The sequence below is a fragment of the Neopsephotus bourkii genome, unplaced genomic scaffold (genome assembly GCF_033783945.1).
Source record: "Neopsephotus bourkii isolate Nb327-2 ecotype Australia unplaced genomic scaffold, CSIRO-AGI_Nbou_v1 NB_1765, whole genome shotgun sequence".
NCBI lineage: Eukaryota > Metazoa > Chordata > Aves > Psittaciformes > Psittacidae > Neopsephotus > Neopsephotus bourkii.
The window spans coordinates 9,559,779-9,685,239 of NW_026902239.1; the positions used below are offsets into that span (position 1 = coordinate 9,559,779).

General features: G+C 40.8%; 2 protein-coding genes and 1 long non-coding RNA gene across 5 annotated transcripts; 2 read left to right on the plus strand and 1 right to left on the minus strand.

Annotated features, from left to right (window-relative positions):
• The first annotated feature begins 36,300 nt into the window (after window positions 1-36,300).
• LOC133225605 (uncharacterized) lies at window positions 36,301-41,530 on the plus strand. The gene is made up of 3 exons (XR_009729205.1): window positions 36,301-37,266; window positions 37,422-37,528; window positions 41,470-41,530. It is a non-coding gene; the product is annotated as an uncharacterized LOC133225605 (long non-coding RNA).
• Window positions 41,531-55,118: 13,588 nt separating this feature from the next.
• Window positions 55,119-67,528, plus strand: HDDC2 (HD domain containing 2). Its single transcript, XM_061378427.1, has 6 exons — window positions 55,119-55,274; window positions 55,825-55,946; window positions 58,807-58,909; window positions 62,336-62,404; window positions 66,112-66,250; window positions 67,390-67,528. The coding sequence occupies exons 1-6, from the start codon at window positions 55,212-55,214 to the stop codon at window positions 67,482-67,484; spliced, it is 591 nt and encodes a 196-aa protein (XP_061234411.1). The 5' UTR covers window positions 55,119-55,211; the 3' UTR covers window positions 67,485-67,528.
• A 2,543-nt stretch (window positions 67,529-70,071) lies between these two features.
• TPD52L1 (TPD52 like 1) lies at window positions 70,072-121,267 on the minus strand. Of its 3 annotated transcripts, none has more exons than XM_061378429.1 (7): window positions 121,137-121,267; window positions 104,276-104,391; window positions 97,966-98,114; window positions 85,809-85,910; window positions 76,520-76,558; window positions 75,376-75,436; window positions 70,072-71,827 (listed from the first exon to the last, which is right to left on the minus strand). In XM_061378429.1, the coding sequence occupies exons 1-7, from the start codon at window positions 121,153-121,155 to the stop codon at window positions 71,696-71,698; spliced, it is 618 nt and encodes a 205-aa protein (XP_061234413.1). In that variant the 5' UTR covers window positions 121,156-121,267; the 3' UTR covers window positions 70,072-71,695. The 3 variants fall into 3 exon arrangements, with proteins under 3 accessions (XP_061234413.1, XP_061234414.1, XP_061234415.1); XM_061378430.1 differs by lacking the exon at window positions 121,137-121,267 and adding an exon at window positions 120,391-120,468; XM_061378431.1 differs by lacking the exon at window positions 121,137-121,267 and adding an exon at window positions 119,478-119,501.
• Window positions 121,268-125,461: the final 4,194 nt, after the last annotated feature.

Below are 125,461 nucleotides of genomic sequence, written 5' to 3' on the forward strand. Positions count from 1 at the left end.
CCCAAGCATAACAAGGTTTGTAGTTTTTTGCTTCTTTCTTTTTGCTCTACAAAATGTTCATATTTTCAGGATAATATCCTTTATAGATGTACTTATATACTTAAAATTTAATTTTTCAATCAGAAGATGGTGATAGAAAAATTTCAGTTGTTCTGTCACTTCTAGATTGCCCACTTATGTGAAGGGCAAAGCATTTCTGAAACTGTGCTCTCTATCCAAGTCTCTCCAGCACTCTGTTTTGTTTTTCAGCTCAAATAAATTGAACCCATCAAAAGACTTTGTGTTATTCTTCTTCCTGTTTCATTCTATGCCAGTCTCAGCACTTGATGATATACAGCTCTTCCTTCCCTCAACAGTTCCTTTCAACGTTTTTACAGTATTTTCTGACTGTAGCAGCTCCCTGTGTTTGAAATCTGTTCATATAATTTTGTGATCCTAAAGACTTAACTTTCCTTCTGTACTTATGTTTATCACATCCAAATCCCATTTTCAACTCCTTTGACATTATTTCCACCAAACCACATGGAAGAACACTAAATATGCTTCATAAATTCGTGTACTTAAGCACCAAAGAACCTATACCAGCCTTACTGGCATTGCAAGCCATTTTACATCTTTTGTAGATTGATACACATCTTCAGGGTGCAAGGTCTTTCTCATATTTCTTTAAAACTGTGGTTTAAAACTAAAAACAAAAAGAAAATAAATTTAACATTTTAATACAAACACAAGAACATCGTTTACTTGTGAAAATGCACTGAAGTCATCCAGAACAGCATTCTCCAAACAGAAGTATACCACATAAAACACTCCTCCTTCTGTGGATACAGCTCTCTCTGTTTCTTGTATACAGATGTTAGTGCGGACAGTATGGGGAACATCTCATGTTGCACTCTGATGACTACCAAGAAATACTACTGACAGTCTCTGCTCTCTGTCTCTCTCCCTCTGCATTCAGCTTGGCCCTCTACTCCACTGTAGGGAGTTTACAGCATAAATTACAGGGACACTAGAAACTTCTGGAGGGGTGCTTAAAGAACCCACAGAGACTCTGGGCTCTTTTAAGAAAAGGAGGTATTTATGCACATAAATTCTGGCTTTCAGCGAATTCAGTGGGAGTTACAGGGCTATATGAATCTGGAAGGTGTCAGGAAGAAGGTTGTGCAGAGGAGGGACACAGCAACATACTACACCAGGTGATGCTGGTGGCTCTCCCATACTCACAGGTGATGTTAATCTGTCCCCGAATTAGGTCATAATACACAAGTCCTGTCTTTACATAAAAATCTGAGCACCACAATGCCTAGATTTTCTACCCCACAGAGGAATTCAGAATCACTCTGGCACCTCAGACTCCCTGCACTGTTAATACACAACATTAGCCTAGGGTGCCGGACACTTAGGAGTAGCACCTTGGTTTCCCCACTCTATGACACCCAAAGGAAGGAAAAACCTAAAGTTAACATGCTAACCTTACCTACAGCTACAACTAGAATGAACCTAAGAGAGGGCATGTTTAATTATAAATAAAAAAACAAGGAAGATAAATTCTGTAAAATACACTCCTTGGAGCAGGAATCAGCAGCTATCCCAATTGCTCTTTTTGTCCCCAGCCTTCTGAATCCAGGATCAACAGGAGAGGCAGAGAGATTGTGAGAACATTAAACTATAGTTTGTCAATCAGTGCAGCCTCATAGGAAGTGGGGATTTGAAAGGGAAAAGCCAAGCTGAGATCCTTCACCATCTAGCTGTGTAAACTAATTTCTAAATTACTGCTTAAAGGGATTGATGCAAATCAAACCAAAATAAACTCAAAAGCCAGTGATGCTGCTTTTTGTAGGTAGCCACTTCACAGTATATTTTTGAGGCTGTTCCAAGAATACCTTTGATCAAGCACCTGTAAGGACTTAGCAAAGGAAAGACACATCTCTGAACCTTGATCAGGCTTAGATGTCAACTGAAACTTGGCTGTCCAGCTGTTTCAGGCAAGATACTTTTTTTACCCATGGTAGACCTTCGAGGTGTCTATATAGTTTTAGGGTATAAAGTTTCTTCAAATTTAGGTGCCATCTGGATTAGGTTGAAATTGCATAAGGACTTTTAGGATTTTTTTCTTCCCATCAAGTTGATCAATTTTCTCCCAAGTTCTGTTTTCTTCCACTAGATCTATCTGCTTTAGATCCGTTCACTGAGTAAGAAAGGAATGGGCTATGTCTCACAGAAGCAATGAATTCCATCGAAGTTCATCCACTGTATCATTTTTCTGCCAGGTAATGGAAGGTTTCATGTATTTGTGCCTTTTTTTATGAACAGTTTTGCTGCTTTTTTTTTTTTTTTTTTGATGGAGAGAAACTGCAACTGTTAATTGGCATAGATGCACTTCAAGATGAGTTGGTCACGGAAAAACATGCGCTTCAATGTGAATCAGAGCAGGAAAAGGAGCGAAGGAGAAGAAATCATCATAAAGCATGGTTCTAAGGAATTTTATATTTTTTTTTTGTGGGAATGTGAGGAGTGAAAAGTAAGCTGCATAAATCTGTGTTGTTCATTAAAAGAATACAACACTGTTCAGGCATGACCATGTTCCTTCCTATTAAAAACAGTATTGACACCTGACCCGATCTGGGGAAAAATGGCTGATGAAAAGAGACGTTTTGGTGAATAGATTTCCATTTAAACCTAGTGACAGCAAGACAATGAGTAGATATAAGCAGTTTCCTTAGACCAAATTCAGTAAAGGTTTAAGGAATAGAAAGGCCCTCAGAAGGCTAATACAGTCTGGTGGCAGGGCATAGCAAAGTACCAGCGCTTCTGCAGAAGATCTGTTATTACCTAAAAATAGCAGACACTTGTTAAAATTGTAGCTGCTTCTCCACAGCTTTAGACTGGTACTATTTCTTAGTTTAGATGCCAGTGATTCCTAAAAGCCAAGGCAGCTCCTATATGCAATTAGAAAGAAAATATGCTTTTGAACCCCAGGAAAGCTTTCCTCCCAGCTCTCAGTTTCCTGCTCAGGCTCTTTGTGAGGCAAGTGGTGAAACCAGCTTTTGTGAAGAAGAACCACACATGCAATCCAGACCTCTTTGGACAAGGCACCATCATTCATGTCACTCACATGTTGACAAACACTTTGGTTGTGTTGCTAGGGCAATGTCATTGGAGCAGTGAGCACATCCCTGCTTAACACCCTGCCGAGGGCGACAGGGCCAGGGGGCAGCTGGACCAGATGGTTCCACTCATTCCCAGCAGTCAGCCATCGCTCTGCACACGGCTGAGTGGTAGCCGCTTTCCAGCCAACCAGCTGGCTCAGAAGGCTAGTGGGCTGCTTTTCTTTAATTGCTTCTTTTCGAGAAATATATCAAAGGCCATTTTCTTCTTCTAAGCAACACATTTGGTCACTCAAAATATTTCCAGGCAGCGCAGGCTGCAGCAGCAGTGTTAGAGATCACTGGGGTGTTGAAACACAGATGTGTGAGGGGCTTGAGCAAAAGACAGGCAGTTGATGGTGCTCACAGCCATAAAGGGTTGCTGCCTTTCCCCTGGCCATCTCCAGGGGCTTTTTGCAAAGCACACCTCTTCATTAAACCCCTGGGTATTTGGACAGCCGTGTGCATTTGAGGTGAGGCTGCAGAAGGTATCGTGGGATCCGGGGCAGGAGAGCGCATTGGTGCCAGAAAGAGAGATATGTTTGGACGCTTTCCTTTCTCTTCTTCTTTTCACACAAAAGCAGGGTGTACCTGCTTTTATTCCATTTTCATTTCTCCTCGCTCCATGGGGGGAGTGCATTGACCCAGGGGGGTTGCCACAAAACATGAGTTTCTCATCTCGCCTGCGTGTGCAGATCCAGTTTCCTGTGCTTGATCGCAGATTATTTTCTCCAGTCAGGAGACAGCTGGTTTGGCAGGGCTGAGCGTGGGGCTGCTCCAAAGGCAGCACCAGGGGCACTGCGGGAGGAGGGCTGCCATGGCCCGGCAGCCAGATCTGTGCTGGAGGCTGCCTGTGGGTGACCGGCAGCAGTGAGAGGTCCTGTGAAAAGCGGCGGGGTGGCCTCCCCTGGCTGCCCTCCAACCAGGGCCGTTCACAGGCCTGTTCTCAGCCTCTTCCACAGGGCCCAAGCAGGAACACAAAATGAATTGCTTTTTTTTTATCGTCCTCAAAGATGCCCTTTGACAGGCGGGCCTGCACCATCAATGGTTGGTTCCCCATTACTGGGCTGACCCTGGTGCCCCTACCCTCATCCTGGCCTGGTAGCAGGTGATGTTCCCTCATCCCATGGATGCCCTGAGAGGTCTCAGCCCTGGCATGAGATGTGGCTGGACCGCAGCACCTCCACTGGGACCTGTGTTTGGGGTCGAGGTCTGTGCTCAGCACACACAGCCCCTGCATCTGTTGACTTCCAGGAGCAGGAGGTGGCCAACTGTAGGGTTTTACAGTGTGTTTCTCTGCCTAGGCTTTGTTCTTTCCCACCATGACTGCCCTAAGGGCAGCCAGGTCCTCCAGAAGACATGGTAGTTGATCCACCCCAGGCTGTCCTTCACTCCATTTTGGAAGCTCCCAAGAAGACATCCATGAGTCACCGTGGTGCGAGTGAGCCCTCACAGCAGAGGTGCAAAGGGGCTGTTTGATGTCATGTGGTGGCTGGGTTTTGTGGTTGGGCTTTGGAGACTGTATATCCCGGCTTTTGTGCATCTCAGGAAAGGAGAGGGAATTGACTCAAGGAAAATAAATAAGGACTTTTAAAGACATGTTTATTTATGGACAGGCTTTCATGCATGCATCTTACAGCACTCCACATATAATTAAAACAAGCATCACACTCAATATGATTCAGAAAATAAGAATGTCTTTAAATACAGTTTAACTGCCAGCAGTTTGACATACTTCATTCCTCTGGGGAAGGACTAACGGAGACATGAAGTTATGTGACTACAGAAGCCTCAAGACATGGGTATTTTTAGGGGAAGCAATTGACCTGTGACAAGGGTTTAATACAAGAAATACTCCCAAAGCCACCCATCTCCTGAGGGCAATCAGGAAGCCTCGGGTGGCAGTCGGAAGGAGGATGGAGAGTGAGGTCAAGATCCACCAGCTCTGCTCCTGTGGCTGGTCTCAGGCACCCCATGGAGACATATCTTCACCCAGACAGATCTTCAAACATTTATATTGGTGGGGCAGTCTGAAGGCTACTTAACATCAGTAAAACAGTGTAAGATCCTGAATGCCTGCCATAATTTTCTACCATTTCTGTCCTTGTTTTATTTCATTCCCATTCAGGTATGCAGGCAGGGAGGCATGTAAATCTGCCCCAGGTGTACACTGCAATGCCATGCAAATGGAGCTGCAGGAAGAGCTTCTGGCTGCTCCAAGCCATATCTTGCAGTGCCCGCTACCAAACTGGGACAGTAGGAGTTTGGTTACAGCCCTGAAAAAACAGAGGTGCTTTTCTGCACTTGTCACTGTGTTGCCACCAGCACTGATGTAAGCCAGCACACTTGCTCACAGCCTCTGTTGAGCAATCAAGGATGAACGCATGCAGAGCCTTAAATAACCTCAACCTATAGTTGTTTTCTTTTTCTTTCCTTATCATCATAACTGCCAAGTCAGAAGAGCAATGTTTTTGAAGGTAAATACTGGTCTGGTATCATGCCACATAGCTAGAAAGAAGAGTATGTAGTCACCTAGTGTTTTTTACCTATGGACATTTTACCACTTTCACCAGCGTTCTTTCCATTAGACATACCAGGACAAGGGTGTTTCTCATGGGATTCAAAGGTGATTTTATTTTAAATACCTCTGGAAAAATAATATGCCAGTCTTATACAGTCTGTGATTTTCCCACATTCTTCACAGCAACATAGAAAACTTTCAACTTTTTTATGTTTTCTGTTTATTATCTGAACATATAACAGATTAAAACTTAAACAGGGGAAGTTTAGATTGGATATAAGGAGGAAATTCTTTCCTGTTAGGGTGGTGAGGCACTGGAATAGGTTGCCCAGGGAGTCTGTGAATGCTCCATCCCTGGCAGTGTTCAAGGCCAGGTTGGACAGAGCCTTGGGTGAGATGGTTTAGTGGGAGGTGTCCCTGCCCATGGCAGGGGGGTTGGAACTAGATGATCTTAAGGTCCTTTCCAACCCTAACTATTCTATGATTCTATACTCCTATATTTTAGGGGAAGAACTTCAAATTTGTTTTCACAGAATGGTTGTTCTGAACCTGAAGCATGAACATGCAAATATTGTGTGTCACCAGGTCCTTTATGAGCAACAAATTAATACTGTAGATTTTTTTTTTTTTCTTTCTTTCTTCCTTATTCCGGGTCATCCCAAAGTATGCAGCACAATAGGTACCTGGCCCTTTTTTCAGTTTCCCCATTCTGTGAAAAGTGTAATTTTACTATAGCTCCTGTTTACCTCTGAGGACCATACCAAAAAACCCAAAAGAACATGAATGCAGTCAGAATGAATCTTTTTTAACTCTAGAATCTATAGGATAAAAGTTACTCTCAAAAAAATCCAGTTTTAGATTACAGATTTATGAAATCAGAGCCCTAAAATGATAGATTTCTGTGTATCATTGCAAATTCTTGAAAAGAAAACAGTCTTATTTATTCTGGATACTTTACCAGCATATTGTAATTATACTGCTGTATCTCATGTCTTTCATAAAATGAAAGTTGCATATACAAGAGTGATGTATGTTCTTACTCTTTAATTTTAAATGCATTTTCCATTTTTTTTTTATTTTAAATGAATTTAAATGCATAGATTCAAGTCTTAGCTGCTTTTTTCTTATACTGAGTAAATAAATTTATTTCCAAATTCCTATATTTGGTGAATGGGTCTCCTAGTCTGATGGATATCCTCTATACTTCGCATGTATCTAACAGGACAAAAAAATGATACAGACATGAGAAAATGAAGCCAACTTGAAGCTGTGTGCTATTGTGTTATACAAATATTGGTGCTATAAATGCAATGGTTTTAACTCAAGCTTCATTGTCTCTGAGAGCACTGGTAGGGAAATGAAGAGGCATCCTTGGAGCAAGGTTTTCTCTGCTGAGTTGACTGGAACTTTGCCACTGATTTTACGTGGGCCACATCTGAACCAGAATTTACCCCAACTGTGTAGGGTCTAGCCCTGCCACTTATTGCAGGTTACACACAATTCAGTGGGTTTCTTCATGTGGGAATAGACAGTGACTAGGTCAATTGATTTTACCTAGGCAATGCATCTACTAACCTGTTTCCACTTCCAGGAGCAAATCCACAAAGCTCGGGAAAAATAAACAGAATGTGTGTGGTCATATATTTATGTACATAAATATATACAAGTAGTCAAGGCACTAGGACACTGCCCAGGTGTGAGCTGCTTAATGTGCGTGAGTGGGTTTGGAGAAGGAAAGGAGTCTAATAGTGCAGTAGAGCACTATTAATGCAGTAGAGTGGGAAGGTGAAAGGTGGTAGGATGATGCAGGAAAGTATTCAGATTGTTATAGAGAACAGAGGTACCCTTTCAACTTGCTGCCTTTGAGGAACTTCCCAGAAATTTTTCCCTTTTTGTCCATTTGTCCAGGAGCTTGGTGGTCTGAACAGAGAAGACAAAAGGACAAAATGGTATTTGCAAACAAAGAAAAGATGTTGAACATTATTTTTCCTTTATCACCTTGGAGACCTAACTCTTTGATGCATGTTAATAAGAACTTGATCTCCAGAACATATCCCTGGGACCAATATAAAACCTACAGATACAGAATTTCAAAATGCTTTAAAAATGGGTTCTGATGTCATCAGACTGGCCATTTTCAGGTACATAAATGAAATGCAGATTTGTGAAAACTGCGTCTTGTCTTTCAAGGCTAAAAAATGTGCTTTGTGTTCCTTACTGATCTTCAAATATCTCAGTCCCATCCAAAGACATGGCTGTGTTTTCCCATGCACCAGGAGGAAATGGAGCATCACATTGCCCTACAGCTGTGACTCCCCCTGCAGTGAATAGGTGATGACAAATGGGACATTGGTTTTGGAATTCACATGCTTTCTGAAATCCCATGTGCTTGCTGGTGGGCATGGCATTGTTTATTCTCTTCATTTTATACTCAAATTTTCTTTCTGCTGGTTTATCTTAGAGCAGATAAAGACAATTACTATCTGTGTATGTATACATTGCTAGTATATGGAAAAAAATTCAGCTATTTCCTGCTCTTTTTCCACTCCTGCCTCCCACCATAACCTAGCCCAGCCCAGCCCACCCTAGGGAAGCACTGTTCATGCTGAGGGAGAGCATTGTGTGGGTACTGGCAAGTGCTCAGGGGTTACATTGGGAGGGAGGCAGCAGCTGAGTCAGAAGCACTGTGGTAGTGCTGGGCTGGGGATAGTCAGCAAAGGAACAGTGGAGAGACAATTCTGCTTCTGGCTGCTTTCTGGTGGCAGTGCCATTCTCATCAGGACTATTTGTTTTTATAGGCTGCCCTTTGTTGACTTTAGGCTTGTTTTCCTTGCCGTGCAATACAAATATTCTCAGGCGTTAAGCTTTCCTTGCCCCACTGCCTTTCTTTTCATCTGGGACCATATAGGAGCTAAATTTAAACCTGATTGATAGTGTTTAATCCAGAGAGGATGAGGGTGCCGTTTTCCTGTTAAATGTTCTCTGGTTTGCTTCTTCTGTTTACAATCATGTCTTTAAAGTACTGTAGTTAGTCCTGCTTCCCAATGAAATCTATTCAGCCTTTCTTGCCGCTCTGGGATAGTTGCTCTTAATTATGTGGAGCCTCATGCCGCTTTATCTGATCCTAGATGGAAAAGAACAACAGCTATAGGCCTTTAAACCAGATGATGCTATGACTTACATAGTCCCTCCATTATAATAGATAGCAGGCTCCAAATTCCACTGTTGTAAACCACTAAACATGGAAATAAGAAAGCAGTCCTGGTTGTGTTTTCCCTTTCCTGACAGTCTTTGAGAAACATCCTCCTTGAGCAACCACATGTACAGCATAACCATATGAGCTCTTTTTTATAGCTCTGAAGACAGCAATCTTACTGTCTCAGTACTGGATATCAGTAAAAATTTTCTCTCTACCAGATGTCTGTGTGATCTTATACACATTATTTGCACATACTTTGAGCATGACACCTCTTGCTGATGTCAACCAACCATATGTATGGGCTTTTGCTGACTTTATTTAGTTACTTTATACCATCATTGCCTCTGAGGTAAAATTCTGACATTCTTAGCAAGATGGAGGTGTTTAGGGCTAAGGAAGGAAAGGCAGGACATCCTGATTTAAGGCTTTACGCATTTTTTCTGGAGAGTATATGCTCATTTATTGAGGAGTCACAGCCTTCTTTTTAAAAAATGGTTCCTCCAGCACTGTTGAAATACGCACACATGCACACACATAAAAACAAATGAAAGAAAAACATCTGAATCACTGTGAATTGGAATTCTTTTTAATGGTTTAAAAAGCTTTTTTTATTTGTTCACATCTATAGTCATGTCATATTCTTCATTATGTACCTGCAGTGTTCATTAAAGGACATTGACAGTCGTCTACCTACATATATGTAGATTAACAAATCAGTGCTTTTCCATGGTATAACCCATCAGGGTTAAAAATTAGATTTTATAAGTGTTGTGGTTTAAAACCAACTGGTAACTCAGAACCACGCAGCTGCTCGTTCACTGCCTTCCTTTTTCCTTCCCCCACTCCTGGAAGGATGGGGAGGAGAATCGAAAGAATGCAATTCCCACGGGTTGAGATAAGAACAGTCCAGTAACTAAGGTATAACACAAACCACTGCTGCTACCACCAGTAATAATAATGATAAGGGAAATAACAAGGGAAGAGAATACAACCCCTCACCACCGCTGACCAATACCCAACCCAACCCAAGCAGTGATCTAACCCTTCCAGGTAACTGCCCCCAGTCTATATGGTGGGCATGACGTGCTGTGGTATGGAATACCTCTTTGGTTAGTTTGGGTCAGGTGTCCTGTCTCTGCTTCCTCCCAGCTTCCCCTCCTCCCTGGCAGAGCATGAGACTCAGAAAGTCCTCGATCAGAATAAACATTACTTAGCAACAACTAAAAACATCAGTGTTATCAGCCCATGCTAAAAGTCAAAAACACAACACTGCACCAGCTACTAAGAAGGAGAAAAATGACTGCTACTGCTGAACCCAGGACAATAAGTTGCTGATGAATCTATCCTAAAAAAATGCATGTCTTGACCCTGACCTTGCTCTCAAGTAGCTGGTGCTTTCTGTTCACACAAGTCCGTGAAAAAATGTCAGTAATATACAGAATTGTGAAGATAAATTATTTTTTATATTTATTATATAGCAGAGAGTCACCACACAGTCTAGAACCTTGACAGTTTGTACACACAATTATGCATTTCTGAAGTGTATATTCTCCTGTAGAGCTATGCAGGTATATATCCACATACTCAAACTCACTGCCACATGCAGAGGGAGAACACATCTTAACAAGTACACCTCTTGAGCTATGTTGCTAGAATCCTTATTGTTTAGCTGCTAGGAAGCTAATCACACCAGACAGACTATGTGTTAAAAATGATACTGGATGAAATAATATTTAATTGGTAGTGGAAAATTTGGAAACAGAGAATTACTGTCCTGAGAAATACAAAAACAGTGCAAACACCACCATACCACCACCCTAGCCCTCTAAAAAACCCAACAAGGAAACATGAGGAAAGTTAACGGGAAGAACTGGAAAGTAGTATATGTCCAAGACCCTGTGATGCTGTGAACTGCTTGAAAATGTAAGAAGGATCAACCAATCTTTTTAAGAAAGAATCACAAGAAAACAATATAAACAGATCTCTGCATTTTACATACACAAGATGAGGGCTTCACTTTACCTAGTTTAGTTTCGCAAAAATTAGGTGACTATCTTCGGCAGTGCTTTCATCTCTCTCTATCAGGATGGGATGTAAGAGTGGCCACAGGAATGTCTGTACTACGTGACAATAAATGTCCCTTTTACCTGGTCTTCCTTCTCATCAAGCACTGATAAGGCATTTAGCTTCTCTAAGTGATCATCACTTAGCCTGCTGGACTCTCTAGAGCACATTTTGCTCCTTCCTGATGTGCTAGAAGAATTTAGTTCTGATTTTGAATCCTTCAGCACTTGCTTCTTGCTCTCTTTCATGTTTTTATATGTAATATGCTAGAATACTTATTATTCTATACGTTTTCTGCCTGGATACAACTTCATCTTTTTAAAGAGTATCTTGTGTCTGATAAAGTACCCTATTTTACCATCAGTTTCCTTTTAACCGTTTTCAAAGCCAATGGCAAGATTTCAGCACTGAGTCATGCGCTATTATCCCCACCACTCTTAGCTGCACCTTCTAGCTTCTTTCTCAATGAGGACTATCAAACATAGTCCTCATTCAGAAGCTGAGCAACAATTTTTGACTTTTTTTTTTTTTTTTAATTTTTGATCTATGATGTCTGGAAAGTCATCAAATCTACATACAATGAAGTCATGATACATGAAGAAAACTGGCAACCCCAAGGGGATTTATTCCTCCTATCTTGAAACCACACCTGAAACTGGCTATCTCGTTTCATCACTGACCAGAGGGAGATCTGGGTGATTATCTTAGATGTTGGGCTGGATGACTCATGGTTAGTGTGCTATAGTTAGATTTATTTCAGCATCAAATAATCCAGTGCTGCTTCCTCAGTCAGCTTGGAAAATCAGCAGTGTTAGGTAAGAAACAAATTGCCATGTGTAGAAGCACATGAAATAAAGGCTTTGATGAAGACACTAGTTACTGGAGATAAGCTGCAGAACTAATTTGACAACAGCTGACTTTCATCAACTTCAGCTGTTACAAATATACATTAACCTAATGGTGTTAGATTTATGTTAGTTGAAGTTACTTGCTTTTCTCCAACTACCTGCTTTCTGCCAAGCTCCTGCAGCTTTTCCTTCACCTTCATACATCACTAAGTAGGAAGGAGGTCTGGTTGGGATATTTTTTATTTTTTCTTTCCTTTTGCTTACTTAGCTGGTCCAAGTTGGTGTGTGATCCCGAGATTGCTATTGTCAGGAAAGGGACATGGGGAGATGTCTACCAGGAGGTAGTGAAGGAGAGAACCATGGCTTGGGCACAGGTTTGCTCATCAACTGGGTTAAGCCAGTGGTGAAACCTCACCCTTGATTAATAAATATTAATTATCTTTCAATGTTACCATTGTAATTAATACTCTGTTCCCATTTCTTTGTTTATGCCTCACCCTGGGGGAATAATTTATATTTTCATTGTGTTTCCTTGCAGAGAAAAGGCTAGGAACTGCATTTTAAAAATACAAGAAAGCTTATTAGCCCCTTCAACCCTATTTTAAATCAGCTGATGTTAAATGACGCACAATAAAAATACGTTAAATCTTAGTAAGAGTGGTATGTGTGTGGCCAAAGAAAAATCGTCTAACCCACTAGTCTGAACAGCAGTGCTTCCTTTGTGGAAATTTCATGAGTGCAGAATGCTAGACCTGCATCTAGCATTGAAACTCAGTTTTACATATTTGCTGTCTTTCATGTATATGTGTATATCTGATAAGGCAGTGATGGCATACATGTGGAGTTCTAGGAAAAAGCAGCTAAGTTTTAATTACTAGGCTCCAACCAGATATGCTGGCCCCTTTAGGGGAACATCAGGAGGCAACTTGTCCACTAATAAAAAATGTTTATGACAAACATCATGATACACATATAAAAGGCTACCATAGAACAATGTGGGAAAATACGTCATCTTCAAAATGAAGAGGTAACTTGTGACATTGCATAATTTTTTTTGTGTAAGTCTCCAATAGAGGACAGACATTCCTTGAGCTTCAAGAAAGTTCTTCTAATGTAAAGCAACTGTGCAAGGGCTTAAATGGGACTCTAATTTACAGCTTTCAGACTGTCCTTTTCCAGCCTATTTAATTTCTCTATTAAATACGGGCTCTGCCCAAGTTCAGAACTGTGCAAGAATCACTCTCCCCCTCCCTTGTTACTAAAGTCAATGACTAAACTTTTACCAGTTTGAATGCTACAGAGCTAAACCCAAAATTACTGCAGGTCTCCAACACAACTAATCATGAACAGACAAAAAACTCCTCTTCCCCCATCTTGGTGATGTATTTCTACAGTTAGTTAGTTCATGGTGTTTGAGATTTTGTAATTCACACATGAAGTAAAATCCTGTATCTGCATACCCAGGACATGCCCCAGCATTGACTTCTGTAAATGGGGAGCAACCTGTGGATTTTAATATGTTGCTTTTGAAACACGCCTTTCTGGTATTTATGAACTGCTTTTCTCTGCAGGTAGAGCATTTCTCTCTTCCCTATCCCTTCTTCCCTCACTCTTTTTCATATTCACAGACCCAAAATGTCCAAAGTGAAACTACAGCTATAGACCCACACAGATGCTCAGATAGCAGGTCAAACACTTCCTGTTTTCACATCGAGACTGAAAAAAGTTCCTTCTCTCTTGCTCTGATCCTGTCTACCAACCTCTCCAGAGCTGTCATTTTGCCAGACTTTGACAGCCAATAACTAAAGAACCAGCTTGAACTATAACATCATCTTAACATAGTTAAGATACCCTCTATAATAACTATGATGATCTGCTTGGCAAAAGTATCTGTTGTTGAATGAGTAGACAAGGTGTCCTGTGAGGTCTCAAAAAGCCCAGAAAATACAAGTTTGGTCTTGGACTTCTCAGTTTCATCTTTAGTTCTAAAAGAGCAGAATAGTACAAAAAAAAACCCAAAAAAACTTCTGAGTCTCTTTCAATCCACAGCAATTGCCTGAGGGGCAGTCTTGTCTATTATGTGCTTTTCTTGTAGGCTGTTTCTGGTAAACAGTTTGCCTTAAAAATGTCTGTCACTATTATCCTTGCACTTACAGGGAATGTTATTATTATGAATGCACAAAATGTCCCACTGAGAGAGCCATGTAATCAATACAAGACTGCCTGATGATGTTCTGAAAAATGTTCCTTGAGAATCTTTCCGTATAGCTATTTCTTAAACTTGCTCCTTGTGGTAGAGTAAAATTGCCCAAATTTTTCCAACAGAGAAGCCTCCAGTAAAAAAACCCAAACAACTGTAGATGCAGCCTGATGAGCTGCAGAAGTACAAGAACCTTTGTATGGGCTTTTCTCTGTAAAAAATCTTTATCTTCTCCATGATGCTGCTTAGTTAATCTGAAAGATGAGTGTCTATTTGTTACTCTTTGACACGTGAACCTTCTGAAAATTGAAGTCCAAGCTGCATTACGTTCCCTTCTTAACTGCCAGATATATTGCATTTATCTTTACTCTGTTACATGTACTGCTGGAGAGAACGTGAAAAAAAATCAAAAGCACTGCAAATTCTGGCAATATGTGCATAGTGGTGGTGTATAGGATACACACTGAAGAACATAAAGTAACACCACATCGATTGGCTTTCTATTAGTACTACAGATCTATCTCTGTCCCTCTACTATCTTGACCCATCTGGAGGCAAAAATATGTTCACGGTACAATTCAGTTCCTGAACAACAGCCGAAGATTAGTCATAAAATATTAATGTGACCAATATATATTATGAAGTTACAGCCCAGTTTGAGAAGAATTCACCAAGATCCTTACATCCACCAGCAAGACAAATGATGACCTCAAAATTCCCACCTACGTTTACTTTTATTTATTGTAGATGAACCGTGTTACTGCAAAGAAAGAAGATTTCTGTAGTGTAACTTCAGAACTTTTGTTCGTAAAATGCAGGAAGTTATTGTCTCATCTTCCTCTGGTGAGACCTCGATAATCCTCACCTAGGGAAATCAAATGACCTTGGGACCCCAGGCCACTACCTCATGTGAATCATGTAGTAAGAAGAATAGAAGGAAGAAGGGACTGAGGTCAGGGAAATTTGACCTATGTGAAGGGTCAGAGGAAGTGAGCTTGTTTAGTCTAGAATGAACAAAAATGAGGGAGGACATGATAGCAGTTTTCTAATATGTAAACAGTTATAAAGAAGATTAATTTATTGCTCACTATGTTGACTAGTCTTAGGACAAGAAATAATCAGATCAATTTTAAGTAAAAGGCGTTTAAGTTATGTGTGAGGAAAAAGCAATCCATGTTGAAGAAATATTGAACCAGCGGTGCAGACATCCTAGGGAGAGTAGAGTATTTTCTCCACTGGAGATTTCTGAAAAGAGGTAAGATAAACCTCCCATTCAGATTGTCTTGCCATATGTCGTCCTACCTCTGAGTAAAAGGAGGACATTGATAATTCTCCGTGGTTCTTAGCAGCTCTATATTTCTATGATTCTAGGATTAATTTCTGGAGCTATGTAAGGTCTCCAGCAGCACCATGTTCTTTCCAAAGCTGCTCAGCAGCCTTCTATTTCTCTGGGAAAACCCTTGGCATCCATGGTGCTGAATCATAGGTCCTTTTCCACCTTGACCGCCACACAGAACCTTACTATGCTTACTGGATGCAGAGAAAGAGTGTGCTAATAGATACCCAAGATAACTGTTTCATCCTGAAAAGGTTTGGTGTTGTCTTCCCTTCTACCACTTACAAAAAGCTACATAAAAAAAAAATCTACAGTCATGTAATAAAATGAATGATGGAAGACTAAGCCAGCCAGCCAGAACCTTATAGTTTTAATATACAAACACCACAGCTGAGTACAAGGTGAGAACAAAGTCTATTTTTCTTTTGTCCATCTTGTAAACCTGCTTAGCAATTATATCCAGCATCTGCCATTGTCAAGGCCTTGACTATATTTGTCCAACTAGTACAGGAAAACTTCCTTCTGCCTAAAATGAAATCCTACGTGTTACAGCTTACATTTTCTACTGTCTTATTAATCCTTTGTCTTCTTGCCAAAAGAGTATTAAAAGTGCCTTGTATAAAAGGAAGAATCTTATGTGTCTCTACTCACTTAGAAACAACTAAATTGGGAGCAAAGGAAGTAATTTGCCTATTATGTTCTGTGGGTTGATAACAAATATGGTTCTTTATAACCACACAACAAATATAGGTTCTTTGTGCTTTTTTCTTGCTAGGTCTTCCTTTCTTCTAATAGCCTCCCAAACCAATCCTGTTCTTTACATACCAAATTCTAAAACACTTGTAATGCTGCTCAAATGGGGGAAAGCAATTATGGAAAAGAAGAAATGGTTTGTCACTAGTGCAGTTCATTTAATATACTTCAGTTGTCTTCCATGGTTAGAGTTCCCTGCTGAGTTGCCTGAACAGAGGAGTTCCTAATATTCTTCGTGAATGTGACTGATTCTGATTACCGTATTCAAAATTAAACCTTTTTTCCCCTCTCCATTGCTATTTTGGAGACCCACCTGTCCACAGTGGGTCTGTGAGGATGTCTCAAAAGGCTCTGGAGTTCAACACCAGGCCTATAATGGGTATAAATGAATGGCCTGTGAGAAAGAATGCAAGGAGGCCACCAAGCTCTGCTTCGTCAGTTCTCACCATCCCACTGGGAAGAATAAAACCCTTAAATTGTTTCTTGTTCCATAAAGTTGTCTTTACTCTTCTAATTACTACTGCATTGTTGAGCAATCAAGTACGTGATTTCTAGCAGCCCCAGCCAAAAGCCATTGTCCCAGTCTCTTCAAATCTGGCTTGGAGCAAGCTGTAGGTTGCACAACTCATCTGATCATGATACGCATAGGCAGTTTAATGAAACACCTGGTTTTCCTCTAGAATGTAAAATCCGTTGCTTTTCTTCAAAGATGGTATCCTAAGACATTCTATTGCTCTTTGCCATGGCATGTTATATTTAAGCTATTTCACTGTTTCCAAACACTTGTGTTGCTGTATAAATGCCCTCTCACTGTAGCTTAAAAAATACTCCCAGTAACTATAAACTGTGCTTTCCTTCTTTCTTTTTACCTCAGGAACTTCTGCCATATGAGAAAATGGACATTTAAGGATGAAAAATTCCCTATAATCCATCCTTCCATCCTCAGTGTTTGAGATTCCTGTATACTTTCTCTGTGGAAGTTTGTTTTCAAATTATTCTTTGTTTTCTTGACCAACAACCTGCCAATCTTCTCCACTTTAACACTGTTTAAGAGTCTTCATGGCATCCTTATTCTCTGTCCCCTACCTTCTCCTGTTAGCACCATTTATAGTTTACCAGCAGAAGTCCTTTCCTCTGACTTTGACATAACTTCTCTTTCAAAATAGGACAGGTCTCTCTTCTCTCCTCATGAAAACTGCATCCATCTAATTGGGAAAGTGAAGGAAAAGCAAGAGCATTTCTTTCCCTTTCCCTCTAGTTTAAATATCCTCAAAGTGAGACACTGGCTTCATCATAGATGAGGGGTATGCAGTCTGCTCTGGTGGTTGTCAGCAATGAAAGTCATATAAAGTCTTTGGATTTTCAAGCGTCAGCCAAGCTCAAATCCTCTAAACGTGGAGCTGGTATGTGCATGACTAGCTCATGAGCTGCACTGGCTCAAACAAGCCTGGATAGTATATAGAGATGTGGCTGTGGGTAAGCCGGATGCAATGGTGTGACTAGACCACAGATCCTGAGCTGGCAAGGGAAGTGCAGTGGGAGTCAAGTCAAAGCTTGGAGCCTAAAGGGGAAGTGTGTCATCCCCTGTGCCAAAGGATGAGCTCTCTGCACATTGCAGAAGGAACATTGCTGGTGCCCTCATCATATACACAGAGTTACAGTGGTCTGTTTTAGGCATCCGCAGACCAGAAGATTAAAGAGAAGACAAAGCTGTGACTGAATTTGCTGTTTCACTTTGTTCTTAGCAGAATATAAACTTATCAAAATTGTAGCTGAAATTCAAAACACAAGGTGCTTGAGTCTGCATTTAAAGTGTTTTTAAGAGATCCAAAGTGAAAAAAATCTGAAAGTAGAGTGACATAACTTATTTGGCACTTATGGATATGTAAAGAGAGAAACTACATGTTGTGAGTGTTATAGTAACAGCACTTCATAGTAGGGTAGGGATCCCCTCTTAGCACTGAAAATTGAAAAAAAAATTTATTAAAAATCCCTAGACTCAACTTTTATTCTGAGTATTTCATCATATTGAAATTTTAATTATAAATTATTTATTGTGCTGTGTTTTGAATTCCTAACCCAGATAAAAATTCCAGTAACTGGTTTCGCAAAGTCCTGAGTAAGTCATTGAGAACGGAAACCATTGTTTTTACATTACAGTTTTGCAAACAAATGGGCATGTCTTTCAATGAAACCAATGGGAACACTAAGCTTTGTCTTCTGGGAATATTAAAAGTGGAGACTATTAGCTGATCTCCAAGAACACAGCTTTGTGTCAGGTTCTATTTTCTCTGGTTTTACATGTAAGTTTTGCACACACATGCTGGGCCATGGTGGAGCAATTTATTCTCATACTCCCTCATTTAAAAGCATATATAGTAGTTTAGATCAGGACCAGGTTTATATTTCCATTGTTCTTTTTCATCTTAAAATTTAGTTTCAACGTGGGTTTTGCAGAGGTATGCATATGCAGGGTGTGAAAGGCAATGTGGAAGAGGAAGCTGGACTGGTACATTTTTGCTTCCTCCATGGAGCAAAGATGACAGCTGGGATTCGTGTGCCTAAGCAGCGTCTAATGCAGGAATGCTTGCAGGCAAAGTGCCATGCCACAGGCTACAGCATGAGACATCAAGAAATGGAAAGAAGAAAACCACGTTAAGAACTGCAAATTACTTAAAATCTAAGGAAAGAAAACTTTGCCTGTCTTACACAAAACATTTATGAAAACAAGCCTTAAACAAAAGGATTTTTGGAAGTTTGGCATGTTTCCAAGGTGTCTTTTGGAAATAAGAAAGGGAAGATTTATTTGAAGGTGCCTGTAGGGGGAGATGGTTGCCCAGGAGATGGGCAGCAAACATTTCATCTCCAAGTCCCCAGCCCAAGCCAGCTTCGCTCACAAGTGGCCAAAACCCCACTGTATTACTGTCATTAGGAAAGGACATGAATCATCTGAAAGTCTGTGGAAACATGAAAATGTCTGATTCAATAACATATATAATTTCTTACAACCCTTTTGGGGACTTCTGAAGTACACACAAACTTCTTTCTGAATGTTTATACAAATACCAGTCTAGAAAATATTAAACTTTTTCATTTAAAAAATAAAACCACTAACTACACCAACTAACTTAAAGTTTCTCTTCACTTCCCTTCCCTTCCTTTGACTTGTGAAGTCCCTTAAAGAAGACACAAAACTTAATCATCTGTTTTCTTTTAAAGTATATTAGAACATTGGCATTATGGAGAAAAATAAAGTATGTTTGAGACCATTTTTCATCTACAAAAACAGTAATGAACAAGGCAGTAAACAAAATGTATTGCAGCAGCCACTGAAGCATGTTTTAGTAAGCCATGATATACTAAAAGGCAACTTGATCAGATTTGATTCAGGGTGATGTCTTCCTTTAATCCACTGGAGAAGAGAACAAAGCTTAAAAGATTTTATTTAATAACAAACAGACAATAATATCAACAGTACTTCCCATTTAACTTATGGCAACCATTAATATGTGTTGTGCACATACCCAGGCAAAAGAGACACTTTCCCCATTTGGTTGGTTTCATCTTTTGAAGCATGTCTCCATCAAAAAGCAGATTTCAATTTCCTTCAGGAACCACAAAATACCCAGCTCTTTTCCCCTCCCTCACTGTGGTTAGAAGTTTACTTTCCAGTTGTGGTAAGTGCTTTGCACCATATTTGTCTGCATGTTGTTTGTTTTAGGAGTGGAACATAGAACATACTATTTTCAACATAGTCTTCTACCAGGGGAAAGACTAACAAGCAAAAGACGGTACAGAAATAGTTTAATGAAATTGTTATGGATAACCATACTGGTTGAATCAGAAAGTCTGTGAATGTCTCTAGAGCATAGCTGAAGGGCTTCTCCTGCAAGAAATATGCAACTGAGCCATTCACACAAGCCCAACCAGCAGTGAAACTGGGTTGCCCTGGTTTCTTCATGTAACCCCAGGCAAGTCACTTCACTTTCCAGATGCTTCATCCATATAAGGGACATTTTCTACATATAATTTCCACCCTTGCTTCTTCCAGTAGCCTTACAGCTTGGTAGGACTGACACACGTACAGAGTTCCTACAGTCTTTTATATCGCTGCAATGGGAAATTGACATTGGCAGTTGGTGAAAGCGTAGTGTTTCATAGCAAGTAGGCAAGCTGTCGTAAGAGGGGTCCTAGTTTCTGTAATTTGTCTGTGTGATTATTCTGTCACCAGCAATTTCAGTTCCTCCCATATATTTCTAAGCAATTTGTGAGTATGTAGGCCTGAATAAGGTTTGGACTTCTTTTGGAGGACAACAGAGGTGGTGGTGGAAGCGATCACTGTGTAACAAGATGAAAAGGTTTGTCATCTCCCTTTCTTCTATTTACTCTGCAGCAGAGAGGGAAAATAATAGTTAAACCAAGATTAAAATCCTTATTAAATGTGCTTCAGTGTGTGTGTGAATGAGTGCACATGAATATTTTTCACATTACAAATTCAAAGTTGACCATATTTTGCTTCCTGAAGAATTATCTGCATGAAGACATATAGAATAACATATCTCTAAGCAAAGTCTCAACAGTTTGAGAAAGATGGTTTTAATTCATTATGTATTTATTTATTGTGAGCAACAGTTTAGTGCAAACACTTTATAAAGAGTTGAACAAGATGACCTAGAAGATTTTATCCAGAAGCAGAAAAGAATCAGATGAAATTCTGATACTTCCAAGTAAGACTCATGAGGAAAAATGTGTATGTTCCTTGTTTGCAGGTAGAAAACATGCTTTACTTGTTTCTTGATTTGTCAGGTTTGCTTTTTATATTTTTGCTTTTGAATTTGTTCCTTAAGCTTCTGGCCTCTATTTCCTATGTGAACAACTGCAGATTTTGCATCTACAGTGATTCCAGTTTCATTACAGTATTGCTTCTCCATCTTTTCATACTATGATGTTGAATATCATACGTCTAACCAGTCTGGTTAATGAAAGCAAGATTTCCAACAGCTACAAGGAAATACTGTGTGAATCAAAGAATAATAACGACACGCAATACAGAGGAATCTAAATCTTGGAAAAGTGTGATTTATTTCTTTTTTTTAACCATTAAATGTAGCACACAGTAATAATAAAGTAATGCAATTGGCCCACTGTATTTTGAATATCATTTACCTAAATCTTGTCACATCTCTGACTTGAGAGGGAAGCTAATAATTTGAGTATGCACAGTGTGCCCCAGAAATTACAATAATCTGGCAGAGGAAATCCTCTCTATTATTTGTTGTGTCATAAACTGATATCATAAACTTTTATGAAATTTTTATCTAGCTTCTTGGGGTTTTTTTTAGGGGGGAGGAGGTGAGTGGTATGAACCACTTAGAACTGATGACCCTGAGGTAACATTGCTGTGTATATTGGATAGCATTTATGTGTAGCGTAATTTCATAGAATCATAGAATGGTTTGGGTTAGAAGAGACCTTAAAGCGCATCTAGTTCCAACCTGCCTTCCTTGGGAAGGAACACTTCCACTAGACCAGTTTGTTCAAAGCCCTGTCTAACCTGTCCTTGAACACTGCCAGGGATGGGGCAGCCACAGCTTCTCTGGGCAACCTGTGCCAGTGCTTCACCACCCTCACAGGGAAAAATTTCTTCCTAATATCTAATCAAAATCTACCCTAATTCAGTTTCAAGCCATTACCCCTTGTCCCATCACTAAAGAGTCACTCCCCATCTTTCTTGTAGGCCCCCTTTAGGTACTGAAAGGCTGCTATAATAGGTTTCCATCAGAAGACTGAATTTGTCCTACTGAAAATTGGGCCTGTTTGTCCACAGCTAGGAAAGCTTTGTCTTTCATTAGTTTTTGGCATAAGGAACACCTTGGAAGAAAATATTCTATTTAATTAAGTACAGCATGAACAGCAAATAAAATATATGAATGAAAATGAGTAGGAACTTAAATGGACAAGAGCTGACAGGGCTGCTCTGTGACATTTTTAGAACCTACAGTCCATTTGTCTACATTGTCTTTTTGGTTTGTTTTTTTTGTTTGGGTTTTGTGTTTTGTTTTTGTTTGTTTGTTTTTTGTTTTTCGCATGTGCTTGCACTTATGTATTAATACTTTGTATTAGCCTGCAAAGAAATGTCAGATTTAAAACTGAAAGAATGGAATTTTAGCAGTTTTGCTAACATTAACAAAAGCTATGTTTTTGTTTAATTTAAATGTTTTAATTTAAATCCCTGTGTAAGCAACATTGAAAAGTACTAAGGGTTTACTGAAGCTAATATGAAATTAAGAGATTTTTTTGCGGGGGGAGGGTAATTAAAAATCAATCAAATCAAATCACTTGTACAGCCTTTTAAAAATAATTTTTCAGGACAATTCCCATTGATATCAGTGAAAATCTTGACTAAGTGTAGACTGAATTAAAGTGAAGAAATATTTACGGTTTAGCCAGGAGGATTTTTTACTGCAAGCCTGTAACATACTCTATTTTAGGGGCATTTCCAAGGTTTTAAAACCTGTATTTAAGTTACAGATTATTTTTTTTTTTTTAACACTTAGTTTCATGTGGGAGGGAGTTTAGGAAACTTTCATGTTAAATTGTGGCACATCATCATATATGCTAAAACTGATCCCCTTTTTCTTTCATGTTGGTTCATGTGAATCTGTATCTGTGTACCTTCTAGGCATCATATTCAGACAAATTCCCTGTCAACGTGAAGCTTAACTGAACCATACAGAACAGTGAATCTTGCATGATTCCAGTTTAGTGAGTTTTCCCCAAGCTTTTCCAGCTGCTGAGCCCAGAGTACTCATCAACATACAGTTGTGGTGTTCCAGCTCACCTCAGGTGTGGGCTGATTTCCAACAGCTGGCTCAGGTTCTAGTGTGAGGTTTGCATTGAAGGCTTGGCAGGAGCACTGTGCTTCCCTCTGAGGGAAGGTAGCACAGCCATTGCTAAGCTTCTCTGAAATTAATGCTCGTCCTCCAGGGCAGAGGGATCTACAGAGAGCAGCTGCCAATGCCAGACACAACAAGGTTGTGCTGTGCTATGCTCTGACTCTGCATGAAAAGGCAACTTGGTTTTCAAGTATCACAGATTTAGGTTTTGATCTAGGTTTTATTTACACACAAACCCCCACTTTTTTACAAGACTGGCTGGGACATAAACTGGGGCTTTGCTGCTCAGAAAAATGGTATGTGACTACCAGCAGGGAACCTGTCAGCTACTACCAACACTGCATTAAACAAAGATGCTGAACAATGTTAAGTACTGTGGATGTTGACAGGTTAATGAAAGCAAGAGATCTACAACCTAGCCAGCCCACAGAGACCTACAGCTTTAGCTGAAAATGTCTGCAAGCAAAAAGAGCTCCAACAGCAATAAGGATGTTTCTGTGGTCACCTATTTTTGAAGCATAGTGGTTACTGTGCATACATATGAAACATACAGTCATCTGTGTAGCTAACTAGTAAACACGTGATACTTTATTGTATTTTGTTTGTATAGAGACACTGGCATGTGATTTCTGGATCCTAGCTGCAGGGTGTTATACCCATTGCTTGCTGTTTGGCCAGTACTCTGCTGCTTGTCAGACTGCCTGAATGAACTAAACTTGAGTAATGGGTCTGATATCAAGTCAAATTTGGAGCAAGGGGAAGGTCTTGTCTCCAGTTAATGGGAGTAGTAGCCCTGGGAGAAAAAGTCATTTCCATCTCCTACTAATCCTAACTCTATGTCAATGCCTGCTCTGGAAGACCAGCATTGTCTCAAGCACTGATTCTAATCAGAGACCAACACAAAGTCTCTCTTGTTTATGCCCAGCTCCATTTATCCAGCAGCTATCTTAAAAAAACTAACAGTGTCCATAGCATGTGCTGTTAGCATGAAGCCTTTGCCTATACAAAGGTATGTGTAGGGTGTACTTTAGGAGCAGATTTTTTGCCTGAAGGATTGCAGACCTCTTGTGGACATCTAGTGCTTCCTACCATGACAATAACAGTCTCTAACTGTCAATCACAGCTACTTAGCTCTTTGACCTCTGTTCTTTGCTGCAATGAGAAGACAGGATGCCATGTACTTCCAAACAGCACCTGGAGAAATTTAAATGGAGACCTCTGATCTAGTAGTTTGTATTATATACTTACGAGTTTCAGTACACTCCATATTACTTCTCAGACTTGATGGCCCAGGGACAAACTTTTCCTTAGACCCTTTCAGCAAGGAAAACAGATAATTTGCTGAAGTTAGTACAAGGTATTCCAGAGTAAAGCCTGTTGATGGTACAGGGATATTCCCCTCTCCTGACTGGGAGGAGGCAGCTAATAAGCAGCACTAGGAAAGAAGTAGAAAAGCCATGTAGTAGTGCGAATATCTTTTCTACTTTCGGAGAGCCAGAATAAATGTGATGTCAAGAAAGCAGTATTCTATATCCCCCTTGAATCATGAGAACAACTACCTAAAGTATAACGCAGCAGCATCACATTCACTGTTTCCTTTTGAAACTGAGAGAAAATTAGGTTGTCCAACTTCACTCATTCGGGAATTTGGCCAAGATAACAAGGCTAATCTCGTTGCCAAATCTATGTCACAGGGTATTCATGTGGTCAGCACCTTGGCAGCTGCACTGTGCACAGCCCCTGTTTAGGTAATTCCTTTCATACGAATCTGTAGAAGTACCTGGCTTTTACATGGAAAGTAATTGTGAACCGGAATGTACTTATTGCATGAGTGCAGCAAAGTATTCCTAGAAAATTGTTTTCCTCCTCCCTGCTAATCGGTTACAATTGCATGGGATAGCCAGGGTGTAGTACAGATGGAAACAATCAGAAAAATATTCAGTTTCCATTAGGAGTTTTGTTTTTTTTCCAGAAAGCTTAGAGTTTGACCATTCTTATTTTGATGTTCTCCAATCTCTTGCAGCACTCTTTTTCTAAGAACATCTTGATACAAGTTTTGGAGTTTGGGTAAAAATTCATTAGAACTGCTAACTTTTTTAGAGGGGAAACCCATGTCTTGTCCAAGGTGACTCTCCACAGATGTCTACTATAATCAGTGGAGTGGCAGATACTCCTCTAAGCCATGATCCACAGCTCCCACTTCAGGGTCCTGCTCTAAATCTGGTAATGGCACCAAAATTAGGTGTGTAAGGTGAGGTCAAGTGAATTCTTCCCTTTGGTTCTTTCTGATGACAAGTGGGCTAACTTGCAGGAGATTTGCTAAGATACCTATTTATTTTCAGAAAAAACAGTTAATATCCAGAGAAACAGTTTAGACACGTACAAATAGAGCAGGAAGGAAATATTCCTAGCTGCCACTTTATGGCTGATTGACCCTTGCCTTGTGGCAAGAAAAAATACTGAGGAGTTACCACAAATCTCCCAGATTGTTCCTTGTACCAAAATGTTGTCCTCTTTCTAGCTCCCATGCAGAGAATTCCAGCAGAAGGCATTCTGGGGGCAAGCAAAATGCCTAAAGGAATTTCATACAGTGGTGATTTTGTAAAGAGTCATTCCAAAAGGAATGCGTGTTGGGATTACTGGTAGCGTACCAAGTTGGTGCGTATCATGCCCCTCAAAAAATCCACATCATTATCACTGGCACAAATATATATTTCCCTGGTATTCTTAATATAAGCCAGTATAGAAGAAAAAGTACCAAAGGGAAGGCATGACAGATATGAATCACTTCTGTTAACTTGCAAAAGCCATGTACATGTGTCAAAACAGCATATTAAAGTGGATTAGCCATTCATACAAATAAGAATAACATGTGCATTTGTTTCATCTAGGATAAAAATCACAAACGCAATCAGTTCTCATGCAGCATATGTGAAAGAAAACGTGGCACAAAGGACAGATTACCCCAAGTGTTCAGATACATGTTTCAAGCATGCATATTACTTTTTTTCCCAGCTTTCAGGTTACTAGTCTGCTCCAGCAGACCAGAAGAAACCACAGGTTGAAGGAAGAAATAATGACTTTACTCTTCCAATTTGTTCTTGAAAGTCACTACTTATTTGTCCTGTTTGAGCTTTTTTTTCCATGTGGTTTTTAATCCTATTCATGTAGACTTGCTAAAATGACAATGAACTGTACACTAAATAAACTGTAATAAATACAGTTTTCTGGATAATAAATATATATTTGGACATTTTTTCTATGGCTCCTTCAAATGATAATTCTACCATATATAGAGCTGCTGCTTAGCATGCACAGGTCACACTTTCTAGCAGCTGGACTGCCACTCAGCCATGCACGACAACCACGTTGATGGATGGACTATATTTACTTGAAAGATTTTGGACCAAAGAAGGAAGCTACAGCTTAGACGACATAAGTGTTTTGTTATTACTACATAATATTCCTAGTAATTTGCTTCTTTCATTAGATTTTGCAAGCAGGTCCCAGTCATGCTTCAGAGATGATGGTCACTTTGCTCATCGGTTCTCACAGCAGAAATTTGTAATTGTCTAAGAGCATCAAGCTATGTAATGTAAAAAAAAAAAAAAAAAAAAAAAACTCAAAAAACCACCAAAACCATCCAGGTAGAAGAGCAGTATATCCCTTGGTAGAGATGTAAATCCTTAGCTCCAGAATCACTTCCACAACCTGTCTGACAGCAGGGGATGAGTCACAGCCAGACAGACACCCAGCCTCACTGCCTTACAGGTGTGCTTTCTGAAAAGCAGTCAGATAAAAACATTTTGGGTAGATAAAATCATAGTGGTCAATTCTATGATTTCTCCTTCATTTTCTTTGACTGTTCAGCATATTCACATATCGCCCACTCTGAAATTCTACACCAGTGTTCTGTTTATTTCATCATTTTTTTGGTTGTTGGGGTTTGGGGGGTTTGTTTGGGTGTGTGGGTGTGGGTGGTTGGTGGAGAAGGTCTCCTTGGGTGGAACAGGTGGGGCGCGATTCTTCCTGTGTTGTCTTTTCTCCTCGAGACTAGTTCTTCGTGAACTCTCAAAGGAGTCAGCGGCATTATGTATGGTGTGCCTCCAAGTCTCCCAGCAATGACAAACTTACAGAACTATAGTATTGCTTTGGAGAACGATTAAAAAGCTTGAGATACATACAATTTTGGTGACAATCCAGGTAAGTACACTTATAATTGCAAAGATGCTGCCACAGTTGTCCTGTGTTTCCAAGCACAGAAATGTCACGGTTTCTGTCAAGCACTTCTAAGAAGCACTTACACCTTGTGCAAATTGCACCAACACATCCCTGACAGCACAACCTTATTGCTGGCAGAGACAAGCTGTGTGGCAAGGCAAGGCAGGAGCCTCAGGATTCACTGGTGGATTTTGTTAAGTGATGGTTAAGTGTTGGTTCTATTTAGTCGTGGGTAAATTGGGAGAATTCAGTATAATCACAGCACTGGCTATCAGGTTGTGGTCATACATTGCTGTCTGCTGCTGTTAAAATCACAGAATCATGGAATCAGAATTCATTGAGCCAAATTAGCTTTGTCGCTGGTATCAATAGCAAAGGATTTGATTCTCGGGCACCTGGCTGATAATCCACTTGAATTCTTTTAATATTCAAATAATGTATCTCCTCGAATACAGGTAAGTCGGTAGCTTTCATGTTTCCCCTTAAATGCCAGAAATCGAGTGAATTAGAAATCTCAGTCATCCCTGAACTTTTCTGCATTCCCATCATTCAAGAGTGGAAAGAGTTTTCTGTTTTAACTAATTGGAGAAAAAATATCAGTATCCAGCTGAGATGTAGGGTAGGTTTTTCTCCCAATGGAATGAATTCCCCCACAGAAAATGGACATTTGTGCCAGAAATCAGAAGACTGTGATTAGGGGTATCAAGAGCATCAGAAATTAATGTTGTATTAAATCCTTGTGGTTGAAATGAAGCCACAACAGTCAAGCCCTTTCTCCCTGGATGTGCACTATGCTTCATTGCCCTCCAGTTTCTCCCTTCTTTCTCACATTTCACAAATTGAGTGTATGTATGTGTGTGCATACACGTATGTGGGAGGGTGCTAAGCTGTGCTTTCATTCTGCTCTGTTTCCTCTGGTAGTGCCTGCTTTCCACCCTGCTGCTTGTGCTGCCATTTGTGCCAGCAGCATCTATGCACACTCAGCAAATTATGTGGCGTCACCTCAGAAGCCAAAGGAGGAGGTGACCGTTGGTGGGCATCTTTCTCTGCCTGACTGCACATGTAGAAATAGTCCATCTGCACAGGTTTCTCTCTGTGCAGAGGGGACTAGCAGGTTATTTTTGCAACTTACTGGCTTGAAAGCTCAACATTTTAATGCCTCACTGATCAGAATTGGGCACAATATCCTGAGAACATGAGAGCTGGCCTTGGAGAATGATGCTTATGCCTCCCCTATTTTTCCATCTTCATTTCAGCAGGCAGAGAGTATAGTCAGTGTTGAAAGAAGATGTATAATAATGCCAGTAATTTATAAGCTGGCAGTATAAACTATATCCAAGTTGGATGCAGTTTATAGAGTCAAGGAACAGCCGTTCAAATTTCTGAATATCCCCGTAACAAGTACAATTGCAGCTGGTGTTGCTTTGCCTTCCTTCTGTCTCTTCAGAGAAAGCTTGGCTGGTAATAAACAATGCTGGAAACAGAAGTGGGCTTTCATTCACAGAGATGGTCCCTTCAGCTCAGGTAAAAGCACAAGTGAAAGGAATGCTAAAAAGCAAACACTGCCACTACATTTGCCATAGTTACAAATCTCTGATCTCAGCACCAGGTAATGGCACATCTTCAAGAAGTGGAAGTAATTTTAACTCTTACAAGAGTTTAAAGGTTAGTGTTATTTTAATGAAACCTAAAGCAGGATGCGCTGGGGGCAGGAGGAAGAGCCTGTCATTCTACTACTAGTGGTCTCCTCACCAGTGTAGGAGAAGACTGCTTGTTCATATCCTTTCCAAAGCCACTTGTCTTGCTCAAAAGGGGAATGATGTTCTACAGCTGGATCCTGCTGGGGTGATACTCTGAGCCGTGTCTCCGAGGCCTTGTCTCCTCCAGGAAAAAAAATAAGCTGGTCCTCTGGCCATGTTTGCTTGGGTCTCCCAGCCTTAGCTGGAGCATTGCATGGGAGCTAACCTCCACTCTGGCCATTGGGTCTCCACAGTCCCACAACTACCATGATCAGTAATGGTGCTTATGCTGTGAATTGCCAAAATGTCCTCAGCACTGACCCCAATGCCACCCCCCCCAAAGTATCAGAGATGATACAAAGCCCCTCACAGGCAGCACTCCCAGGGCTTTGAGCACCCTACTTGGTTTAAAAAGACTAGCAGAGAGATTCTGAACTCCAACTGCCTTTGCAGGAAAATTGTCTTGGAAAGCAATTGTTCTCCCCAGACCTTGGGGAACAGTCTTTTTTCATTACAATCATTGTAAAGGCAGTGACCTAAGTGCAATGGTGCTGGAACAGCAGATGCATAAGTAGTCCTTCTGTATTATCTTGTTTGTGAAAGAGAAGCCACATTTTGAATCAGTGTGTCTCAGTGCAAGCCCTTTGGGCCATAAATAATATGTGATATACAAATGATATTTCCTTTAACAGAATAGTCCTGGTGCCCTTAGGAGAGCCAGAAGTTATTTTGAATTTATGCATTTGGCCAAACACCAAATATAATGAGCCAGACAAGGTAAAGCAGTTCTGTACTAACATTTGACTTGTAATGTGCTTATTCAAGTGCTTAAGCTGTGACATGCTTCAACATCTTCCTGAGGTTGGTGTCATGTAGTCAGTTACTACCTCCCCTCCCACCATGGAAAACATAAACTCCGTGTCACTTGTATCATGCTGGAGTCTCTAAAGAACCAGATGGCGCAGATATGGACTCCTTTTTGCCTGATCTGTGACTGAGATGTAAGCACAGGGCTCTCCATGTGTCTTTAATGTATCTTGTTTAGGGCAAAGAGCATATTTCTATTTATGTCATGTAAAACAGCACATATTCCCAGTGTTATGGTGCTATAATGCTAACCACATTTGTCCCAGAATTACTTACAGAATCATAGAATCAACTATGTTGGAAAAGACCTTTAAAGATCATCAAGTCCAAAATAGGTATCTTGTAAAGGAAAAACATCATCTTGAGGGCTTTTTGGGGGGGAAGGATTTCATGTCTGCAATATGCAGATTTTTTAGAAAATGGGAAATCCTAAAACAATCCCATGACAGAAAGTGAAAAACAGAGACGAAGAATGTAAGAAAGATCAGTTCTAGGAAGTAAACTGTTTTTTGAGGTAGTCATGCTCCGTACAGTAAAATAAAAACTATAGTTTTGTCTCTGACAAGCTATGTACTTTGTTTTGTACAACAGATTCAACTTTCCTTTTTATCATACTTCTGACAAAAGGAGCCACACTACAAAATAAAAGATGCACAGAAACAAAAGACTTGGATATAAATAAAGGTGAGGTACATCAGATCTGGGGCACATTATCTTCCATATGAAAAAAAAAAAAGAAACAGCTACCAAAACCTCATAACATTTCATGTTATTATACGAATGAATGGAGGCTCTAGTCTATGATCTTTTCCAAAGTGCTTCCTAAACCCTATCTGGAGCTTGAATGAAGTCATGTTGTATACTTGCTCTGAATTTGTAAATCCAAGTAATCAATGTCTAAGAACATTTCAAAATGCAATTTTAAGTATGTCTCCTTAGTATTAATTTAGAAATAGAAGGTATTACTTTCTAAGACAAATGAACTTCTAAAACAAGCAAAGTTTTACTGCTCCAAGAATTACTTGTTAACCACCCCACATGTATCAAAAATAAGTAAGTGTAGTAAGGAATCCTGCTGATATTATCTATTCAAGTAAGGTTATTTGGGTATATAGGTGCAAACCCATCTTTCAAACCTAGCCTGGGTACAATGTACAGCAGGTATGTGCAGCTACACTGGTGCAAGCATCACACAGAGCCTATTTCTATTTCTTGCTGCTATTGCCACTACTTTCATTAAAAATCCCCTGCAGCATTCACAGATAGGCTTCACACCTTCCAAACACACAGCCATAGCCACGTACATACCTACAGATGCAGTCTTAGAGAATTTACAGCCCACTCTTCATTGCCATTACCTAACCCACTCTGCCTGGAAAAGTCATTAATACATAAGGAAGACTTAATTAGACTGACCAAGTGGTGATTTATTAGCCCCATATTTAAATGTAATCATCATAATCTAGGAAAGAAATATTGTCATTCTTTGCAACGGAGTTCCACTGGGTTTCCCTGACAATAATTTTAGGTTTGCAGAATATCTATCTGCAGAGGAACTCCTATCATAACTTCTGAAAGCACAGAGGCTGGCACTTCGAACCCTGGCATCTTTTCTGTTCTCATAGATTACCCAGCTATTGCAATTATTTATTGTTGGGCATAGTATTCCTGCATTCGCTATGTATCCTACAAACAACTTACTTTTCCTTCAGGCACCAGTAGTTCTGCTGACATCAGCTGAAGTAGGATGAGCTTAAGTTTATTATCAAAGTGTTCAGGATACTGGTTGGGCTTTTTCTGAAATTCAATGCGAGAGCCATGAAGACAGGTCAGCTGCTTAGTGCTCCAGAAAACCTGAAATAAACTCTGCAGAGCTTTCTGCAAGTCTTGTTAGTTTTGAAAACAATGGGAACTTGAGTGCTTGATATATTTGAACAAATGGAGGTAAGTCAGCTCAATGAAACCTTTCCAAGTAACTTAACCGTAGCTTTCAAAAGCATCCAGGCAAAGGTAGGGTTGCAGCATCAAGTCATAATCAGTGAGACAGACCAAGATGCCATCTTCACTCTTTATAGGGTTGGGGCTGGTTGTGTAGCCCACATAACATGGCACGGGACCATGTCCCTCCATCAGTAAGAGAAGGAAGGGCATGGAAGGGGGAAACCCCTTATAGTTTGCTTCTAGTAAATCTCCTGTTTTCTCAGGCATCACATTTTGATCACAACTTCTATATTCCTCTGCCATGTTCTTGTATTTTTCAGCAGCCTAGCTCAAAGCATCCCATCTGTATGAACATGTTTCCCAGCCCTAACCTGGTGGAAAGACTGGAAAAGCATTACTGAACAGCCACTGTGACAGTGAATTTATGTCTGGGCTGCTCTCCTGCTGAGGCAGGGGCAGGACCCAACCTGTGGGTTGCTGTCATCCAATCTCTCCATAAACTTCTTTCTGCTTTAGCCTATGCCTTTAACTGCACCCACAAGTCTCTGGAGGATCCCCAAGATGCAGTTCAGCAGTGCCTACACAATCTTCATCTCATTTCCATCTGAGTGCCTACTGTCCCTGTTACCGGACCATGACCCAAGCTTCATGAGTCCTCCCATGAAACTTGCTTACAACAGATGGAGGCAGGTGAAGGAAGTTCAGAGACCGAAGAAAAAAACAGAAGGAAAAGCCTTTTATCTATTTCAGTAAAATTTGTAACTGCCAAATGCATCTTCTCTGTCCTGAAGTGATAATCCTGTCCCCCTTCTGGCGTGATCCAGATGTAACCCTGGGAGAAGGAAGTAATTTATCTCAAGTCCTGTTGTTTTAAATGTGTGTCAGCCTCTAGGTTAGCATCTGAGGCCACCCGAGACACGTTTTTCACCTGCCTGCCTGCTCCTCTGCCTCCAGTCACCCGGCAAGCAGAGCTGGGGACTGGGCAGATGCAGCGGGAGCCCCGCACAAAGGGCTGACATGGGAGCATAAGAGAGGCTTATTTGTTTCACACCATTTCCCCAGCACCCATGCTGACAGACAGACAGCCTCCCACCAGTCCCTGTGGGGCATTGAGCAGCTCTGACACTGTGTGCATGCAGCTGGGAGGATGCCAGAGCTCTGCATCTCCTACCTGTTGCCTTAGAAACATACAAAGGGACATAGGCTTGTTTTCTTTCATCCTTTCTTTTTCATTTTTCTTTTGCCTTCTCTTTGCTCCTTGGGTAATGCACTGTGTGCCAAGTCTCAAGGTGGGAGGGAAGAGAGGAGTTAAAAAAAGAAAGGAGAGAGAAATGAGAATATCAAGACTAGGAAACATATTTTGAGAATAAATATGAAGGCAAGACACATTGAGACTGCTCTCAGGCTCATCCCTGACTGCTGTACTTCTGTAGTGTGCAGTAGGAATTCATGGCTGCCACATCAAGAGCAGTTGTATGAACCAGCTCTGACATCTGGCTTGCATTGAGGGATCTGAATGCTGTAACTGGACAATGTTTGTTTTCTCTTGCTTGAGCCTGAATCAAAGTTTTAATTAAAGAAAGTTCAGAGATGCTTTCAGCAGGGCTGCCCAGGGTCAGTGTGCAGAGGGTGTTTTCTTGGGGATACAAGCTGGTCATGGTATGACCTGCTCCTGAGGAGATGGGTACATTTTGGGGTGAGAGGAGTTGCAGAACCTAAAGCAACAGAGACAGATTACTCTCAGAACGACCCTATAACTGCCTCTGTGTACACAGAGGTCCAGAGCCGGAGGAATAACCACTGTCCCCAAGGATCCCATTGCCTCCTGTGTGCCTCTTCTTTCTGCCAGCAGTTACTCCTGTGGCTCCCACCCTTCTCACCTGATTTGTCCCACAGTTCCTCCTTCATTTAAAGGCAGCCCATGGCCTCTCCTTTCACCCTTTCCAATGAGGACCACCTCAACAATACCCCCTGCCACTCCTGGCTGCAGCTCTATTGCTACTTAGCTACTACTGTAAACTATTAGTTCTCAAGCTTTTGTATTAGGCAATATCTTTTTTTTTTTCAGATAATTTTCAGACTGTTAGTGAACCTTTAGGATAATTTTGAAATAAAACAGCCCTATCCCAATTTCTGAGCAGGCAGTACCACCGTAATAAAATATTTCAAGCATCTCAGATCTCTAGAAACCCCTTGAATCAGTTCCCAATCCCCATTAAAATTGCATCAGCAGTTCATCTCTCCCAGGCTATACTTGCTTGGAAAAACACCCAGTATATATCCTATGCCTCCAGTGCAAAGCACTGCAAAGCACATTAGGCAATTCATCCCGAAGTCAATATGTCAATCTGCAGCAGCAACTGAAAAACAGAAACCCAAAGCAGAGAGGTAGGTCTGTGGGATCCCCTTCTACAAAGAATGATATTAAAGGGCATTAATCTATTGGATGTAGCCAAGACTTCTAGATTGGCTGCTGGTGATGTCACAGCCACCCATGTGCCCTATAAATCTATTTTTGCTTTTATGTGTAAATGACGCAATTCCCGCAAGCTTCCTCAGGCAGGGTTCATTATTTAATTTCTCAGGTGGATGAAGTCATGGGCTTTGTGGTGTCTGCGGCCACCCACAATGTGCTCTCTCTGCCCAGAAATGAACCTCCTCTTAGGCCTTGTTTTCTCAATCGGCATCCACAGAATTAAAAGTCCGCTGACCACTGTATGTCATGGGAACACTTGGGAAACCATTTCTGGAATGATAAAACCATTTTGATCCCAAAATAATGTGTGTGTTTAAACTAAGACCTTTTTTGATAGAAGATAATTAGAGCCAAGTTTTGGTATGGTGGCGCACATTAAGAAAAACCCCACTTTTCTTGAGCAAACATCTACTTGGAAAATAACGCTTGCCAAGCAAGATAAAATCCTTGCTTTACTAATATTCTACCTTTAACAGAATTTTATCCCAAATTTTCTTTACCAGATGGGAGTGTATCTTTACTAACATCCTGGGGCTCCTAAGTTGTTCCTGGGGTGGTCCTCACCGCTGAAGTCATAAGAATTTGTCTCCTTTGTCCTGCCTGTTGGTGATAAAATATATCTCATACTTGTTTTAATCCTGCTCAACTCAAATCCTTGGGGTTGTTTACCTAAATGTTTATAAATCCAAGGAGTTACTTATCCATGAAAAACAGTTTCCTGAACACAGAGTCTTTCCTACACTGATCCAATTGGCCCTGAGGAATTAGCCTTCTACATACATAATACTACCTAGTGTGACAATAACAAACCCAGTAATTTTCTGGTAATATTCGTGATCCTCCTCTTTTTGGCAAATTGAAATATTGTGTCTTATTAGCAATTAAAATAAATTGAACAGAGCAGTGCAAAGGTTAAATTATGACCATATAAACACTGATTAGCATTCCTTAAACTGTGTAAATCCTTAAAGCCTGAAAGGATAATCTTCACAAATTACACTTACATTCATGAACCTAGAATCAAGCATCTCAAATAAAATTAGCTTTTCGAAGGGCCTGGTCTAAAGCACAGTGAAATCTGTATGAATCAACTGTATCCCAAAGACTAACAGTAAATTTCCTCACTGCCAGAGTTAGGCTTCCTACTGAGGAAACAGTATAAATGACAAGAGTAGATAAAAGCATTTTATTTATATAGGAAAACAAATATATTTGCAAATACATGCTTGTCGGCAAGCTCATTCTTCTACAGTAACAAAGCCATATACAAGCTACTTCAGATAGTGGCTATTTAATTTGAGTCTATATGCATCATAAATCTTAAAAGAAGAAGAAATAAACTGAGAGACACCATTTTCTCACAGAAGAAAAGATGATGAAGGGATTTTTTAATCTACAAGGTTGTGAATGACAAAACTACATTATTTAACTTCTCAAAGAACTTCAGAAAAAAAACCAGCACCATGAAAAAAAATGGATGTTCATGCTGTAGACAATACAAGCGGCTCCTGCCATTTATCACAATGAAAATGGTTGAAGATGTTTCGGGACAAGATGTTTTCAGCAAAGAATCTCAAAACAGCATTTTACTTTCTCTCCACTGTATATAAACCAGAATTTAAATGGTAGCAAAGAGAAAAAGAAGACTCATAAGGAAACTTCTTGTCCTTAGAAGCACTTTTTTACTCAGGGAGAATTTTTGCTGTGAAAGAGGCAAGACAAATGCTGTCAGGCAAGTGGAGCTCGTCAAATGATTTTCTCCCAAATATTTCTTCCTGCATTTTTATTCAGTCTTTTCTACGCTGAATGTCTATTGACCAGGATTTCATCACTGTAAAGCTGTTCCCCTGTACTTTCCATATGATTTTGATGGCTAGAGCGCTGTACCAGACATAGACCATCTATTGCAGGGCACAAGCCTCATGAACAAACCCCACTGGACACAGCCTGATGCTCAGCCTTTGACAGCACTGCTTTTCAGGAGCAGTACATCACCCTCCATAAGGCTCATCACAGTGTTCAAAGAAGGGCATGGAGGTTACACCACAGGTCCTACAGTGATGTGCCAAACCAAACCAAATTTGGCAGTGCTAACTTTCAAATATTAGGAAGCGGTACCACCTCCACAGAGGGTAGGAACAGGGACTTTGAGCTGAGACACGCTTTGCAGGACAGGCCCTTAGTGATGTCCTCCCTGTGCCTATCCTGCCAGGTTTGATGGCAGCACTTGGCTGGCTGGAAAAGTCACTCCATGTCACAGACCTGCAGCTAACTCCCAGAAAGCCACACCATGACACTAGCCAGGCTTAATCCCCTGCTGCACACACACAAGGTCTGCTGCTTCCCAAGTCTTGAGATGGCAGCCCAGGCCCTAAAGGCTGCACCGTGGAGGGCAAAGAATAAACATCCCGGCACCGCAGGCTGCCGCTGGGCACCCTGCATTCCCATGAGAAACTTGCAAAGTCGGATAAACTGCGTCACAGCAGCCTGCAAACCAGAGGCCTGGGTGGTTTAAAAATACTGCCTGACACATATTTCCCAGGCCATATATAGTTCACACATCTCACGGTAGCAGGAAGGAGCTGCAAAGACACACAGTGACACAGAGAAGGAAAAAAGCAACGGGAGACACAACTGCCAGCATGCAACAAAGCCAGGTTAAAAATAGCTGGGGCTGCAACAGCTCCCTTCTGGTGGGGGGGTACAGGGCCGCTGGCTCTCCCTGCCCTCACTGGCCCCTCTCCCTGCTGCCTATTTTATGCCAGGAGGAAAGGGTCAGAAGGAAGCCTTTGGTTCCTGTAGGCAGGAAGAGGGAAAATGACAGCCCTGCCTACTTTGACACTGAGCAGGCTTACCCAGGCTTGCACAGACACCCGGCTGGACCGGAGCTGCGGGAACCCCTTCCTGAGGGGTGGGATGGGGGCACAGGAAGAGCACAGCCTTGGATGGCCTTGCTCACAGCCCCCAGCAGCCACAGGCATCACTTCAAGCGATGTGATGCCACAATGCCCAGAGATGTGCTATCATACTGCACAGAAGGGAATGCAGCCTGCACTTTGGTAAGGGTTTTGTAACAAGTCTCATCTTCCTCCCCACACCCTGTGTGTGTTGAGTCCTCACACGGAGGCAAAGCCGAGCTGTCCAACCCTCCTCTAGTAAAATAAGGAAAAAGCAAAAATCACTTGTTTTGCCCATCACCTCTTCCCTCCTATAGTCATTGCATAAGGAAAGCAGCAACACGCCAAAAGGAGAGATGTGAACATCTTCGCCGTCACCTTCTCCTAGCCTGATACCTTGCAGGGAAAACACAAATATGAACATGTGTGCCCACAGGTGAGCCTGGCCTCCTGAAATCTCCTTGCCTGTAGGGATTTCCAGCAACCAGGTGAGCACTGCCTGGCCTGTGGCTTGTGTGGGGAAAAAAAGAGGTGTTGATATGTCTCCAAAGGCCACGCGATTCACTGTGGGTTAAAACATGACAAGTTTTAATTTGTTCCTCAGTATGTTGGGATCTTTTTATTTTATTCTTAGTCCTTGCATCTTGCAGACCTGGCTGCCCAGCTGCAGACAACTTCTGTCAGCTCCTAGATGCTGACACGAGGCACCAAGAGGGGTCTAAGCCAAAAGCCCAGATTCCAAACATCCCTGAACTCTGGAGAAGTTCAAATCCAGAGCACAAATCTTCAGTGAGAAGAGGAAAGCTGTAACATGATCCTAGCCCTGAGCAATAGAGGTAACACTCCAGTGTGGTCTGAAGGTGACTTCCAGAATATGTGGTGTGGAGCAGAGTGAAGGAGAGCGAAAAGCACAAAGGCATTTTTCATGTTAACAGGGTGTTTGCTGTCTGTGCGAGGGTGGGGAAGGCTGCTGACAGAGTAAAGGGGGTTAAGAGAGGTGACTGAACTCTGAATGGAACAAGGAGTGATATCAAAGAGCCCTGTAGGCTGTCAGAGAGGTGTCAAAAGTCGGGAAGGAGCAGAAAGACCAAGAATGCTAGCTTTCAGTGAGAAGTCCATCAGAGCACATCTGCATATCTGAGACTTTAAGACTGACAGCTACATTCAGGCTCACACACATCCCTGCCATGCCCTCTGCCTGGCTTTCACATGGCTAAAAATTCTTCTAATGCCTCAGCTCCAGTTCGGTTTGTAGGGGAAGGATGCCTCCAGCTAGAAGGGCAGCGCTGGGCATTGGCTGAACCATGCATGCGACAGCGAGCAGCACAGGACCCTGTGCATGCTGCCAGCAGCACTCACACAGCATGTCCAGCTAGACAGGCAGTGTGGTCTTTTCCCTATGGAGCACGAGAAACTGAATGCTGCTCCTCTAGCCCTCCATCAGCTTGCATCCCAGGCTTGAAGGAATTAAAGCCAGACACTAACTTGCCTTATCTAACTATCCAGCTGTCAAGGTTGCACAAGCAGAGATGGCTTCATATCAGAATATGGACTGATTCCTGTTCCCAGAAAGGCTCCTTGGATGGCTCACAGGGAGGCAGCAAACAGCCTGACTGGGTTTGCCTGATGCCATATTAATATGATGGGTGTGGGTAGACATACCAGCTTGAATTTAGAGAGTACCAAGCTGCAGCAACAGGGAACCACCCCCATCAGATTACACAGGGTTAACGTTTAAGGTCAGAGTGGTGCACATCTTAAGGTGATAGCAGTTCAGGCCATGCTTGCAGGAAGATAGGATGACAAACCCAAGTGTGACCATGCACAAGGTGTGCTTGCAAGAATGACCATGTGTGTGCCTCATTCCTCTCTCATGAGCCAGAGGAACAGAATCCTGGAGATATCTAACCTCTCTTCAGCCAGCTGCCAGTGACTGGTTAGATGGCTTCTGTGGCGTGCCATGACACCAGCTACGAAGAATAAAGGATAGCTTCCTGGCTCTCACTTCCTCAGTTAATGAATACCACCACTAATTAACTGACAGTAACGTGGAGTTATTCTTGGCTGAAGGTGGATCTTACTGAGGTCTTTCTGCTTGCGGGTTATGTAACTTAATACCCTGTGAGGCAGTTTGGGGTACAGTGTGAGAAAACCACTTGGAAAATGCCAAAGCAATAATCCAAGTCAGGATTTCCCCAGTAAGGTAATATGTTCCATACTTGCTGTGCCTTTGAGAAATTAAGAATTGAAGTTGCAGTGGCTCCAATGGGATGTTGTAAAGATTTCCAAATGGGTTGATGGAAACAGAGGACTACTGTGCTTAAGAGGTGGGTCCCTCTTCAGAGCAAAAGAAGATCAAGGCATTTATTTTTTTTCTTAAAGCAAACCTAAAGACAAAAATCCCACCCTGTGTAAAGTCACTCGGCTACCAAAGGGAAGGCACGCGGCTTCAGGCAGGCAGGCAGCTCTCCCTTTGCAGCAGCGGGGTCACACCATCCAGCCCACGTTAGGACTGGAGCTGTACTCTGAGTGAACTCTACCAAATTAGCTGTACATGATGCTGCATTCCCTCCTTTCTTGGAGGATCAAAGTGCCTGGATCCAGTCCCAGCTTTCTGCAGATAAGCAGGTCACAGGACTAGTTTGCACCTCTGTGCTGCTTGTAATACACTGTGTTAGAGATTCCTCTGGATTTCCTAGTTTGTGCCCATATACACTGGATACTTCTGGTCAATTTTTTTTCTTATTAGTGACCTAGGATACTTCTACAGACTCTTCCTTAACACCAGTACAGACTCTGGTAGTGTTACCTCTGATTATAAACTGCTACTGCTATTCATGCCCAAACACTCTTTATAATTCCCTTGTTTTGTATGAAAAGCTTATTCTATCCTTCAAAAGCCTTCTTCCACTAGCACAGCAGCATGAGGGCAGGAACAACAGCTCAGCAGCCTGATGCATTAAACCTTTTCTGAACGATGGTGGGAGAAAGACAAGGCTATCTGGTTTGGTAAGCCATGAGGCATCCCTAATGCCTAGGCAAAATGCATATGAAGAACAAGGGGTTGATGACAGCAATAATTGGAAATGCATTTCACATGTAGAAAAGTGTTAATTAGTTGTTTATCTGCAGGCACACTGTGGGCTTCACAATGGCACACGCAAGTTACAGCCATTAATTACTAGCAGGGTCTGAGAGACTGTCTCCGTAATTAAAATTTGTTATCAAGCAGCAGCAATGAGTGATATGAAAGACAACAGCAGAACATCTACCTCTATATTCTTCCTTAAAAAGATAACATGGGTTTGTGTCATAGGACTGAGTGATAAATTGACTATAATTTTAATCGTTGCTGATGTTTAAGCAAGAGATACATTTGTAAAATGAAAATGACAGCTTTAGAGCGAGTCATATTTTACCTATGAAGTTCATCTGTCAGTAGAAGCAGACACATGTTGAAACTATGCAAGAATTTATGTTAAATTTGGCAAGTAGTTTTAGATGAAAAAATAGAGATAAAACTGAGAAAAAAAAATCAAGCTGTTTTATTTAATTTTGGAATGACCTAATGCTCCTACTTTAGTTTAAAAATGCAAACAAATCCCTGATTTGTCCAGAGTACTCTGCTGATTTGAAGATAAATATATTTTCCCATTATCATACCCAGTTATAGCAGCAATGAATAGCACATGCTCCCGGTGTCTGTCCTCTCTGGAACATAAAAAAGTTTAAGCAGTGAATGAGGAAGAAATTTAAATAGAAGAATCCTATTAGTAAAATAAATTATGTGGCAATGCTTTGGATGAAAGACTTAAATGTTTTAGTTCATTTGTAAAAAATACATTGGGTATAATAACAGAATAGCACCGAATTAAACTTGCACAACTCCAGTGGGACTGGAAGCATCCTGAAGATTTTGGCTTGGAATCCTTATTTACAACATTTTCTTTAAACTGATACTGGAGCAGTGAACGCCATTCCCAAAATAAGAGTGCTCTTCATAATTATTTTCACAGGCTATTTTTGAGAAGGTTGATGAATTTTAAATGATTTCCAATGAGCCTACTTTAAAAGTTACACATTTGTCTTTGCTTGTTGTTAACAAAAATATTTGTTATTTAAAATTACTCATAACCTCCTTTCCAGAATATTTTTTTTGGCCAGGAAATTGTCTAAGACAAGCTGTATTTCCCAGTCTGTATCTGAGCTGTGTTCATCACTGACCGTGACTGTTGCATTTTCTGTGCTCTGCTGGGGTGGCTGAAAAACACCTGCAAACAAGGATTTGGAAGCACTGTTTCCAACTGTTCACTGAAACTCACATTTCCATGTTTTTCAGGTCATGAAATATCTATTTTTTTTCAGGAATATTATAGCCAAGTAGCCAACAGAAAGGTTTAATGAGATGTTTCTGTGCAGAAAACAGGAAAAAAAAATGAGCAGAATAAAGTCCAAACCAATACAAAAAAACTGTATTTGGTACAATACACCCTCCATCTCACAGCTTCATCCAGAAGTGAAGAAAACATTTCCCTGTGTCTAAGGACTCCCTGAAGAGGAATGGGCTTTCAGCAGGGAGGACGCACAGCGCTGTGCAAGCACTTCGCAGCAAGGAAATATGGGATCTCATGGCAGCCCTTATTGTAGAAGGTCTTCCTTTTAAATATGCGGCAAGTCACAAATTCAAAGAAAAGAATTGCATGAAAAGGAGCTGTAACTTTATATCTAAATGTGTAATTCAATTATAAATTTTATATCTTGGCCATCGGCCACAATAAATGTCCGATCAATCTGTGTAAAAGAAGAGATCATATTTCAAAAATGAGAAGTTAAAATCCAAGACCAGCCCTTAATTACCAGCCAATGACCACAAGAAACCCTCACAAAACCCCAAATTCAATTACCCAAAATATTATTGCTTGACAGTACTTTAGCCTTCTAGTTTGGACACTAAAACATTCCTGATGAGGAATGGGGAAGGGTGAGACAAACATTTTTTCCTGTGCCAACAAGATTTTCTTAAGTGGAACAATTTTTTCCTGTCAGAATAGCTTCTATCTAAACCACTTACCTTATAACACAGCTGCTAGAAGCAAAGTTACGAGGGAACGGGAAATTGCAAAAAAATGGGGAAAAACCTTGGGAAAGAAAATGAAAGAAAAGAAACTGAAAATAAAAGAAATTCAGGGGGAAAAGAAAAACAAAATTGAAAACTGAAAAAAAAATCCAGAAAATATTAGATCATGCAAAATAACTTTTCTGCACATCCTTATAATTTTTTTCCTTTCTATACCAGAATGTACACAAGAGGAAGTCAAATAACAGCAATGAATAACTGACAACCCAGTGTAAAAAAAATATCCCAAATCCCTGTGAAATCAGGGATTTTTGAGAGGATTTATAGTTGCCCCTTAGAATAACAAAAAAAAAAAAAAAAAAAAAATGCTTACCATTAGTAGATTTGCAGTCCACACCAGAGAAGTTACACAATGTTGGGCCATGAAGTGAGGCTAAGGAAAACGTCATTCCTAAATTAGCAGAGCTGAACTTAAGTCAGAAAGTAGAAGACTTCCCTTTCTACCAGTTAATTCAGACAGCCAGTCCTCTCCAGCTCGACAGCCATCTGCACCTCTTTAAGTTGTCATATTTGGTTTGATTGAAATGTTCACATAGTAAAAAAAAAGATTAGAAGTTCAAAACTTTCAAACAGCCAGAATGCTACTGACATGCTTTGTAAAAATCAAACCTATCTACCAAAAAATGAGCAGCTAAACAAAGAAGCCAATATAGAGACATTTTACTGGGGTCCGTTTTATTGTGAATTGTGAATTGCACAGTAACTAGTTTACAAAGCTCAGCCAACTGTGTTATCCAAGACAATTATAAATATCACCCCAACATTTTTTTAACGTGACTCTTTTGTAGCATTATTTGGAATGACCCTCCAAACAGCCAAAAAGTGGTGAATACTTTTCACATTGAATCATCGCTGAAGCATTGCTGTCATCTTCCAATTGTCACGACACCAACCTGTCAAGTGACCTGCAATGGAACACTTTTGCACAGAAGTTTATCAGGGTGCTTTGCATTGGCATATTGCAACTACCAGCAGTCTTGAAATGCCTTCTTGAGCCTTCAAATGCATGCTGTGCCACTTTCACACTCAGAGAGCTGACAGGGATCTTGCTGCTCTACTTATGAAAACATTCACTAATACTGCTCTTAGCAAAACAATAAAAAACAAAATACATATTCTCACAGAGCAGAAACACAACTGTACCTAGGAACGCATATATAATATCTGCCAATGTACTTGGTTAAAAGCCTAACACACTTCACAAAAAAGCTTGTCTTCTATTTAAGCACGTCCACACAACATGTAAATTGGTTGTAAATTTGCACTGAAATATAAAATATGCTCAAGACTAAGTGTCAGAATCAAGTTGATGCTTGTTGGATTTGAGTTTGTTTTGGTTTTTTGTGTTTTTTTTTGGGGGGGGAGAAGTTGGTGTCTGCATATTTGTCTTACCTAAAGAACCTTAGTTTAAAAGGCAGGTAAGTTAAAATGAGTACTTTTCTGCACAGCAGGAATTCAGGTTGATATTACCATATTAGAGTCAGGTTGATAATTACCACATTAGATTTCCCATATGAAAAATACAGGATACGAAAAGCAGCAGTTCCTCAGAAGACAATTTGCAATACTGAAAAATCCTTGGGAATCTCGATGGTGCGTGGCTGCAGGTCTTGGCTTTAAAAAATTTTGAGGATTTATGATCCATTCGCAAAGAAACAGTAAAATTGTGGGTATAAAGAAGCACTTTGTAAAAATCCTTGCATAAATTTTTACCTATAAGTAAAAAATATGGAGTCAGCAAAGTAAAAGCGGAAGTGTTAACATCTCTAGTTCTCATTCTTTTACTTTTGCAGCTAAACAACTACACATCAGAACTACACATCTTCTTAAAGGTGGCACCAAGGAATGATATTTTGTCACTTAGATGATAAAGGCAGGTTGTGGAGTTTCCATCCTTGGGGACAATCAAAAGCTATGTAGACATGGTTCTGGGCAACCTGCCTTAGCTGACCCTAAGGGTTGGACCAAACGGGCTCCAGAGGTCCCTTCCAACCTCAACCATTCCATGATTCTGTGAACTTCATTAACAAGAATGATGTGTGATGTTGCAAGAATGTGTCTACTAACCATACTACTGAATACTGTGGATGTGCTGTACAACAGAAAGTATATTTAACAAGAAAAAATAAAGATAATTTTCAGAGTTTAAATAATATTCAGTTATTAAATTCTGACTTCCTAAAACATGTCTTTCAGCTGATGCCTTAATGCATTTTTAATGCTGTAAGATTAAAGAAAATTTTCTCTTGCCTGAGTTCTCTAAGTCTTTATTTGATGGTGAGCAGGCAAAACAGTGGGGATAGCTTACAGCTGTAAATACTGCATTTCATTAATGGTTTGTCATGGCATGCATGATGAGTTTACATGATTTTACAGGTAACATTTAACAAAATTGCCATTGCCCATTCCTACTCCACACTGTGCTTTGTATAAGAAAGAACTCCACAACACAAATATAAACCCATATTCACAAAGTCTGTACCTGAACCACTAGCGGGGCCTTTCTTTTTCTCCACTCAGAGGCATCTTGGCCAGGGATTATGTATAAGATCACAAATCACAGCATTTGTTTTCCAGTGCATGCCATTTCTTACACTTTCTCAGGAATGCTCATCCGCAGTTGGCTCCTCCATTCCCATTCTATTCTTTGTAGTGGCAGATGGCCTAAAACAGGGAGCAGTAGTGGGACTTTGAATACACTGTAATTTTTCAGAAATCTACTGTGCGCTGTATATACTCCATCTCTCTGTTTCTCCCTTACCATTTTCCTAACCAGGATGAACTCTCCACCAGCCCCAAGTGGCTCCCCAAAGCTTGCATGCAACTGCAGCTACTTCACATAAGTAGTTCAGGAAGATTGCAGTAATTCCCGGATGTTAAACTGTGCCTAAAAGAAAAGGATTTGCTGCTACAAATTTGAGTTGTAACAAAGGTTAGTTCTAGGTTAAGAAATATCGGGTAGTTGTAAACAAAAGATTAGCTTGCCCTACCTCTTGGAAGCTATAATATTTTTTCCATCTCTCCCTTCACAGTGCCCCATAGTTTGGCAAAAGCTTATCTCCTACAGTCTGCATGTGGAAGAGTTTTGCTTATCTATCATGTTCATTATTATGTGGTTAGACAGTAGCCACCACCCGCTCTTAACTATGATGTGAAATGAGGAATGCGTGAAGATTTACTGCTTACTGTCTAAAGGCAGCTTGGAAGTACATCTCTGCAGGAATAAACTTGCTTTTCAACTTAAAAAGTACAGCATGCACCTTGCTTCAGAATACCAAGGAAAATCAACATAGCAGGAAATCCCCATGTTGACACACTCAGGTTGGTGCCACCATTCTGACCTAATGAGGAAAGGAAATGACTTACAAGTAAGACCTACATGCCGGAATCAGCAGCTTCCATGAAGCAGCAAGGGGTGTTCAAGGCTTGGGCTCAACTCTCGTGGTGGCAGTCACATCTATAGCACCTTCTCAGCCCCCCAGCTTGTTAGAAATAATAGAAATAGAGATCAAATTAGGAAGAAAAAGTTTACAATGGAAGTCAAGAAAGGCTGGTTTCTCTTTTTCGGCTGAACTGCTGATGACAAGACTGTTTTATTCCCCCAGGGGTTTCCATTGATCCCCCAGTACTGCTCTTACTAGGCAAAAGATCACACACTGTCACTCGTCTTTGTAGATCTCTCATGCTTTGCCTTCTACAATTGTTCCACAGTGGAAAACATCACTTGCCACTTTCTGAATACTGCCATCCATTGCCACAAAACACACTGCTCATAAATCCAGGAGGTCTTGTGGGACAACAGACAAAAGCTGCAAGTGGGCAGCATTTCACACAGCCAATTTTGGGAAAGTGGTGAGAAGGAGCCACCTTGGACATGCCTTCAAGTGGTGGGGTGCAGGTATTCCCTCCAGCTATTTTTGGGCTGTGGGGAGGAAAGCCATCTACACACCTCAGCCTCACCACAGGTTTCTGAGGTACTGCCCATGGGGCTGGAGGACCAGGCCCCCACTGACTAATGCTGTGCCTGTAGCAAGCCATTGCTGAGCCCTGTGGGAATGCTAGTGCCTGCCTCAGGCAGGGCAGGATGGCAGAGACTCAGTGAAACCCCATGGCGACGATCACACACCAAACTGAGGTGGCTGGCAGAGGAAGGTAGTCTTGCACGTTTTCCCTGTGGCCCCATGTCTTCCACAGGCTGGTTCAGAGGTAAGCACTAATTTAAGGAGTGATATCAGGGACTCTGAAAACCCTCACATTTTCAGCTGTCAAAGCTCAGAAGAATTTTACCTCAATGTCTCCTTCCAGCAACACCGTCTCAGCAGCACAGTGCCCCAAGACACAGTATCTGCCCAAATGCTGCTGAGGGCAGGGTCCCCCCTAGGCCGCCCCACCTCCTCACAGCTACATCAAAGGGCTCTCCCTAGAACTTCTTCATGAGTTTTCTTTAGAGTCTGCCTATTGGCATTAAATTGTATATGCAGTTTTTATTTTTTTTAAACAAACAAAGCCTGCAAGTCTGACAAGCAAGGGCAGGGATGCGATTAGGCAAACATCCTATACAGACGGTTCCTCTTTCTGTCTGTCAGCTTGTAAGTGCTTTCTCTTCTGGAACTATACAGTACTAACTGAGCCGGAAACAGCTATTTAAAAGTGATTATAGTGTGACATTTTTGTTTGACCTAGCATCAAGCCATGTGCAGCTTAAATGTCAGCAAAGCTATTTACTACAGGGACGGACAGGCCCTAGCATGCTTAAGTCTACCCAGCATCTTAAAACTGCTTGCTGTCTCCACTCGGTGCACATGAATGACACTGAAGCCAAGATGTAAAGTACAGCACTCTGTAAGCTGTGATGATTGACCAATATGCTGGGTGGCACAATGCATTCTGCAAGAGGCTCACAGGGAGGAAGACAAAATAATGGATAATTAAAGTCAATCTCAGGTTAGAAAGCAGAGACCCGTGCAAAAGGTTCCCATGGATTAGCAAGAGCATGCCAATAGGTGGTGTGTTTTGTCCAGGGATGTCTGAAGAGCTCAAGTATTTGGACAAAAAAATAGCAAGCAGATTTATTGTATTTATTTTCATTAGTGCAGGAGCTGTGTAGGTCACACAAGGGAGGAAGGAGCACAGCCCCCAGCTGTGGCTGTGGATCCTGCCTTGAGCAGTCTCTTTGCAGCCCCTGGAGCAGAGCCCTGTGGCCTCAGGGCTGCAGCTCCTGTACGGGCTGGCAGAGCACAAATCAGGCCGCCCAGCTGCAGCTGCCACGCAGGGTGACAGAGGGGAAGGGGGCTTCACAGCTGTGTCACCAGCCAGAAAAATAATAGTTGAGCAGTGGGGGAGCGTAAGGCTGATGCAGCTCATTACGTGCACCTCCCCCTGAGTGAGAGCCAAAGGGAATGGAGCCGCCTCAGATCCTGCAAGGACGCACAAGCACATACAGCTATAAAGTGATATACAGTTATATAGCACCGTGAGCTCTCTCTGGAAGGCACTGAACTGATTTGCAATGGAGGGAGATAAGCATACTTATAGGTTCTTAATGGGACCAGCGGTGTATATTTGGACAGCGTTCCAGCCTGACCTTCTTCTCAGAGCCTAAAATAACAAACAAATCAGTGTGCCTTTATTTTGAGAAAACACTGCTCACAGTAATAAAGGTGGGTGGGGGCACTCAAAAAGAAGCAGAGCTGTGATAAAACTTTAATTTTGTTCTTCCTTGCATGTCAGAAAAAAAAAGCAAACAAAAACGTTCTAATTCAGAGACTCTTTCAGGGTTTGTTTTTCTTTACATTGTTACATGCCCAATCACATCTGATTTTGGAAGCTAAGCAGGGTCTGACTTGGCTGGCATCGCGGAGACTGCTGAAAATGCAGTAGACTGAGTGCTTGCTATACGAAGGCACAGTGCCTAAAAGCATGGCTGGAGGGGAATAAAAAGAATATTCACTGCTTTTCTGTATTTTAAAATGCTGCTTTTCTTCACATATAGCAACTGAAATAACACTGTGACCAAAAATAGCATCATGAATTTTAAATGAGCATTTCTCCAAATAATAATAAAAAAAGACTGCTTGAGAATACTGGTTAATACTTCCCAAAGTATTAACAGCAAAACCCTTTAAGCAAACTGATCATCAGGTCATTAGAGATAGGAAATAAAATCTTTATTTTCTGTCTGCTTGCAATTTACTTTACTAAGTGTTGACAGTGGCAGGGGACTGTTAAAATCTCTTCAAAACTCATTTAAGTTCAGTAAGTGAAAACAGTATAAAATTTTTAATAGAAAAGATACGAGGTAGCCAAATGACTTTTTTTTTAATGTGGGGTTTACTGTTGTTCTTGGTGGTTTTAGGGTCAAAGGGCTTAACTATATCGTCAAAAAGTTCCTTCCTTCTTGTTTTACCTTAGAAAATTCCAGAAGACGAAGACTGATCTGTTATGATTTTGCTTGGAGTCTTCCAAGCAAGGGTTAAAATTTTAACAAAAGTTTTCTTAATTAAAAACGTTCATTAGTCATTCAAGTTAAAATAAATATTGTTCTTAAAAAATAACAACTACAACTCCCTTCCTCTCTTGCTTTCTTATCAAATGTCTTCAGTGGGTACTTTTCAGATCCTGAGTGGGTCTTGTTGTCCAGGGTCATTTCTTTGTCTTTCCCACACCCCCCCCCAATGCTAAAAAGGCAAAACTGACAGTAAATATGTTATGAAGAAGATAAACACCAAGCACACCTTTGAGTATCTTTCTTCCACCTCTAAACCAGAAATAAATATGATATGTGAGAGCAAGGCGAGTGCCATATCACGTAATCCTTTCCCAGGTAGTGCCTAAGATGCCCTCATTCAGTTTTGCAGCCCTTCTTTGTTGTATCAAAATGTGAGGAGTTTCTAAATCCTGATTTGGATGCATCTCCCAGCAGCAGAGAGAAACCAACAATTACTGAAGCAAAACAAGTTGGTTTTGGTTTAACAGGTTTTTACTTCTAAGCTAGGCTTGTGGTTTCATTTAAAGTTTGAATGCTTCCATTCTCTGAGAAGCCCAGTGGCTTTTCAATAACAGAAGATCAAATGATGTTAATCGGGCACTGTGACCTAATCCTCTAATTCATCTGCCTTTTTACATTAGAAATGTTCTGCTCATGTAAGATTGATTTGCTCTTAAATTGACTTTTTTTCCTTTTTTAAATGTTGCATTCTAAAGTTCTACTCCTGGCTCCGCAGATCTCTTACACGAACAAGGGAAGACAGCTTTTTCTTCATTTTGTAGGTTTAGGTATGCTAATCCTATGGGCTTTGATAGAACACCTCTTGTTAACAATACAAAGCTCAAGATGTTATGCAACAGCAGCGAGAAGAACATTTTTCTTTTTGGTAGTCATCCCACAGGTTACCTACCCTGAAAAGGGCTCCTCTGGTCAGATATTGCCGACTATTGGAAAGCTACCATAAGTGTACTTTCTCCTTATCCTTTGATACAACTTCCACTAATGTTCAGACACATTTCACCAAAGACTGAAATGATCTCCTCATTTCCTTTTTGTTTACCTTTTCTGATGCAGTGGCTCTGGTGCACTGCGGGGCTGCTGAACCACAGCTGGGAAAGGGCAGATGGAGCAGTACTCCTCCCTCCACATTGCACATCTCCGGGTACATCACAGATTACAGCTGCACCTGATGTGCGGGATCACAGGAGAGAAAACAGCCCACTGGGCTGCTCTGCAGATGACTGACAGCTTATGTACTAAGACTGCTTCATGCTGACATCCAGACAGGGGCAGCTGGGTGACCCCAAACAGCCTCTCAGATTCAGCAGTTTTTCTGACACTGTAACACCAGAATTGCTACTGAGCAGTACAAGTACCAACAGACAGACTATTACCACTGGTTGTGTCCACCAGCCTTCACAGCAGCAACCCTTAACAATGGCCATGCAAGGGGAGCCCAGACAGTTTACAGGCCACATGCATTTAACTGTTTAGTTCCCATGCACAAGCTTGGAACTGAAACTCTACAAAGCCTGTTGACAGCCATCACTCCTACAGTGACACACAGGTGTCCACATTCCTGCAGACAAACCCAAAGGCTGGACCCTCCTGAAACACTATGGTCAAATGAGTGTTAAAGGCCAGCACAAATTAAGTGTTGTTCTATTACCCCTAGGCTGGATTTGGCAAATATTTTGCTCTTATGAAACCACACCTGGAGTCCTGTGTTCAGCTCTGAAGCCCCCAACATAAGAAAGACATGGACCTGTTGGAGCAAGTCCTAAAGAGGGCCATCAAAGATGATCAGAGGGCTGGAGCACTAATCTTGTGAAGACAGGCTGAGAGATTTGGGGTTGTTCAGCCTGAAGATAAAGCAGTTTTCTAGTATTTGAAGGGGGCCTGTAAGAAATCTGGAGAGGGACTTTTACAAGGGCATGTAGGGATAGAACATGGGGTAATGACTTGAAACTGAAAGAGGGCAGATTAGAGATTAGGTATAAAGAAGGAATTCTTTAACGTGAGGGTGGTGACACAAAGAGGTTGCCAACAGAAGGTGTGGCTGCCCCATCCCTGTTGATGTTCAAGGCCAGGTTGGATGGGGCAACCTGCTCTAGTGGAAGGTATCCCTGCACATGGCAGAGAGGTTGGAACTAGCTTTAAGGTCCTTTCCAACCCAAACTATTCAATGATTCTGTGAATATTTACAGATAATAACAAGCCCATAGTTAATACTATAAATGTTAACCTGCTTCCTATGACCTTTCCTGCTTGAGCTGCAGGGAAAGTGTCAGGAGACAACCTCCAGCCCTTGGCATAAACATCAGTGTGTTGTGCCTCTCTCATGTGCTTGGACAGCCTTTGTAGGGCTGCATGGAGCTTCCTGGGCACTGGGACACACAGTCCAGCATCTGCACAGTGGGTGGCAGACAGTAGAGAGGCACAGAGCTCACACATGCCTGTCACTCCAGTTGTTTGCTTGTTTGATCTTCTCTGTACCACTGCTGAGGATTCTTGCAACAGATTTTCACTAGGTACCTCTACACCATTACTAATACCACAGGTAAAGGAAGGTATAATACAGTCTGGAGAACTAAAATGATCTTACAGTGTCTGACAGGTGCTTTTCAATCTTTTTCTCTCAAGGAGGCCTTCAGGGCTGTTGTTGCTGCCTCTTGGGTCTGTGATACAAAACCATTTTGCTATATCCAGGGAACTACACCACCTTTTTATTTTTTCCCCCTTCCTCCCTCCATCTCCCCTCCCTGACAGATAGTAACAAATGAACCCAATCAATTAATTACTTTTCGTGGAGATATTTTGCCTACATGAGGTTCGCAGTGTCCATATTGGCAGAACACAGAAGTTTTCAAAATCACATGTGTTACTGCTGGCATTGCATAATAAAAACCACAAGCTGATTAAGATCCACCTCATGAGGCCTCATGGCCTCTCCCCAGTCATCTGGAATTTGCAGAGACGATTTTCATATTACCGTGCCAAGTGTGTAAAGCATTCCCCTGTCCCCAGCGGTATTGCTTAAACAAACGGAAGGGTAATCTAAGCCTGGCATTGGGCAGCAGCTAACGTGGTCGAAGCAGAAATTTGTGGACAGAGAGCGCCACCTCCAGTTACCAAATAATAATTACTCTGTGGTAACCAGCTAGAGGTATTTCTCCTTTGGAATCGCCATCTGTTCGGGCAAAAGATGGAGGAAAAAAAAAACCCTCTCAGAATTATGAAAGATTGAGAATTAAGTCTTAACACTATCTTAATATCCTGTAGGGACACCATGCAAATCCTTGCTGAAGTTTCGGAATTAAATAAAAAAGCTGCTTAAAATTGCAAGGAGTTGAGCGTCCTGAATTTGTTTCTGTTTTCAGGCTACTTAGTCAAGAATAAAACCACATTAGAACTTAACAAAGCTAAAATTTGTACTATATCATGGTCCTCCACCCTACAGAAAGTCTATGCATCTAATGTGTCGTGGTTTAAACCCAGCCAGACAGCTTGTGCACTCACTCCCAGTGAGTGGTGCCGTCTGGAAGCAGTCGAGGCCCGTGTCCCCCCACTGGGGGCTCTCCCCCCCTTCCCCGCTCCCAGAGGCATGGGGAGGAGAATCGAAAGAATGCAACTCCCACGGGCTGAGATAAGAGCAGTCCAGCAATCAATGTACAATACAAATCACCACCGCTGCCGCTGATGACAACAATGATAAGAGAAAATAACAAGGAAAAAGAATACAATACCACCCGCTGAAAAACGAGTCCGACCCAGAAGACCCCCTGTCCTTCCAGGTCACTCCCAGTTACCTCCTGGGTATGACGTGCTGTGGTATGGAACACCTCTTTGGTCAGCTTGGGTCAGGTGTTCTGTCTCTGCTTCCTCCTGGCTTCCTCTCCTCCCTGGCAGAGCATGAGGCTCACAAAGTCCTTGGACAAACCAAAACATCATTGTTATCAGCTCCTGTGGTACTGGGTAGAAAACTAGTGTAAATAAGCAGAAGAATCATATACATGCAGAAGAATCATATACATACAAATACTACAAAATTTACAAACCCCCCACTACATAAATATTACAAAAATACATTTAAATGCACAAATACTAGTATTACAATTATTGTCAGTATGACAAAATTTACATACAGTCAAAAGTTGCATAAATACAAATACCAAATAATTACAGTGGTTGGATTATTTACATGTGTATTTCATACATATTTTATCCCACAAAAGTGGTACATATGTTTGTGTACACTTTTAAAGAAATCTGTGATGAAAAAAACAAACCAAGACATGTACAGCTGATACCTGAGAAATTATTCTCCACTACGATGCTACACATGATGTTGTTACCATCCTGCTACCCAGCAGTTTTCTGTTCTTCTGAACACCATGGGAAACCTCAGGTATCAAGCAAATTCACAGCTCCAAAGTATTCAAATGAAGCACAGATATTAAGTGCATTACAAAAGCAATCTGAGAGTGAGGGTGTGCTGCTTCTGATAGCAGCCTCTAAACTAAATGGACGCCCAAGGTCAGGGCCTGTGAGCCCAGCATCATTAATGTCATAAAAGAAGCATATCATAAGGACTAAGAAACTAGATGTTCTAGAAACATATCTAAAGGACACCAGTGGCAAAGAAGTCACAATAAAATTGAAAATCATGTCTCCTCACATGTGTTGTACATGACTCATCCACATTAAAGAATAATTAAAGAATTTGCAAAAGCAAACTGATTTAATAGGCTATGAATACTAAACATGTATATTGAATAGATTCAGGAAGGGTTAAAAGACAAAGCAGCTGTTACCAGCTAGCCTTAAAAACAGCATCCCTGAACTAGATACAGCATCTAACTTAAATTCAAATTATCGAATTACTCTTACTTTCATGATTGTCTGAATTCAGAAGATATTTGACTGCCATTCAGAAAACCAGAAAGATTCAGTCTGCAGCCACAGAGATTGCAAGATACAGAAAATTAGTGAAGCTCTTTTAGAAAGAGACCTGTAAAGGACAAGAAAGCAATCAAGAACAGCTGGCATGGATTTATGAAGGATAAATCACACTTGGCTAATCTGATTGCATTCTACAATGAAGCGGCTGGCTATGCGGACAATGAACGAGAAGCAGACACAACAGATCCTGACTTCAGTACAGCTTTTGAAATAATTTTCCATAGCACTTTCACTCATAAACTGAGGAAATATGGCATGAAGGACCTGGCTGTTAGATGCATTGTAAGGGGTCACATAACAACTGCTTACAGCTACTTAACGGGGGTTTACAAACATGACAGAGCTAAAATCTCCCTGTTAGTGGCAGGCAACACAACAGAAAACCATGGGCAGAAGTGGCTCAGGAGGTCCAAAGAGGACACTGTGAAACAAATTATTTACTTGGAAGGTTGCTAACCTGGACAAACTATGAGATTCTTATTTTGGATGGCTGCAAGAGCTGTGAAGACGAAACTGCAAAAGATGTGATTTACTATCAGCAGGGAGGCTGGACTGTACAACATCCAGAGGTCCTTTCCAACCAATCTGCTCATGATTGTGCACAAATGTAAATTTGCTGACCTTCCTAGTCTGTGATTCTTTGTTGCAGGAAGATAGCTTTAAAATGGTCACCAAAATGTTGTATGGGCTTTATTATTAATTTGGGAGCATGTCTGAGTATGCACATGGGCAAAAATAAAAACACTCTGCCATCTGTTGGTATCTGCCAAACTGCAGATGTTCTTTCCTGAACACAAAGGTTTCAATCTGCTATAAGCAATATAAAAACAGCAAAGAAATGCAACGCATTTTGAAAGCCCACCGATTGTAAAGCATTTCAGTGTGTTACTTACTCCACTTGTGAAAGTGATGGAAGTGTCTGTAGCCAGAGTCCAAAGTAATTTAAAACTATGAGTGCAGCAACTCCAATAACTAACACCTCATCTCTGAATAATTATGTCAGCTTGCACTATTTACCATTGTTGGGTTTGCCTGGGTTTTTTTAAGTATGCTAAAGGCCGTGGATATGATCAGTTTTGACTAAAGTACAAGCTATTCCTGCCTATCTGACCTTCTTCCCCTCCCTCACACTAGGGACTTATCCCCCTTTTCTTCTGCACGCCAGGAGAGGTCACACCACTTCCTTACCCTGCACTGCCCTGCCCTTCCCCTTCTTTTTTTCCCCATTCTCCTTCTCCTGGTTTCTCTTGATGCTTGTCTCGTTACGATAGCAGCCCAAGCCATTCTTACTACTACATTACTTATCGCTGAGGAGCCACAGCGCTGAGAATACGGTTCCACCACGCACCGGTTCCCTATTAACACCCTTTCCTCCAACAGCCAGAGAAAACTCCAGCAGGCGGTACGCTGCTCTGCACCCCGCCCGCCCCGCCACTCCTTTCCCTTCCGTTCCCCAGCCCCGCCTAGAGGTGCCGCCCGCCCAGGCCGGCCGGGGGAGGAGCGGGCCGTGGTAGCGGCTGCATGGCGGCGGGGGCGAGCGGCGGCGGGCTGCTGCCCTTCCTGCGGCTGCTGGGGCAGCTCAAGGTGGGCGCGGGGCCTCAGGACCGGCCGCTGCGGTAGCTGTCCGCGGGGCGGGGAGGGGAGGGTTTCCCCAGCGGTCACCGGGGTGGGAGCGGAGGTACGGGGGGTTCGTGGAGCGCGGCCTTCCGGGCCTGGTAGCGGCGTGGCCGGCGGAGAGCCGGGGCCTTCGGGGTGTGGGTGGCGGGAGTGGCGGCGCCTGTGAAGCGGGGACTGCCGGCCCCGGTGCTGGGCCTGCCCGGGGAGACGTGGGTGCCGGCCGGAGGAAGGCAGGGGTGGCCCGGCGCTTCGGGGGATCTCCGTGAGGCTGACGAGGGCGTCTGCTGCTGCTGCTGGTAGTGCTGGTGCTTTCGTCTCGCCTGTGAGCGGCTGTGTAAAGGCGTCTTCTCACAGCCTCGGGAGAGCACGGTCCTGGGGCAGGTGTTTCCGGAAAGGGTCAGGGCTCGCTGGAGCATGGAGGTTATGGTGGGGTAAGGGTTCTGCGGGTGTCTCTGCGATGAGAGCCCCAAAACCTGACTTTTAACGTTCATGTTCGTGTGACACTCTCCTTATGCAGAGAGTACCACGGACAGGATGGGTGTACAGGAACGTGGCAAAGCCAGAGAGTGTATCCGATCATATGTACAGAATGGCGATGATGGCTTTGGTGACTGAAGACAAAAGCCTTAACAAGGACAGGTGAGATTGCCTCTGGTTATTGTGATCACCTGTTAATATTGTGGACAAGCTGCAACCAAAATGCTAAAAATAGCTTCATCCTGAGGAAGGGCTTTTAAACCATACTGAAGGAGTTTAAAATCCTTCCCCCTCTTCTCTTTCCTCTGTCTGTTGGAAAGGGTGCTGTTTACCTGGAGAGCTGAAAGAGGCTAAAATCCTTTAATGCCAAACTGCTATGTTGAGGCAAGTTTTAGTGCAGAGGCTCTGGGCTGGCGTTCTCTCAAGCTGTAAGTAAGCAAGCTGAAGACACTCAGTTAAACCACAGCTTGAAGCAACAGACAGCAAAGGTAAAGCTGTATATTGTGTGGAACAGCAATAAGAAGCCTGAGCAATCATCTAGAGTAGCAGAAAACGGTCATTGTCGAATGAGTTGTCAAGTCTAGTATGGGATCACAGTTATTTTGTCCTTCCTGAAGCTGAACTGAATGCTGTTGTGAGTATTCTGCTGCACACTGGCATAGCTACAGAGCTGTGAGTGTCAGATTTTAATCTGAATTTGGGATGACTCCAATCAGATTACCTTCTACATGTTGCAGGAGTAATAGGAAGTATATAATGTAGTTAGTCATCATAATACCTCTGAAAGCCAAACATGCAGAAGGAAGGGCTGGCCACTTGGGAAGAATATATGGCTGCTGCTAGAGGATGTAGGAAAGCTGCTAGGATGGCTAAGGCCTCCTTGGAATTAAAGCTGGCGAGAGGGGTCAAGGACAGCAGAAAGAGCTTTTTCAAATACATGGCAGATAAAACTAACACCAGAGGCAATGTAGGCCCGCTGATGAACGGGACGGGTGCCCTGGTGACAGAAGATACAGAGATGGCAGAGTTACTGAATGCCTTCTTTGTCTCTGTCTACTCTGCCGGAGGCAGTCCTGAAGAGCCCTGTACCACTGAGACCTCGGATGAAGATAGGTCAACGGAGCGGTCTGCCTTAGTCGATGAGGAATGGGTTAAAGACCAGTTGAGCAATCTGGACATCCATAAATCCATGGGTCCAGATGGGATGCACCCGCGGGTGCTGAGGGAACTGGCGGAGGTCATTGCTAGACCGCTCTCCATCATCTTTACCAAGTCTTGGGAAACGGGAGAGGTGCCTGAGGACTGGAGGAAAGCAAATGTCACTCCTGTCTTCAAAAAGGGCAAGAAGGAGGACCCGGGTAACTATAGACCGGTTAGCCTCACCTCCATTCCTGGGAAAGTGATGGAACACCTTATCCTTGGTGCCATCTTAAGGCATATCAAGGATAAGAGGGTTATGAGGAGCAGTCAACATGGCTTCACCAAGGGGAAGTCATGCTTGACCAATCTCGTAGCCTTTTATGAGGAAATAACACGGTGGATGGATGATGGCAGAGCGGTGGATGTGGTCTACCTTGACTTCAGCAAAGCGTTTGACATGGTCTCCCACAGCATCCTTGCAGCTAAATTGAGGAAGTGTGGTCTGGATGATCGGGTAGTGAGGTGGACTGTGAACTGGCTGAAGGAGAGAAGCCAGAGAGTTGTAGTCTATGGGGCGGAGTCTAGTTGGAGGCCTGTATCTAGTGGAGTGCCTCAAGGGTCGGTACTGGGACCAGTATTATTTAATATATTCATCAATGATTTAGATGAGGGAATTGAGTGTACTATCAGCAAGTTTGCTGATGACACTAAGCTGGGAGGAGTGGCCGACACGCCAGAAGGCTGTGCTGCCATCCAGAGGGACCTGGACAGGCTGGAGAGTTGGGCGGGGAATAACTTGATGAAATATAACAAGGGAAAGTGTAGAGTCCTGCATCTGGGCAGGAACAACCCCAGGTTCCAGTATAGATTGGGGAACGACCTGTTAGAGAGCAGTGTAGGGGAGAGGGACCTGGGGGTCCTGGTGGACGACAGGGTGACCATGAGCCGACACTGTGCCCTTGTGGCCAAGAAGGCCAATGGCATCCTGGGTTGTATTAGAAGGGGGGTGGTTAGTAGGTCAAGAGAGGTTCTCCTTCCCCTCTACTCAGCCCTGGTGAGACCTCATCTGGAATATTGTGTCCAGTTCTGGGCCCCTCAGTTTAAGAAGGACAGGGACCTGCTGGAGAGAGTCCAGCGCAGGGCAACTAAGATGATTAAGGGAGTGGAGCATCTCCCTTATGAGGAAAGACTGAGGGAGCTGGGTCTCTATAGTTTGGAGAAGAGGAGATTGAGGGGTGACCTTATTAGTGTATATAAATATATAAAGGGGGAGTGTCACGAGGATGGAGCCAGGCTCTTCTCAGTGGCAAACAATGATAGGGCAAGGGGAAATGGGTACAAACTGGAACACAAGAGGTTCCACTTAAACTTGAGAAGAAACTTCTTCTCAGTGAGGGTGACGGAACACTGAAACAGGCTGCCCAGGGAGGTTGTGGAGTCTCCTTCTTTGGAGACATTCAAAACCCGCCTGGACACGTTCCTGTGTAACCTTATCTAGGTGTTCCTGCTCCGGCAGGGGGATTGGCTAGATGATCTTTTGAGGTCCCTTCCAATCTCTAACATACTGTGATACTGTGATGCAGAAGCTAAGTACATTACTTTTGAATGCTACGCTCTTGTACAAAGGGTATTTATACTTGAATCTGCATTTACAAGCAGCAGTAGCTAGAGATGAAGAATTATAATCATGTCTAGAAAAGAAATGAAAAACATTATGTAAAGTTTAAAAAACCCAAACCAACCTCCACGAAAGACCCACAAAACACAAATGACCTGTGAAATATTTGAAGGGGATAAATTATGTAGTCTCTTACCTCAATGAATAACATGATGTAACTTCAAATGCTGAAAATCTGATTATTCTGTCTTTGCTTCTTGCCAGATGCATACGATTAGCTTTGGTCCACGATATGGCAGAATGCATTGTTGGAGACATTGCTCCTGCAGATAATATCTCAAAGGAGGAAAAACACAGGAGAGAAGAGGTATGTGCATAAGTTGTGAAGCCACATCTGTGAAGTGTTCTGCATGTTGTTCTGGTGGTAGTGAAAGGACCTTCTAAGCAATGTAATACTGCCACTGGCACCAGACAAGTGTGCCACAGACAACCACAAGTTTTCAACGCATTGTGATTCCTTGTATGGGTATTGTCACCAAGTACAAAGTAGGGAAGGAGAACTTTTGAACTAATCTTCATGTTGGCCATTTATTCCTGAGCTGGCTGGATTTTTGATAACCTGAATTAATCATATTGACCAGCCTTACCAAAAGGTACGGAGCAGGGAGTAGGTGCTCTGAGGAATATGGATGGCAATTTGTGGTGGATCATTTGCATGGTGTCAGATCATGTGTGACAGGGACTTTTATTTAAACCATTTGCACAGGGCTCCAGAGACAGATGTCTGGTGGTTGGTTTTTTTTTTTTTTGCCACGAGTCTTTGAGTGCAGCATTCCTGGAGTTATTTTATGTTTGGCTTTGTACATATAGAAATATGTATACAATGTTGGTTTGTCATTTCTGGGTTGTGTTAGTTGAAGAAAATGTAAACTGCTCTTCTAGCTGCCGCTAGAGGGCAACGTGATGCCTCAGAAACTGTAGAGGCTCCAATTAGCTCTTCAAAGAGTGTAAAAAATGCTGCAATTATTATTTCACCACCACCACTTCTTTTGCTTTATCTCTCCTCCACTTGCCAGAGGATGGCAGAGGTGGCACCCCTAAGGCTGAGGAGGGTGCCTTCTATTCCTTTCACTTGGCCTGTGAGCAGCTGCCTAAAGGCATCCTTTGTAGCCTCGGGAGCCTGGTCCTTGGACGGGATTCCTCTGCCTTATCTGTTTAAAACCTGGGGTTGGGGAGCCTATGATGAACTCCAAGAGTAACCTCCTTGCTATGAAATTGGAAATTAAAGATCAAAGGGGTATTCAGTATCCTTGAAGTACTGTCTTTGCTGACTGTAATTTTGGTTTGGGCTTTTTTGGGGGGTTTCCCCCCAGTTTATTTCCTACTGTGTTCTCACACTAAACAAATGAACAAAATAACCTCTCTTTTCTGGAAGCCTCCAAGGGTTGTTTTGTCACTGAAGATCAAGCTTCAGCTTTGCCTAGAGGTAATTCTCACTTGGATTGAGGCAGTAAAAAAGATATTTTGATGGCTAAGTATGTTTAAGAAGTTTCCTTAAGTATTCACAGCTCCTTCTGCTCCCATTTCACTCAGTGAGGACTTTGCTGTTGACTCTGTGGGAAGTATGGTCAAGTATTCAACATTTAGGCTGACTGTGAAATACTTCGGTATTTACCAAAGGTACCCATTTCATGAGGGGGCTTGAGCCTGAATTATTAGTATGCTGCTTTTTCTGCAGAGTTCTCCTTTTTTCCCCTTTGCTCTACAGCTGACGTTGAGCTGGTTCTGAAGTTTGCTGCTCATGCTGCAAGTTTAATCAGCTAGCCTCACCAGGGCTCAGGCAGCAGAAAATTAACATGAACAATCATTTTGGCCTGATAACCTTGAAATCTGATGAGCTCTAGAGCTGGAAAGGTGGAAAGTAGCAAGACCTTGATGCTTCAGTAGTGGGGAGCAGCTGATTCAGTTCAGCTATATGGTGAAACTGTACCTTGTATTTGGGGAACTAATTGTGGCACAAAACCTCTGTCTTGCCTGTGATGTTGATTGTTTCAGAAGCAGCCCTTAATCTTAATAGGAAAAGAGTAGAAATATCACAGAAGTGAGACTGATCAGCTGAGAGAGCATGAACGGTTTCTGCTTGCTGATACCATCAGTTTGATACTGTTAGACCTTGTACCAGGATTTTTGTTGTTGAACAAATGGTGTCTCAGTCTAGGAGCGCCGTGTTTTATTGCTGTAGGGTATTAAGTGGATTTATTTAATCCCTATTTTTCACAATTGGGGATTTTTTTTACAGTCTTGTATTGCGTGGCCTGAGAATCAGTAGCTGTTCATGCTAGTGGAAATGTGCTGCTTGACTGGGAGGGGGCAGTTGCTTCTCAACACTGCACCTGTACACCTAGTGAGTTCAAATGTTGCATCCACTAGTTAAATCTGGGAGGCAGAGCTGGTAATTGACAGCAGTTCCCTGGCTTTCCTGCCTTGCTTTGGGCTTTTCTCTGGACTCTTGGAAGACGTTGGATACACATTCAGGCTTTTTCTTGTGTTGTAGCCTACCTGTCTAACAATTTAAGCAGCTCCCAGAAAAATTCTTCACTGAGTGGTCTTACTGTTTCTTTGACGGGTTTGTATACATGTGCACTTCTGAATACTCGTGGTGGGCTGACCCTGGCTGGACACCAGGTACCCACCAGAGCTGCTCTGTCACTCCTTAGCTGTATAGGGCAGAGAGAATGCAGCAAAAGGCTCATGGGCAAGATAAGGACAGGAAGAAGTCACTCAGCAGTTACTATCATGAGCAAAACTGACTCAGCTGGAGAAATGAATTTATTATGAATCAAATCAGAGTAGGAAAATTAGTAACAAAACCAAATCTTAAAACACCTTGATTTCCCCCGTGTCCTTTTTTACTCAGGCTTGGCTTTACTCCTGAATTTTCTACCTCCTCCCCCCCACTGGTGCAGGAGGTTCTCCAATGTGCATCTCTCCCATGGGCTGCAGTTCTTCATGCACTGCTCCAGTGTGGGTCCATTCCATGGGGTGCAGCCCTCAGCAACAGACTGCTCCTGTTTGGGTCCTTCACAGGGCTACAAATCCTGACCCCAAACCTGCTCCAGCATGGGCTTCTCTCTCCAAGGAGTCATAGGTCCTGCCAGGAGCCTGCTCCAGCATGGGCTTCCCACGGGGTCACAGCCTCCTTCAGGCATCCCCCTGCTCCAGTGTAGGGTCCTCCACAGGCTGCAGGATATGTGCTTCACCATGGCCCAACATGGGCTGCAGGGGCACAGCCTGCCTCACCATGGTCTGCACCACAGACTTCAAGGGAACCTCTGCTCTTGTGCCTGGAGCACCTCCTGCCTGCCTTCTCCGCTGACCTTGGGTTCTGCAGAGCTGTTTCTCTCACATACTCTCACTCCTTTCCCCAGCTACAGTTGCTTCTGCAGAGCAACTTTTCCCCCTTTAAATATGTTATCCCAAGGGGATAAAGCTTTTGGGCTTGGCCTTGGCCAGCAGTAGGCCCATCTTAGAGGTGTCTGGCATTGGCTCTGTTGGACAGAGGGGAAGCTTTTAGCACCTTCTTACAGAAGCCTTCCCTATATCCCCCACTCTACCAAAACCTGGCCATGCAAACCAAATACAATAATATACTGTACAGTGTATGTTTGTACAAACTTGGTACCAAGTAGTTAATTCTTTGGGGGAGCTGGGGTGGGGGGGGAGGGGGAAGTGATATGCTTGCTCAAAAAATGGATAAATAGAAATAGCTTTTTATATTTATTTTTTTTTCCAGGCAGCTATGCAACAACTGACCCAGCTTCTATCAGAGGAGCTCAGAAAAGAAATCTATGAACTCTGGGAAGTAGGTTTGCATTCTTTTAACCCTTTGCTAAAATTAAGTGACTCCTTGCCCTTTTTCTGTTCACCTCTGAAGCGGTGTCATCTTTTCTTTTGACCTCAAGCAACATAGATTCATTTGCTTTGGAGGTACAGCTAATGGTATGAGTCAGGGTCACTTTGGAATCCTCTTGAAACAGAAATCCCAAACTTCTGTAAAATAACCAGGTTCTACCTTTGGCTTTACAAAGCTCCAGATGGACCTGTGTCGTGGTCTGAGGTGATTAACCTGTCCAGGACTTTGTACAACAGAAGGAAGGTTTTGTCCTCTACATCCAGCCCTCTTGAATATAAACCTGTTTTCTTACTGCAGTATCTCTCTTGTTCACATTTGGCCATTTGTAGCTCATGATTTTTTAATACAGAAAAAATAATGGGAGTTGATGATGTTACAGAGTATTTTCTGCTTTTTATGCAAAGAATGCGTCTTCCATTTCTTTCTTATGCAGTTCATTAGGCTAAAATATTTAGTAGTAACTTCTAGTTTAAACTTAAATGTGGTGTACTGACTCAGAAGAGTGCTTTTCTACAAACAGCACCAGTTACTTGCTGGTTTGGGTACCTTAAAATGTTTGTTCTAGAAAGTATCTTCTGTATTTGAAGATGATTTAACTTTTTGATTTGAACTCATGTTGTTAATTAGGATCTTTACACTTGAAAACCAGGGATGATTAGATTATCTCCAGACAACTCAAGATAGTAATTATTGTGCTTAGTCTTGTCCTGCCATACAGTTGTATGAGGACAAATGTATCTATGATCTCCTGTTCACATGTGGCTGCAAACAAAGCATTATATGTTTCTTGGACTCTCTGACCTGAAACTGTATTTTTATGTTGATACTCTTAGTTTTTCACTTTGACTGTTACTAAATTTGAGACATTTGCAGCCAATTTCTGCCTCTTGTTACAGCACTCTGTTTGTTGGGGTGCGTTTCTTCTCTTCTCTTTCTAGTTGTGGTGAAACTGGCAATGGGATGGGTTTTCAGTGTTGCCATTCAAGGTGTAGGGGGCAAGTCAGCATAACCAGATCTGGGAAATAATGTGTGTGCATTTGTTTAGTGAGTACTGGTTTCTTGTCTTTTGGAAAGCTGTTATAATTGGGAAAAGGAGGTTTTGATAAGATTAGTCCTGCAGGATTTCTTTTATTTATTTTTTTGCATATGTTATTTTCCTTTGCCCCACTCTGCTCTTCTGATGGTATAGAGCTGGTTCAGTATGCAGTTAGTTCTTCAACACGTTAGCTTTTTATCATTCTCATTAACTATAAGTTAACATATGCATGCTTTTGATAATTCATTCTTTGTTTCTACCTTCAGGATCATTTGTTGGCATTGAGTCTCTAACGCAGTAGCATGATTGTAACCCATTTAGCAGCAAGTGTAACCTAAAAATCTGTTATTCACATATAGACCCTCTGGTCTTATTTTAAGTGGAACAACTAGGTGCTTATTAAAAAGGAAGAAAAAATGCAGAAAACAAGCCTCTGATCAGTTGGTGTTGATACTCTGCTCTCAGCTGGCCACAGGCATTTCCCTCTTTCTTTTTATGAGTGAAGTTTTTATTCTATTTTATGAAGTTACAGCCCAGAGCTGAGCAGTGGCTGGAACAGGATCTGCTGACATTCTTAGCAAGCTCCTGCACTGCTCTGTCCTCATCTCTGTGCCTGTTTCCCTTTCAGCTTTGTCTCTGCCCTTCTTTCCCTTTCAGCCTTACAAGGTCTGTTGCTTTGGACTGGATTGACAGGTCCTCTGCAGGCCTGCTGGAGGGTAGAAAGGTGGCAGAAAGATGCTTCCAATGTATTTTGACTTTATAAATAAATCCAGAATTATTTTTTTTAAACATTAAAGAAAAAAAATTGGCATGTTTCAACTGTGTCCTGCTTCTTTATGTTCAAGAGCAAAAGCACAGGAGTGTTTTTTAAAAGACAGACTGTGGTGTTAGAGAGACCAGTTGCTGTTTTTCCAAAGCTTAATGTTATTTCGCTCTCTTAAACACATGCAGGGAGGAAACAGTAAGTGTTTATTTCAGCACTGCACAGTAGTACATATAATAGCTGCTGTTTCTTGAGGTTAATGCGAGCTGAGGAATGAAAAAGGTCTGCTGGGTTGTACGGCACAAAGAGGTTGATAACAGATTGATACTCCCAGTTAATTTCTGAAGGTGGGATAGACCTTTATAGGCAAACAGCCATAATTCTTTTCCTAAAGTTCTCCTTTTTAGTGGTGCCAAGAGTTTTTTTTTTCTTTTTAGTAGCCAAAAAAAAGAATTATGAATAGTTTTAAGAAACTAAGTAGTAGTATTTAAACAAAATTTAAAGATAAGGCAAAGCTGAGACTGAAAAGAGGAAAAGGAGTTTAAAACATAGAAATGGAATTGACTACTGGAAAAATGATCAAAATGTAACTGAAAATGTAAAGCATCATTCAAATCCAAATAGGGTGGTATATAAATCAATCATGGCTATCAAAGTCTGGATTTCTGACTTTCAAGTGTAAAGCAATAAGCGTAAGAACAGGCTCCTAATAGTAGTCAGTCACACTTATCTGAGTATTGCTGTGCTGGAAGTTACAACCGAGGTTCTTTCCACTGTGAGTGACACCCACAGTTGTCTTAAGGGGCAGAAAGGGATGCCATGTGCTTTGGTCAGTAGGAACAGCTCTTCTGCAGTTGTGCTTCTCTTGCCTGCAGAATGACTGTGTATCGTAGGTTGGGTTCATCTGAAAGCACAGATGGGCTTGGTGTGGTTAGTGGTGGTTAATGAGTCTCTGGTCTGATTATTGGTGGTGGTGATGGATGGCATCAGACCTGCTGAAGGTATCAAGGTAATGGTAACCTGCACAGAAAGAAGCCTTTTCCTGTGGTTGGTTTTGGGAGTCGGGAGAAGACCAGGTGATGAGAGATCAAAAATGCAGTTAAAAAAGAGAAAATGAAATGGCAGACCTGTCTGCAGCCATCACAGGAAGCAAATGACAGCAAAACTGTTCAAGTTGTCTAAAAACATGAATACATAATATCCATACTCATGGTAACTGGAGAGAGGGAAAAGATAGCAGAGAGATTAAAGGACTTAAAGTCGAAGGGGAGGAAATCCATAAACAAATCCCCTTCCTATCTTCTAGGAAAGACACACATAAGCAGCTCAGACAGATTAGACCAGAGAGATAAAAAGGAATGACAGGAGAAATGTAAAGAAAAACTCCTTGCAAAACTAGCAAGTAGTGGAGAAAAGTGAGAAACAGGCCTTAAAACCCAGTAATGGTAATGCACAGGTACACACTCTGGTGATTGATGGCCTTAGCTTGGCCTGAAAACGTCTTTCTATGAAACTGTTGTTAAATGGAACCTATTATTGAACTTGCATATTGTGTAAGGTTGTCTCCATATCATCCCTGATTCAGCCAAAATGCTTGGTATGTTTAGAGTTAAGACGTGAAAGAATCGTGTTCGTAAGTTCTATTACATCGAATTAAAATGCAGCACATACTTAATTTCAACTGTTCTGCAAGTGGGTGAAAGTAGTCTTAAAAAGCAATCTTAGAAAGACCTAACTATCATGAATATTTATGGAGTGGCTTGTACTGATGAAGAAGATTCTAGATATATAAAGAGCTTCTAATATTCTGTTTCAGAACAACAAATTTTTTTGTCTCATAACTGCAAATCTGTTCAGGAATATGAAAACCAGCGTACTGCAGAAGCCAAGTTTGTAAAGCAATTGGATCAGTGCGAGATGATACTGCAAGCATTTGAATATGAAGAGCTGGAAAACACACCTGGCAGACTGCAGGATTTTTATGATTCAACTGCTGGTATGACATTTGGGCTTTTTTGGGTTGTTTTTTTCTTTTGTAAATTAAATATACAAATTGCCTTTTTTCAGATAGATGTTCAGAGCAAGTGAGAGCTTATTATTTCACTCATTGCTCAAGTACCTTAAACACTTCTGGGGAAACTTAATGCAGAATAAAAATACCTTACTTTTATATATAGGCATTGAACCTGAATTTCATTTACGCCAAGTTCCTTTTACATCACTCCTTACCTTTTGTTACACTAACGTATGTTTAGGGATCTCCCTGTAACATCAGAATGGGGTATAACAGAGGCTGGAGGCTTCACCAATGCACTAGCAGCAGCTTGTTTCATGAACCAGTGAAGTAGAACCTGTTATCCCTACATGAGCTGTGGTCTTGTGTGGCCTGTGTGAGGTACATGTGAGAACCAGCTCAGTGAAATGTTTTAGGTGCAAATATATCACTTTTTATTCTATTCACTGCTGTTTGGCCTTCTCAAAATAAACTGATAGTTGAAAGAAAAAACAGGTAAAATAGTCTTTACTGTGTTAGCAAGTGAGTTGAACACCAGAAAAGGACTGTGGCTTCAAGTCATCCTGTCCTGGCAAAAAATTAGGGACAGACAGTAGTCACCAGGTGGTCTGGGACAAATCCCATTTGTACCTTGGTGACTCCTCAGAAATAATAAGCTCTCTGAAAAATGCATTAATTTGATTAGGGAAGAAGGGAAAAAAGAACAGCATCTACAAAGCTGAAGTACTTAATTTTATAATTGACATCTTTGCCCTCCTACCAGAATTCAGGAACTTAAACTGAGCTGGTGTCTCAGTAGAACCTGCAGCAAACCTGCCCCAAGGGCAGCTGTAACTGGGGTGGTTTGCTGTAGCAGCATACACAGTATGGGATTGTCTTGGTCAGGGTACATCCCCTTTTGAGCTCTTAAGGGTCTTAACAGAGCACGAAGTATTTAAAAAAGTTTTTGGGTGAAGGACTGTGACTACTCTTAGGCATTCCATGGGTGGATTAAACTGGGAGTACTTTGACATTTATTCTGAGCCTAAAGCAATGTCACTGCTAACATTTCACTGCCAACCTTTTGCACACAGGAAAATTAGAACATTTTTAACTAACTGTCCCTTTCTTCTGTTTTGCAGGGAAGTTTGTTCACCCTGAAATACTCCAGCTTGTATCTCTGATCAACACAGAAAGGAATAAAAAAATAGCTGCTACATCTCCTCCATATTTGTGAGGTGCTCCTAAACACTGTAGCTATAATAAATACTTTGTTTTATATTACATGTGTTGTATTTTCTCCTCATTGCTAATTCTTCTGGCAGATTTTTTTTTTCCATGCATTTACTGTTGAGAATTCCAGGACCACATAGATAGGAGCAGGTAGGACAGTTACCTCCTGGGTCAGAGTTTGTGTTGTAGACCAGATGTAGCCTCTGGTTGATGCAGTCCTAGTTACAAATAGATTCTGCGCTGGGGAATTTCAGGTAAGTTTAAAAATCAGCTGATTGCAACCTAATCTATTCATGTAGTGCACTGACTGGGACAGGCAGTTCTGTTCTGTGATTCATCAGTATGTCTGCATTTAAGCTCCAGCTGTATCAGACAGGATAATATTTATTCATTGCACTACACAGAAGTGAAGACCAGTAAGTGTGTTTCTTGAGAAGCTCTTGACAGAGCCAGACTTAGCAATGAGATTTCTTTGGAGTGCATAAGCCTTAAGAAGTGATGGTGGATAACACTGGAAATCTTATTAATTAATTTTCTCAATGCTTATTGTTTCATGCAATTTTTACACTGTTCATGTGTTGTATCAGGGAAGGGTGCTGATGTTTCTGGAAAGCCAGTATTCCTGACACCCCTCACCCCAGATGGGCAGTTCTGGAGACTCTTTCCACAGGTATCTGGTAATCACAGAATAGCCAAGGTTGGGAGCAGTATTTTGACTTTGCAGAGTCTAATGTAAAAGCCTGAATGTCCATGTAGCACTAGCTACCCTGTGGAAGTAATAACGCTAATGTAAAAGTACCGTATGGTTATCAAGTAAAGCTGTAGTCGTGGCAAATGCCATCATGAGGCCAAGTGTCTGTGCTACTAACTGTTGTGTCGTGTGGAGCTGGAGACTAGGGTGATGCCACAGTTACTAGATAAGGAAAGCTTGCACCTGGACATGGTAAAGACCTGGAGCTAGCTTGCTTGACTTCAGCGCCATGTCAAATGAAGCAGCATAAAACTAAATTCAGTTGCCATCCCCTTTTAAAGGTAGGTAATGTAGCTGAGCACACACCTTCAGGCACCATGACTCGGAAATGTCTCCTTTACACAAACATCAAGGGCCTGCCCCAAGCTTGTGCTGTGTTCTGCAGCTTGTGTGGAGCTGCTGGGAGCTCTTGCCTTGGTGGCTGGCACTGTGCACAGAATCTGCAGAGCATGTTGGTCCAGCTGAGATGGGGGATGCCCACTTTGCACAAGAAACCCCACAAAGCAGCAGTTGTGCCCTGTGGCAACCCCAGAAGAACAAGATGAGCTTTACTGAGCAATAGAAAACTGATTAGTGGTTATCAGTGGCTGATTGTTACACCATAGGGATGATGGAGTGGGGCTTGTGAAACTTTAGTGATTTTATTCCACTGAGAAGCATGAAAATCATAGACACCATTAGCTTGCACTGAATGCCAGGCATGAAAGAGCTACAGATGCATTAGAAGACAGAACCAAGAACAAGAAAAGTGGCCTTAAATGAGGTGTTTAACAGAAAGCCACACAGCATGTGTGCTACCCCAGCAGGACCAGTTTGTTCCTCCAGTGCTACAGGAGGCTTTACTGGCTGGGAGCGTGCTGCTGTGCAGGGGATCCAGGGGAAGGATGGCATGCTGGGCCCCAACCAGCTGCACAGTGGTGCAAGAAAGGTAAATACCAGCCTGGAACACAGAGACATGGTTTGAGTGTGAGTTGGGTAGGGTTTGGTTTTGTTTGAACAAATCCAGCAGGTGCTTCATGTATAATTACATTCCTATCTACTTGCTGCAGCTCCAATCATATGTTAGGTTTGGGCACCGCATTTTAATAGAACAAGGGAGCTAGCTGGAAAGAGGCTGGAGAAGAAAACATGCTTAGAAAGTATGAGCCATGAGGGCTCATGAAGTGAGGCTTCAGGTGGTATGAAATGCACTGTTCACGTGTAGAAGTGTACCAAGCCCTGGCCATGCCACCTGTGAGGGGAGACCACCTCCTCTCCTGATCTACTCATATCAGCATCAACCTTACGCGTAGTAGCAACTGCTGTAGTGACAATAATGTGTAAGGATTGCTGTGGAAGAGAAGCTTGTCTGATGAAGTTTGTCTGGTCCTACACAAGCTTTTTGCATTATGCTTACTAGGTGTAGTTAAAAGCAATTTACTGCTTTTCCATAAGCATTTGTCTATGTATATATATATATATACACATACATAAATATGTAATTAAAATGAGGTCTAAATTGGTGTCCTGTAGAAGGTGACAGTCGAACTCCATGTTCTAACTTTGGTTTGGCTTCTGTCCCTGCTCAAAAGAAGGTCATAGACCTAGAAGATGTTTTCTACACTGTGCTTCACTTTTACTGAACAATTATTTTTCTCCTTTGAACCTCAGCATTTTCAAAACTTAGATGACATTTCCATGGGGAATTTCAGGCCCAGGAGGAACTGGGCAGATTTTAAAAACTAGGAATGGCAGATGAAGTTTTGCTATGTCACCAGAGTATCAAGGTAAACTGCAGGGCTTAAAGATGCACAGTAAGACTGGTAGAGACACAGAATTGGAAAGAGAACATCACAAAGTGTAAGAGAGAATTTATTTTTAATAAGAATATCAATAATTTACACAAAATTGACCATGAGTATCTTCTTTAGTTAAATAAATCCATGTTTATGCACAAACCCACTTAATATAAGCTAGCAAATTGTCACAAGAAACCTGAACTACAAAATACTAACTAGATTTGCTTCCATGCTAAAAATCACACTAAAGAGGCATTTGATATAAGTGTCCAAAGTTAACTTATGTCCAGTAGAACATTACAAGAGGACTCCCAACTCTGCATAAACTATAACAAAAGCCACGCGGGGGGGTGGGTGGGGGGAAATCACTTAAAGCCAACTTTTCTCACAAGATTTTAAGCAGTCTGTAACTTCACACTCACTAACACTGACCTGAAGCTTTGGCTATGCTAAAAATCCACATCCATTTTGAAAGTAGCCAGACTCTTTTCCATCTTGTTTATACTTCACTGTGCTCATCTCAGTCTGGTGAACTGAATAATTCAACATGCAGACTGTCACGTGCTCACTAGACAGCAAGAGTGTAACAAGTGTGCTGCACTTCGGAAGAACATTAAAAGGATGCAAGCAAACATGCTGAATCAATCAAAGCTGAGAGATGGCTGGCTTCTGGTGATCAGGCAAATAGATATAATGTGGTAGGTGGGATTATGACCCGGAGTGAAGCATGACAAAATGTGACACCAAGAGTAAAGTCCCTATTCATCTTGGGTGTTGTAACAATTTTATGCTAGCAGCTCTGGAACATGGGCTGAAGGCATGGGTGCCCTAACCTATGGCACATCTTAAGCCAAGTGTTGGGTTTGTATTCTTTCACTTAAGGCTGTGTTTTGACTGAGGCTTATAAATACCTTCCCTTATTATTTGAAGAGAAGATACGGAGGCAATAATATTAGAGGTTCCCTCCACTCCACCTCCTTCTGTAATTAATTTACACTGTCAAGTCTTAGCAAACCAGAGAGTAAGCTATGGTAATCTTAAAACTGAAGCTTTTCCAGTTACAGTGATCACCTTGTGATCAATTCAGTTTCCATATGAATTACTAAGGTGTCTCCTCCTGTCTTCCTCAACTCTGCTGACTAATAGGTGGAGGGCAACACCAGGCTGTACCAGTGAAGGAGAAAAAAAAAACCTTTTGTGACAATAAGTGATTTTAATTCCATTAGAAAATAGGCCATGTACAGACACTCCTGCTCAAAGGGCATGTGGTATGCCTGGTAGGCAGCTGGTATAGGGACTCGTGCTGGCAGTAGGAATCATTGCACAGCTCTGGGTCCATCTGTCTGATGTGGCACTGAGAGGGGAGTTGGAAACCAACAGAAAACTGAACTAAAGAAACAAACTGGGGGAGTGTTGGAGGGAAGTTAAATGAAAACTCTTTTGGTCACATAACGTAGTATTAAGAGCATTTCAGTCAGTGACTTGCATGTGGTTTCTATGGTGTACAAAGTACCTGATGATAAAATGGACCATCAAAAATACAAATAGGAAAAGTTTCTCCAGCACAAGGCCAGGAAGGCAACTGACAAAACCTGGTTGCACAAGTTGGGTGGTGGGAGAGGTCTGAAACTCACTGGCTGGGCAAGTCTGTCCAGAGAGGCCTGTGAGGCTCAGGAGCGCTGTGGTCTAACACTGAAGCTCTTCTTCACTCTCAGGAACTCGGGTGCCAGCAAGAGAGCTCTGAGCACTGGCATGGGCTGTAGAGCTGAGAACTTCTTCAAAACTGCCCCCTGTGTTGCTTGTCCCACCAACCTTGGTCTGAAATATGGCAAACAAAAAAAAGAACAGCAAGTTCCTCTGCTCACACTGTAAGCAAGTCCCATTTGCATTCCACCCCAAGGCCATGAAGGGTTGAGAACTGTTCAAAGCAGGCAGAGAACATGCAGGATTGGGGTCTCCTTAGAACAAAAGCCATAAAAACATTCAAATAAAGAACCCTCTTCTCTAGGGCTCAATCATAAAATCTGCCAGTGGCACTTAACATACACCTAAAGGAACTAGTCCCTAAGCAGATCCTGGGCAGGATTCCAGATCTACCAGTAAACTTAGTGTGGTTCTATACATGAGTAGCTCACACTGGTTTCACTGGTTTTTTTGAGTTCTAAAAGGTTGGATAAAAGATGGGTATTGAAATGATCAGTTTCATTTGCTGAGTGAAGTGGCCCATCATCAGCAACAGTAATAATAATACAGCTAGTAATAATACAGTAGTAATAATACAGCTCCTCCCAAAATACATAAACTGTACTGGGACTTTGGACAGCAGAAGGAATATAATAACCAAAGAACAAAACCAGCGGCTTGCCTCCCTGTGGGTACTTTTATCTGCCTAGATACTGGTATATATAAAACTGCCCACAGCATTTTCATGTGGGGAGGGGAGAGGAAAAGATACCAAATTACATTAATGATATTAATGAAATTAATACCAATGTGCTCACGGGTCATCTACTTTCAAAATGCTTCAGTTTGCTGACCTTGTTAATGTAAGTATTAAAACCAAAACCCAGTATGACTAAATCTCTGAAAAAGAGTTTTCCTAACAAAGACAGAGCTCTGGGTAAAAATCTGGAAATGGTCAGGACTAAGCAATAAAGAGACAAAGTAGTTTTGACCAGGTTGCCTTATTAAGAGAATGCTCTTTAGTGGTTCACCACCAAATGATGCCCACTTGAAGTTGATTCAAACCTGAAAATAGGGCAAAACTTTTTACTCCATCCTAGAACTGCTACAGGACTTAAAGACAAGCTGGCGTTTTTCCAGTCTGTAAGCTACTAAATGCTTAAGAAGATTATTTTAATTAAATGAACTTCATGTCCTCAGTTTCCAAAGGATTCTGTGTAATCCTTTGTTTCATCAGGAGCTGGCCTAGCTTGAAAGTTCAATAAAATAAGGTAGTAGTACTAGGCTTGATATTTGCTCTGACAGTTTGAGTCACTGCTATTAAAAGTTCTCATCCCCAGAGGTAAAAATGTGTATCCAGTCTAATGGGCTGTGCCTACTTCCAGAAAGTACCAGTCCATCCCTGGTTTTTGCAAACAGCAATACAAAACACATGCATTGTTAAATGTTGGGAGGCCCAGAACTTGCAGTGAAAAGGAGCCACTGCCCAGTAAAGCTACAACTACATTTTCGTAGCAAAACTCATGACTTTTATTTGCCAATTAAAGTTCTCAATAGATTTGGACCGATCAGAGTGATTGTGAAAGCAGACTATTCCTGCACTGTTTTAAATGACTCAGTGAGGTGCATCTGAATTTGGACGCCTCACAAACATTAATGCAGTTTCATTTTCTATTTGCCTTTCTGCCTACTCTTCCATATGAAAACAAGAATAGTGTTAAGTTACTTTACTGAATGCCTCTGGCCAATACTCCTGTGTGTACTCAAACAATTTTTTGTTTTGTCCTGCTTAATCAAAGATTCCTTAAAGGATGATCAAAGAGCCCTCTGAACACAACTGGCTAAGAACTGGCATGACAGGCTCCCCTGGAAGACCACCTTTCCTTAACCAGCAAAACAAGATCAGGCTCCTGAAGTTCTCCACTCTGAGAAGTGGTCTTCAGAGCCGTGCAGTTTGAATTGACTTTCCCTCTTTCTGAATGACACAGAGGCAGCGGGACACACACACTCCTCCCTTGATGCAGAAAGGACATCACTCACATTTGTCCTTTACCCCTCAAAATGAGGCAAAAGGCTTTTAAGCTGTCCCTCTCGCAGGTTGGCCTAAATGTAAGATGAACAGATTTGTGGAGTCTAGAGTAGATTAGAAGCAAACTTGGGAGCTAGAAGTACTACCGAAAGCCCGGAGAGTAGGTTTAGTGACTAAATGGGTACAGAAAGTACTTCACTTTTCCAACTGGTGAATGGTGAAAAAGGAAGAAAAAAAATCCATTTCAGATCTCAGGAGTTACAATGAACTGCATTCCCTATCTAAATGGGTAGAAGGAACACAAAGGGATAAGCAAGTGGTATGCTTAACTGCAACAGACAAGAAATCAGACCTTCTAAGCTGATGCACCCCACTGGATGAATGATTTCTCCTACAGTGAGACTGAGTAAAAAAGTTGCAGCTACGGTGAAAAGAATGAATAGGAAAGCATATACAGGCACTAAGCTAGGGCTCTGGAGGTCTGTGCTCTGTTCTAGTTCCTTGGGATACGCCTCATCTTCCCTGGGATGCTGCCTCCCACCTGTGAAACTGAGATGATGTTTTCTTCTCTGACACAGTGCAACGGAGATCACATTACCCTACACCATCATGTTGTCAGAACAGCTTATCACTAAATAAATGTGAACACTCAAAAGCTGAAAATCATAGAGCAACTCTGAATTTTGATGGACATGCTTATTTAGAAACATAAAAATAAGTCAAACTCTGTGCTGACTTTCCTCAGACACTGACTGGAAAATCTTATGTGCCAAGGATAAGACAGACCTTCCCTGTGCACCTGCTGCTTCTGTTCTAGCTGCAATCTGCATTTGTTTAAGGAATGTCCTTCTGTCCCAAGTGGAAGGCCATTTTCTCACCGTTTTAATGCTTTACAAGTTGTAACACCCCTTTACCTTCACCTATTTTTCAACTGTATTCTCAGTTCCCCCTAAAATGAGGAGTCATAACCTGGCTTTTGTCCACTGACAGCCTGTACTTGGAATGTGTTGGAATCTTTATATCGAAGCAAAGTAAAACATCAGTTTATGAGAACACTTGACCTTATCTGATGAATAAAAATCATTAGGAGACAAACCCTCTTGTTCCCCACTTGAATGTGCCTCTCCATGCAGCAAAGATTAGCTCACTGCTCTGTCCTGCCAAGTGATACTGTCCTTAACAAGTGCTGTTAGTTATAACCGGTAACTTTGTCATCAGATCTTCCTGTCCCACAGCAAATTGAGTTTTGCAATTTTAAATCCAGACAAAACATTGCAATTTGAGAGGAAACACACCTGCATTAAAGAGAGACAAGTTCAGTGCTAAGAGCCACACAGGTAGGGTGAGTCACACCAGAGCTACAGGACAGATGCCATCAGCTGAACAAGAGGCACTTGGTGAGCCCATCTCTAGTTATTGGCAGTGGGGTGGCCCGGGGATGGGACCACTTATTTAATTTGGCAGACAGCAGAAGTAATTTCTTAGTAACAAAGCAGAGAAAGACTGTTTCTTTGCATAGTTTCTTTGGCCTTCATTTGCCACTGGTGTTCTGTGAATTTCTTGATGATCGGCAAGTTCAGTCAGTCTGTACAAATGATAGAGACTAAGCTGTCACAATATAACACACCGCCATGCAACCGCCTCTGACCTTTACCTTAAGGCTTGTGACAGTGGTCTCAACCTTCTCCTCAAACGATTTGAAAGTTGGAGAATTCCTAGGAAAAAAAGGAAGTGGAAGGTATGAAGAGTGAGTTGCAAAAAAAGAAAGTGGAAGGTATGAAGACTGAGTTGCAAATGTAAAGGCGTAACTCCACAGTTTGACCAGTTCTTACCAGGCAAAAAGAGTAAAACAGACTGAGGCAGCACAGGACTGTAGACAGATAGGGTATGAACAGTAACTTGTGCTCTGTCAGTCAAATCCAATTATGGTAATCGGATGAATATATTTTAGCTTCAAATTTGCAAAAGCGAAACCTGTCTAGCAATTGAAACAAAACTGGCTTGGCTACCCTGTTCCTACAAGGACAAACAGAAGCCACTTGGAAAAATAATGCAGATTTACCTTTTGTTCTGTTAAACAGGTGATAAAAGGGTCAAAAGGAGAGAGAAACTGAGTTTTATGACTTATATTTGACTGACAGGTCACATTGGTGAATGCCTGCCTTAAACTATCAACCTGCTGCAGTTGGATGAATTAACGTCCATCATGTAGTTAGGAGATTTGTTTTCCCCACAGGCTTTGCAGGGAGTGGGAGTATTCATATACGCAGAGGCCAAAGGGATGAAAAGAAAGCTGAATCCAAATTTTATTGAAAACAGAGATTTACTTGAACAGATATCAATATTTGGCTGCAGTCAAGTAAAGCATGATTATAGCCATTAAAACATGAAAGCACTCATATAAAATCCCTCCTAAGAACACAATCCAAAGCCTGCTGGAGTGGAAAGCATCTCTGACATTAATGGGCTTTGGATGATACTCTAAAACCAGCAGAACAACTGAATTTCAGATTCAGTAATACAAACCTGGTAACAATCAACTATCCTAATACATCTCAGAACTGCTTCATCTACTCAAAGGCTTGTGCAAGAGATTAACTAGTTAATACAATTAAAAGGAAAAAACCATCCAACAGATGGCCTGTCCTGCAGTCCTTATCTACATGAGCAACCTTAATTGATTGAAGTGGGACTCTGCATCCAACTAAAACCTGCAGGATCAGGATCTAAGTATGCAAATCCCCCTCATTACACTGCTGAACATCACCATAGCAAATAAAATATGGGTAGTGTATTACCTCATTGCAGGCATGCTTATGGAATGGCGAATAGAGTAACTGTGGAATAAAAGCAAAAGATAAGGAAAAAAAGCTGTGAAATCCAGTTTGCAACATGGCTATAATATTTATTTTTTAACTTAAATTTTAAAATGTATTTCATACATTTATATTTTTATTTATTTAACTTAAATCTTAAAATGTATATACATATTTTTAAGAGTGCTGGTACTTTTCCTCTCCTGATGGCAACAGCTTGTTGCCATCCACTCACCTGTGGATTCCAGCTCACTTTCAGCACTGAAGATCTTACCACAACATTCTCATGACAACCGATCAGCAATAGGGCTCAAAGCAATGCCAAACAGTTCCTGGCAATACCTATTTAAATGGCTCAGACCCCTGCTGTCTACAGACATGCAACATGTGACAGAGGAACAGAGTGATGCCTCTGTGCTCCATAGTGGCAGATGATAAGCTCTGCTGGGTGAGAGCACCTTGGGTTTGTGATCACAGACAGAGCCAGTCTGAGGCTGTAGGTAAGTCGGCGGCAATTGCCTTTGTTGCACGTACAGTGTCTACAGTCCAAATAGCCAGTGCTGCCCCCCAATTTGTATAGGCTCCTGCACAATATGTTGCCTAAACAAGAGGTTTCTTCAGCCAGATATGCAGCTGCAGCAGCTGCTGTACCCACCTCTGCAGGATGTTTCACATCCTTCTTCACACCTTAACATTACCAAGGCTAGAAAGCTGTTTTCCACAGCTCTTGGCCATCTCTCCTTGTGACACTTCCCTCCTCAGACTTCCTGGCAGCCAGAGGATTGAAAGGCTGTCAAATGAAGGATGGAGTCTCTGCATCACTCAAAAATACCCCAAATTTTCTTGCACCTTTAACCCTGCACATGGCTGCCCGCTTGGCTTATATTAGCCATGTTCATCCACCTGAATCACCAAAGCCAACTCTGCTATCACAGCATCACCTATTCCTTGCTGCTGGGAAGCATCAAGCCTGTTCTGAATATGGATCTTTATTTGAAGTACAAGAATCACCCATAAGTGCATTTAGATTTGAACACTGAAAGTAAACTGTGCACTGCAAGAATACATACTGTTTCAAAAATTCGTGCTTGGCTGCTTTCAGTGTTGACTGACAGCTGCAGCCTGCTCTGATTGAGAACAGTGAGAGCTTTACTTTGAGGGGTACCGACATTTGGCTGCAATCAAGCAAAGCATGATTATAGTATTAAAAAATGAAAGCTCTATATAAACAGCACATGTGCTTGTTCTGAACCATACAAATTTAGAGCAGCATTATGTCCGTATCCACACAAAGGATTATTTTTTTCCAGATTAAAGATTCAGAAACGGGGACAGGAAGGAGGAGAGAGCTATTTGGCAAGCAGGTGGGACAGAGAGATCTTATACAAACTGTTTGCTGTTGTGTATATTTTGAGTGTTCTGCTAAGCTCAGATAGATGAGAACTAACAGCAGACAATGCAAATGTTTCATGTTCAGTTTCTCACATCATTTTGAAGACTTTCAAAAGATTAGCCCAAACATTTCAGAAGTGTAGCAAATCCATCCTAGTTAAATTAAACAAGCATGCTTACCATTTTAGTCTTTTAACACATGACAAATAGGCAAGAACAAGAGTTTGGAAGCATTTCAGCATAGGCTGCTCATCTTCTAATAGCAAAATATTCCAAATACGATCTTTTAAGTAAGAATACATTGTGCCAAATTAGATTTGCACAGCTGAGGAATGGCATGTGACAGACAATCTGAATACTAAATGCATACTTTATTGAATTCATCTTTTTATTTCTAAGGAGGTAAGGAAGCTATAGGAACAGTAACATCTTTTACTAGAAGCCTAAAATGTTAAGCTTTTTTAAAGACATACATGTCTGTGATCAGTGCAGAGGCAGAGAACAGAGATCCTTCACTAAATACTACATTTTGGTTTCATGTCAGAGTGAAACAGGAAAGTCAGTCTATGCTCCATTTTGAAGTTCTGTCAGTGAAGTAACAGTTCATGTTAGGATCACTTAGCTGAACAGAAAAAACTGTTCTTGAGCTGTCCTATGCACTTGGGATGTTACAAGGGCACAGACAGCAGGGGATTCAGGGCTGTTCAGCCCCTCTGCTGGGTGAGCTGATATAAAGCCAGACCACTTTGCGCACACATGAAATTGTTTTAAAATTCATCATATACTGAAGTGCTTTACAGCATCAATAAATCAAAGCTCTCTATATAAAGAACCCCTTTAATCATGTTAAGAACTTGGCCTACTCTTGGAAATTTCCCCAGGACTCAAGACTTGTAAAGAGTCACCATGTACACTTCATGACTAATACACTTTTGCTTTATTGAGGAGGAGGTAATTAAATACTTCATACAATCTTTATAAAACTCTGCTGGCTGAGTAGGATTTTTACTGAGCATTTGTTACGTTCCAATCTCTGACAAAAAAAAAAGATGGTTGAGAGATTGGGATTATGTATAAATAGGCTTTTCCAAGAGCAACATCTTCTGAATGTGTTCATTATTTGAATTTGAGACTAATTACCCAAGAACAAGGCAAACAGACCAGTCCCTTCCTCATTGTACTCACCATGCTGTAAAAAATGAGGCATTACAGTTTAAGTAGAATGTTTTTATCCTATATAATGATGCTGAAAGGAAAGAGGTTACTGCATTACATTCCATAAATCAAAACCTGTCAAGTATAGAGGCAGTATTCACAGAGAGTAATGTGTCTTACCTAATTGAATGTGATCTGTGGAGGATGCACAAGGAAAGAAAAGCAAGAGTTAAAAGTATTATGAAAACGTAACAAAAAACACACATATATAATATTTGTAGCATGTCAAACTGCCTTAGGACAAAAATAAAGTCATTTGCATTCCAATCTTGATGTTGGAATTCACACTGGAATGTGGATCAGTTGAGATTCCCTCAAAGCAAAAATATTCACACAGACTCCTCTACTACACGGTCACCTATTCTGTGTGCAGAATCCCACCTCAATATCATTAAAGAGAAAGTATAGGCAAACAGGAATTGTACATGTACACCAGCAGCAAATGTCTTTTTTCCCCTCTAAATTTCTTAATCATCTCTCAGTTGAGAAGGGTGTCGTAAAATATACAAAGCTTTTAATTCCTAAAATGACATTTTCTAAAATACCTGCTCCTTGTTGAAAACAATAATTTAAACACTTTGACACTGTTTTCCAGCTCACAAGGAACTTAATAATTAAGGCAGCAGAACTGGGAGAGGCACAGTGATACACAATATTCAAAGGTTGTCATTAAGGTTCCAAAGTTGAGAAATGCGGTGGTAGACAGGCTCTCCTTTATCTGTGTGTTACTGATGTAGTCTTTAATTACAGACCACTTCAAGGGAACACCTGCCTCATGCAGTGAGCCAGATAGATGGTGAACAATTAATGAACATCTCCTCAATACTTATTTTTCATATCCTTTCTCAATGTGTGGTGTGATGCATTATTTACTGCACAATATTCATATCTTACTCTGAAGAAAAACATTGATTTCTTCAGGGTTATTTACAGACTCATCATGTATATTGGTGCCTTTCAAACACTCACGGATTTATCTTCATAACACTTCTCGGCTTAGACCAACATAAGTAATGCTGTTGCCATAGGTAGCCTTCTTTTACTACCTGCTGACTCCCAGTAACAGTCCACTCCCTTCTCCATGCTAATACAGATACAATACAGCCACATCGTAAGGAAATGTGTGATACCGCAGACGTCCAAAAACCATCCCAAACGAAGGGGCAAGTGTCAGTAGAAATGAGAGAAATCAACTGCTTCACCCATCAACAAAGAAATACTTACATTCTGAAGCAAGACAGTATTACCGTTTCTTTTATAGGGGATACCAGAGACACAGAGGTTTATGAATGGTAGTTTCGGTTATGACAGCTACAATATTTTAAGGAATTCAGCTCAGCGAATTCAGCAGCATTTTTAAGTCCCCAAAACATCTCTAGATCATGGAAATCCTGGAAATGATCAACAAAAGGCTACACAAAACCCCCACCACCACAAAAAAAAAAAAAAAAAAAACCAAAAAAAAACCAAAATTCACAACAGTAAGGGCATGGCAAAAACTAACTCTCACAGCGCTGAAAGAGATTCATTATATCTGAGCCATGTAAAAAAGATATTGGCCTAACTTGCTTTATTCCAATGAGAGAGATTTCACAGCCTTCAGAAACAACCAGTTCAGCTGCATTTGTGAGCATTTTCAGTTCCCTATGTCCTCTTCCTACTAAAGCAGTAACACTCCTTACACTGTACTTCATTAGTTCTGCGAAAACAGAGTGGACAGGCTTATCAAAGTCAAGCTCTACCGCATCTCCTGCCTCCCCTATGTCCTCTATGACAGGTGCTGTCAGATCAAGATAATTGCTCTTGACAAATCCTTTTATATTTTTGCCATTATGCTATCTCCTAGATGCTTAGAAAATAACAGGTTAATGCATCCCCCCCACACAGACCAGTACCTGCTTTGTATTTCCCTGAACTTCCCTTGCCCCTTTCCAGAGGGATGAACTTTGCCTTTGTCCACCTCTCTATGACCTCATACACCTTCTGTGCTGATTCCCATCACTTTAGAGGGGCACATTCAACTGCCAGAGTCATGCCCCCAAACTCTTTCCCTCCCTGAAATCTTCTGCCTCTTTCCACATGTGCCTTCCAGCTCCTGGTAGGAAGGAGGCATTATATTACCTTCATTCATCTTGAGAGCTGGCTCATCCCAGGCACTGAATTTGAAAGGGGTCTGTGTGATTATGTAAAGAAAATGTACCAGACAGTTGAATGATGTATAAGCAGTGTAACTGCTGACACCCTAATTTGCATGCATGCCTTTGTTAGCTTCATCTTTAAATACGTTTACTTGTGTAGTAGTAATGTATGTAGTAGTACATAGTGTACACAGTTTCCTATTTTTTTTTAATTACAACCCACCTATTTATTTTTTTTAAGCAAACCAAAAACTCAGAAAGTCTTCCACTTTACTTCTAAAAAGGCCATCAGCAGGGCTGAAACTCTTAGCTCCACATAGACAGCTGCAGAGCGGTCCAGCAGTATTGCAAACTTTACCAATATGCAAAGGAGCAAGGGATAAAGACCTTCAACTCTGTATCACATCTCTGCTCTACATGGCAAAAGCCACGCTGAAATGTTAGTGTAACATCTGTAAGAGCCAAGCCCTATGGGTCTTCCTTCTTCCCCTGTGCCTTCCTTCTCTCTGTCAGAAAATGTTAAAGGACATTACATGAGCTGGGGGTAGAGGAGCAACAAAATATCCTGATGGTGTATCATTAATCAGAAGAATCTACTATCTTAACTATATTACTAATGCATGGTTTCTGTCCCAAAGCAAAAATCTCTGCATACTGTTTTTATGTACTCTGGTACTTCTAGTAACACAATAATCTTAAATGGAATGCATTACAACTATAAAGAGACCATACAAGTACTAATAATTACTACAAAATTTAGAAGATGTAAGATGCCAGTGATTATTTATGCACAAAATGAATTACAGAGTTAGGATGCTGGGGTGGGGATGAAAACGAAGTACAGCAGCTTCATGAAAAATACTTTGTCCCCAAGGGCTGGCTTCTCTGTTCTTTGGGACATGCAGAATTTGGTCATTTTTCTTTCAAGTAGATTTCCTCTTCTTGAATTCTAACACAGCAAAATAACACATGTGGGGGAGTCTGTTGCTGATATATGATATTTTAGTAATATTTTTACAGATAACAAAAGGTAAATTAAGACCCTGTATGTTCAGAAACGTGTTTCACTTGGTGCTTTGAATAGCTAACATAGCAGACAACCTGAAAAAACAGGATTTTGTTTCATAAAGCAGGAAAGCTTCATTGTTTAGAATCAGTCTGACTACAAACCCTTTCAAAATCACCGTTGCCACAGGCAGGGGGTAAGACTGCTGAACATACTGGGAATTATGATGATCATCTGGATTTCAGAAATCAGTAACAAGCGTCTGCTTTAAATGAAAGCAGAACAGGGATTTGCATCTGGATGCAAATTGGCGACTATCAGCCTTACTGCCTAACCAACAGAATTAAGCTACAGTGTGATGTGTGCTTAAATCATCATTATGAATGGAGGGGCAGTGATAATCTACCTGAAATGATTTGGATTAGTAAAAAGCAAACAAACAATGAAGCATGCCTCCTTACACCTTATTCCCCCAAACAGAGCTGCGATTGGAGTGGGAGAGGAGAGGATTATTAAAAAACATGTTATTTAAGGGATAAGGTTTGTAGTGTGACCCCACACAGAACTGCATCTGTCCAAGCTAAGCCAAGATCTCAGCCCAGCTTTCTTGCTGAGGGAAGCATACTGACCATTACTCTAGATCTAGGATGTTCAGCAAACGCAGAAGGCCCAACTTATTCCGTGCTTTATGTAACTATGAGATACTGGCTGTGACACTTGATGCTTAATCATCAAGCATCAAGAAAATTCTCCTTAACAGAAAACAGCAAGTGTCCACAAAAAAAAAAAAAAAAAAAAAAAAAAAGGCAGTGGTGGTAGTTCATACTTTCCTGGGAAATTCCCAACCAGGTTCAGGGTAGTAACTTCAGTCAAAGAAAGCTACTAGAAACAAGCTTCTTGATTAATCAAAATGTTTATGGACTTAGCCTCTGCTTTGAGCTCTTGGCTAAATGGCTAACAGGATAAACACCACCCATCTGCTTTCCAAGCAGCAGTCAGAAGCATGACTGCCATGGGGGTGAGGGATCGATACTGATAGACAAGGCAAAAGAATATGGTAACAGTGATTAATTAAGGGAAATATTAAAGGAAAAACATGCTTTATTGTAGGAAAGACATTTCTGACATTGCAGTTAATCCCACACCCTATGCAAAGCAGAAAAAACAGGACCTGACAAGCACATAAGAAGTCCTGAATTGTTAATCATCCTTCCCTCTATGATCAGGAGCCAGTGTTCAAGATATTCTCACACCAGCTCTTTGCTCAGTGCTGTAGAACCTAAAGCATGGAAGCAGCACCAGGACTTATTCACTGAGCAGTGAGCTTGTCTTTTATTTTTTTACAGGAAGGAGTGTTAGGAAAGAACAGAAAATGAAATAGAGGGTATAACATCTCATGCATTTCTCAAAAATATAGAATACAATGCTAAATGCGGAAAGGCAGAAGAATAAACAAAAGTAGGAAAAAGGCTTGTGAAAGCAACTCATGCAACTGAAGCCTCTGCCTGGAAAAAAGGAAACTAAGTAAGCAGGGGTAATGGGTTAAAACTTAAACAGGGGAAGTTTAGATTGGATATAAGGAAGAAGTTCTGTACTGTAAGGGTGGTGAGGCACTGGAATGGGTTGCCTAAGGAAGTTGTGAATGCTCCATCCCTGACAGTGTTCAAGGCCAGGTTGGACAGAGCCTTGGGTAACATGGTTTAGTGTGAGGTGTCCCTGCCCATGGCAGGGGGGTTGGAACTAGATGATCTTAAGGTCCTCTCCAACCCTAACTATTCTATGATTCTATGGTTCTAAGTATCACATTCCTCACTACAGAACATGGGAGACTGAAAAGTCCTTCATCAGGGTAAGTGCTACTTAGCAACAACTAAACCATCAGTGTGTTATCAGCATTGTTCTCAGACTGAAGTCAAAACACAGCACTGCACCAGCTAATAGGAAGATAATTAACTATCCCAACCAAAACCAGGACAGTGAAATAGAATAAAACCACAGGAAATCATGAGTGGCATGAAGGACAGCAGAAGGACTACACTCAGTGTTTCTCATAATAGAAGGGGCAGAACACATCAAAGGGAAGAGCAGGGAGACTGAGAATAGCAAATAAATGAAAGAAAAAATAAACCACACACTTCTTTACCACATAACTATCTGTTCATCTGGGAGACAAGAGGTGTTATGAAGGTCAAAAAAGCTGATACAAGTTAAAAGACTTTTAAATGAAAGTTTTTAGCCCTCAGATTGCTGAATACTAAAAAATGTATTAGGAAAATGTAACTGCATGCCTCCTTATTCTGATATCCATATACAAACATATAAATGTTTAAGTGTACCAAGCTCAAACAATTCTTAGTTTATGTTCATACCCTGATTACAATTCACTCGCTAGATTTCCATTTTATACTGCAATGTGGAAAAAGGCATTGTAAAGCAGATTAAGATTTTCCTTCTTTAATTTCACCTAGAAAACAGTAGCACTTCCATACATGGTTTATTAAGCTGTACATAAAGGTAGATATAAAGGAGGGACTCTAAAGTTTTCTTAAAATTCAGATTAAAAATGAAAAGGGGGAAAAATAAGTTTTATCTGCCAAGAACTATGCTCCAGCCATTTGCAGCAAAAAATCCAAACCCATATGTATTTGAAAAACTGTAAAATGGACTCATACAGCTCTTCAGATATGGTTATCTCCTTCATTACAAAATGACCAAAAAAAGTGGAAACATACCAATATCTCTAATAAATAATCATGCAGCTCAAACAATATACTGTACAGTTACCCATGTCCATTTATTTCATCACAAAAAAAAAAAATCAACTCCCTAAAACACCTGAGAAATTCTATAATGCTGCTACAAATTTGAAAACTGAAGTGCTGGCTTACAGTGTACAATTTCTTCATTTATGATCTTATTATGAGGAAATTTAAGATCAATACTTTTAAAGATACATCAACATAAAAAGCCTGGCATTCAGGCTGCATGTAAGTGACAGTTCGTCTCCTGACCTCAACTCCTGCTACTTTCATCATATCTTTTTTTTATAAATATAACTGCAAAACACAACTTTCATTTGTACATCTTGAAAAAGCTGATAAAAAATAGCCTGGGTTTTTTAATTATTATATATTTATCTTTCCACAAGCAGCTGCAAGGCAGGCTTGTTTTCTTCAGATGACAGTGGCCTTCAGAATCCACGTATGAATAAAATTGGGTTAATAAAGATCTAACAGCAATTTTTCATTCCATTTCACTTGTACATTTCCTTGAGGTTGCCAAGTTATTCCAAAAGGATTTCAAATTGCACTTCTTTTTTTTTAACTAGGACTCAGGTAAGAATTATATTTTCATTTGTCACTATCCCTTCTTTTGTTTGAAGTCAAACTATGTTGCACACTGATGACAAGCTACTTGAATGTTTAAAATGCTAATGCAGAAGTCAAAAAAAACCCAACTGACAGGTGACTTATACTTTTTGTTCTCCAAATAAGATCAGAGAAATACCAGATCCCTGTACCTCATATCTCCAAACTTCTTGCTGATAGCAGTTCCTACATTGCTGATAGCTGCTGTTGCTTTTTGTCCTGCATGGCTCAGGGTCTCATGTGTTTTCTTGTAGCTGAAAAAAAAAAAAACAAAACAAACAAACCAACAAAAAAAACAGAAGCAGTGATAAGTACTAACAGAGGCCAGAATCCCCTGCAATTAATTAGCTTTTACCTTATCTCCACATCTTAAAGTCCCATCCACAGAAATATTAAGAAACACGGTAACTGCAGCACAAAACAAATTACAAAGCTGCCTGCTTCTGCACAGCTTCCTAAATGCAGTTTAATCCCAACATGAGCAGAACACACTCCAGAACAATCCTTAACCGTGTCTCTCCCCCTTCCAGGTAATATCCCTTGAGGGCAGCAACAAGGCTGTTTGAAAGTGCAAGGCAGTGATTTGTTGAGTACCTGTTTGATACAATCTCTGCTTATAGAAAATAATATTTACATCACATAAGCATTCTTGCAGCAGATACCAAGTTGGTAGCAAAATCTGCTGTCTAGAGCACAGAAAAGAATCAGGACATACACAACTCTGCCTTTCTGTGCACATACATGAGGTACATTTAACAGATCACTCCAAAATTATTTGTTGATATTTCAAAATTAGACACCATTTACCAAATCTGTTCCCATATGCCTCAATTTTACTTTTAACAAAAAATTCTTTAAAGGAAGAAGGCTTTAGGAGACACAGAGAAAGAAAAAAAAAAAAATCCAGACCATGAGTGCATATTCTTAATAGGACTCAATCCTTTCATAAGTCATTCAATGCATATATAGTATATACATTCAAATACAGAATCACAGAATCATAGAATAGCTAGGGTTGGAAAGGACCTTAAGATCATCAAGGTCCAACCCCCCTGCCATGGGCAGGGACACTGATCCATAATATATATTCTGACCCACATAGACCCGTTAGTACAGTTAAGTTGCTTTCTCAGAGTAATCAATAAGCTTTTCTGCACAGATGGTTTTCTGCTGACTGAACTCTCAGCAAATCAGAGACTTCCTTCCAAGTAAATTATCTGATACTCCCAGTGATGCAGACAAGCTCAGAATTAGAAGTACTGACCTAGTAACAAAAGCAGAGCACATTACAATCAGTCTTGTATCCTGTGGTGTGCATTGGCAGGCAAGAACTGAAGAAATGATCATGAAAAATTCAGAAATAAAATTCTATTGGTTCTAATTCTCCTCTGAACAAAATCTGTAAGATTGCAAATGTGTATCAAAATACCCTGGAGACAAATAAAAAGACCCCACTGCCTAATTTCCGAATCAGTATTTTCTTATTATTTTTAGGCATATGAAAGCAGTATAACTTTGTGGATGCAGGAGGGGAAGTAAGAGAAGATTAACATTTGCAATACAGCACATCACATTTTATATCAGGTCCTTTTAGCCCTAGCAGTACCTATTGCTTAAAGTCCTTTGTCGAGGACTGTTTTACAAGTGACAAGTTAAAAGGCAGATGCCATGTAATGCTCTGTTCTTTCACACAATATTTTTTTCAACAATGAATCTTCCCCAACACAAGTATTTTGATCTTAATATTCCTAAACCACAAAGTTTCTTACAGACTACTGATCTAACAAGTTCTAAAATTGCCAAGTGAAATGGCTGCTTCTATGAAGCTGGTTGTTTTGACTGACTAGCAAGGCAGTCTACAGGGAGCATTTTAAGACTAGTGTACCAAATCTCTAGAAACCTAGAGAATGATAAGCTGAATCAATCACATACACAAAGTTGAATGAGAACAACTGCTAAAACATTGCAACAGTGGCCACAAATTATAACTAGAAAGGAAGGAACACTGGTTATGCCTGTTTTATTTATTCTGGTGGAATACAGAGACAATAAAGACTGTTTTCACTGTGTTTCCTTTCTCCTCAGCCAGTCTGTCCCTGGATGTTGCAAGACCGCAATGCTCTTATTTCACTGAGATCTCATTTTCTAGTTCAACTAGTTTAATAGCTCTGTCATTCTCTTGCTGTCAGTGGACATATTCTCATATAAACTAGGGTTGCATGAGATCCTAAACCAGATGTTAATAATGCTTCAGATAAACTGTGAGCACATCAGCTTTCTCATAAGTGTTGCCTATGAAAAAAAAAAATTAAAAAAAAAAAAAAATCAAATATTCTAATGCCTATGGCATTGAAGTCTTTAGACATTTTGCTAGCAGAGAAGCTTCCTAAACCATTCAGCACAAGTGGAATTTTGCTCATGACAAAATGAAGGTCAAGACTTGACTTCCAGGTCTAAAAGGTCTTTGGTATCAGAACCTATTTATGGACAGGTTGACTGCGCACAGCAAAATACTTTGTAGATATCCCTCTGCAGTGATTTTTTTGTTTGTTTCAGGTTTTTGGTTTGGGTTGGTTTTTTTTGTTTTGTTTGGGGTTGTTTGGTTGGTTTTCTTTAAATACACCCTGGAGTTCATTCACAGGCATATTTAGTTTAATGACAAAACATCTCCATGTCTTACCTTTCTCCTGCAGGTTATTCACACTGTGTAAAGCTGGTAAAAGAATAGTCCCAAATGGCCCATACAGCAGACAGACTCAAATTCAACTGAGAAACATTAAGAGTCCCCTAGTATTTCTGTACATCACATTGGTCAGAACATACCTTCTGGGAATTGGCTGAGATTGCACTGATTGTGGTGTTCCAACTAATATTATGGTTCAACTACCAAGGAAGACATGGAGACTGCATTTATGTTCCTCATATTTTTGACATTATGTAACACTGTAAATCCAGCTAAGACTGTTACACAACTGGTCTTTTTTTTCAGCACTAACTTGAGCAAAAACGACCTTTGACATGAACCCCTCCTCCCTTTGGCAATGTTGAAGAAAAGCTTTAAGTCGTAACAAAATAACAAAGCTAAAGATGCAATGCAACATGCAATGCCTGTCATGAAAGACAAAAATCAGTAATTTGTATTTTAGTCAAGCTCACTTATAGCTCAAAAATAGGCCACTCCATCCCTGCCTCTCCACCATCATGCATATTACTTGATGCCAAACACTCTGGTAACCATGAGCTTTTCAACAGGTCTCTGACCTCTGGAAATCCTTCTCACTTGTATGTAGCGTAAATAATATAAGCCATCCATATCCTTGTGTAACAAAGGTTTGTAGTTTTGCTTTAATGCACTGAAGAGTTTACATTATTTTCAGAAACCTTAAGCATAGAAATAAGGTCGTATATTCCAACGAAACCTTACATTTATTCATTGGAGTACTATAAGTATGGCTTATGTCCCTCTAAACCACCAGCTGCTCCAGCATGCTAAGTCATTTACACCACCTGTGTGTTCTCATCCTTTGAGCCATTGTGGGCAAGTACAGACTGCCCAGCGGATGAGGACAGGTGACAGCAGCTCAGCAATCAGTAAGCCATTGTGTGAAATAAGATCATTGACACTAAACCTTAAGGCATATATGCTCCAGCAGAAACAAACTCGAAGAATTTGTAATACAGAGATTCGAGAATTACCACCTTTTCCATCCAACCCACAGAGTGCCTCGTCACACAAAGGTATCATTAGGCTCTGTGCCTCTCTTCATTAATACAAAGTAACCATAACTTCTCCGAGTTTAACAGTGTTATGCCAGATGCCCAGCAGCATTAGTGAAAGTAGAAACAGTCTACCTGATTCATGCTGTTACAAGAGGAATGCCTTCTCTTGTTTTGCTGCATCTAAACATATGACATAGCACAGAAGACTTGCTGGAAGTGGCTAAAAAGGATCATATTCCATGCTTAGCACTTAAGAATTAATATTTCTACTGCATTTCATACATAAGAAGGATTAAACACAGTATACAAATTCCTGTCACAATTGTAACCCTGTTAATAAAACTCATCTGTGTCATTTTGGATGTTACCTTTTTATATTACATTAACATAAGAATTTCATCCATCAACTTCAGATGATATATATTTTTTTTTAAATTGGGTATTTCTTTAACAAAAGCAATTATTTATAAAACTGATTATTAGAGGTTATCATAAAATCTGCTGATATTGCAGTTAAATTCTGATAATATGCCCAACACACTTAAAAGAAGCTTTAAAGATAACTCATATCCCCATCACTGTAAGACACTAATTAGGCAAAATAGATCTGCAGCATATTTTGACTGCATTTTCACCTGACAGTTTACTGCATTTGGCTTGTACTATCATAAGACAGCCAAGTCTCACTAGCTGATTTTTACAGCCAGTGACAGCAAATGAAAGAACATCCCACTTCATAAAACACAGTATGTGAAGAAAATAGTGCTTCATATATAGTAAATAGTGCTTCATATATAGTCAGGCAGCAGATACATAGAAAGGTCAGAGAACTGGATGTTTAAATGTTCATCTGCAGGATAAGACAAAGTAATCATACTGCATGCTGCCTGATCTCAACTCAGTACAGAATTGCCCTTCACATGGCAGAGTTAATCTAACCTTCCTTCATAGGTGCAACACAGGGGCTGCTGACAGAAGAAGACTACCAATATAATATTCGTATTTTGCATGGCACAGTCAACCTATTGCAGTAAATTATAAGGAACTTACATTCAGCTTCTGTAAAATTAGTACATTTGCTAATTAGCACATCTTCATTCAGCACTGTCCCTCTCCATCAATGCTTGCTTGCAGAATTAATCCATTTGAGAAACCCTCTTCTATGATAAAGCTTACATAAGATGCAACAAAATGCAAACAATTAACAATAAAACCATACAGTAGAGCAGAGCCTGGCAGCACAAGCCATGGCCTATGGAGCTTTCTTAGTTTTCAAACCATTAGTCAGCTTAAGAATGACATTTCTGGAACCAATGTAAAACATCTGGATCTCTGAGAAACCCTTAGCTAGAGAACTACTTTTCTTGTTGATTTTCTGGAGAAAAAACAAAACAAAACAAAACAAAAAAAAACAACAACAAAGAACCACGGCTCAGCATTAACTGAATCATGCTAATGTTCTAATGAAATAAATGCATATATGATGGAAGATAACGTACACAAAACATTCTGTAAGAGCATTCATATTGCCATTTTGCCCACAAATAAACTGTAAGGTGTTGTGCTTTTTTATTACTTTTTTTTTTAGTGCTCATCTGAAATTTATTCCAACTTCAAAACCAAACAACAGATGTACTTTTTTTAGACATTCTTCCCTTTGCCAAGTATGTTAAGAATTAATTGAAACTGTGCTGGCACTTGGGTGGGTACATATGCCTAAAGCAGTCAAAGGAAGTATGCCCCAGGCAGTTCCTCTCCCACAGAGAGAGGAAGGGCAGAGCTTAGGGAACTGAACCTCTGCAGCTGGCAGGGGACCTGCCTGCAGCCAGAAATCTGTGTGCAACACACAGAAGATTCAGTAGGCTGGAAAGTCACAGGTCAGGAGGGGTGCCAGACAAAGGTGACAAATATTCCATGCTGTCCTGCACTGTAATCTTAAAAAACTATGGAAAAATTTGGGATACAATTGTGTGAAATGCACTCTTTGTGCAATGCAGGGTAGAATAGGGGAAGAAAAAGCTGTTGTGGTATCATTAACTTTCAGGTAGAAAAGCCACAATATGTTGGCTTAAGCACAGATGAGCTTAAAATGTTCCAGGCTAAAACTTCACAGTTCATCACACCTCAAACTATGCCAATAACACTGTCTGTGGGCTCTGTGCTGTACACTAGATCAACAAAATTATGCACATTAAACATATTCCAGCCTCTCTTTTCCTTTCTTCCTTTGCCTTTCTTCCCTTCTGCTCCATTTCTCTTCCTTCTTTCTGTTTCCTTCTTTTCTTTCCCTTATCCCTTCTCTCCTCCCCCCCCCCCCGCTTCTTTTTCCCTTTTTTTAATTTCTGTTTTACCTTTTCCTTCCATTTTTCCTTTTCATTCCCTTTCCACTGACCCTTTCCTGGATATTTTTAATCCTGGTAATCTCAGAGACTCCAATTTACACTCAGGCCTCCCCTTTCTTTCTTAGCTACATACATACGTATTTTCTGGTGCCCAATGATAATTACAGTGGGCTTTTCCCTGAGAAAATAACATTACATTCATCAATTCAGAACAGATCACCTAACCTTGCTGTGAATTTTCCATTAGCTGAAAGTTCTGATGTAAACAAGTGGAAAAGTAACAAGAATAGACAAAGATAACTGCTTTCTCCAACCTTACTACTCCATCCTTCAAAATTCAAAGCCAGAGATATGTGTGGAAAAGGGAAAAGCAGCAAAAAAATTACCTTTTAAGAAGCCATGAACATTGCCTGATTTGACCCAAAGGACACAAATTCAGTGGAAGTGAGAGGCTTCCTTTACTTCCATACAGCACAGACTCACAGGCAGGTAATGTGCTTGCTAAAGCCAACATGTAATTTCTTCACTTACACAACTGCTACATTCACTTGCAGATTTAGAAAAGAAAATGTTAAAAGGTGATTACACATTGCAATGAACAGAAACACCCACAATTCTTTTACTACCACTTATAACAAGGTGGGGGGCAACACGGTATGCTGAATTCCTAAAAGTCACAGTAGGACTGTGGTTGTCCACAAATTATATCTGACTTCCAGAGAAAATTCTGAACCCATGGAACATTACTGTATATTTAAAGTTACACTAATGAAGACTGCAAGTACTTCAGATTGTAAGTCCAAGACACATGCAGCGCAACTATTATTTTCTATTTTCTCATTACCTGGCAGAAATTTGAACTACAAAATGGTAAGTTCCCACTATTTGTGGAAACCATACAGTTGTCCTCAAGCTCTCTATCAGCAGAACTAAGCCTGCTCACATAGCTTTCAGCCAGTAGCAAATGAAAAGGTCTTTATTCTGTGTGTGAAGGGAAAAGACAAGTCCATGTTGAATGTTCGTCTCAAGTAATTACATGTAAGAGCACAGCAACATTGAAACCTTCCTAAAAAGGCTTCAAAAGACAACCATCACTTAAGAAAGCCCCAGGCACCATCTTGGAGACATGCTGTCTGGAGTTAGCACTTACAGTTCTCTTCATTCTGGCTTATAATTCATTGCATTTTCCTTTTCTATAACAACTGACAACTTCTGTCTGTGAGGGCAAAAGATGAAGTAATTTTGAAAACAGTTTTGTGAGATTCCTGTCCTAAATGGCAGTCTTGAATGGGTCCATTTTCCGTCACATCATAGGCTTCCCAAACACCTGGCTGGCATCAGTAACCATGTGGGCTTTGAGACATTTCACTTCAATATACTATTACAGCCCCCAAGGAGACAATGGGTTTTCTTTAAGCTCTTAGCCATTCTAATAGTTTACTGCCCATGGCATAACTGCTGCTGACAGTGGTCTGAACATCTGGAGTATTGGTTTGTGGTTTTCTTTTTTTCTGGGGTGAGAGGGAGGAAGGTTAATAGTAAAACAAACCATTTTCATCTCCCTAGAATCTATCTCTGTAGTTGCATTACTATTGTAACCATGGGTTGAAAGATTATCCACTTAAAACAGAGGAGGCATACGCCTTCTAATGGCTGCTAACATTTCAAGAAAGAATGACAAATTAGATTCTGGGAACTATTAGGCTGAAGCGAGTTTCTTGATGGGTAACTTTACAGATGCAACTGCTCCTTAGAAACTCAGTAGTACCGAAATATGTCCTGAGAGGACAACACTATGATGTTCTACTGTGTTGTTTTGTTTCTTTGTTTGTTTTCCAGAGTAGTACAGAAGAGCACCATGTTAAGAGCTGTGGGACAGCCAAAGCTGAGCATGATTATGACATACATGCTCAGCAAAGGCTAGTGGTATCTGGTGAAAATGCAACAGGCAAGGGGCACTAATTGAACTCAGGAAATATTTAAACAAAAGAAAAAGGTTTTTCACATTAAGGGTAACTAAACACTGGAATGTGTTGCCCAGATTGGCTCTAGAGTCTTCATTCTTGGAGATGTTAAAAATCTGACTGGACATAGTTCTGAGCACCCTGCTTTAGCTGACCCTGCTTTGAAAGTTGGACTAGACAATCTGCTGACAATGCTGTCAACCTCAGCGATACTGTGACACTGTATAAAACTAGGTCAACCTTTATAGAAGCCATCTTCATACCTTAATGCACTACACAGTGAAAATCTGAAGTACAGAAAGCTAGAAAGAGCACCACCAATCAAGCAGCATTAACTACATAAACATACTGCATTCAGGTTGCATAAAACCTTTCCTTTGTTGCAAAATGTTAATTAGAAAAGCTCAATTATGGTCTTTGTAAATATCCCTGTAAAGACATTTTTTACGATTTCTTAAACTAAAATAAATAACCTTGAAATCCACCACCATTACCCCGCTTCCAGCATCTAAATAAGAATGAATTATCTGTGTTTAAAGTACAAATAAAAAAACCTGCTTTGCCAGAAGCTATCTGAATATCCACCCACCTCTGTTCACTGGAAACCTGATCTTTAAAAAGGTGTGTGTGGGAAGTCATTCCAGTTGAATGCCTTACCACCATGAAAGCAAATTAAACTTAAGGCAATCGTTTGCTCTCTAGTTACTGATATCTTCTATAGTAGAACGCCTGTCTTCCCTAACGCAGAGATTATACTGAAAATCAGTGCACTGAAGAATAGCAGAGTAAATGAACAAGGAGTGTGAAAAATGCATCATGATTCTGGTCACCATCATAAATGAATAACTTCCATACAAGGCTGAAAAATGCAAACAACATTACAGGTTTTATTTAGAGAAAAACAAAACTGATAAAAAAGTTGATTTGATACATTAGAAGCTCCACACTACATTTGCAACAGTAATGTCTTACTGCAGGTAGTTAAATTGCTTAAAGCATGAATTAATAACAAGGAAACGGTCTCTGTACAGAACTTTAGGTTGAGCCTGGCAGAATCTTCCATTTATGGAGAACATCAGTCCACTACCTTCCAGTTCTAGCTTTCCTCACTACAAAAACTGTTATCTTTTTTTTCCTTTTTAATAATAGGGATTCTTCAATGACAATCACGTACATGTTAATCCTGCTCAGACTAACTCCTAAACTACCTGTGGCCACCATTTAAAATGAAGAGTTTCATAGTCAGAATCTCAAGTTTAAATTTAATCATTCCAGGTGGCATCCATCCCATTAGTCAGGTTATGAGTCTTAACTAGCTGTTCAAACACACCTTACTGTTCCTGAGAAAAGTTCAGCCCTCTGCCTCTAAGTCCACTTTAACCCTAAGAAAGTGCCCCTAAATGGAGAGCTTAAAAATAGTTTTAACAATAAGAGGACAAAAATTTGGTGCTTACTTGTTCTCTGTGGCTTTGAAAAGTTCCCCATTAAAGGAAAGTGGGTTTAACTTCCAGGAAAGCACAGCAGCTACAAACCACAGAAGAATGCATGAAAGCAAAATCTGCCTCCCTAGAAACAGGTCTTTCTAAAATTTAAAACCACTAATTGTGGATTTAGAATCCTAAAGTACAGGCATGTAAATATTTTGAACTTTTATTTTTTAAAACTGGCTTTTCCTCCTTACTAAATCAGAGAGTCTTGGTGAGTAATGCTATTCCATTTCTATTTTGGTGCAGCAACAATGAATCACCTCTATTACTTAACACATCCATTCTGAAGAATGCTGGATTACCATGATATGTACTGGCATCAGTGTACCGGCACAAGCATCAGCCAGAATTATACAGCAACTGGATCATGGACATCAGGGTTTTCAAGGGCGCAAATGGACTTCTGCTGATCGGTTCCATGTAACTACTTGTGGATGTTCACTGCCTAATGGCTTCTTAGTTTTGAAACCTGTCTTTAAATAAAAAGTAGCAACTACCTTTCTGATAATATCTCCTAAGTCTCTCTGTCCTTGTGGAAAATGTCAACATTGTGAAGGTAAAACAAAAAGCTGTCTTGGAATTTGCTACCAAATTTCAAGTAAAAATAAAAGCTTTTCTGTCAAAATTTTGTTAGTGACTCCTAAGTAAGTAGTTCAGGTGTCTATTCTAAGGCTCAGTCTGTCTGGACTGTCCTCTCCTAGCACATGCCAGACATCCTCACTGAGCCAGAATGGATGATACTGTTAATGGCATGTCATGAGAAATAAGACACAGCTGAGAAACTGTCCAGAAATTAGAGACAGGAGACATACAAACTACATTTCTTAATAAGGGGTTCATGCTCTATTGGACTTCCCATTAAAAGACAAAGAATGATAATTTTCATGGGAAAAAAAAAAAAAGTACATTTTTACTTATTTTTTCCAAGTCTCTGTCAGGACCTGGAGTGCACCAAGAGGCACTGCAAACTCTCCCCCTCTCCCCCCACTCCCATGGGTTTGGCTGCCTAGGCTCAGGGTCAGCTCTGACACAGCTCAACTGCGTGACTTTGGGCAAGACTGTGGTGACAGCGCTGAGCAAGAAAGAGGCATGAGAAGCCTTGTTAGGCATACCTCCACTTGCAAGCTACACTAAAGCTTAAGCTGCATTTAAGTCCTTGGTCCTTGTTCAGGTTATGTTACCACTGTACTTGTATCTGGACAGATACCTCACTGATCTTGACTCACATATTGGACTTCCTGGCTTGACTTCAACCTGGCTCATCAATACAGACTTATCTGGAGATCTGAACTCCTGGCTTGACCTTGTTTACTGTCACTGGACCTGCTCTTCTCCCTTTGTTCAGGTACTGTGGGATTGCTTCTTCATAGATGATGCCACTGCCCTGACTGCCTTGCTGTCAAATCCCAGCTCAGCTCTGCTGTACAGCAGCTCACTCTTGTTTCACCCTAAGTTTCAAATTCAGCTGTCAATTGAAAAGAAAAGGAATTATTAATACTCTCATAACTTTTCAGACAGTACTTGATGATAAGCGGGTGGTTCTTTCTCCCAATGTTGCTATTAATTCAGCCCAAATAGTTTTAGAGGAACATGACAAGTTCATATGTGTAAGCATAAAACCCAGTATGAAGCTAAGACAAGCCCCTCAGTAATTATTATTGCCTTCCTAGAGCTTTGGAATTTGTAGTTTTATTTGCCACCTCTCTTGGTGACACTATCAGATACAGAGCAACGAGTAACACTACCTATCCTGGGTTTGACCATTAATTTACTTTTTTTTTTTTTGTGGCAGATTTGGGATAGGTCTTACCACTATGTCCATATGTGTATTTTTAACTCCTTCCTTATGTGAGACAAAAGGCTTGCACCAGCAGTTCTTGGCAGCAAGCTGCAGCCTAAATAACCTCCCTCCTCTGCTTCCTCATCCAAGAACTCGTTCATTTTTATAAGGCACCTTTCTTGAAGGCAGCAACTGACTTGGACTAGACTTCCACAGGACAATTGGTCTGGTTAAAAAAAAAAAAAAAAAATTTTTTTTTAAATTCAAGTTAAAATCACTGCAATGACAGCAGCGGAGTTAACAGTTCTTCCTATTTACGCGTTATCTTTTACCTTGGGAACTCAAAGCTGCATTTCATCGAAAACGTGTGAACTAGTTACACATTCTGCACAGTGCTAAACCAAGGCTGTGAAAGACTTCCAGAACTTGCCTAAGAACACACTGCTGAAAAATAATAAAAACTCGAATACATAGAGCTTATGACAACCTCAAAGATGGTACAGTTACTCCAACACATCTTTTTGTTCCTTTTGGACAACGAAAAGCAGGAACTAAAGAGTTAAACATCAACTGATCCTGTCAGTATTCTTTATAACTCAGATTGTGGTACTATTTTTTTAAACAGTTGCTAATATTTTGGTTTAAATTTATTCTTCACATTGCCTCTCTTGGAAGTTGAAAAAATATAATACATCGAGATTTAAAAATTCTCTCACCCTTCAGGACTCTTAAGAATGTGTCATGGGACAGAAAGATAACCTTCTCAGGACCACAAGAGTTTTAGTCCCTGCTATTTTAGGAGAGTGAGGCACAACACAGTAGCAAAGCATACTGCTGCTGTGGAAGGCTTTTTTTCAGGTCTCCTTGCTCTGAGAAGCTTTACATGTTTGTCCCTGTGATCTGCTCATTCAGACAGGCATTTCAATCGCTAAACTTCATACCAGAGCTCATGAAGTCAACACCCCCAACACGGTATACAACATAAAAGGATGAACTTGTGTAAGGTATGTACTCACGCAGAAGTTGTCTGCACATCATGCCAGCTTTTGCTAAAGTTCTGTTTCAGCTCATTCATCAGACTTATGCCAAGCTTTTGCTTAATTTCAACCAGGTGCTTTTCTTTGGCTGCTAACACTTGCCGCAAAGTTGAAATTTCATCCTCTAGCTGAGAGAAACAAAGAGGGAGGAGAAAGGAAAAAGGTGTTAGCCTGTTCCAAAGGACTGATAAATACAAAAACTGTTAACAGATTAAATGAATCTCACATAAACTTGCATTTTCTGCAGGTGACTAGAGACACAGAGAGATTAAAGTGATTGTGGAGTTCACAAAGACATGTCCAGAACAGGGCTGAAAATACACTAAATTACTGTGTCAAACTGTGCCACCTATGTGCACCGTCATACACATGCACCTGGTAAGAGACAGATTTCTCCAGTAAAGGACTATTGAGCAACCTGACCAAGATTTGCCTTGGGGCATTAGTAGTCTCCAACACCAGTTTTTCATTCATTAGTAAAATGGGAACAGGCAGAACAAGAGAAGACTTGATAATTCAGTCAAATATCTTTCCTTGAATGCACAGGCTTTTAACTTCATATTTGCAGCTTTTCAGTCTTCCACTCATGTCATATGCATTTCTATATACATATTTTAAGTCCTACATATTTTGAAACAGTAACATAAAAATAAATAGCAGATGGATTGTTAACATGAGTGAACAGGTCCCGCTCAAAGCATAGAAGCATTCAGAATACAGCAGATTAGTCTTTTCAGAGCTCCTAGTTATTAACCAAACCATGCAAATTCAAGTTGCAAAGATGCCATTCAGCCCAAACAGAAGGATATAACTCTCCCAGCAGTAAATGTCACTTGAAACATTTAAATTAAGACAGTATTTTAGCAAGACAAGGATCAGAACACACTGAGAAGAAAGACCATAGAATCAGCCTGCTACTGGCTCAGGATTCTCCCCCTTGGGCAGCCCTCTAGTGAGCATGGGTAAGCCCTCATGGTGAGCATTCTTCATCCTGGAGCCTCACAAGCTGATTATACTAGCAGCACACAAAGGTACTGAAGGTAACAAGGGCAAGTGACAGCAGACCAGCTGCCTTTCACTTCAGGTTTAGAAATTCCCCTACCAACTGTGTTCCTTCCTCCATATGTTAACAGAATAACATATGGCAATGTATTTGGTTACCGTATGTTAAGCTCCCTGGAACCACAGTCTCCTGTGACTTAACTCCATAGGCTGCAGGGAATGAGGCAAGCACCAGCTGAATCAGTTGCTGACCTCCAGGGCTATATATAGGATGTCAACACTAGCATCATCTTTACACACTTAGGCCTTCTGCCTCTCTCTAAAACTGGCTGCAAGCTCGTTGTTCTTGGAAAGGTCTCACACTTGAATTCCCCACCTATCACCTTCTGTTTTGCCACTACCTGCTATCTAAATTATTAAAGCAGCTCAGGAATTAAGCAGCAACATTATTAACACAAAGCAAAATCATTACTTCAATGAAGTAGAAGGCATCAGTTTCACCAATGCCTGTGATGCCAACACTTCACCAGTAGAATCATAGAATAGTTAGGGTTGGAAAAGACCTTAAGATCATCTAGTTCCAACCCCCCTGCCATGGGCAGGAACACCTCACACTAAACCATGCCACCCAAGGCTCTGTCCAACCTGGCCTTGAACACCGCCAGGGGTGGAGCATTCACAACTTCCCTGGGCAACCCATTCCAGTGCCTCACCACCCTAACAGGAAAGAATTTCCTCCTTATAGCCAATCTAAACTTTCCCTGTTTAAGTTTTAACCCATTACCCCTTGTCCTGTCACTACAGTCCCTAATGAAGAGTCCCTCCCCAGCATCCCTATAGGCCCCCTCCAGATACTGGAAGGCTGCTATGAGGTCTCCACGCAGCCTTCTCTTCTCCAGGCTGAACAGCCCCAACTTTCTCAGCCTATCTTCATATGGGAGGTGCTCCAGTCCCCTGATCATTCTTGTGGCCCTCCTCTGGACTTGTTCCAACAGATCCATGTCCTTCTTATGTTGAGGACACCAGAACTGCACACAATACTGCGAGATCTCACAAGAGCAGAATAAAGGGGCAGGATCACCTCCTTTGACCTGCTGCTCACGCTCCTTTTGATGCAGCCCAGGATACGGTTGGCTTTCTGGGCTACGAGCACACACTGCCAGCTCATGTTGTTTCTCATCAACCAAGACCCCCAAGTCCTTCTCCACAGGGCTGCTCTGAATCTCTTCTCTATGTAGGATACATAACAATCCAAAATTGCTTTATTCCTTCTCCTGTCCTTTATGCTCTGTTATATTCCCAACCTGTAAATGAGAGGCAATGTGAATTTGTCTTCTGAGAGGATAGCTGCTTAAATGCTTACAGAAAGAAGAAATCACAGATGTCAGCATTCCTCAGGCAGCAGTTCAGAGCTCCCTTTAGCTGTTTCCCACCCACAGCAAACCCCTTTGTGCACAAGTCTGCCTGAGTAACACTGCTAAAGAACTTAAGGAACTAAGCCTAATAAATCAAAACAAAGGAATTAATTAATTAAAATAGAGGAATTAAGTTCATAAATTAACTTAAGGAATTAAGTTCCTTCCTTAACCAATACCAGTATCTTTACATGTACATAAACAATAATGCTTTCTATATGAGCTAGCACTAGGCTGATCATTAGGTACCTAGATATGTAAACATCTGATGGCTTCTATTAAAATTGCTTTCCAACTGTTCCATTGAATAGACACCTAAGGCTGTAAAGCCCTAAGCAAGCATTAACCATGTGCCCAATGGCATTAAGTATGAACATTTTTTACTGCATTAAAACCAATATATTATCTTTCTTCAGAGAGCAGTTTTGAAGTGCCACAATCCTCCTCAGGTCCCATGATTTTAAAATAGTGGTAGATACAAAGCCTCCCTCAAGTGCTCAGACATCAGTGATTGAAGACTGTGAGGTAGGTAAAAAGTATTAGGGCTCATAGCAGGATCTTGAAAAGCATTTAAGCAGGTTACAAACCTAACTCCTATGGAAGTCAGGCATCACCTGCCTAGGCATTTTTGAAAAGTACACTCTTACAAATGCAGAATCCATTATGAAACTAGGGCTTAAGCCAACAGAAATACAAGTTTCTACTCACATTTCCTTCTAAGTGCAACAGAATTGTAAGAATATAGATGAACCATATAGGAACAAAGTTCCCTTCTCTCTTTTTGTGGGCTTAAAGACACGGAGAAAGTTACAGCAATCATGAAGTCAATCCATGGGACCCTTACATTTTGATTAGCCATTATATTTAGTAAACTAGTGATTGCTATTGAACTGCTACCCTTTTCAAAATTGCCGAGTATTATATATCCACTAAAATGCATTAAATATTATGGAAATGTGTGCACCTTAATGTTTAAAAGGAAGTAGTTGTAAAAGCCTTTAAAAAGAAAGTAGTTGTAACTGTGAACAGAATAACATAGCACAAAAAATAACAGGCACTTCATCCCTGCACCAAATCATATAGCTCAAATTTTACACCTCCAGGCTGAGTACCTGTTGATTTGCAAGTTTTTCCTTGGGAGAACAGCACCCAAAGACATCAGGGACACTCATAAATAAAATCAGCCATAAGTTTGCAGAAAAAGCTACTCACATCTTTCCTCAAACTGGGAATAAATATGCAGTAGCACACACAGCTGGATTTAGAATATGTGTATCAGCTAGCAAGCTTGTACATCAAAACAGCTAGATAGCTGCTTTTGTGAAGGTATGGGAGGGGGAAGACAGCAAGGAGTATATGACTACTTTGATGGGAATAATGGAAGGACAACTGACAGCAGTGAGTGAGACAGCTCAAAACCTCAGCCCCCATAATGACTCAAGAGTCATTGTAACATGCTCCTCACACTGAGGAAGGAAGAGGGGGCTGGGGAAGAGGGATTCTGTTCTGCTAACAGGCTTCTGGCCTTATGTAAATTTTTTCGGCTACAATTTCCTGCTATTATTCTGAAGTGACCTCTTTCACTTCTATCAGTCATAATTCAAATGACCGATAGAAGTTTCTGTAGGAGTTACATTTTTTACCTGCACTGTAGAAATTCCAAGGATTGATTAAAGTCAGAGCCCTGCTGCATTAGCCAGACTACAAATACAAGAACAGAGTTAGCCCATACTCTGAAAAGCTTTCAATACAAAAGAGACTATGACTCTTGGAAGAGGAGGAAGAGAAAAAAGGCAGAGAATATAAACAGCAGACACACAATAGAGATGAAGCATGCATTTTCTGTTTAAATACATGCACAACAGGTGTTCATGACACCTCGCCATTATATCAGCTATTAAATAATTGCAGTATTAAGGAAGATTTGAACCTTTCAGAACAGTAACAAAGGTGCTTGTTCCTACAGGCTCAACCAGGTATTACCAAACACATAAGGGCATGGAAGAAAACAAAACTACCAGCAGTGGAGGAGACTTGAAAGTAAGGACTGATAGTTTTTCAAAAGGAAACATTAGCCAATTCCCACAGAGATTTCCTTCTGAAGGAATCAAGGCCTGACATGTTTTTTACAGTATTTTCTAAAAATCATAAGCCCTCTTTCAGTTTAGACTTTGCTCTTTGTAACTTAAAGTTTTCCAAACCTTTCTTGCAATAATTATTCATTTTATTTTGGTTCTAAGCATAAGCTGTATTCCAGAAAACTGCTGACAGCAATTCACAAAATAACTTCTAGGTCAGACAAAATCATAATATTTGAAAGACAATCTCTCACTTGTGTGTTGGTACATGAATTAAAGCATTTCTAACATAAGCCACTGAGAATTCTCTGCTCCCACAGGAATCATCAAGCAGAACAGTTGCCCAGAAACTGTTGAGTTTAATTCTCTTCAGAGAGGCATACCATTCTCAGATGGTTGCAGGAAGATTTTTCCCCTTCCTTGTTTCCATCTGCCTCTTAAGCTCCTTTCACCAGAAAAGAGAATCACAGAACGGCTGAGGTTGGAAGGGACCTGTGGAGGTCATCTGGTCCAAGCCCTCGGCGCAAGCAGGGACGCCTACAGCCAATTGTTCAGGACTATGTCCAGATGGCTTTTGAGTATCTCCAAGGATGGCAATTCCACAGCCTCCCTGGGTGACCTGTGCCAGTGCTCAGCCACACTCACAGTATTTCCTGATGTTCAGAGGGAACCTCCAGTGCTTCAGTGTGCCCACTGCCTCTGTTCTGATGAACACCCACTGATGAACATCCCAACTCCTATGTGATGAGCTGAAGATGTGAAGTTCCAGCTACCTTCTTATTACTTACAGATGTGACAGGATCAGCAAAGAAGTAAAAATTAACTAGCAACTTAGAAACACAAGGCTTGATAAAACATTAAAAAAAACCAATCTTCTGGTTTCTGTTTAAGAGAAAATCCTAAATCAACTCCATAGGTAAATGACTTGAAAGTCATTAAGAATGTGACTTCTTAAGAGTATTTAATATTACAATTTAATATTAAGTTAAATATTTCTGTTACATTCATTATTTCAATTTAGACAAAATCAACTCCTCATTCATACAGATGCGATTTGTTATTTGTCTCATATGTAAAATAAATACTCACTTTTCCCCATTCTCTCATTACCCACTTTTAAATTTCACTTGTTTCTGCAGTATTCAGCAGCAGTAACTAGAACTGAATCCACCCTCCCACTGTAGACCAAATCTAGACAATCTCTTTAATCTTTGTAATAAAAAGACCACATGGTTCACACCTTTTTCCTCCCATCTCTTTATTATTAAGAATTATTTTTAAACCTCTTTATGGTGTCATGACATCAAGTTCTTTAATTAAGCAAACAACAAATGCAAAAAAAAAATATAACCCTCTCCAAACATGACAGTGCCAAAGGAAACAAAAATGTGATGTGCTCATCACCATTAGTCTCATCTGTAACCATCTCCAGCTTTTTCTCTGAGCACCACACAAAGAATCTTTTCCAGGTTTCACAACCACGGTAGCAACAGTATTACAGATCTAGTAAGAACAACACATTTCATTCTTTATAAAGGAAGGTTTACAAATGAAAGACACATCTTGAATACAAAGGTAAGGTATATTTAACTTTCTCTCTACAATCATCAAGTAAAGATATTTAATCTTCAAAAAATATCTAAAGAAATCCATTGCTTCACATTATTGTAGCCTAAAATAATTTTACTAAAAAAGAAGATAATAACTTTATGATGTGTACTTCAGCCTACAATTAATAGCTTCCATTTTAATGATGCAAAAACAGTAACACTTACAGAAATTCAAATTCATTACCTTGGCTAGCTCAATCTTTAACTCTTCTTTTTCTTCTTCAGAAATCATAGTGGTGAAATCAACATCAGTGACCACATCATCATCTGCTTCATGTAAAGACTGGGTTTCCAACAGGCCTTAAAGCAAAGAGTTAAAAGGTCAGGACAGCCATTATCAATTATCTCAGCTATGATACTGACTGTCTCTAAAATCTAAGATTGATAGTATATTTACCCACAAGGAAAACGAAACAACGTTTTCCTGCTAAAGGTCATTTGGATTCTGCTCCTCTTTGTTTCTGAAAAGCTATTAGAAGTATCAGATGGTAATGTCTGCACGGAAGCAATTTAATATGTGAAAGTACCACACATTCCCAGAAAGCAACCAACTTGGACCCCAGTAGTCCCTGACAAAGCATTTCCTTGCTTCTAACAATACAGAAGTAAACAAAAAGAAAACAAACAAACAAAAAAAACCAACCAAAAAAAACAAACAAAAAATCTTTTTCTTTCAAAATAGGAAAAATAGGAAAGCTGGCTAATGTGGATCACTGATGTGAACAGTGGCAATAGTATATTGAGCAATACAGGAAGCAGATGAACGAGCAAAGTTTGCTTTAAAGGTACCTCTGATTGCAGCAATTTGAGAACATTACAGCTGTACACAGTTTGCAGAAGCAAATGCCATACCTACTGTCTGAATTTTCTAAATGTTAAGGATAAGCATACCTTTATCGCCTAATCTAAACTTGTAAAGGGTTAACATTTATACTGGATCTCCAGTTACTTTCTTCTTCTGCATGTTCAAGACAAGGATCAGTATACACGATAACCAAGATAAGCACATACATAAATGTTTGTGAGACCTGGGCCTGCGTGGTATAATATAGAGAAAACAAAATATATTCTATCTCCCAATCATTCAGTAAAGAGAAGAATGATGGCTGTGGTTCCAGCCATTAACAGCCTCTCATTCTTCATTGTCTGCAAAGAAAACAATGCAAAACATAAGGTAACAGAAAACATTCTCACTCCTTGGGGACTTCTTTTAAATTTCTCAATCTGTTTCTGTTCTGGGAGAAAATTCTGCTCCAGACTGCATCTGGAGCAGCACTTTTCCCCGTATTTCAGTTCTTTAGCAGGGTAATCTGCCATCTCAGCTGACTCCCGACATCTGTATACTGCTTAATACATAAGAGAACAATTCCCTTCCTAGGTCCACAGAGGCCTGTGTACTCTATTACATGGCACCTTAGAATTTAACCTTCTTAAGTTCTGGCAGTAGGGAATATAGGTTACAAGCAGCAAATCTGAAGTATTCAACAACTTGAAATTGAATATGTTGTATTTTCATATAGAAAGCGAAACTCTCTCCAGCTCTCTCTCATTTCTTCCACCTAGAGTCCCCCAGGGTACCTGGATTTCCTCCTATTTAACAGAACAGAGCTGATTTGATTCATACCATCAACTTCAGAGCACAAAGTGGTGAACTCAACCTTGTTAATTACAACCTCCCCTGAGTAGGAAGATAAAGAGCAGCAACACAGGTGCTGAACCCCTGCCTGGCATGGTATGCAATAATAGAACACCACCCTCAAGCACAAACCCTTTTAAAACATGAAAGCATACAGAAGTAGTTGATACCTTAGCTATTACCCAAAAGCAGCTTGCCAAGAAAACCTCAAGTGTTGAAGTACCAACAAAAGAAAAGCACATTTGTTCAGCACGAATACTCCCAAATCACCTTTATTAAGAATCCTCCATCTCTAAATACAACTGTTTGATATGTGTTTGAGGTTTAATAGTGTTGCTGTGGGAATCAGGCTAAACTTAGTCCCCATGGTCTTCAAAGCAGTCTCTTTTTTCATGGATGGAGGAACACCTCTTGGAAATACCAGGAAAAACTTCAGGGGCAACAGGGATAAGTCTGGAAACCCTTAAGGAAATTCTTGGGGTAGATGTGAGATGATTTAATCTTGGAGCAACCAATCTTTGAGCTAACAGAAAGGCAGATCTGTGCTCAAGGGACAGCATTAGTTTGGGATTGGCTAGGTAAGGAGGCCAGAATTGGTGGATAACAGTTTGAGATGGAAACCAGCTGAAATACCAAAGACAACTAACAATTAGACCCAGTGGTCAAGTTCAAACTTCAAGATTGAACTGAAATCACAATTCATTCCAAAACAGCACAAGCATATCAATCTTTGGCATGATCCTCTGCAACCCCATCCAGTGCCCGTCCTTTTCCCAATTCTTATCTCTGGCTTCTTGTCTAAGGCATCTAAAATATGACCTGATCCTTCAGTCGCCACTTTCTTGCTCAAGCCACTACCAGAATCTTCCCTAATGGTCACTGTCCCCCTGCAAAGACTTCACTTCAGCTACCTCGCAGTTTTCATCTGAACATCACCATACTGTGGGTCATGGTCTTCTGCCAGTATCAGTTCTGAAACTTCCTCACACAAGCACTACTATGATCAACCTACTCTCTCACTTTTCCCTTGCTGTTCTCCTCAGTCTCTGTCTTTCCTTTATGATCCTTTTTGTTTTTCCAGCCACATCTGGTAGCTCTCAGTCCAAGACTTCACCCTCTGCTGTCATTCTACTCTTCTGAAGACAGCTTCCCTTCTCACCACTCACAACTGACCAGTCAGTCAGTCCTGAGCCAGGTCTACCAGCATAGGTAACATGCTTCATTTCTCGTGCTAGGTCATCGAAACTTCTCAGTCTCGTTTCCCCACTTGAGCAAGAAAAACTCATATTTTTAATCTGTCCTAAATGTTTTTAATCTTCACCAGTGTCTGGGGCTACCTTCACAGACCACTTCTTTAACCTGTCTTCAGGTTAGGAAAGGAAGAAAAACAACCCTCTGAACACATTAGGAAGAAAACAGGCTTCCTCTGCCCTCAGCCAGATCTCAACTTTTTCCACCTATTGAGAACGTAAACATGAAACATTGTCCCTGTGATTTATGTCCTAGAGAATTTAGCATCCACAATTTCAAACAATTGCACAGCAAGGTACGCAGGCAAGGTTCACAAGACTTTGTAGTTCTTCGTTGGTTTAGGTTTTCTTTTTCTTAAATTTATGTCCCTGTCCCTATTTCCCCTCTAAATAACCACTGAGTTCGGTATTAGATTTCAAACAGAGTTAGAAGTCTCTTAAAGAAGTTTAATAAAACACTCAGTGGTAGAGAAGACTTAATGTGATTCCACAGACAGAGAGAATGCCAGATGAGGTCATCCTTGGATGAGATGCTAGAGAAACCAAATAGGAAGGAAGGGTCATTCATAAAATCTGTTCTACAACAAGAGAAAAAAAAAGCCCAAGTTTGTACTTCCAGATACCACAGCCTCCATTCCACCAAAGCACACCTTCTGTGAGGTTCCTACAGCACCTTACCCAGGAGGAGCTTGGCACCACCTCAGGAGAATAGTATTAACTTAATTCAAGGAAGTCAGGCAACCACAAGACACAAAACTATAACAAATAATGCTAACAACATTTAACTAAGACAACTTGTTAGTTCTGCAGTCTCCAAGGAGAACAGGAACCTGCAGCAAAATTCACACCAATATATTTAAGAATTGTAATGACTCTAGTAGCAAACCAGCTCCTACTGCCAGTAGCTGCTGACTCCAAAATATTTTCCCTCCTTCTACCCTGTGCAAGAAGCACAGCCTCCTCTTAACTGCCACTGTAAGGTCTTATCAACTAGGCAGCCCAGAAAACAGATCTTTCAGACACTGATTATAGACGTACCAGGTATGAAGCATAATAAAATACAAAAGCTCAGTGGGATTGGTGATATGTCTTGAATTAACCACACGAGTAACTCTAAAAATCAAGGAACAAGGTAGGATCCTATTTGGTGTGTTTAACGTAGCTACATATTTTGTTAAACACACATTTTGTTAATCTAACAGTTCATGAAAATGCACACAAGGATGAGTTGATTCAGCCAAATGGTTAGAGCTGAGTCCTAGAATCTAAGTATTTTTCTACACTATAGAGAGTGTATAGAGGCATCTAAAAATTTTAGGCATCTAAGAATTTTAAAGTTCTTCACCATGTATGTCCAATTCCAAAAATTATGTACTTCACTCAGAAAAAAAAAAAAAATCTGCACTTTAGCAATGCAGGCATTTGTCTGTGCACATATACAGACATCCAATTTACACATACAGTTCCTGCAGCTGAACACATAACATAGCTCTTATCGCTAGCTTCTCACTTTTTTCCTTTGGGGATAGAAGGAACTTAACTAGTTTTCAATTCACCTGGAATTAAATCTATCTACATGGTATATATCTATGGAGATAACTACTACAATAGATATCTACACATAGTCATAATATAACTACAGTTATGCAAATAATCTGTAACTTCTCACAGTAATTAAAATACAGAATGGCATTTTGATCAGATGACCAAGGCAAATCTTTCCTGCAGCACTGGAATATGATAGCTTCTACAGCAAACCTCAATTTACCTCCAGGCAATACCCATCTTTTTCTTTAAATGTGCACTCTTTTAAATAATAGTATTCAAATGATCATTAGCTGCTTATTAAAATAGGCTTGTTGGGAAGCTGCAAATCAGGCTAGGTATCATTTCAAGGTTGTTTTCCCAACAGCTTACTGAAAGTCTGGGGAAGCTGTAAAATCAATTTAAATATTTTTTTCTCCAAAATTACAGGATTGGGGAAGATATTTATTACTTCCTAACTCTCAAATAAGGCTCCTTCTGACAAAATACAGGAGCATAAAATTTCAAAGTGAAACATTTTCCAATAGCTAAATTAGTTTTCCCTATGAAGCCACAAGTATATGTCTGGTCAGAATCATTACTGTCAAATTACCAACCGTTTTATGTGCAGAGAACTGAAACAGTTCTACCTGCATGCTCATAAAAGTAGAGTTTGGGTCAGGGGTAGTATCAAAGAGAGAGAGGGAAAACAGCCTTTGGATGTTCAAGAGCTCTAGGACATAGTCTACCATCTCAGAATAAGTGGCCTCAGTTGTCCTGGAGCAGCTCATTATGGACTTTCCTAAGCCTTCCCATTCCAACCCTTAACCCCTGAAAAAAACAGACATTAATAAATCTATCCACATCTATGAGACAGATTGGCAGGTTTCCAAACAAAGGAACACTTATTTGAATATCTTGGATAAACATTCAGTTATAATGTGCTAATTATTTAAACAGTTTTAGTAAAGTCAAAAGAAATTAATCACACGTTGAGGATCTCTATATGTTATTTTTCCCCCAGAAGCCATTGACACAGATGCCAATCTATGTCTGCAAAGACAGACAATCTGCACACAAATAACTGGCAGAAAACAGACTGCACAGCTTGACCACTGCACTGAGAAGCCATACATATTGGTAAGGAACTTGATAATCATCCTAAAAGCAGAAGTGCAATGGATGAAAGTGAGAATAGCAGTCATGGTAAGCAAATATATAAATAAAATATATAATTTACTAAGAGTAGGTACCAAACTTCAATCCAAGCACTGGTCTTCCAAATAAAATAATTACCTGAATGTCCAGAAATGTAAGACAATCTCAGGCATTTTATCCAATAGCTAGCTCTCTTTCTATAAAATAATAATGCTGCCTGCCTGGGGAAGACAAGGTTGACATTGCTTTTTAAGCTGTAGCTATGGAAATTCAAAGCAATTGTTGTGAAATGTAACAGTTTAAAGACAGCAGCTGCTTCTTTCTATCACGTCAATACTGAAAGTAATGACAGTATTGTACCACTTACAGCGCTTTCTAATGATCATTATGCACAACTTTCCATGAGGTCAAGGGTAAGAAAAAGATGCCACAAGTGGAAGGGTTAGCATCTCTTTTTTCCTTTTTTAGGCAGAACAGAAACAGAAAAAAAGATGAAGTCACGATAGAATAATAGGCAATGAGAAAGTGGATGACACTGAGTCACAAAAGAGACTTGTTCTCTACAAATAAGGTACTCTAGAAACTGCAACAGACTGCATAAAACAAATGAAGGAATAAATCATATATAATCAGGCCAGAGAAAAAGCAGTGTAGGGGAAGATAAGAGCTATGACATGGAAATGCTGGCAGTCAGAGGTGGAAGTTGTCAGTCACATTTCTTAAACCCACCCTTTCATACTAAAAATACAAAAAGGTACGTTTTTCTAATCTCAGAATAGACAGGCACCTTGGGTCCCATTCTCAGCTGGCAGAAGTGACTGAGATCCCACCAATTCTGTAATTAAGTTCACACATTTACTTCACAATCAAAATCACAGAAATTTAATGGCAGGATTTAATAACCTTTCCTTCCTAAGAAAGGATCAGTTTATTGTACTTTTCTAAAGCCAGGTGCAGAAGTGTATCACTAGATAGCAATCTAACAGCAGTATAATTAAACTGACAAGCCTCCACAATTAACTTCCAACAAAGTATCTGTGCTGCAAGAAGTGATAAAATTATATTTTTATTTAAAAAAGAAATTCTTAAAGTAGCTATAATTTGCATTCTTTAGATAATAAAGCACATAACTAACAAGATCTTTGTAAGTCTAATTTAAAAAATGAGCAAAATCGCTGCAGCCAGCAGATTGCTTTCTTTCTCACATCTCTATCCAGCCATCTTAATATGTAAGGCAAACGTGTCACTTTGGATCCTGTAAACTTACTAGGGAAAACACACAGGAAACAATTATAACTGGGTATATGACATATTCTTTATTCTAGCTACTTTGTACCCCTGCACTGTTGCCTTCCTAAGGGGGATATCATCTGACAGTACAGACTTCTTCCAGGTTTCCCTAAACAAACTTGATCTACTCTTGGATGCATCTACCTGTAACACAATTGCATACACACTTAAAACCAATGAAAATAAAGCCCATTTATATTAATACTACTTGAAAACAATCAATTTTACCAGAGAAAAAGGCCATGTCCTCCCCTGCACAGGCCTTTTGTTTGAAATATAACACAATTTTAGTTGTTAAAACAAATACTCTAAGTCTATTGAAAAGCAGCTCTAATTTGTGCCACCTCACTTCTTGCAAGGGCACTGCCTTACAGGTAAGTATTCATTGCTGTGGTGGGTTGTTCTGATAAACCTGGAATATGGAGTTAGAGTAACAAATTCCCTGGACACAGGCCACACAAAATACTTCTCAATCAAAACACCACCATCTAACCAGGCATGTTCAGCTCAAAGTTTCATTTGGCTTTCCCTGTTTTGTTTTTTGGTGTTTTTTTTTTTTTTTTTGCCTGCACTCTGAACTGTGAAATGAGGTATTTATTATTCGGCTCTTAACGTTATGCTCCGTGTTAAGGCCTTCAGAGTTTTTGGCATCATTAATTTTGTAGCTTTGCCCACTCAGTGTTTTGTAGCATGCCATTACCAAGAAATGTGTTCACTTGGTGAGGCTGTGGGTGGAGACATCTGGGGTTTAGGGCCCTGGATATCTGTTCCCATAGAAACAGGTTTCTTGGCCTTTCCTTCTGTTAGGGTTTGAAGACAGGAGGCATGCCTCTGCAGTTGGCCTAAGTTACACAAATGGTGGTGCTGCAGGAGTGGAGGCTAATTAGCAGAACAGGAGACAGACACTGGCACTTCCAGCCACACTGTACGGGCTCAGTTCTTGAGGTCCATGGTTTATCATCAAATACCACCCAGAACTGCAGCTGACACAGAGACAAAGTGGGTTTTGACTGCTTGAAAATCAGTAGGGAAGATATGCTCTGACAGCTGCTCTGGACACACTGATGGCAGGCCAAGTGGTAAGAGAAGGAAGGGGTTTAGCTAAGCATATGGCATGAGGTCCTACACCCTTAAGGTTTCATTAGATCACATGCAGTGGCATCACTTAATGGGAATCACATGATGGGAACATCACTTAACCCTCTAATCCATACAGATTACCCAGTCTGTTACCATACCTATTGTAACATCTGTACCTTAAGAAGGTCTAGAAAGAGAGCACAAGACAGTTCTTGTCTTTTCTTTGCTCTTCTACTACCTTACATAACAAGATTTTAATAAGGATGACAATGAACTTTCCCAAAATAAACACTTGCATCTCTGCTAATAACTTCTATTCACATCTTCACCACTATTCAACTTAATTGTTAAAAAAATTTATCCACTCTTACCCTATCCCTGCCCTTGATTCCCATGTGCAGCACATAACTATAACCAGAATACCACTGCTCCTCTTTCACGATGTGCTCATGCTCCATATTTCTGTGCGCATTTGGACACAAGTGAGCAGCCTCTAATTCTGGATCTAAGTCTAAATCTAGTTCCCATCTTTGACTCTCTCTTGAATGGGTATAAATTATTATTGTTACATACCCTTCATTATTCCTTGTGCTTAGTGCAGACTACATCTATACCGCTCATTATCTATGTGTTTCTATTTTTTATGCAATTTAAAACCACAAGGGGAGACATATTTTTCCCTCTACCTGTAGTATTTGACCTCCAGTTTCTTGACAGTATCTGTTATTTAACTCTACAAAGACCTTATTTAAATCTTCAAAACCAAAACCACGTTGTGATTCAGTTTATTTGAATTATTCAGCAGCCTTTTTTTTTTTTTTAATCAGGCTATTCAAGTAATTGTTCCTTCTTTACCATTCTCTTTTCTTAGATATCAAAGCTTCTGCACCACCTGACCCACAGCACAACTGAAGGATTTACTCTCGCAAGACCACATGGCTTTCTTGGTTCTGTCATGTACAGCAGCAGTTAGATAGCTTAATTACATGACAAACATCATTCTCCCCGATTATGACTTTGATTCCTTCCTCCCACAGTAATAAGTTAATAGCTGCCATCTGCCTATTAAAATACTTCAAGCAGAAGATAATCTTCTGTTCCTGGCATAATTGCCCCTCTAACTCTGTAATGTACATACATTTTACTTGTCTATAAGGAAAATCTGGTTGTGTTTAAATACAGCTATCTCTGATCACTTTTTAATGAAAATTTAGCATGCATCAATCCAACAGAGAAAGAACACAATGCATTTAAGGCCTTCAGAAAGTATTCTAACTAAACACATTTGCTCCATATCATTCTCTAAAAATATGTTAGGATTTTCCAGAGTGATCTGTGGTCCACTCAGTGGAGTTAAGAACATTTTCATTACAGTGTGAAAGAAAGAGGAATTAGATAAGCACCTAAAATGCCCTAGCCAGCATCAGCAGGACAAGTTATTATTAAATCCACCTAAAGCACAAAGAATACAATTATTCCAAGGAAACTGTGCAAAGGTATTTTAAAACTTTAAGATGGTTATGAGCAACCTTTCGTAACCACAAACCTGCGCCACGTTAGTTCCACCCAAGTGGCAAGGCAATTTCCTGGTGAGGAAACTGGCGAAAAAAGAGCACTTGAACAAACAGGTGAACACAGAGAAACCTAATCCATTACTGAAGAGGCAAACATGGAGAGCATCAGCTCCCTTCAGCCACAATTTATCAATATTTACAGAATATAAATCATATAGCCTTTTAAATCCACTCCATACATAGTTAGTTTTCAATCATGTTTTGCATACTTCCTTATTATTTCTAAATTAGTAATTTTAATTATTTGGCAATTATTAAATACAATTTTGGAATGTGGCACAAATACTAAAGAGATCATCTTGTATTTGGATGGCTGAAGAGGAAGAGCTTTTCACAGGTTAAAGCAAAATCCAGTCAGAAATCAGGCTTCACAAAGGGAAATAAAAATGAGAAAGAACGGTTTTCAGAAGAGTTTGAGCAGGACCTGGTTAGGATCAGGTCCTAACAAATTCATTAACGATCAAAAAAAAGTAGCCCTTTCAGCTAGAAAGCACATGAAAATAAACTGCACTGCCTCCTAGACAAACATTTTGTACACTTTTTACTCAGAAAACCAACACCGTATCTGTGGGCACTTTATTCTTGCATGAATATAGAAAATGTTTTCAGAGCGGAATTCCATATCTCTCTCTGCCAAAAGCACCACCAGAACCTTTGTTCCTGTGATACACTAAATGTTACTCTTGAGTTTGCATTTTGAGGAATCTGTTGCTCTTACAAGTACTTTAAATGCTATTGTCTTAGAAAAAACATCAAAAGTCTAATTTGCCTTTAGAACAGCAAAGTTTAAAAGTGACTGCTTTCCTTTACATATTTTAAGTACTTTCACTACTTTACAATACTTTACTGACTAGGTTCTTGGTAGACCACAAGGATAACTGCATGCTAAGGCAAATTAGCAGTGATACCAGGGCAACTTAATGAAACCCAAACCCCAGAAAACTAAAAAAAAAACAAAAACCAGAAACAAACATTTTTCTTGATAGTCCTCCTTGCTTAAAAAGGAAAATGGAAGACTCAGTCTAAGACCTTTATCATCATGGTAAGATGGCACTTGAGGCAGTATCATTTTACGTATGTCACGCTCTTGCATTTGCTTTACACTTGTGGAGAAGAAAATTTGCAGAGAGATCCTCATTGTTGACTTTCTACTTGTTTTAGCAAAGTGCAAGAGAGAGGGAATGAGAGACACCACAAGAGAAAGAAAATGAAATTTAGTGCTAAAGTGTGGTATAAGCACTTGCTAAATGACTGCACCTTTTGCAGTTACCTGCCTGTGGCACTTAACCAGGCCACAGATGCAGAAGTATGATGATGGCCTAATAGTTTGCTATTATAATATGATTTTGATCCATGAATCTCAAAAGGTGGCTAAGCAGTTTTACCTCTGTCCTAGAGAATCAAACAAATCAACTAATATGGCCAAAGTTTTGAGAAGTGTGACATCTGGTATTAGAATCCACATTTATTAGTCCCTTCTCATCATTTCTTGTACTCAGTGGGTTTAGAGAACACAGTAGCCAAAATGCTCAGCTTAGAGAGCAGAGATAGGACTACAGCAGACATTTCTAAAATTTGGCATTGCAACTGTGCATTTCTATGAGATAAAGTAAAACCAGATAAAACTAGCATGACCAGATGCCATATTTATATAGTATCCCAAGAGGTATTTTTTGATTAGACAGGTCTAATTTTACCCTTGAAACACTTTCTGAAACGAAGTGTTGACTATAGTCTTTCTAAACCCAAATTACAGGACTATGCTAAAACAAGCTGCAAAACAATATCTAAATTTTTAAATATGGCCACATAGAACATACTTCAACACCTCTGCAGACTTTTGCCATCAATTCTTGACCTTCAAGCAGCACATAGCCTAAGCAAAGCACCTCAAAAGTTCCATGCATCTCTGTACTGTACTACACAATTTAGGAAGCAGAACAGCATCATCAGACTCATCTTTCCATCAATGCACTTAAGAACACTGACAGAGAGCAGACTCAGACTGTACTTGTGTTACCTCACAGCAGGACTCGGACCAGCAGTCCTGTGAAAATAAGAAGATACAAGAGTAAACATAGAGCAGGAATTTAAAAACTTGATTTAGGGTTTGATGTGTTTGATTTTGCATGTTCCATATTTTAGATCTTCATGTTTGTAAAACTGGCAAAGTTACAATGCCTCACGAGACTGGCCTTAGATTCTAGAGGATGTCTCTCTTTTACAGCTCTTCCAAATCTTCTCAGTTCTCACGTGCAGCATGAAATCACTCAAATGTTCTCAGCCTCAGCAAGCTGAATTTCATCCTGTGACAAGTGTCATAAAGCTGAAAGCAGTATAAGTTCAAAAGGGTAAAACAGAAGCACTGCATTTGATTTCAGACATTTATTTGCTTAAAATCTGATATAGCCAGCAACACATTCCATGCATATATTTTCCCTCATTTTAGTATAAAAAGGATGAAAGAGCAATTATCTTGAGTACTGTGCACTCCTGTTAAATATTAAAGAATCCTATTATAAATTACAACCCTACCATTTTCACTTGACCTCATCTTCATGCCATCTTATTAACAGAGCAGCTGAGACTTCCACCATGCAGTCAAATATGCAGGTTATCACTGGGTGGTTCAATTACCTCAATATCATCCTGACCCTTTGTGAAGTCCTCTCTTCTGCTTTCCATAGCAGAGCAGTGGTGAGCACAGTAAGGAGACCGCATAACCCGCAGATAACTAGACTGAAACCTGAAGCCTCAGAAACATGTATGGCCAGGCACTCTCCTTGCGAAGATAGCTGGGGAATATAAATGAGACTACTCACAATGGAAGGAACTAGCAGCTACTGCTGGGAAAAAAAACTAAGGTTCCCCTTGCCCCATCCTTCCTGTTTTCTCACATGTATCAACACTGACCAACCTGTGCACTGATGGACTTACCCAACAAGAAAGGGATTTTTTTCTCACAGAACAATTACACTAAATCAGCCCCAAACTACTAGTTTTATTATGCCCTTAAGGGAAAGGTGAGCACAGAACAAAACAGTCAGTGTTCCCTGCTAAAGCCACCAACCTCAAACATGAGGCTAGGGAAGATGCTTTCCAGCAAGACTGTGCTTTGGCATGATGGCCAAAACACATGGCTGCTGCAACAAAGTCAACAGTTCTGTGTGTTCCATATTCCCAACTTTTCACTATGAAGTAGACTCTCTATCCAGATTCATATCCATATTAGTAACTATGTGAATAGCTAGTGATGAGAAAAAGGGAGAGAGAATGCTGACCAAGCTGTCAACACCCTGTTTTGGTGAGTCTTGTACATCACAGGAATGCGAGACCTCCTCACTATTGCCTCCCAACAGGGGAGACCTCAGACCATCTGACTGTGAGATGAGAAGTGCCACTGGTCTAACGGTGTGACTTGTAACACTTTTCTTCTGATCATAAACTCCAGCCAAATGGCATGTGCTTAGGTGCTGCCTCTCTGCTCCATAACCTTGCATGCCAGATGGAACTGGCCTGAGAATGACAGATGGCACACATCAGCTGCACGAAGCAGAGGAAAGCAGTGCGTGCTACAAGACACAGGTCTTGAGGAGTTCCCATCGTCTAACATCTGAACTAACTACACCTCTCACCACAGTATTTTACAGTTATATGCATAGTCAGAGCAAACTATTACAGCTACAGTGCACCACTAACAGAAGATGCAGAACAGATGTCAGGAGCAGCTGTAAGAAGAATAGCAGCTAGGACAGGAGATGCCTCAAAACCCTATTCAGACACTAGAAATCCAAGAAGCTGGTTGAGCTACCTCGGCTGGTAAAAGTGCAAAGAGCAGAATGCTGCACATCAAAGCTTTACCAGGGTAAGAATCATGAGAGGGTACAACAGAGAAAGGAGAAGGTACAATTATAACTGCATGCAAACAAACAAAAAAAAAAAATGGAGAGAGAATTATTGCAAAAGGAGAGAGATGCATTAAAAGCAAAGCTTCAGTGCTAAAAGTCACATTGATTCTCAGATGAAGATATCCACAGTACTGTCATTATTAGAGACATTCACAGCTTTAAACTAGAAAGCAGGACTACACAGGATAGTCAGCTAACCTAGACCTGGAGTAGAATGAGTGTGATGAGAGGCAAATACACAGTTCTGATCTTCCTGTATTTCAGAGAGAAATACTGTTCTTCAGACTTCCAAACTCTTCACTTTAAAAATGCCTGACAGCCACAGGAAGGAAAACAAATATGCTCTTACGGAATTTTTAGCACCCAGCGTAAGTATAGCTGACCCTGGGAACGCAGCAGGTAACTCTAGTACCATTAAGAGGAAAAAGCAATCAAAGAAAAAAGCACCCAGAGGCTTGAAGATAAAATTTATGTAAAGTACAGCTTATGATTTTTATTACCTTTTGGTGTTTTTTTTTAACATGGAAAATATGGTTATTTCTTTAGAAAACAATTTTAACATTAATTACTATTACTCTCTGTCTGGTAGACTCTCTCATCTAGTTAGTGTGAATGCTGAAAGACATATTCAATATACTCCAATGTAACAGTAATACCATTTCAGCCTATGAACTGTCTCTACTGCTTTAAGACAAAAAACAGAGAATTTAACTTCCACAGTCTTTGGAGTACAGACAGATGCTATGTTGTGCCTTGAACGACACAGAAACTCCTGATGTTAGCTGTGCCCTCTATCTTGATACAGTTACATGTAATAATACTTCTTAATGTCCACAGATTTAAGATTTATAAGGCTGATTCATGCTGCTATTTAAAACTGCTGACAATTATTTTCCTGCTCTGGAGAAATCTACATTTTGTATTTACATGTATGCATTTCTTACACATGAAATTGATCCACAGTCATAGCCTCCCTTAAGGACAAAGTAAAATGGCACAAACAACACAATTATGTAGAAAAGCCATTTTGACAAAAATCTTTAATATGTTAAATATGAAAAATTCAACAGAGCTTTAGAATTTATAGCTTTTACTTTGTCTTTTCAATTCAAATGAAATCCCAGCAGAGCACACTGGAACAAACCACTCAGAATTCATTTCTCTGTGGGCATTTAAAGGGTCCTTAGCAGCAATTCATAAACTTATTAAAATGCATACATATTTGTCCTGCTATGCAGATACTTAGAAGTGTTTTGGTTTTGTTTTTTTTTTTTTTCCCCAAACAAATTGTTACTGTTCTTTTAGTAACCTGCCATAACTATGCTCTGCAAATTACATAATGGGTTTGAAGAATTCAGATTTCTGGCCAGGTACTTAATTGTTAATTCGACTGTATTAGACACATACAGGTTAAACACTTTTTGCCAGCAAGGCTCCGTATCTGTAGTAGCATGCACTGAATTAAATCTGGAAGGAAAGAGGGACCTTTTGGTATAAAGGTTTGCTGGCATGCAAATACTGACCACAAAAATCTTAGCTTGTATTGTTAGCGTATCAAAGAAAGATTGTTTTAGGTAATGGGCGACTGTTCTGAAAAACTGTAGAAATAAAACACACAGGTGAGAAACAGAAGAAAAAAGTGACTCAGCTGAGTATAGCCTTGAAAAGTCCTATATCTGTCTTTCTGTTAACTAAGTTTAAGATTACAAAACCAAAACAAACAAAAAATGCTCCTGAGCTCCTTCATTGCATGCAGAAAAATGAAGGGCTAAGAATGCCTAATTAGATAACATTAAGCAATATAAAATGCTTTTATAGTCTCTCACTAGCCAATACATATTCATCCAGAAGAATTTAATAAAGACCTGTGGTACTAACAAAGTTGCTAATCAAAATGTACATTAGCAAAACACATTTCTTGCTTTGAATTTATAACACCTACTAATAATATATTTATTCATTTTACCAGTCAGGGAAGGTAGAAAGTTCACATGCACATATACCACTATCTGGCTAATGAGAATCAGATACTGCTTTCCAACAGTTCTACAAAAAAAGTTATCAAATCCTTCACATATGAAGTTCCTGTATAAAGAACAGGAGCTCCCATTGGAAAATTTGTTTAAATAAGTGTTACGCTATAATCTTAAAACTGACTTTAAAAAACCCTGGAAACTGAGCCAAAAACCTATTTATTTTGCCAATCAGCTTCTGCTATGTATCCATTAGGATAGCACAGGAAAGGCTTTCTCTTTCACAAGCATCATGAACTCAAATTTCCCACCATATTCCTTTATGTACAACTATATTTGCAATCAACATTTGCCTCTTTGATGTGTATTTGTTTAAGGCATTTTAAAAATATTCTGGAAAACTATTTTGTCAGTTAGTTTCAATAAGCATACATCTCCCCCTTAACTTCATCTCCCCATTTTAGAGAAAACATAAAATGGTTTCTAAACATCCTGCTTTCTCAGAAATACTTGTACTACCTGCTTTATACTGTTGATTTACAACATGTGTGGCCAAGTTACAAGGTTCTTCAGAAAAGGGCATGTAGGGATAGGACAAAGGGGAATGGCTTTCAATTGAAAAAGGGTAGACTTAGATTAAATATTGGGGAGAAATTCTTCATTGCGAGGGTGATGAGGCACTGGCACAGCTTGCCCAGCAAAGCTGTGGCTGCACCGTCCCTGGCAGTGTTCAAGGCCAGGTTGGATGGAGCTTGGAGCAACCTGGTCTAGTGAAAGATGTCCTTGCCCATGGCAGGGGCGGTGAAACTGGATGATCTTTGGGCTCCCTTCCAACCCAAACCGTTCTGAGATTCCAAAACAGAAGCAAGACCTTAAAGGTGAGCAAGACCTCTGTATGCTAAATACCTTAGGTTGACCCAAACATCATCTAAACCTTCCGTGAAAAGTTCCTTCTGTTCTTTGAAGGCCAGTTAACTTTACCCAGAGAGAGATGAATAACTAACGTAATCATAATTGTTGCAAAAGAAGAAGTTCATTTTAAACTAACGACAGCAGTGTTTGGCAGAACCTCAGACACGCTTTAGCAGACGCCGCTTTAGGCTGACCCCGGCGGAGGGCTTTGCGGCCGCAGCCCCGCTGCTGGAGGCGCCAGTGGTCCGGCTCAGCCTCCTCCCAAGGCTAGGGCTGCGGTGCGGCCGGTGCGGGGGGTCTACCTGAACCATCCCGAGGCGGTCCGGCAGGCCCCCCGGGGCACGGCGCTATTTGTGACCGACTGCACACCCCACTCTCGCCGAGGTTAACTTAACGCGAAGTTGCATCCCAGCTACTCGACTGTCACGCGCTTAAAGCAGCAGCAGCAGAAGAGGACACCGCCACCCCAACCCATGTAGAGTAATAAGGAAAATCAAAGGGAACCCAGGGCGGGATGGAGGACAGGGCGCACGGCGACCCCGGGGCACTGGCAGCCAGCGGGTCACCGAAAAACCCTCACGGGTACCTCAGACTGGCCTCCTCTCTTCGGCGCCCTGGCCAGAGAAGCGGACGATACCCAGGTCGCGACTCGCCCTCAAGCTCTCCCCGCAGCGCAGGCTCAGCTTCTCCCGAGGTGGGGAAGCGGCAGCCACGAAGAGCTCAGTCCCGCCGAGACTCACCCTGTGCCTGCGGCTCCATAGCGCTGGGGGCTCTGCTGTCCGCCAGACCTGCGGCTCTGTAGCGCCAACAACCACGACGGGCTACCGGCCGCTCTGCTCCCCACCGCTCCAAGGGGGCCGGGAGGGGCCGGGCCGGGCGGGGCCAGGCCGAGCTGGGCGGGCAGCGCCACCTGTCGGCCAGGCGCGGGCAGCGCCGGCGCCGCTCACCTGGCCAGCCATGGCCCTTCCCCTGCCTACTGCCTAACTGCACGGAATCTTGCTACTCTTAATACGAAATCTAATCTTAAATATTGGACTGAGGCCAGTGTACAGACAAAGCTTCCATCTTAAGAGTCAAAAGTAGCAAAGATAGAACAGTTTACCTCTCCACAGAAACCTGTGGTGTTCCAAGGACAAACCTGGTGTTGGTGACCCTCTCACAGTTTGGGTCCCCTGCCTGAGCCAGACCCTCTGCTGTGAAGCTAGCCCTGGCCAGCATCCAGCTTCCTCAGCTGCACAGATGTTCTTCTCCATCTCCTCTGCACCACACCTCAAACCATGGCTGTCCCCTGTGACGGAATTCTTCCCTCCAGGGCAAGCAAGGAGCCCCAGGGCACTGGCAGCAGCAGGTAGCCCATCTGAGTAAACAAGTTCCCCTGGTCTAACAACAGCACAGTAAAGTCTGAATTAGTACTTGTGGGTTTCAAGTACTACCTCCTATGGTAGAGGCATGGGAATGCATTCAGATTAATAGTAACAGAGCATATTCTGTCCTGTGTATTTAGCGATTTAAGTAAAAATGAACTTTTTTCCAGTACATTGGTCAGTATCCTACTATTTTCTGGAAGTTAGGGTGATGATACATAGTTTACAATGCAGATTTACTCTAGGTTTTACTCACTCCAACATAACATCCACACTTCATTACCAGTCCATGTTAACTTCACTTGTGGAAGGGTCCAGAATACTTGTGTTAGTGATGCTACATTCATGATGGGTGATTATTCCATGTATCTGTCAGTCAGATACCATATCTAATTGGTGTTTATACCTTCCAGGACACACTGGGGACACATAGCTTCTCAAGGCCTGTAGTATTAAAAATAAGAGAGAGAAAAGGCAGATGAAAAAAGCATTGCACATTTCATTGTGAAGTTATATGAACAGGTAGTACTTTAATTGGAGAAAAAAAAAAGTCCAGGAGAAAGTGATTATGCAGTTTTGTTAAAACAAAAAGAACATTTATAGGTAGAAAATAGGTCATTTTCTTTAAAATATTGCAGAACATATCAAAGTGTCAAATGTACTTATTTCTCAACTTTGCCTTTCTAACAGAAAATTGAGACCAAGGCAGCTTTAATTTGTATACACCTAATGATGTTCTGCTTCAATATGCACATGCTGGTGGGTTTGAATTTGAGTTACTGTAATACATGCATTATCATTATTTTTTCTAGGCAAGCCTCTCTTCATTGTGATTTGACATCTCCTTGGGCTGGAATTTGCCACTTACAAAAGCAGAACAGAGACTGTCAGAAGAATGAAATCCTGTACTAATATCATTTCAAATAAACAGGCATCCCTTCACGACAAGGTTTGAGCTCAGAAATGCTATCAGCTTCCACACAAAAAGCCCCCAAACCAAGTCCAGCAACAAATGCATGAAACAGCGGAGAAATTTCTCTCAATATATGAAACTCAGTATAATTAGGACAGGTACTTTTCTGCAAATATAGACAGAGGTTTTTAAAGCAGCCTAAGTTTCTGTGAAGCATAATAAAAACTGAGAACTCAATTTACTTATAGGGCTATAACTATTCATAACAATGTTTATGTAGAAACACAATCAAAAATCTTAGAAGCATATGCTGTTCAAAATACTGAAGAATAGAAAATTCTATTAATTTTTTAGTTGCTATATTTGATTTATTCTTTACATTCATATATATTACTTGGTTTTCCACACCAAAAATGCACTCTTCTGTAAAGAAAATCCAATCAGTATTTTACCTAAGAAGTACTGGCAAACAGCAAAACTAGTTCTACCATAAAGTTCTTATAGTAAGTTTATAAGTATACTTATGTAAGTATCCCAAGATATTAAGTTTTACATAAATATCTTCAGGTAAACAAACCTATTATCTTTATGAGATACACAGTAACATGTGCATCTCATAGCATGTTACACAGGTAAAGATGTCATCATTTACAAGTTAAGATTCTCCTTTAACATACAGTTAGGAAATCAGCATGTTAAGGGTAAATGTGATTAGAAACTTAATAGCCCATTGAAATGATGTCATTTAATTGTAAAGTAGCTGATTCATTTTTTACCTGCAGTACAGCAGGAGCCGTTTTCACATTGTTCCATATGTGTCACTGGTTTGGTGAGATTCCTCATTCAGTTTGCCTTATGAAAGATTTTTTTCTTCCTTTCTTTTTCAAGAGATTGACGTAATTCAGACCTTGTTTTCTGTCATAGAAGGTCTTGATTAAGTTGTAGCAATTTAGTTGTTGTCGTGGTTTAAGCCCAGCCGGTAGCTCAGAACCACGCAGCTGCTCGCACAATCCCCCCACCTTCTTCCTCCCCCAGCTCCCAGAGGGATGCAGAAGAGAATCAAAAATGTACTCCCACGGGTTGAGATAAGAACAGTCCAGTAACTAAGGTATAACACAAACCACTGCTGCTACCACCAGTAATAATAATGATAAGGAAATAACAAGGGGAGGGAGTACAATTCCTCATCACCTGCTGACCCCAGCAGCGATCTGGGCCTTCCGGGTAACTGCCCCCAGTTTATATACTGGGCATGATGTGCTGTGGAACGGAATACTCCTTTGGCTAGTTTGGGTCAGATGTCCTTTCTCTGCTTCCTCCTGGCTTCCCATGCCCCTCCTCACTGGCAGAGCATGAAACTGAAAAAGTCCTTGATTGGAGTAAACATTACTTAGTAATGACTAAATCCATTCATGTGTTATCAGCACTGTTCCCAGACTAAAGTCAAAACCACAGCACTGCACCAGCTACTAAGAGGGAGAAAAATGACTGCTACTGCTGAACCCAGGATGCTGAGAAAGGTCAGTTTGGTTTTCAGAGAAGTCAGAATAAAACAAAAGCCAAGTTATTCAATTTTTGAAATACTTATCTGTTACTGTACACTTCAGATTACACCATTTTCACAATACAACAGGAAAAGGCATCAAATAATTTTATCTTGTTTATGGCGTGACACTGTTTTTTGTCCTCCAACACAAAAGTGACACCATTCAATCTAGTCTCAGACTTTAGTGGGTCTCTCTGTGCTTCTAGGGAGTAACTGCATGCATTTAGCACCTAGACACTGAGCAGGATTCTGGATGATATTGAGTATCCTAAACTCTTACTAATGTTCTGTTGAAAATAATGAGGAAAAACTGTGCTGAGTAATTCACATAAGTGCAAACATCCAAAGAACTGTGGAATACCACTGGAAACTGTTGGTCCTTCATGCTGAATGACTCAGGCTTTGTTCAGACCAGCAATTAATTTTTAGCAGCTTCAAGAAGTGGCTTTATACCCCCAAAGCTTTCCACCTCCCCAAAACGTAAATAGCTTTCCTCAGTACTACCGCATAGACATACCATCTACTGACAAATTGCTACTACACACATCAGAAATAAATGACTGGACAACTGTCATGCAGACAAAACCTTTGTACAAGGACACTGATCTGATGATAAGGAAACACACATTGCCCCAGCCTGCACCCTGTAATACACTCAGAGGTAGCTGTAAGCTCCCCATGACTGTGGGCAGGGGGATGTATTGCCCTTCAGCAACCCTCTGATAACTTAAAACTAGTTTCTGATTCACAGGCTCATCAGCTGGCTCCTCTGGTTCACATGGTCTGTTTTTTTGGTCCCCTTGGAGCTTCTCTGTGTTGTCCCGTGCACACATTCTTCACTGACATTTTGTTCAGGATTTTGCAGAAGGGCATTGCCTGTGTCCTACAGCAACATGCAAAGCCCAGGGGCTGCCCCAGTGATACTGGAAACATTAGGTATTTATACCCGTGACAAGGTCCCTCCTGAGCCTCCAGGCTGAACAGTCCCAGCCTTCCCAGCTGTTCCGCAAATAATCCCTCATTCATCCTCATGGCCCATTGCTGGACTTGCTCCAGTATGTCCATGTTTGCCCAGAACTGGACTCAGCTCTCCAGGTATGGCCTCACCCACGCTAAGCAGAGGGGAAGGATCACCCTCCTTGACTTGCTGGCTCTGCTCTGCCTCATGCAGCCCAGTGCATCACTGGTAACCAGTCTCCAGCTGGGCTTTGTGCTGTTCATCACAGCTCTTCAAGTCCAGTA

What these genes read in the sequence shown, in the direction of transcription:
- HDDC2 (XM_061378427.1), top strand. Translation starts at nt 55,212, where the DNA reads ATGGCGGCGGGGGCGAGCGGCGGCGGGCTGCTGCCCTTCCTGCGGCTG. An exon ending in AAAAACACAGGAGAGAAGAG is followed by an intron (nt 58,910 to 62,335) that starts GTATGTGCATAA and finishes TTTTTTTTCCAG; the next exon opens with GCAGCTATGCAACAACTGAC. An exon ending in AAATCTATGAACTCTGGGAA is followed by an intron (nt 62,405 to 66,111) that starts GTAGGTTTGCAT and finishes AAATCTGTTCAG; the next exon opens with GAATATGAAAACCAGCGTAC.
- TPD52L1 (XM_061378429.1), bottom strand. An exon ending in GATGTGCAGACAACTTCTGC is followed by an intron (nt 85,911 to 97,965) that starts GTGAGTACATAC and finishes TTTTTTTTTCAG; the next exon opens with CTACAAGAAAACACATGAGA. An exon ending in ATAAGCATGCCTGCAATGAG is followed by an intron (nt 75,437 to 76,519) that starts GTAATACACTAC and finishes TTTTTTTCCTAG; the next exon opens with GAATTCTCCAACTTTCAAAT.